Consider the following 124,063-nt stretch of genomic DNA (forward strand, 5'->3'; position numbering starts at 1 on the left):
TTTGAAGTTTGACTTTTTTGGTATTAAAACACTTTTCTTTTATTGGTCGGATGAAATATGCTAATTTTTTTAGACAGATTTTTGGTTTTCATGAGCTGTATGCCAAAATCATCAGTATTAAAACAATAAAAGACCTGAAATATTTCAGTTGGTGTGCAATTAATCTAAAATATATGAGTTTAATTTTTAGCATTACATTATGGAAAATAATGAACTTTATCACAATATGCCAATTTTTTGAAAAGGACCTGTATGTAAAGCCTGAAAAGTGTTTTATCATCATTGATATGCTAACAGAAATCAATATCCAGCCAGGAATTATCTTACCCATTTGCCCCATTGACCTCCTTCACTTTTTTTAACAGGATGTAAACAAACACACTCACACTCGCCGGTTGTCTGTACAATTTTAAAAATTTTATTTATGACAATATCTCGTTATTTAGTTTGTAAAGTACTCCAGCAAAAATGAAACATTGGTCTCTTTTCAAAAGAACGTCAGAGCTTCCATGCATGGCGTACTATATAAAAGCTATGAGTCATTTCTGATTGAAAAGTAACAAAAATGACTAATCCAAAAGAAACGTCTTGGAAACGCACGTGTGATTCTGCAAAAGTGTTCTTTAGGTAAAATGATTGTACTTCTCTGGATTTCGAGACAAAAACAGACACTAAACAGCGCAAAAAATAACACTGGACAGGTAAGCAAAGCGCAACTCGTCACATTGGAGACTTGTGTCAACTCATCCGAGAGTCAAGATATGGCTGACGCGTTTCTGACAGAAGCAGCATTTCGGGGACAGAGGCCGAGCGTAAGGACCAGACCGGCAGCGTTAGCAGCAGCAGGGCACAGAGGAGAGAGTAAAGAGAGAACTGCTGAGGACAGGATGAACATAATGCACTTCAGACGCCAGAGAGCTGCGAACGTACAGACTTTGATTCGCGAAAGGCAAACAGACAACGTTTATTCACAGAGCCAGACGGGCGTTTTCTGGCCTTTACAAAGAAATACACGGGGAAATGAAAAGACAAGCAAAAAGCTCCAACCCTTCCTGTTCACCCAGAGGAAGACCTTTGTAACATAGAGCTAAATAGTGCAGATATGACACCTAACTGTACATCAGACTTTTCGTATCTGCAAATCAATCAACCACCATAGCATCTGTAATCTCCCTGTACGGACACATGCAACGTCATCGTCCTGCAGTCGCACACAAAAGAGAAGCTCCACTTTCTTTACAGCTTACGGTAAAAAAAAAAAAAAAAAGCCTGCAGTACCTTAAAAGTGTGTGCGGTTCTGTGCAAGGAAGACAACACAATCATTGTATGAACATTGTTCTCTGGAGGGGGAAAAAAATGAATGAGGAAAATACTGTAGCTGACGTCTGGTTCAGACATTTTACATGTGCTATACACGAACTTTCTGACGCCGTCCTGCCAGGACGACGTTACGTAGCGGTTCAGAGAAACGTCCAATTCTCACCCTTTTCTCGCTCAAAGTCGACACAAACAACAAGCAGTTGGCACTGGTTGAAATGGAACATTATGTTTTCTCATCTATACAATTCATACAAAAATAAAAAAATTAAAATTGCCCCAATGGTAGCATCTTTTCTTCTGATTTTCCTCTTTCCATTTCGTGGTTTTTCTGTATGTTTTTTTTTTTTCTTCTTACTCATAGAGGTAGTGGCTATTTAGGTAAAGGGTGAGGGACAAAGTGTAAATTAAAAATCTCTCATAGAAAATGCTATTTTGTTGTCTTACTTTTGACCAGAGGAATCTCTAAAGAACAAAATATAATACTGCAATCACATACAAAAGTAGTCCTTCATTTGTACATTTTATACAGTGTTCACACTTAAGCGATTTTCTCTCACACTTCTTATTGATTTTTTTTTTTTTTTTGTAGTTTAGTTTTTTTCTTTCTTTAAAAGGCAAGAAGAATGGTGTGTTTTGGAGTAGTTATGATGAAGGTGACGGACAGTCTATGCCAGGGGGTCCACCAGGGGCTCCTCGTCTCCACGCGATAGCAGCTCCTTCTTCTCGTCTGTGCTGGCCAGGGAGTTGCGGCTGTTGTGAGCGCCCATGTACAGGGTGGCGTACACAGGGTTGGTGAAGTTGGTGGGCTGAGAAGAAATGAGACGGGAAAAAAATCCCAGTTAGCAAATACAGTCGCCATCTACTGCCCTGCAGGATTATCCATGCACTTTGAACTTTTTCCCCCATTTCATTATGTTTCAGCCCCAAACCTCAATTTTTTTCCCCCCCCATGTTCCATAGGGGGCTCCGTACTTTCCATCTCATCTGATTGAGCTTGACCCTTTTTTTTTTTTTTTTTTTGAGAGAGAGAGAGCGATGGACAAAAAAGTCCATCTGTAAATGTCCAAAGCTGGAGGAGAAATACCCAAGACCTCCAGCGAAAGGACACTCTATAAAGTCTACAAAGTAGCTTCATGCCACACTTTAAAAATTTTTAAAGACTTTTTTTTTTACGCTTCAATATGTGACTCTTTGTGTTGGTCTGTCACAAAATCCCCCAAAAATAAAATTTATGGCTGAAATGTAACCGTTCAAACAAATTCAAGAGCTATGAACACTTTGGAAAGACAACATATTCAGGACTGAATGTTTGAATCTACCTTGTCTGGGTCCAGAGTGAAATCTGCATCCAGGAGCTCCCCGGCATCATCGTCCGGCTCGCCCTCGTAGATCTTGTACGCGGGGTTTCCGATCTCGACGTTCATGGCCCCGTTGGTCATCCTTTGGTGCTGGAAGCCCTTCGCCCTAAACATCAAATTCACAGTCAGACTTTAGGCTTCCTGACGTGACTTCATTTGAGCCTGATCACTGCAAGCAGGGAAATGTCCACCACAACAAAGACACAAACACAAATCAGCAGCACTGATGTAGCGAAGGCCCAGACCTGGATATTAAGCTCTATATTTTACTGCAAATTTATCTCAAGTTAGTCTGTCTTCACAGAATCTCCTACCTCTTATTATGAAAAAAACAATGCCACAATACAAACCACACCACAGTACAGTACAGCACAATGATGGACAAGAACATCAAAGCTCTAGATCCACGATACAGGCAGATCTATTTCATGTTTTCTTTTTTTTCAATAGATCTGCTCTGAGGAAGCTGATCCTGTCGGCTCAGAAACTCCAGTAAAAAAAATGGCACAAACATCGACCACAGCACCCAACACTGCGCAGCGACCAAAACGCAAAACGTATGATTAGGGAGAGGAGAGAGAATCAGAGTGCAGAACAGAGAAATGCAAAGTACGGAGGAACGCCTGGCAACCATTACCGCGAGCGCTTGGAGCCGGTTTTTCCGGGCCGGCTAGACCTGAGGAGCGAAAGAGATTAGAGAGAGGAGAGTAAAAGTGAAATTAACTAAAAAAATATATAAACAAAAAAGGGACAGAAAGGGAGAAAGAGAGTACAAAAGTATAGAGGGATTGGGTTGTCAGGGTGTTACGGACCCTCTCATTCTTTTCCTGTACCACAACAAGGCCCCTGCGGCGAGGAGAACCAGCAGCAGCAGGATGAACACCGTGACCACAATGGAGGCTGTGCCTGCAAACACACACACACACACACACACACACACACACACACACACACACACACACACACACACACACACACACACACACACACACACAAATGTAAAACAAAAAACACACAGCCAATCTGATCATGATTTCAACTTTCATGCCGATTTCAAGCAGCAACTTACGTCCACCTGAACCGGTGCTTTCTGTGATGTTGGCCACGGACTCACAGCGATGCCCTGACCAGCCAGCAGAGCATCTGCACAAGAGCAAAGGTTTTCATTATCCCACTGCGACGGCAGAGTGAAGACAACAAACCCAACACACAGTCCTCCTTACCTGCACTCTGGAAGGAGGCTGATGGGATTTATAGAGCACTGGCCGTTGGCACAGTACTCGTTGGGGTCACATGTGTAACAGCTGGGCTGGTTTCTGCCATTCGGGCAGCTACGGCCGACAGAAAAGAACCGGAGGAGAGGTTAATGTTATCCACGATACGAGGAACGCTGCGGCCGCTTTTGTTGGTGTTGAAAAGAATCACAGATTTAAAAAATATATATTTACTGGGTGCAGAAAGAAAATCTGTATTTGTAAATAAATATTTTTTTAATCAAAATCATGTAAAATTGAACTTCTGGTTGTTCTGGTGAACCTGGTTATCATTATCTTGGTGAAAGACCCAATGAAATTATTTTAGAGGTTCAATGTTTCTGACGGCTTGTAGTTTCATGGTTGTAATGGGGTCTTGGTGCCACTATTTGCTAAAGCTCTCTAGCATTTGGCTTCAGAGATTTTCCCCCTTCTCCAGTCTTCTCTTCAGTTATTTAAACTTCTTAACATACGTTAGAGGCGGACACGTCTGAGCAAGTAACTATTCTGCTGAAGGCGTTTCCTGACTCATGATGATCATGATCACATTCCTGATCATGTGGGGTAAACATGTCTAATAGCCATTATGTTACTAAAATAAAAGATACATTTATTTAAGGGAGGTTTATTTTCTTTTTTCACCGAGTGTGACAATGAACACGAAGTCTGTGTCTTACCGACAAGTGAAATCCCCCGTAGTGACGAAGCCATCCTTGGGGATGCACTCGCCGTCCCGACAGTAGTGACACCTGTCGATCTCGCAGGCGGCGCCGATGTACTGCGGCCGGCAGCGGCACGACTTGGCGCCGCTCTCACTCTGCAGGCAGGTACCGCCGTTCAGACAGTGGCCTTCGCAGCTTCCTGCTCAAACACAGGGACACATGTAACACTTAATGAACGCGCTGAAGAAACGCACGGCACAAATGGCACCAAAAATAAGATCCAACGATGCTTTTATTAGATTTTGTACGGCAGCTAAAAATGAGGTCTCTGCTCTCTGATAGTCCATCTCTGGTGCTAAAAATCACGTGTTTTCACCTGCTTGATAATGAATAATAACTCAAGGTATTGCTTTCTGCCTCAACAGTAAACGATGGGAACACTCACTGTATTGGCACTGGTCGCCCAGGAAGTCAGCAGGGCAGCGACAGGTGGGCTGATTCCCAGCACTGACGGTGCAGTTGCCTCCATTCTTGCAGTAATTCTTGCATGTGTGCAGGTTGCAGGTGGGTCCTGTGAATCCTGTCGGGCACCTGCAGGTAGGCGAGCCTGTGGGAGCGCAGACGTGTTAGACGACGAGCAAGAAAGGGTCTCGAGAAGCCACGTCTTAAACTCGTACGTTACCTGTGACGTACGAGGGCGTGCATGTGCCTCCGTTCCTGCAGTAGTCCTTGCACTGGTCGATCTCGCATCGGTCGCCTCTGTAGTTCGGCTGGCAGCGACACTTTGGCTGCTTGTGGGCGTTCAGGATGCAGCTCCCGCCGTTCATGCACTGGATGTTGCAGGGACCGCTGGGGGGAGCTGCGTGCGACAAAAGCTCAGAGTCACGCGAGAGCGCTCACAGCGTCTTCTCCTCATGTTGCTTTCGCCGCCCACGTACAGAGAGGAGACAGCGTGGGAGTGGGCAGCTCCACGCAGGTGCCGTTGTCCAAGGTGCGCCCGTTGGGACACGTGCAGACCGGACCGCTGGGGCTGAGCAGACAGAGCCATTCACACTTCTTCCTGTCACAGGGATTGTTCACTGGAAGGAGGAGAAGGAGAGAGGGAGTGCTGAAAAGCTGTCAACACAGAGATTGTAGTTCCTCTGAGAACCACTAGAGGGAGTCATTGTGACCGTGAGGTTTAGAGAGGATGTCTGTTGGTCTTTTCAACAGTTTCAGAAACCAGAATAAAATTGGATTTATGAAAAATATGGCATTTAATTTAATGTAAAATCACTGCATGGTGATGGATGCAGAAATTGAAAAAGAACATTTTAAACGGTTCACTAAAAACACTTGAAATGCTGTTATTAGGACAACTAGAAGACAGTTATAAATGTCCAAGGTTCTCAGAGACACCAATGTGACCTCAAAGGTGTTTTGATTATTGTTTTCATGACGTCAAGTACTCTGATGTTTTTATAGCTGAAAATCAAAAGTGTGTGGAGTGTCATCCCATTGCAAGTTTCAATAAAATGATTCAGTTTGTTGTGCTGCTGTCTTTTTCAAACTAACACGTTTTTTTCTGAGAGGCAAATGCTGCCACCAACACCAAGTTATTTGTCCCAAACTGTGAAGCAGATTTTTTCAAGTATTAGATGAACAAATCTAGTCAACAGTTTTTGTTTTTTTAAACGCGAGAACCATTTTAGGAAAAGTCATAATTGAGACGTTGGTGGTTCCAGTGTTCAGTAAACACGAGTTGTTGTTCACTTTAAGCTCGTCGTTCTGTTTGTTCCATTTCCTGCCTTCACTCACCATCGGGCTGCTTGTATCTGTGGTGCAGCACCAGGTCCGTGGCGTGGTTCACGCCATTCGCCAGGTTCTCCACGGGTCCTCTCCCAAACTTGTTCACTCTAAACACAGAGTTGTTCATGTAGGTGACGCCGTAGATGTGGTCCTCAAAGACGTCGATGCTGAATGGATGTCGGAGCTCTGCAGGAGAAACAAAGACACAGAAATGACAGGAGCTGAGTCCTGGACTAATAAAACGTGTATAAGGGGTCAAACTCAAGGCCTGAGGGCCAAATGTGGCCCACCTTAGCTTTTCATGTGGCCCTCTAGTCTACAGAGGGATACAATAATATACCCTTCAAGGCAAAAGTTGCATGTTTCAAGATTTCATCAATCAAATCAAACCGGTTTTAATCCGTTTACTGCTAAATTACTATCAGTCCCTCCAGTTTTTTGTGATTTCACACAAAATCATGCAATCATGCAAAATCAACACATCTCATACTTTTATGTATGCAAATTTTTTATAGAAATTGTCAAAAACACCGGGTTTAAATGATGCCAACTCCCCCCTGCAGGTGGCAGTATTTTTTGTTTCTACTACAGTGCTGTCTCAGCCTTACTTGGTGCCAGGTTACATATACAGTCTGTGATCGACGTGGAGAGTTACAGTCACACGAAAGTATAGATATTGCAAAATTCCTTGGAAATATCTCTAAAGAATGGATTTTCATTGCAAAGGAAACAAAAGTCGCGAAACAAAATCCTGGAGGGATTGATGAGTGTGAAAAGATGCTGACAGCTTTTATTACTATCAGATCAGTTTCTTCATGGGTTTGATCAACACATTCTGCCATTTTTTCCATTCAACCCATGACGTGCATTCATGATCTTGATGCGGTGTCTCTGACAGCCACTCAACTGTTTTGTGCGTTTACAGCCACCACCACGTCGCTGCCGTCCAGCCTCACGCTGCAGATCAGGGAAAGTTTGGCGTCGGCCCAGTACAGACGCTCGTTGAAGTAGTCAACCGCCAAACCTGGGAAAACAGCATCAGGAAGGTTTAACGGCGACCTGGTTATGTTCACCAGACGATCGGGGAGAACTGCGTGTCGGTGTTTCACCAGTTGGCCACTGGATGTTTTCTTCAACCAGAGTCTCTCTCATGGTTCCGTCCATAGCCGCCGTTTCTATCTTGGGATGGTTGCCCCAGTCGGCCCAGTACATTTTCCTAAAGAGTAAGATGTAAAACATTCATCTATTGCACTAATCTTCCTCCAGATCACCGTTTCAAATGTCTGCCACTGACCCTCTCTGGGGGTCAACCACAATAGCATGAGGCTCGTCAATCATGCCAGAGATCAGGGTCTTGTGGTGGCGTCCGCCGCTCATCTGCGCCACCTCGATGACGTCTCTGCCGGAGTCGGTCCAGTACAGGTTCCCCGCCACCCAGTCCACAGCAATGCCTCGGGGCATCTTCAGCCCTGGAATCTAATCAGAACCAGCATGGATACACATATTTCATATTAGCTCGTCCAATTCTCTGGCAGGACCGCGCGCGACGCGAGCGAGAACGAAAGCGCCAGCACCTCGAAGTTGATGACCCGGGAATCGGTCTGCCGTCTGTTCCGGTTGCTGTTTTGAGAGGAGGATGAGGACGGCAGGTCGAAGTAAGAAATGCGCCCTATGTGCCAGTTGGTCCAGTAAAGGCGATTGGTCTTCACATGCAGGTCCATGGCGTCGATGCGCACGTTGGCGTCGCCCTGGAAGGTCAGCTCGTAGCGCCAGTTTGGCACAGAGGCGTCCAGGCTGCGGATTTCATTGTCGTCCCCGAGATAAAGCACATGTCCTTGAGCTGGACGGGGACGAAAGATAGAAAACGGGCGTTAGAGAGCTGCGAGAAAAAGCCTGTTAAAGGGTTAGTAGGAGAGTAAGACTGTAACGACATCTTGGATACGTCACTTTCCCTATTTGAGAAAGAAAAGAAGAATTAAAGCTCACTCAGCACTGCCCTCTGGTGATCAGCAGGGATAAAATAGAGCCAACATTTTTTATGACATTCTGATTTATTGAAATGCGCTTGTCATGTCTTACCATCAGCCTTGCAGGTGTTATTTATTTTGCTGAAATACTTGTGGCAGCTGCACTTGTGGGAGCCTTTGGTGTTGTTGCAGATGTGGGAACAAACTCCAAACTGCTTGCACTCGTTCTTATCTGTGAAACACCCGAAGGCCGTCGCGCCTGCGTTAGCCGGAACCCAAAGAGTCGAGAGGGAAACACCGAAGCGATTCTCGGACATCCTTACCCTGGCACCTGTTCTGTCCGCTGGACTGGAAGCCGGGTTTGCAGGAGCAGAAGGAGACGGTGCCGTTGATCACACAGTGCGCTTCGTCTCCGTCTCCGCACATGGTCACGTTGCTGCGGCATTCGTTCAGCGTCGTGTCTGCTGCGGATCAAACGGGCCGCATACAGTCAAGCGCTGCTGATGTCTATCAGCGGCCATCAGACAAGTGAGGCTGCAGCGCACCTTTCTTTTCACAGCTCATTTCGTCGGAGCCGTAATCCTCGCAGTCGTTGAAGTGGTTGCAGAGCAGATCGGTGCTGATGCAGCGACCGTTGGAGCACTGGAACTGGTTCTTCTGGCATACTGGCTTCAACGGATGTGTTGCTAGAAATAAATAAATAAATAAATAAATAAATAAATAAATAAATAAATAAATAATGGGCCCAAATAAGTTTTCTCCAGCTCACGGGAATTAAAACCAAAATCAAAATAATTGATGAAGCTTCTGGCTTAAATGATCCCTTATTTATTTTGGTTTTATTTCAAGGATCGAATTGCTCTGATAATCTTTGAAAGTGGTTCCTGATCAGCAGATTTTCTTTAACTTTTTTTTTGCTCCCCAGCTGCTTTAATTACCCATTTGGTACTGAGAGTATACTCTGCATGGTGTGTGCAAAAGAAGTGGATAATAGGAGGGACAAGGCCTAAAATACTATCTACAGCAACAACAGTATATTCCATTTTTATTTCTTTTTCTTTCAGCCAAGAAGTATTTGGAAATCATCTTCTTGGCATTAAAAGCTCATATTCTGCCTTCTTTTTCATAGATTCAGCTAAATTAATGAAGTTAAATTGTGTCTTTGTGTTAGATTTCTAGCAGGTTGTCTGTTATGGTTTAGCCTTTTTATGCCTGAATAAAATGGTGAAAATGGTCCGACATTGAAAGGAAACACTGATCAAGGCACATCTTAAAGACAGACTGCTCCGCTGGAAGCAAAACAATTTAAATTAGGCACGAATCTAAACTCTTGCTCTCTGACGTTTTTTATTATTGATGCGGCAGGAAAAAAAAACAAACAGAATAAACTCACGGCAGTTGAGCTCGTCACTGTTGTCCCCGCAGTTGTTCACGCCGTCGCAGCGCTTTGACACCGGCACACACACCCGGTCGTTATGGCAACGGAACTGCCTCGTGGGTGGGCACAGGAATTTAACTGGTGGACCGACAGAGCGGAGGATCAGGTGAAGGAAAAAACATAAACCAATCCCGCAGACAGGAGGAGGACAAAGAGGCCGAAAGGTGAAACGCGGCAAATCTCACCGCACTCTGCTGGGTTCTCATCAGAGTTGTCTCCGCAGTCGTCCTCGCCGTCACACATCCAGTTAAGAGGCTTACACAGCGTGTTGTTGCACTGGAATTCATCGTGGAAGCAGTGTTTGTCCACTGAGACGCCGCAGCGAGAGAGAGAGAGGAAAGACATACAGTATTCAGACCACTGCCGTTACAAACCGATACTCCATTGTACTTTAATGGGATTTTAAGTGAAGGCACACAAAAAATAGCACATCAAAAATGTTCGCTAACCTCTGAGACCTTAACAGGACAGCAGAATTTGTACTGAGTTTAAATCTGAGTTTATTTACAAAATAAGTAACTTCTCAAGGGATTTAGTTGCAATGGATATTTTTGGGAGTGTCAAACTGAAGGGGGTAAAAACATTTTTTATACTTGCAACATCTTTTCTTAGATTTTCATTTGCAAAAATTTGAGTTTTTTTCACCCCCATTATCTTCACAATTATACACAGTTTTAAGAGGAGATAAGATACATAAACCAGAAGAAGGTTTGTGGTTGTAATGTGACAGATCAGAGGAACGTTAAGGCAACATAATGATTCTGCACGGCGCTTCATGTCACCAGCTGAACGCGTGGACATGTCTTAGTCTCCTTGAGGAGGCAACCAGCGACGTGCTCACCAGGACTGTCGCAGTTCTCCTCATCGCTGCCTTCTATGCAGTCGACATCGGAATCGCAGCGCCAGCGGATGGGAATGCAGTGACCGCTTTGGCACTGGAACTGATCACTGTCGCACCACACTTCACAGCCATCCTGAAGCACAGTCAGAGTGTTGTCATTTTTAGCTCTTCTCTACTGTGACAGATTTTAAAAAGTTGAAAGAAGGAAAAAAAAAAAGTAAATAAAAATCGAGCGATACCTCGTCTGACCCGTCGGCACAGTCATGGTCCCCATCGCACTTCCAGCGGCCAGCAATGCAGCGGCCATTCGTGCAGGCAAACTCGCTCTCTGAACACTTTCGAGGCACTGAGGGCGGAGAGAAAAGAGGCTTTGAAGAGTATGAAAGGATGATTAGGGGAGCATAAAGAGCAGAGGGAGTCAGTCAGGAAAAGGCTTAAGGAGAGGATAACTAGAGATGTTCAGAACAGAACAGGAGCAAGGACTTGTCACGTAAAATAAGGCATTTTAATTGCATTATAGGGATGGTATCAGTGGACGAAGAAAGGAGAAAAAGGATTGCAGAAAAGATCACAAAAGCTGGAGGAGAAAAAAAAAAAAAGCAAGACCGGGAGTTTGAAGGTTGAGGTTGATCTGAAACAGCGACAGCACCTACCTCTGGCTCACAGCGACAGGCCAGTGTGAAATGCAAAACAGACATGAGATGATGTGAGATGTGCACAGAGCCGACCAACTGACCAGAAATCAGTCGAGGAGCTACAGCAGACAGAAAGTGAGGAGCGACACATTTCTTACCGCCTCCGTTTTCCTTCCGACAGCAAAAGCTCATGCAGGGTTACAAACGAGCTGGTTTGCGTTCGCACAGTGAGCTGTGCTTCTTCAGTTTTATTAGCAGAACCTACCGCACTTCTCCTCGTCCGAGTTGTCCCCGCAGTCGTTGTCGTAGTCGCACTGCCAGCGGCCGGGCACGCAGCGGTTGTTCTTGCAGCGGAACTGGTAAGGTTCACACGTTCTCTCGTCTGCGCACAAACAGGAAGGGTCAGGCTCTGCAGAGCGACGTCAAACACACTTCCTGCCTCTGGGGGCGGAGAGGCAGAGCCGTTCCTCACCGCACTCGTCCTTGGGCTCGTCGGAGGCGTCGCTGCAGTCCGCCTCGGCGTCGCACTTCCAGAGCGCCGGGATGCAGCGGCCCGAGTCCTTGCAGCGGAACTCGTCCACGCCGCACGTCATCTGAGCTGCGGTGCGGAGGAGGACGCGAGCACTTCAACAGACTCGCTTCGAGAAGCAGGCATGTTACCACGGTTTTATTTTAAAGGCTCATCTTACTGCAGTTGGCGGGCTCATCAGATCCGTCCACGCAGTCATTGTCCCGGTCGCAGACCCAGACCCTCGGGATGCAGCGCTTACTCATGGCACACTGGAACTGGTTGGGAGCACATGTGACCTCCGCTGCAACAGGAAGGGACACATTTGAGCTATTGTAGCAATACTGCATTAGAACAAACTGTTATGTAGTATATTTTAAAAACAACATGGTTTTCTTTCATTTTGAGACAAAATAACTGAGGATTTAATCTAATCCCCTTTACGGTAACGTAACACCTTATGACATGTAGAGATGTGCGATACTGCATATTTGCGCAAAAATTGTCATTTGAGAGAAAATGGAAACAACATTTAGAAACTACAATACCAAAACAAAACAAGAGGGAACCAAACACTAACATATTGATCTTACCACGCTATTATCAATTCATTGCTGATAACTTGGTATTGATATTATCTATATTTTGGATTGATTCACCAATCTCTAATGACAGCAGTCGTTCAAATTTCCCCCCCAAAAAGTTTCACAACGTTGGAGAACTCAGAGAATCTTTCACAACTTCTCCTTCCACCAGGTTCGTGGACCGGTCATCTCCAAAGTTTGAGTCAGGACTCCAATGAGTGACCTGAATCAATATGTGAGGCCAAGCGATTCTTCAAAAACATTGGTGGTATAGCATATTCATGCTGCGTCCTTGAAGCTGATTCAGCATCTGCTGTTATAATACGACCATTTAATTGACATGGTAGTAAATTTATTAGTTGGTCTCTTTTTAGGTCAGACGCTGAAAAGTTTAGGCATCGCCGTTTTCTTTTCTGCTTCCCTTCACAGGTTTCCTTGAAGATTTAGCTCTGGAAACCGAAATAGTGATTGAAAAATATAGATTTCTTTTGCTGCTTTGGCCATAATGTTTAGATCATCATGTTGCTGAAAGAACCAGTGATGACTCCTTTTCGTTTTACCATCAAAGGCCACCAGATTTAAATTTAAAATGTCCTGATATTTCAAGTTCCTATCCCCTAACGAGGTCCTTGAAGAGTTTAGTGAGAAACAGGCTATCTGTGGCTAATGGTTATCAGGAAGACTCTAACATATTGTGGGATAATGCTGCAACAGAAACAGTGAAAACTGTAAAACTCCTGACCGCCGTCACGAAGCGCCGAAACTAACAAACATCAGAGACGACTTACGGCAGTCCTTTTCATCCTCTCCGTCGCCGCAGTTGTCCTGGCCGTTGCAGCGGAAGATTCCTGGGATGCAGCGGTTGGGGTGAGTGCACTTGAACTGACTCGGCAGGCACACGTGAATGTCTGAGAAAGTGAAGTCCATGAAGAATGAGTGGCGCACGGGAAAAAGCGTAAAGAAGCCATTATGCGTGTGTGAGTGTTTCTACCGCAGTTGGCTTCGTCAGAGCTGTCCTGACAGTCGTTGTCTCCGTCACAGATGTAGGCAGGGTTGATGCAGATGCCGGTGCCACACTGGAACTGACCCGGCTTGCACTTAAACTCAGCTGTAGGGGATCCCAGGCACAGCATGTCGTTACAACACGGTATTCCTAAAATGCCAACAAGAAAACCGACAGAAATCGACCAGAGTCTGGCTAATCGCTTACGGCAGTCTGCGGGCTCATCTGAGCGATCCCCACAGTCGTCCTCCGTGTCACACTTCCACCAAAATGGGATGCACTTGTCATTTTTGCAGACAAACTAAAAGAGCAGATGATAAACATTCTTTTTTTATTTATTTTTTTCTAAAGAGGAAAACAAGCCGTTCAGCGACACCTCTGCACAAGCTCACCTGGCTCGCCGTGCAGTTGGACAGACAGCGTTTGCCGTCTGCGGCCAGGTAAAAGTTGGTGGGGCAGGCACACTTGTAGCCCCCGCCAGGCGAGAGCAAACACAGGTTACTGCAGCCGCCGTTGTTTATCTGACACGGATGGCCGGCCACTGGTGAGGACAGAAGGGAACGTAAACGGCGAGTGTGAAATCGGACAGAGACGTCAGAGCGGGGAGAGGCGCGTACCGTCAGGCTGGCGGTACGGGTGGAATACGTGGATGTCCATCGGTCTGTGCAGGGTGCTGATCAGCATCGTCTTGTTGGTCCCCTGTGTCTTGTGAGCTCTGTTGATAGATTTAGTTTCCCAGTCTGTCCAGTAGATGTACTCCTCAAACAGAGTCATGGCAAAGATATGAGGAATATCCTGAGAGAGAACTGCAGGAGCGCACACACACACAAACACACACACATGAACACACAGGACAAGTGAAGCGGAGTAAAAAAAAAAAAAAACAATAAAAAATGTAGTTTTAAAAATGTGTTTTTAATTATCTGTGCGTTACCGGTGTGTCTGCTGGCTCCGTCCATGCTGGCGAACGCGATGTAGTCCTCTCGAGCGTCCGCCCAGTAGATGCGGTCGTTGATGAAGTCCAGGGCTAAGCCGTTAGGCCAGGTGATTTTATCCTTAATGATGACACTCCGGTTGGTGCCGTCCATCCCGATCCTCCCAATGTGAGGGTTGTCGCCCCAGTCAGACCAGTACAAGTACCTGTCAGGGAGTAATATTACTGCTATTGTTCAGGCTAAAGTGTTCATGCCATTAAAACATATCACTTTTTGTCAAAAACACTTTAATGTGTTTTATTGGGATTTTAAAGGAAAACAAAAAAGTAGTGAGGGTAATGATATATTTAATGTTTCATACAACAATTCAGTTTTGAATTGCCAATTCTAACATAATGCATTCTTTAATCTGAATCATTTTATTGTGGGACTTGGTTCTTAGGCCCGTTGTCCTACTGGAAGGTGAACTTCCTCTAACTGTTTATTTGTTGCAGGGTTTTCCAGCATTTATATGTGCAGCTCCGGAAAAAATTAAGAGACCATTTAAAATGATCAGTTTCTCTAATTTTACTTTTCATAGGTAAATGTTTGAGTAAAATGAGCGTCGTTTTTTTATTCTATGAACTACTGACTACATGTCTCTGAACTTCCAAGCAACAATTTATTATTTATTTGCAGAAAATGAGAAACGGTCAAAACAGCAAAAACAATGCTGTGCTTTCAGACCTCAAATAATGCAAAGAAAAGACGTTCATAATCATTTAGGGACAACAAAACTAATGTTTTAACTCAGAAAGAGTTCAGAAATCAATATTTGGTGGAGCACTGTTTAGATATGACAAAACTGTTTTTCACATTTTGCCTGGTGAAACAAAAGGTTTCACCGCCTAACTTTTGCACTGCATGCCCACGTGTCCACTTTAAACAACATCGACATCACAGTGGAGATGCAGGACTCGTCTGGTTCCTGATCGCTCTCACCCGTAGCGAACGTCCACGGCGATGGCACGTGGCTCCCTCAGGCCGCTATTGACCAAAACTGTCCGGTACGCTCCGTTCAGCTTTGACACCTCTATAGTGTCCCGTCCCTTATCACACCAGTACAGGTTTCCTCCGACCCAGTCCACCGCCAGACCGTCAGGATTGTTGAGCAGCGTGCGGTGAAGAACCTGACAGAAGGACAAGAAGCTGTCTGTATGTAACATGGATGGGTCTAATTATTTCTAACATCCTCATCCTCAGGCGTGAGGATGAGGATGTTAAGCAGGCCGGCAGCTTTAATTATCCTCTTATCGTTCAAAGGCAAGACGCTGCAACACCGACCTGAACGTTGCTGCCGTTGATGTGCATCCGTCGGATCATGCTGCCCTGCGTGTTGACATCTGTCCAATAAATCATCTGCTGCCGATAGTCGAAGTCCAGAGCCACGGCGTTGTTTAAGCCCTGACAGCAGCAGAGAAGCCGGATTAGTTTTACGACACGATAAACGTCTGCAGCGTAATCATCCAAATGACGCATGGGGCTCACCTGTTTGAGCAGGGTGTAGTTGGAGCCGTCCAAGTTGAGCTTCCTCAGGTAATAGCGGTTGGCAAAGATGAGGAACGGCTCCTCGTCTGCAAGGTTGAGAGCACGCATGAGGGGATTTGCCTGAAACACGTGACTGTCATTCAACTGTCGCTTTCTTACCAGAAACAGATTTGCATATCGTTGGGTTCTCCGGACTGAGCTGGAAGCCCTCCACACACAGACAGTGGTAGCTGCCATGGGTGTTGATGCAGCGCTGGGTGCAGGGGTAAGAGGTCACGCATTCGTCTATGTCCACGCACGTCTTCCTGTCGTCTTTGAGACGGAAACCTGGGTGGCAGCGGCACTGTGAGGGAGAAAAGGAAGGAGCTGGTCAAAAAACAGCAAACATGGATACAAATGTTTCCTGTCAAACATTTAGAAGAGAAAATACAATTTATAAACATACTATGAATTTAGAGCAGCTATTTATTTAAGGGAGGGAGGAGGGAGGGAGGGAGGGAGGGAGGGAGGGAGGGAGGGAGGAAGGAAGGAAGGAAGGAAGGAAGGAAGGAAGGAAGGAAGGAAGGAAGGAAGGAAGGAAGGAAGGAAGGAAGGAAGGAAGGAAGGAAGGAAGGAAGGAAGGAAGGAAGGAAGGAAGTAAAGAAGGACAAAAGAAAGTAAAGAAGAAAGAAAGGAAGGAAGGACAAAAGAAAGTAAAGAAGAAAGAAAGGAAGCAAGAAAGAAAGGAAGCAAGAAAAGAAGAAACCTTTAGAAAATCGGGCAGATAGAGAAAACAGGACATCACATGCGGCTGTCCGAACTCTTTCCAGCACAATGTAAATATAAATCCAGCTCCAGGCTTTCCGCTCAGCACACGCTTCGTTTCCTGCTCACCTTGAAGCCTTTCTTCAGGTCCTCACAGAGCTGCGAGCAGCCGCTCAGCTTACTGTTCAGACACTCGTTGATGAAGCAGTTCAGCTCATCAGAGCCGTCACCGCAGTCGTCCTTATGGTCGCAGAGCAGAGCCTCAGCGATGCACTTTCCATTACTGCAGGCGTACGCGGTGTCGTTGCATTTCTTTTCTGTTCAGCGGAACAAAGAAATTAAATGAGAAACAAGCGGAGAGAAAAGTTCACTCGAGCTGATGACATTTCAAAGATCGCTTCTGAGGTTATTTCTAGTCTATTGAGAAATTTTTTCAGCTGCCAGATATGATCAAACTTTTTCCTTTCAAATACGCATTTTTTTACTCAATGTTCAATGAAACATTTATTGTTGTTGTTGGCAGATTATCTATTGTTTTCTCTGCTTTAATGTTGTTTCTATTTCATATTCAAATAATTTCCCGCCTTTTTTCCAACTTTTCTGGTTTAATTAACCTTCCTAACCCAGGAAAATCTAATTTTATGAATAATCATTTTTACTACATTGTCCTGCGCAAGACTGACATCAACTGTCATAAATAAAGTTATGCATAAATCTGAATAAACAACTAAAATAATAATAAAAAAACCCTGATATTCCAATTCTCATTTTTATGCATTTATCTGAAGTCTAATGTTACAAAAAAGGCATTAAAATCTTGAAGCAAATTTTCATTTCCTAAACGAAAAATTCTAAGAAATGCAACAAATACAGTTCTGGAAAAAATGAAGAAATTAAGAGCCCACTGCACTGAACCCCACTGGAAACCTTCTGGTTTTTCCACCGAATATTGATTTCTGATCTCTTCCTGAGTTAAAACATCAGTATTGTTGTTTCTAAATGAATGTTTTCTTTACATTGTTTGAGGTCTGAAAGTGCTGCATCTTGTTCGTTATTTTGACAATTTCTTATTTTCTGCAAATAAATACTAAATTGCTGCTAGGAATTTCTGAGACATGTTGTCAGTAGTTCATGGAATAAAAGAACAACGTTTTTTTTTACTCAAACTTATACCTACAGAGTGAAATCAGAGAAACTTATAATTTTGTGGTCTCTTATTTTTTTCACAGCTGTGCGGCGTGTCTGCATCTCACCTGGACTTGAGCAGTGAGGGTTTTTCGGCGCTTCGTCTGAATGGTCGTGGCAGTCAAACTCTCCATCGCACTCCCAGGACTTGTGGAGCAGACAGCTCCCATTGGCGCAGCGGAAACTGTCAGGACCGCACGGCGGGTAGTCTGCGGTGACAAACAGCGAGTGTGCTCAAATAAAAGTGGCAGGAGAAGGAGGAAACGTTCGAATGATTGGCCCATTAGGTGGAAGACGGCCGCTTACGGCACTCGGGGGACTCATCGGAGCCGTCTCTGCAGTCTTTGTCGTGGTCGCACACAAAGTGCTTGGGGATGCACTCTCGGCTCTGGCACATGAACTCATCCCCGCTGCATGTGTCGTTGAAGACTGAGACAGAGATCATTTGGTGAGAAAACAAGTGATTTGTTTCTTCCTCAAACAGAGCAGAGGGTTTCAGCTCACCACATCCTGCTGTGACGCTCTCGTCGACCCCATCGGGGCAGTCTTTGTCGCCGTCGCATTTCCAGCGTTGAGGAATGCACACATTTGACCCAGGACATCGAAATGTCCCCGGACTGCAGCTTTTATTCTCTATAAAAGAAAAAAAATGTTACAGCTCAGCCACATATTTTATTTTATTTTTTTAGAGTATCATAAAAAAAACAACCATAAAGCCACAGCCAGGAGAGCTATCCTCGCTTTTATATACAGTGCAGGTGTAATTCTACCCCTTAAACGTGTCTTTTTTCACATTTTCTCATCACGCAGCCACAAGCCTCAAAGTTTACTAAGTGATCTTTAAATGACAGAACAACAAGGGGTGTAAAACTGTGAAATGGGAAATGTCTTTCAAAAACTCTGAAAAGTGTGGTGGGTATTTATAATCAGCCCACCTTAATAAACATTTTTAACGTTGATTCTTACATTCTTTGCAATCCAGCCCAGGGTATATAAGATTATTGGAGGCTGAACACAAATACATGCCGCTATTTTCAGATTTTTATGTGTAAATCACTTCAATCGAATATGAATATTGCATTATACAAATGTGTATTTTTTTGATGCGACAAAATATATTTAGCGCTTACTGCAGTGAACGTCCTCGTCGCTGCCGTCGCCGCAGTCATCCGCCCCGTCACACACCCAGCGGCTGAAAATGCAGCGGTGGTTCTTGCACTCATACTGCGACGGCGAGCAGACCTTGTCTACATAAAACAAAGATAGGGGCAATGAAAGAGGCGTCGCTCCTCCGGGGAAAATAAGAATCCATCAGGATTTCAGCTCGTCTCGGGTCGTACCGCAGTTAATTTCGTCGGCACCGTTCTCGCAGTCATTTTCACCGTCGCACGTCCAGCTCATGGGGATGCAGCGGTTGCCAGGGCACGCAAAGAACGGCAGCGGACACTTCGTCCTGCCGGAAACTGACAGAGCAAAGTTGGCAATAAGCCCTTTAGTATGAGAGGAAAAGGCTTTTTCCTGTATTACAATTAAGTTCAAATTGTTCTCTTTTTATTTTCCTGTTCCTTCTGGCGTAATCTAAGATGAATACTTGACGCATCAGTCGATGAGGATTCAAAGCACCTGGGCAGTTCCTTTCATCTGAGAAGTCTCCACAGTCGTTGGCGCCGTCGCATTGCCATGAGGGGGCGTAGCAGAGCGTGGTGAACTCACACTTCTGAAACATCACACTCTTCACTCCCAGATGGAAGTAAGAGGAACAGTCCGTGGGAGCTTCGCGAAGAAAAACAAACAAAACTGAAACCTCCGAGCGACATGCTGAGTTTAGCATAAAATTATTTACTGTTCCGTCCAAGAGACTGGATCAACTTACGACAGTTCATCTCGTCGCTCGCATCCTCACAGTCCACCTTCTGGTTACACTTGCTGGAGTTGGAGATGCAGCTTCCGTCTCTGCACTGGAACTGATCGGCGGAGCACAACGTGGCTGCAGAAAGTGTTCAGGTAAATTAGCATTCAGAGCTGGAAAACTCAGCAGTTTTTACTTTAGTTTTAAACCCTTTCACAATCTTTTTTAGTAATTTTAATCCACTGCTCTCCCCGCTTTCTCAAAGTAAGACTCACTATTGCAGAAGACTTCATCCGAATTGTCTCCACAGTCATCCTGCCCATTGCACCAGGAGCTGTGCCCCACACAGCGGCCATTTGTGCACCGCCTGTAGCCATTCTTGCACACGCGATTGGCTGAGAACCAGAGAGAAATGGGGTCAAATTACTAATCACAGATGGAAAAATAAGTGATTGTACAGAGGAAAGAGTGTCCTCACCACAGTAGGACTGTTTCTCATCAGACTTGTCCTTGCAGTGAGCCATGCCATCACAAGTCAGAGTGTAGTTCACGCAGTCTCCGTTTCCGCACTCAAACTCATCAACGCCTGTACACGTGGAGTTGACGCCTGAGGCACAAACAGAGGAGGGCAAAGGTGAAAGTTTTCAATTTACACCTAATTAAAAACCAAAATTAACTCCAAAATATCTTTGTTTTTTTTTTTTTTGTCAAAACTTTTATTTTTTAAATTATTAATTGCAGGCTATTCCCTCAGACGTGTGATCAGAGAGCAGAAGCAATAGATAGATTGGGGAAAACATCCTCATAAAATAGAATCTAGTAAGAAGCATTAATGTTTGATTATGGAGCCACACATGTTAACCCAGACTGTTTTTAATTAATCTTCCTCTCGTCGTACCGGTGCAGGTGTTGTCCTCCAAAAGCTTTCGTTCGCCACGGCAACCGCAGGTGACTCTTCCTTCAGAGCTCAGCAGACACAGGTCCTGACATCCTCCGTTGTGGACTCGGCAGAGAGAGAACTCACCTGTGCAAACATGAGGATTGTGAGAAGTAAACAAAACTGAACATGGTACCTAGAAATTAAACCTTGCAACTACGGCAAGACCATTTATATATAGCAATCACACCGGATCCCAAGTAGAGAAATCCAGAATTTTCTCATGCTTGAATGTCAAGCCCTCAGATCCAGATATCTATACTACTTTAAGGTTTGCATGTTTATCTGCAAGCAATGGTGTTGTCTTAAAAATGTGGTTAAACAGAGAGAATCTGAATTCATGCGCATAAAAAGGAACAAAAACCTAGATCAGCTTTTTCTGCACATTCAAGTCAGGTTATTTTTGCAGAGAGCTGCAATAGTGACAAAGTAATCCCTCCACACATCATGCTGAGCCCTAACTTACAGCTGTTTGTGTCGTTGGCCACGGCAACAATGCCCATGGGCTGCTGGGGGATGTCGGCGCGCAACACCTTCATTTCACCCCCGGTGTATTTGTCTGCCCGAAGCACAGCCCTCCTGACCCAGTCCGTCCAGAAGATGTAGTCTCCGTAAACGGCCAGGCCAAACGGATGGACCGGCTCGTTCTTCAACACCACCTGAGGTGGAAATAACAGTTTATGACATCAGTTGATCAGGAAATCACAACCACACATATTAGTGATTCTTGAGAATAGGGACAAAACAGGTCCTATGGATAAAGCACAAAATTTGAATAAAATATACAGAAAATATAATTTTTTCAAATACCTGGATAAACTAACCTGGGTCATGTGAGCACAATAGTGTATATTTTCCTGGTGTTTGCTGAATATTTTTTTATTTTAAACATTGTAGTCGGTGGATGATGCCTGTAAAAGCCCTTGTTCAGGAGCAGAACTCAATACATTATAATAGTTTAAAACAGTTAAAGAAATACTAAAATTATATATTATAACAATTAAGTATAAGTAGTCATATAAATAATTGTAAAAGTATCAATAAATTGAATTAAAATTAATTTTTATATATTTTCCAACTCCATTGAAATTTGTCCCTAGTTTTTGTCAACATCGTCAAACATAAAAAGAATGTAAAAAAAATCAGGCATTATTGGGGGGCACCAGAACTTCTGAGGACCCGTGACCACTTCCTTTCTCTTCCTTTTCTAAGAGGGCTAGTTAGCTCTGGTTAGCTTATGTTATTCTTTAGTTTTTTTCTAAGTTGTTTGTCACAACCATGATGTGTCAACACCATAACTGACCATTTACAAAACTTTGATAAAATTTTGTGAAATAAAAGCTTAATTTTGGTATAATGTAAAGATTTCATGGACCTGATGAACTACAATATGACAATATGGCCTCTTTCAAAATAACATCATATAAATTGAGGTAGTTTTGTATTTTGTCAACTCTGTCAGATGTCAACTCCATCAGAGTTTTTGTGACTTTCAGTGAAATTGTTGACACATCTCACTTAAATGTGCAATTAATTCATTTGAATGTATTTAAAATAAATTGCATTACTTCACATGTATCAAGTTTTTCATTTTACTCACTAGTTTGTCATCACCTTCAGCTCTGCGTCAACTCCGTCATGCACTGTCAACTCCATCAGATGGACTTTTTGCTGTTTTTTGTTTTAAATAATATATTTTTTTTTTGTTTCTTGAGAAGCATTTGTCTGTAAAAATTAGTAAAACATCACTAATAGGGTCATTAAAAAATTTTATATTTATTTTGATAAAGGTGATAAAGTTCTGGGTCAGGTCGATTAAAAATGCAATTTAAAAAAAAAAATGTTGCAACTGGGAGCCTGTACCTTAGCATCTTTACATTTCCCAAACATTATTTGTCATATTTGCATACATAAGGTTGAGAAATAAATAAAAAAAATGGGGAAAATTAAAACCCATTTTGTCCCTAATTTCAAGATTGGCACAGCCACACAAAAGGTCGGATGTGTGATATGTGATTACGTACGTATCTCCGACTGCCGTCGTACTCGCAGCGCTCAATCTTGTCAAGCGTGGCATCAGAGAAATAAAGCTTCTCAGCTCGGTGGTCGATGGCCAGCCCGTTGGGGGTCCTGATATCTGTGCCGATGATGACCAGGACGTTGGAACCAGCCAGCGTAGCACGCATGATGCTGGGAGACTGCTCATTCCAGTTGGTCCAAAACATCAGGCTGCAGGCAGAGATACCGCAACACAGACATGGTCAGCGTTAAGAACAAACGTGAGAAAGTTAAAAACCCAACCAGCTCTGACCTCTGACACTCGTCAAGCACGAACGCCCTCGGGTGGTCGTCTCCCGACATGGTGACCACGGTGTTCCGGTCGACGGCGCCCCAGCGGCTTTGGTCCACGGTGTGGCGGGTGATGGTTGACGTCGTGTAACTGGTCCAGTATAGCATATCCCAGCCCCTATGGTACGCCAAGCCCTCCACAGAGCCCACGTCTGACACGGGAAGGAAAGCGGAGAAGCACGTCAGTCACAGGCTGTGTTCAAATGCCAAAACGCAGTGCTCTGCTTGCAGGTAAGTAAGTGCTGCCTGGTATCACTAAGTCACAACTCTGGACATGACAGTTTGCTGTAAAACGGAGTGACGTGTCATTCAGGTATTTTATCCAACAACCACGATGCCAAAAGGACACGAGTTAACTTTTTGTTACACTGCCTCATCAACGGATGAGAGAGGGTCATTTGCTGTTGCACAACCTTGAAATGAACTAAAGCAGGGCTGCCCAATGCGTCGGTCTTTGAACCGCGGTGGTTTAGAGTCGATCTTGGCCGCAAGGACGCTGAGACCAGCACTTCCTCTTCTGACAGGCTTATCAAAAATATTCACTAAGATCCTAAACGTTTGTAGTTTCATTAAAAAAAAGAATTATTTTTTTAAAAATCAACGAAACGTGTTGAAATTAATAATCTCAATAATTATTGTTTCAACAAGATGTTGCGCAATTCAGTGCGTTTCGGTTCCATTAACAAAAAAAACAAACAAAAAAAAAGGCGACTCTGACGAGCAGAGCAGGAGTTTAAATTAGCTACTCAACCACCGCTGTGTTCATGAGAGACTTATTAATAATCGAGAAATAAACATCAAGCCTGGAAACCTGCTATCGTAACGGACTGAATGTTGTGTTTTTAAAGTAATCTCTGCTCAGCTTGCGGGGCGCAGGCGGTTGCCAGGGCAACGGGTGTGCTTAAACGACAAAGAGACCGAGAGTAAAAAGGTAGGAGATGTTTTCAGTTGATCGTCTGTTCGGGTTGTTTCACCTTTCTTTACCTTTGCTGTGGCTCGTTACACCCGCTGTAGTTTCTGAACATTCAATAAACGACAAAATTGGACTAATTACCTCGTGAGTTTGTGAGCATACGTCACAACAAACATCAAATAGGACAAATATATTTCATTAAGTTTTAACAAATTCTACCGCGATAATTATGTGAAATTAAATAAATTATATCACGACTTCAGAAGATTTCCCTTTACCTTTACTGGGCTCTTTGGTTCCCCCTATCAGTCTGTAGTTTCTCATATTGATGTCATCAAACCAAATTTCAGATCTACCATGACTGACTGACTGACACCTGCTGGCGTCAGGTTTGCAACCAGCTTCTGACTGAGAAACCAGTAACCACAGACCAGTAACCAGAAACCAGTAAGCTGCTCCCAGTGTCAGAATCTCACTGAGGAAGAAACTGGATTAGGTTTTCTGTCACTTTATTATTTCTGCTGTAACTGATTTGCATGTAAAATAAGTCAATAGAGTTTAATTTGCAATTTTTATGTCTTTGTGTCATGAGGTACATCTCAGGCGGCTGGTGAGAGAAAAGGTAGATTGGGCACCCCTGAGCTAAACGTTGTGATTTTTTTTCTGCCTGTAGGGAGGTAGAGTACACCAGAGGATAGAGGAACACAAAGTTCAGACTGAGAACAGCTATGCTGCTAATGAGAAACAGCCACAGATGCACGCTTGCAAGGTTTCATTAAGAGCAGGACTGCTTTACAATGAAAATAAACCTCTGTAATAGTTCCTTTTATTACATGGTTCTTTAAATTAGATGGATGGACAGATATATCGTACACATATTTTACCATCCTCTCATCTGAAGAAAATCTTCACATTTAAATTCCATATTTTCCAAGATCTCGTAGGGATCTCGGAAGATCTCGTTAATAATGATAAAAGAGGTCTTTTCTCAGGACTGGGTACGACCTCGCTAAGTCTTTCCCACTTCTGGGCAAATACCCAGCAAGGCTCCTTGCCAGAAGAGGCGCATCTTCAGTTCGACACCAGACATGGATCACTGTTTCTGTTATGAATGTTTCCAAGTGAAGCAACGCTGCTCCGAAGTTGAGCAACTTGCCAAACAGCAGGGGTTTTTTTCATTCATAAATCATATGCGCAGTAAAAATCGACATATAGATGATATATTCTTCCTTGTTCCCTCTCTCCTTAGAGCTGCTAATGAGCTGTAAATCTCCAAATCTTCCTTTTTACGCAAAGTCCTTAATCTTTTTGTTGACCTAAACTGTCTCAGCTAATACAAATTTGCTGTTGCCAATCAGACAGATGAGTTGCAGTTTTATAACTCCTAATGGTGGCTTTCCTGACACAGATTTTATGGCAGCTGCCTGCAGTAGGTGTGATAGCTGCTCAGTGTTTGCTATCAGGCTGGAAGTCAATAATTACCCAGATTTTGCAGGCGAACGCCGTTCCACTGAGTCCTCTTGTTTATTTATAGTATCTATGCATATTTTGTACATCCATTCTCAAGGACTTCTAAACAAATCTTATCCTTTCTGATAAGAAGCTAAAATGATGAAGCATGGGAAACGAAACAAAAAAAATCTTTGCTAGGCCTCATTAGGCCCTCCCACTGTGAGCCGACCAATCCATCTCTGTGCTGTCTCATAATCGGTCCAGAGTTCACCTACCACTTATTCGCTTACAGTCGAGCTTCTCACCTCCTCATTGCGCTCCCAATGCACTTTGGAGAATATTCCTCTCTGCGGAGAAAAGAGGGGCTGTGGATTGATTTGTCCGACTGAGAAGTGATGTGGAGTGGTGGGCTGCTGCGAGGTGTCAGACCTGAGCTTCACAGCTTTCATTCAAGCGCAACGGGAGACCAAAGAGCCGACTGGAAGCCAGCTGATTGGACGGCACATGAAAAATAGATGCATCACTGAACAAGTCTGTCATGTTGACGGTGATGTCCCGATAGGAGCATGTCAAGAAGAAGCAGGTGTTTATATTTAACAATCACCTTCTCCTCTAAAAACTGTCTGGTAATTGTCAGCACCCTTGCTGTTGCGTGTCTGAAAATCCATGTGATGTTATTTCTTGGAAGACTGTTATTGACTGTGACTAATCCTTTCTACAGGTATTATCAGCCGTTTTATGACTGGTTGAGTGAAATGACCGAACAAGCTGTTGGGGAGTATTAAGAGCGTCAGAATCACCTGGACCGAGGACAGGATGTGTAACTCTTCTGGCAGCAGCGTGGAGCAGATGTGTAACTCTTCTGTCAGCAGCGTGGAGCAGATATACTCTTCTGGCAGCGGCGTGGGGCATATGCGTAACTCTTCTGGCAGCAGCGTGGAGCAGATCTTCGTCCCTGTAATGGATTCACTCATTTGGATCCTGGGAGTTACCGGACAGAGCTTAGTGATGGTGATCTTGTGCGGACGACAGCGGAGGCGTAGGAAACGCGGTGGACAACCTTCCCAGGCGTCCACGATCGGCACGGGAACGGACATCCTACTGCTGGCTCTGAGCGCTGCAGATCTGCTTCTGCTCTCCACGGTTCCCTTCTACTCCGCCGCCATAGCCATGAGGATGTGGCCGTTTGGGGACGTCATGTGCCGCCTGGTGGGCTTCCTGGGGTCTGCCTGCTCGTCCGCCAGCATCTTCACCCTGGCGACGCTGGCCGTCTCTCGTTATCTGACTGTGGTGCAGCCCACCAGAGCGTACGGCCTGCTCACCCCGCGCAAGGTCTCCACGATCGCCGCCCTCCTATGGGTCCCGGCCTGCTGCCTCGGAGCCCCTCAGTTGGTTTTCCGCTTCGTGAAAACCCTTCGAGGAAGCCCTGACCGCTTTGTTTGCTTGACCTTTCTGTCTAACGAACAGCGGATGATTTACGGACTGTTTCACTTCCTCGCAGCCTTCATGCTTCCACTGGTCACCATCGCGTTGGCATACGGCAGCATCTACGTGTTCCTGTGGCGGGGCCAGCAAGCCAACACGACCCCCCAAGTCGAGCGCTATCAAAGGAAAGTGACTCAGACAACGGCCATGCTGGTGCTGGCCTTTACTGTGTGCTGGCTGCCCTCGTACGGACTGACACTGGCCTTACTTGCCAATCCACACTGGGCAACCGCAGGGGCCACAGGGGCCACGCCGCGTTTTGGCTCCTTTAGTGTGTTTGCTCGCATAATGGCAACCTCTTCCACAGTGATGAACCCTATCCTCTACGTCCTGATGTCCCAAAAGTTCAGACATGATCTGCGGAGGATTTTCAAACGGGATCAGCAAAACGGAAGGAGCAATGTGGCGTTGTCTACTGTCTGACAGTATCAATGTAACCAAATCAAACAAACCTTATGCTGCAAGACCTGTGAATAAAATGGTTGCCACTTGGCATCAGTGACAGACTGAAACTGAAAAGTCATATCACTCGTTGTGAACCGATATTCACCTTTGAGCCGCATTAAGAGATTATTGTGCAAAATGGTCTTAAAATGTGCTCTGTGTCCAGATGGTTTACAAGAACAGTAGGAATTATCCATTCTTGGGAAGAGTGGCAAGAAATAAATACAAAGAAGGCTCGATTGTTTACAAGCCATGTAGAAGATACAGTAAAACCCACTAAAGAAAACCCACTGCATGTTTAGGGTCGTTTTTTTATGCAGCAAGACATTGCAGCTAGAGCTGAAAGGCATTTATGGTCTGCATTCAGTGATACTTAGATGAAATCTTAGCATTAATAATTAGCAAGAAAAACATGAATGTAGTAATCGTGTAGCAACTGATGAGAGTGGGCCAGGAACAAATGCTGGGATCGACTTGCGCTGTGATTTATTCCTTTGTAAAGTTCAACCTCAGATCAGCAAATGGCATCAAATCTAAATTCATTTCTGTTTCAAGTTAGAAACTCAATTAAATTTGTTAATTAATGCATGTTATTGTAGCAATACAATGTATTAAATCATTTTTCTGCGATTTGTACTGTCAAACAGCGCAGCAACTAGTTTAATAAATGATGTTTCATAGCACAGCATGTGATTTATATAAAAAGTACAAATAAAAAGTTATTCCTGTTCATATTCAGCCACGACTAAAGTGCAAAGTAGCCATTTTGGATTTTGACGTCTGGGTCGGTAAGAATCATCCGACTTGAACTCAGAATCTGTTAATTTCTCCAACTTTAAATCTTGTACATTTCAGAATAACAATAGAACATTAAACTAAACTCCTCCTTCTGACCAATTATGCCAAACAATCAAATAAGTGTCGAGCAACAAATTATAAAGCTTATTTTTCTTTTGTTCCACTGTTTTAAATGAAGTGAGTTTGTTCAAATTGTGGTACTTGTCAAACTTTGTGTCTACTTGGGTGTTACTTACTATAAAATGTTTGAGAGCCAGCAATATAGATCAAAGCATTTATGTGTAAGTGACCTGGTTAAAGTCCAGACTTCAATCTAGTTAAAAGCCTGTGGTAAAACTTGAAAACCGAAGTTTGTAGACAGCATTCGTTCAATCTGAATGCATTATTTGGTAAAGAAATAAAAATAAACATTTATTTTTTCATCTGTAGTGTAGATTGCAGACAGGAGAACTGCATTGCATAAGACGATCACAAGATTTGCTGTGGGTGTGGATGGTTTACGGGCACAGTAGAAGAACCAATTCTGAATCACATTCCTTGTTAAACAGATTAAAGCGAAGCTACTTTGGTAAAACATTAACATTGCACATGTGTTTTGTTGTGCTCAGATAAAGTAAATGAAGGCCTGTTTGTTTCTGGACCTCCTGTCCATTTTGTTCTCACAGCATAAACAAAAAAATAATTCCCCTTTATTTTGGGTTTGGCAACAACTTGAGAAGAAAGATTTCCTGGTTCTGTTTACATAAGTGGGAGTTTCTGTGGAAAATCTTGCAGCTTTCTTCTCCAGGATTTCTCATCATGGGGCTGATGGCTACACACAAGCCCTTTTTTTAAAAAAAAATCAAAAGAAAGAGGTTGGAAAAAAAAAACACAGTTTGGCAAATGACAGGGTTTGTATGTTGGAGGGGAGTGTGGGAATAAAAAAAGAAAGAAGATAAATAGAGGAAATATCTGTAGAAATATCCTTACCCTTTGAACTTCTTTGTTTTGTACATGGGGCATTTGAACACAATTTCTACAAAGTATTTTGAGTCAGGGGGATTAAATACAAATACATCTATGCTGTACTTTTCAAATTCTTACGAGTAAACTTTATAGCACCATGTTATCAGTTTCTTTCTGCTTTTCAGCTATGAACTACTTTGTGGTGGTTTATCATACAAAAGTTTGTTGGTAATGTTACAAAATGCAACTTGAAAAGTATGAATGTTTTTATGAGGAGATGAAAGTTGACCGAGTCTCAAAACCAAAACGGAAGAGCAGGGAAACTCACTCTCTACGACGGTTTTGCGGTCCGATCCATCGTCGCTGATTTGCTGGATGTTGCCGAAGTGAATGTCGCTGAAGAAGATGCGGTTGGCTCCTTTGCCCCCTCCTCCTCTGTAGTCAAAGGTGAGAGCGATGATGTTCTTCATGTGCTCCGGATCTTCAAACGGCTTTATGGGCGCGTTCAGGTTGTTCTCATCCGACAGGTGGACGCTCTTGAGTATGGTGCGCTCAGAGTAGAGAAGGTAGCCGTCGTAGTCGCGGCAGCCGCGGCCGTCCTCGGCCAGCATGCCGTGAGCGCAGGCACAAGTGCGCTGGCCGTTGCCACGGTAAAGGCAGAGCTGCTCGCAGCCACCGTTGTTCACTTTGCACACATTTGTTCCTGCGAACAGACACAAACATAAGTGACTGCATTGATTCTTAAATCAAATTATGGATATTTGTTTTCTCCCCTTTCTTTGGTTTTGCTTACCTTGCTGCCTGGCCCTGTTGAAAACCTTGATATCTTTAAGCTGAACACCAATACCAGTTCTCAGAGAGACGGAGTCTGTTGCGTTCTCCTTGTTGCCTCTTTTAATGGAACCATTCGCATGTGTCCTGTACAAAATACACGGCGTTCATTAGATGCTAATGCTTGGAAACGTAAAGAAAAACATAATGAGCAGCTGGGGAATATCTGACCTATCACTCCAGTAGATGTAGCTCTCAAACACAGACACAGAGAACATGTCCATGTTGTTGCTGGCCAGCACCACCTCCCTGTTTTCTCCAGTCTCCAGGTTTATACGCTCAATCTTGTCTGTCCTGGCATCACACCAGTACAGCAGACCGTCCTACACACCAACATGAAGTAATCGTGAGGCTGCACACTCCCTGCATCTTCATCTCAAAAGTATAAAGAAGTGCTCTGTTGTGACTAACCTCATAGTCAATGGAGATTCCGTTGGGCCAGCTGATACTAGCGTTGACCAGGATCGCCCTCTGTGAACCATCCAGGCGGGACCGCTCGATGCGGGGGTACTGACCCCACTCTGTCCAGAACAGGTAGCTGCCAGCAAAAACATGTAGGAGCACAGAAACACTCAAATAGTGTAATCAATAGTGAACTGAAACTACAAATGTGGTGGTTGAGCTGCACAGCGTATTTCATTTTGTAATTCTCACCCTTTCTCGGGATGCACGGTGATGGCGCGTGGCTTGTCCAGGCCCTGGGAGATCACCACATACCGGAAGGAGCCATTCAGGCGAGCCACCTCGATCACATCGAAACCTTGGTCAGTCCAATAAATGTTTCCTGTGTAAGACAGAGGAGAGATGTTGAAAAACAGACAAATCTGTAGGCAAGATGTACGTCCACTGTATATATAGTCTAAACGATACATGTTTTACTCATCGGTCCCTTTTTTAGTGCAAGTTTTTTATATTTTGCATTGTTTCCCCAAGTGTATTATAAGCCTGGCGGGCCACCAGGCTTTACTTGTGCCCCCACCAGGCTAAGCATTGCTTATTTATTTAAGTCTTTTTAAAATGTTTGCACTTTTTAAGAGTTTATAGTTGGTGTTCAGGCGTTAATCTTCCAATCTTTCAATAAAACATGACTATCAAGTCATATTTCCAAATTTCCTGTCAACTTTAAACATGTTTTAACTCAAAAACACAGCTGGATGAATGACCACCTAAAATAAACTATGTAACTGGCAAATGACTATTGCTTTTTTTTCTCCATTCTTAAGTTTTCTATTGTTCATTCTTTTTTGGTGATGCCTCTCACCAGCTATCCAGTCCACAGCGATCCCCTCCACTCTCCCGATGCCGTTGGTAATCACGTCTTCTCTCCAGGTCTGATCTCTCTTGGCCCTGCTGATGGTGCTCAGGCCCATATCCACCCAGTAGATTGTATCATTCTCTACAACAAACAAAAGAAAAAAGAAAACAGTCTTCCTGATCAATAAAGGGAAATTATAACAAGAAAGTCAGAGAGGTGGGTGGGGGGGAAAGAAAACTTTACCAGCGTGGAAATCTATGCCGACAGCTAGTGAGGTGCCAGAGACAGGTACCAGAGCATCAGACTTGTCTGAAGGGTCCAGAGGAATACCCCGAATGCCTTCATGAACAGAATACAGAAGGAAGGAGCCCACTCCTGCAATAAACACAAAAGTAGATCTCAGAAATCTCTGAGCCACTCCCTGACCGTTTATGTTAGCCTGTGAAGCAGAATTTGTTTGAAATTAGGATCTTTGTATGCAAGCGAACACATCCTACCCTCGCAGGACTGCTGCCCGGTTCGCAGGCTGTATCCTGCAGTGCACATGCAGGCTCTGGTGTTGTGGGAGGTGGGGAGGCACAGCTGGGAACAGTCTCCATTGTTTTTGCTGCAGAAATTGGTGCCTGTGAACCGAAACGCACAAAGACAAACACACAAAACAAATCAAAGATGAGTAACCGGGTATAAACAGAGGTGCCTGCGATAAACATTCAGAGGCTTTGAATTAGACCCTCTGTCAGACAGATGGACTTTGTCTTTCAATGGACTCTAACAAACAATTGTTGCACCTTTTTGCACGGTTTCGTTGTAGATCTTCATGTGCATCATGGGCGAAGTGCTGTTCCTCAGGACTTTCCAGTTGCCACCGTCTTTTTTATCACACGTTCCGATCTGGTCGGTTCCCTGGTCCGCCCACCACAGCTTATCCCCTTTGGTGAACGTCACACAACGTAGACATTACACATAATTTCTGCTGAAACTGCAACTAAAACAAAGAGCTTATGATGATGGGCTCATTAAGGCCTACCCATAATAGCAAGCGCTGTAGCCTTGATGAGCTTGCCCTTGGTGCCTTCCAGCACCTCCAGTCCAGAGCCGTCCAGGTTGCAGCGGTTGATGGTGCTGTTTCCTGAGCTGATCCAGTAGAGCTGAGCCGTGTCAAAGTCGATGGAAAGGCCTAGGAAACAAAAGAGCACGTAAGAGCAACGTCCGACCTCATCACTAGGGGGAGCTGTCTCTTAGTCACAAACACAGGGGGACGATGGTCTCTCACCAATAGGGCCTTTTTGGTTGGTGAAGAGGACACTGCGGTTGCTGCCGTCTGTGTTGGCCATGCTGATGTTGTCGCCGTCTGTCCAGTACAGCTTCCTGGTGTAGACACACAGAAAACCATTGACTTTAAAGGCATTTTTTAATCAGCAGAACATATCAAAAATACACAGTGAAAGAAAAACATGTCTCACTGTGAACTTGGAGCTTAGGTGTAACCTGTAGAGCCTTGCAAATTTCTCAAACTTCTATGTATCTTATGGCAATTTTGACCAACACAAAGTAGTGTGTGTGACAGAAAGGATAAAAATCAGAGAACTGTAACTTAGGATGTGTTCCAGCAAGTTTTTCATACCAAATACTGACAAGTTTGTCAAAATTTCTTGCAAAAGAAGTCAAACTAGGACATCTGTGAACAGCAATAAGACTTGCCAACGATTTGACTTATGTCTGTCACATTAGGAGCCATTCTTCGTTCTTATGACCTCATCCTCTGTTAAATCTCTCTAAGTCTTTCCCTCTGACCCATTTGCTGCGTGTCTTGGTCTTCGTGATGCTGTTTCCCACTATTGTTTTTTAACATAGCTTTGAGGCTTTCATGGAACATCTGAATTTCCACTTATTGCAATTTGTCATACATGCAATTTATCATGACAAAATCTGTTCAAAATCAGATTAAAGTAAAAACAACAATTTTCAGATTTTGGCTTGCTAGAAAGAAAAAAGAAGGAAAACGAAGCATTCTTTACATTCCACTTCCCAATTATGTTTTCCAGGGGAGGGGACACTTTTGGAATCTACTGTATGTCACTCTCAAACTAGATTTCACAAAATCTTCTGAAAACTTATAAACTAACATAAAAGTTTAATTTTGCTTTTGTTTTTTTTTTTACCTTTTTAACTTAGTTAATTGTTTAATGTCGCATCGTAACCAGATACAATTGTCAGCCCTTTGTTGTGTGTCCTTGCGTATTTAAGCTATATTTAATATGTATCACTTCCTTTTAATTCTAACCACATCCAGCCATAGCCTTTATTATATTTAACATGTCTCAACAAAAAAAAAAACAGACTAGGGGATTCACATTTCCTTTTTCAAGTTTTTCTCCTTTTTATTTAGTGCAAGCACAGTTTATCCTGCCCCAACCTTTCTTGACCCCACCCACTCCAGTTGGGGTCAAGTGTGTTAGTGTGGCAGAGAAAGCAGACGGCTCCAGCATAGGGTTCTAACATCTGTTTCTCATTTTCAAACACACCAACAAAGCTCTGATCGGGAACAGTCCTATTCTTCACCGAGTCCTTCAAAGAGACAAAGGAGTAAACAAACAACAGACACTTTCTAAGTGGAAATCAAACACAGAAAGGCACACATATTCCTGCAGAACCATTGTATTTGGAGGTACAGATGGTTTGTCTGTGCACTGTTCGACCGAGGGGGAGGCTGGAGCCAAGCTCTGTTTGGAGATTAGGGGGGGAGAGTTTCAGGAGGGGAAAAAATGAATGTTTTAAGTAACGCAGGAAGGGACAGGATGTAGGATAAACAAAGAGAACCTAGATGGAAAAAGAGAGAGAAAGACGGAGACACTGGCTGTGAATCAGACACAGTCTGTCTGAGCTCAGAAAGTGTCAAAATAAAAGACAGAAGCAGCAGAGGATTACAATTAAAATGAGAGAACAAAACTTTAAAGCCATTTTTATAGTAAGAAAATGCTTAAGCGTTAGCTGTCGGCAATCTATTTATTAACAGTGACTACATAAGGGGAAAAGTGAGAAGATCCACAGTAATGTGTTTCACATTATCAGTAAATCCAGAGGTAGTTTTTGGACAACATGGCTCTTCACCCAGAGCAGCAAGGCCTGAGGTATCTTTAGCACTCCGCTAAGCTAAAGTATTCTGTTATTTCCTCTCTATATGACTTTTCTACAGCTAACTTGGATGTCCGGTCATTGGGACTCAGCACCTCTCATCATATTTTACATCATGTAAGCAATGCAACAAAATAATAACTCAATTCAGGTATGAAGCTTCAGAGTCGTAGCTTTAAGGAATCTCATTTGATCACGTTTAGTTCTAACTTGTAGTAAATTTATAAACCTTGAACTGACTTGTTCTACACTTCACAGTGACTTTTTAAAGAAAAATCTAAGATTAATGAGACTTTTATTTATATATTTGCTTCATGAGCACTATAAAGTTACACAAACTTAAAAAGTACAGTATATAGTGTAATACTTTTTGTAATGAATAAGGTTAGCAGTGAAAATATCAGTTTTAATTGCTTCTTATGAAGTCAAAGTTAGCTGAATGGTGTTTGTCATAGGAGTGGGTGTGTTTGTTTATATGTGGAGACCACATGTGTTGTGGGTTCAGCAAGGAGGCATTTATGGAAGAAAAGGTTGCAGGAGTGGGTAAAAGAAAGAATACGTCTCACAGCAGTTTCCAAGAATGAGAGTGTTTCTACATCTGAGAGCTTTACGACGAGCCCCTTTCTATTTCCGTGTGTGTGAGTGTGTGGCACTGACCCCAGCATTGGATGCATCACTAGACAGTGTGGTTTGTCCAAACCCTGGATGACGGCGTTCTTAAAGGAGCCATCCAGTCTGGCGACATTAATCTGTTTCTTATTGGCATCATAGCTGGTCCAGAACAGGTTCCTGGACACCCAGTCCACCGCCAGGCCGTGCGTGTTGGGTAGATCTGATGAAACACAGCAAACATAAATTGTAGATCAACTCTTTGGTTTGGGCAGAAACTCAACAAGCCTTTTTAAAATAACAGACAGTAGAGAGGACAAAGGAAAAACTATAGTGTGACCCTTCCTTCAGTATTACTCCTCATCATTAGAGCTCTTTTAGTTTAAAAAGTCTTTTCAGAGATTTTTCAGTTGAACAATGTCTGCACACCTGTATGCTGGTTGTGTGCCAGCTGTATTTTGATTGTTAACCCAATATCCAACAACAGTTTTTATTATTATTATTATTATTATTATTATTATTATTATTATTATTATTATTATTATTATTATTATTATTATTATTATTATTATTATCTGAATTTCAATGGCCAAATAAAAATGTTTCTGTCTGTGCCTAATATACTTTGCAGTTTCTTCATTTTTTAAATTTTTTTTATTAAGACCAATGTTTGCCCAAAACAGACGTTTCCCTTGCAAGTCTAAGTAACGATCCTTTGAAAGATGTTCTGCCTCGTCGTCCTTACCAGCAGAGACCACGGTCTCGACTCCGGTCCCATTAATAAAAGCTCGCTTGATCGTCTGTGTCCGCACATCTGACCAGTAGATGCGGTGCTCCAGAGCGTCGTAGTCCACCACAGTCACGTTGTCGATGTCCGGCACAGTGAAGGAGATGATGTAGTTGTAGTACGGGTTGTCTATGTCCACTCCCCTGATCTCTATTTGTCGAGCGTAAAGCAGAAACTGGCGAGACTCTGAGGGGGAGACGAGATGATGACATGCGTCCATTAATGCTCAGTGAAATTAGTCAAGTAGTGAACGCAGCAACAAGCCAAAAAGGGTAATCTCTGAAAAGGAAGCAATGCCTAATCTGTGGAAGGATAGTTGCTGCAGGGATGAGTGCTTCTTTGTATCATCCCTGCTGCTTGAACAAACACTTAATTCAATAGTATTTTTGACTGACGTGATTATATCTGGCAGGGTAACGGCACAGCAGCCGCGGTGAGAGTAAATTCAATCAGTGAAAATACATAACAAATAGGATAAACTCAGCAGTCACTGTTTGTCTAAATCTGCGCGGCTTCAGTGATAGAAAAAAGAAATGGAAAGGGGGGATTGAGATGGGAGACTAATGACTCTGTCAGACTGTATCAGGCAAGCAAGAGTATGTTGTGGATGTGGGGGACAGTTATAATGGCTCCTTGGATCCAATATCACACAACATAATTGAGAGCCTTGCCCTGAATATTAAACTCAAGCAAAAAAATAAATAAAATAAGCAGCCTGCCATTTTATAAAGAAGAAAACATTATATTAAGCTTTTACGTTCCCTCTTCAGAGACTCACATTTCTACACACAAGCAGCAACAACCCCCCTCCACCCGCTACGTTAAAAAAAAACCCAAAACAAACAAGTATTTGCATGTGTCTAGACTTACCAAAGCACGTCCGTTTGTCGGGGCCCAGCTTCATGAGGTGGGGACATGCACACGAGAACGTCTGATTGTAGTTGATCAAGCAGAGGTGGGAGCAGGGCTCTTTGCCATCTTTGGCTGCACAGGGGTTTGGAGCTGCACAGACGACAATGTGGATTAGAAGAAGGACCGAGAAGGTGTAGATGCAGACGGTTGGTCATTTTATTAGGTGCACAAATAGTAAATTAGTCGGTCAGAGTATTTTAGACACTGATGATCCCGACCCCAGGCCATTTTCTGCATTTCTTCCTCTCCTCTCTCTGCCATTCTTCTTGTGAAGCTACTAATAGAAAAGGACACCAACGCCACACAATCTTAAAAAAAAAAAAAAGTCGCAGTGATGATCCATTGCTCCTACAATTGTTAACTTTATAATTGCATTTCTGAAAATAAATGTAAAATTTTCCAACCATGTTTTTCTACAAAATGACTAATGAGTTTTTTTTTCATTAAAGAAAGAAAACACTTCCTTTGCTTTATTAAATTCATCTAAATATGCCCACTAACATTGATTTATTACAAATAAACATTGCAAAGGGGTGTGGAATTTATTACGACTGTCCAAACTTATTCAGACTGCTTTTGTTATATATTTTGAAGTTAACTGAGCTGAAAATTAAAACCAGGAGATGACTGAAGCAAAATGTGGGGAATGTTCAACCAGTACAAGATGCTTAGGAACGAAAAGTACAACTTCCTGAATATTTTTTGAAACAGATTTCTATCCAAGTAGCCTGACCTGCTCCCAGTTCCTCAAATAGGTAAATAATTGCAAAAGAAAACTATACACATTCCTGAAAAACAGAGATTAAATCAGACAATTTCCCTTTCCCTCAGCTCATAGCAAACCAAAATCAAAATTGGTCCAAATTGGGATGGATAGGTCAAAGTTAGGTTTATAGTTGACGTATAGAACAGGATGCGCGGTGGTGTGCCAACCCAAACACCGTGCGTTTGCCTCGCCACTGTCGCAGTGCCTGGTTGTGCACCTCTGAATTTTTGTAACTCTGTGTGGATTGCGCATCACCATTCACACAAACTGGATGATTTGGAAGGTGCTCTGGCAGAGCAACTCCCCTTGCACTGGCATTTATATAAACCCTCTAGGAGAATATGGCTCCAGCGTACATGTTAACTATAAACGCCTTACCGCCGTCCTGACTCACGCCCACTCAACCCCAATCTTTGAAAGTGCAACGATAACTCAGTCTTAAGAGTACAAGAAATCAGAAATCAGCACATGCCAAGACAAGCCTGATCGGTGCGTCTTTGCAGTCAAAACATAACTAAATACAAAACAATAGCAAGATAAAAACTGGAGGAACTATGCAACCAAAAGAAAAACACTTATAGCTGAATGTAATGGTTTGTCACGTACAATAACAACAAATAACTATAATAATAATAATAATAATAATTATTATTATTATTATTATAAGAATTATAATTATAATAATAACTATTGACCTCTAGTTGGCAAATAGTGATTGTATACACTGATACCTTGTGGTTGTCTGGATGGATGGTAGACCTGCAGGTCAAAGGGCTGCGTGTTAGTTCTCTGGACCACAGTCACGTTGTTCCCAGTCCACTTGTTTGCCTTGGCCAGCGTGTTGGTCCTCCAGTCCGTCCAGTAAACCTCTCCACCGTACATGGTGACAGCGAAAGGATGCGAGAGGTACTCATGGCCTCTCAGGACCTCGATCAGTCCAGAACCATCATACTTAGCCGAGTAAATGGCATCGGATCTGTAAAAATAACAATTTTAGCTACATGCATTATATTTATTTTATATAAATGCGAAGGTTTATATAAAACCTTCGCATTTATATAAAATGCGAAGGTTAAAATGTATTTTTTCTTATTTGTTTGACCTGGCATCAATCCACAGGATGCGCCGCTCCAGATAATCCACAGTGAGTCCGTTAGGCCATCCTCCACTGCCCGTCTCCTTATGGATCGTCTTCCTGCCTTCTCCGCTCATGGATGCAGCCTCAATCCTTGGCAAGCTGGCATCCCAGTCTGTCCAGAAGAGGATTCTGCAGAAATATATTTTAACACAGGGACTTGTTGTGACTGTGCTCTGTTTTATTTGCAGGAGGTAAAGCAAGCAGTGCAGCTGTTACCCATCGCGGGGGTCAAGAGCAATAGCTCTAGGGTGCTCCACTTCCCCAGCCAGCAGAGTAGTCCTCATAGTGCCGTCCAACTTGGCCACCTCGATCTGATCAAGGTTGCTTTCCACCCAGTAAATGTTTCCTGCTATCCAGTCCACTGCCAGACCCTCGGGTGTAGCCAACCCATACTGGATCACTACATCAAAGCTGGTTAAAGCTGAAGGAGGAGGAAAAGCGACAAGGAAAACATTCAGACATCCTGATTTTTATCAGGTCCTTCGTCTGCAGCCACTTGTAAAGTTGTGTTGGTGGAACTCTTCAAAGCTTTTTTATGTGACGCCCAATTAAATCCTGTTTCATCAGCCTATTTAGGAAAACAAATAATTATCTGGGGTGCTGAAGGTACTTGTTGAATTTGCACTCTATTTAATTTCACATGGTTAAAGGCTCTGCTGGCAAGAATCTGCTGATGGCAGCTTTTTCAGGCTACTGTAGCCCACAGCACTGCCCACTCTGCAGGGGTTTAGTACTTAGAAATTTTGTAATTGTAATAAGACCCCAAGTATCACAAATTGTCCCCTAATGAAGTGTTAAGATGCCATGTAGAGAAAACAAAACGGCACAATAAAAACAAAAGACAAAGTGACAGTACAATTACAGAGCAGCTCCTAGAAGCTAAATATGTGGTGTCAGGGCTAAAGAGAGATCACAGCCTCTCTCTAACCCTTTAATTTCGCACTGCCTTCCTAATGAGAGTGATGAGTAATTATTTGGGATGAGTCAGTATTGTGTTCTGAACAATGTTGACACGCTTAAAACCCCAAACAACTTCAATACAGACCTCTATAACTGACAGGCCTTTAAAGAGACAATTGGGATTTTCTGAAATGGGTTCATTTTAAGTTGGAACTGGAAGTTTCTTGTAACTCGTGTTTTCAGAGGACATTGAGGCAACAGCTAGTTAGTTAGCAGCTTGGCAGCCAAACGCAGATGAGAGGAAAATATATTAACTTAGCAGTTAATAAGCCAACATCCAATTAAACAAAAAGATAGTCACCTAACAGGTCCTTAAGCTAGTGGCTAGTTAAGCCAATAGCTAGTGAAAATAAGCATTAATCAGCTGATAGCTCGTCAAGCCCACAGTTAGTCAGATAACTATTAGCTTAACTATCAGTTGTTGCTTTTAGTTTAACAGCTAATCATTGTAATGGGCTCTTTGCACCTCAGCTTAGAAAAAGCGGCTTGGTCGCTTCCCCTCTATTGAAAATGACATTTTACACTCTGTCCTTTTAGGGTTACTCCTCTTAACAATTAATGATGTACATCGATCCGAAGCCCCAGCAAGTAAGCTGGAGAAAAGATGTTCGCCTCGTTATACATTCACGGATCCGAAGGTGAGTTTTACTTTCTTTAAACTTTGTGGCTAACATTAACTTTAGCTTATGCTAGTAGGCACTATTCTCTGACATTTTTCTTGTAAAAATGTGCTATTTAAGTATCTAAACATTTTTAATCCATTCAAACGGACAATGTTTGTACCTTGTTATCTACTTATTTTTCATGAGTTTATTGCTGCATGAGGTCAAACTAACAACTAGTTAAGGAAGTTGTCAGTTTGCTATTCAAGCTAACAGCTAGCAGCCAAAAGATAGTCATTTCCAAAGTGGATAGGCCACCAAGCTAATATCAAATTCTGTGGTTTTGAAGAAATGGTTCATCAAACTTATCACTTTTACATTAAACAATTAATTCCATAGCCTAAGTAATTGATTGTCTGCAGCCTGCTTACGTCTTTCATGGAGTGTTTCCTATTTCTCTTTCTGAACATTTGTAAGTTTCACTATTTGTTTTTCTAATACGTTTTCATGCTTTTTAGATTATGAGATAGGCTGTCAGCAATGTAAGTTGTAAATAAAAATAAAGGGGCTGAAAATAAAATTTAATGGCATTAGAATTATGGCAGCAAACCAGCACAACGCAAAGAACTTTGCACAGTTTTTCTACCAAACTAACCGACTGAGTTCAAATACTGTTGGATGCAGTTAATGTTAGCTAAAAGATTACTAGTTGATAACAATACAGCACCTCAAGCTTGTTAACAAGTAGCCTGTAGTCAAGAAAAATGATCGGCCTCCGGTCAGCCTAAAGTAATACTGCAATATTTGCAGAAAAAAACATGTTTGTTGCAATAATGTAAAAAACAGATTGCAAAGTGTAAAAATAATTAACTGTATTTGTTTTAACTTCTACAGCAAACATAATGTATAACTAATGTTTTGGTTTGGCCATCTTTATCTGACCCAAGCATTTTTCTACAAGGTTTCAATCAATAAAGCTGGCTAGCACATTTTCAGCTCGCCCATCTTTCTACATTAAAAACAAAGACTGAAAACAAAACATGACTAGAGGTATTGAAAGTACAAGTATTAGAAAACATTTCATCGATTTATGTATATGATTTCAAGCCACTGAAATTGCAAGTGCCATAAAAAAAGAAACAGTAGCTTATCTGTTAAATCTCTATGTATCAAGCTACATATAAGCTTTATATTTAAAAAATGTTACCTCCATTCTCAGACAACTTCCCACGATAGATCTTATCCTCCACTACGTCAGTCCAGTACAGGGAACTCTGGTTAAGATGGAAATCCAGGGCGATGGTATTTCTGAGGCCAGGCACCAGGACACTGAACTCCCCCTTGTTCAGATCAATGCGCCGGATTTCATGGCGGTTTGAGAAGATAATAAATGGTTTGAATGGATCTGTAAAAACACAGAAAGAAAAGATCTCATGAAATCATTAATTACAGATGAATTTATTCTCCCAAGATGGTTGACACTCTTTTAGGCAATGACTCTCCTGTTCTTATTCCAAAAACTATCCAAACTAAAAAAAAACATGTCCTCTACGCCTTATTTATGCCACCCTTGGACTTTGGCCCAATCTTTTTTCTTTTTTTTTTTGCAGAACTGTTAAATAATTCAGTCACACTGGATGGTTGTCAAGCATGACTCTCCTGTTCAAGATGTTGTCAAATAATCTCAACATAATGCAAGTCTGCAATCTGACTGGGACACTCCAAGTCCTTCAATTTTTTTTAAAGGTTTTGTTGGTTCTAGTGGCCTTTATTTGAAAGTAGTTCGACAGGAAACAGGGTAATGAGAGAGAGGGAAGACATGCAGTAAATGTCACCAGGCCGCGAATCAAACTTGCGACCACTGGCACAAGGACCAAGGCCTCAATATGTGGCTCGTGCTCTGCCCCTGCACCACCACAGCACCCTTCAATTTTGTTTTGAGTCATTCAGTGCTGGATTTACTGGCGTACTTCAGATCGCTGTCCTGATGCATAGTAAAAGAGTCTTTGAGCTTTTCTACAATTTTATTTTAGAACAAGTTTGTAGTGTAGAGAGTAAAATTTATGGTTTCATCAACTGCAGTGACTCTTTGAGGTTCCAAAGAGGCAAAGTAACCTCATACCATTTAGTCAGTTTAGGGAAGCGATGGTTTTTAGTCAAGTCTCTTTTTTTATTGTTGAATTGTGAACTGACTTTAAGTGACATAAAATCTGCCTCATCTTATTCAAATGGGGGACAGTCTCAGTGTAGTGATTGCTATGTTTCCGACCTGTTGTTAAATTTCTTTTAAGTTTACGTGTTGCTTCATTAGGATACTTTTTCTTACTTCATGTTGCCAAACACGTTCTAGCCAAGTGATTTCTTCATACTTCAGTCTTCAGTGACAAGTGAAACTGAACTTAAATTATGACTTAACAAGAGAGGGAAATTATTCTGTACTTACTGAGGTCATCTTTGCGTAAAAGAAAACATTTTTCAGGAACTGAAACCTTTGTGTGACAAAAAAAAGCAAAAAGGGAAGTAAATCCCTGAAGCAGATGTTTGTGTTCATAATGTCTTGCCCATCTGAGAGGCAATCTTGTTTTGGCCAGGCCACTATTTCAAAAAGGGATATGAATCTTAAGGCTTTTACTTAAGTACATTTACTCTGAGCAAAGAAGAAGAGCTCTGCTGTGCAGTGTATTGGAGGTGACAGCCGTGTAACGCTGCTCTGGGTGACTCTCCCTATAAAGAGGGGCTATGCTGAAAGCTGCTTTAATCCTGTGTAATGAAAATGGTGAGTAAATTAGACAGCAGTTATCTGGAGCAAACAGGCAGCTAGACAGGCTGTGGGACGAACGACAGCATACAGCTGGCTCGCCTCTAAAACCAGCAGGTGAGGAGCGGCAGAATAAAGTTTCCTTCTTGGGTAGTTGCTGCAGGGAGATAAATACAGGATGTTCTTTTTATGTGGCTGATAAAACTCAGAGCTGCTTTAGAGGACTCTGTTCCTCACTACCTGACCTTACGATGACTTCGATAAAATCCGCTGCAGCTTTTGATTCTTTATGACCATTTGCAGAAAATAATTTTCATTATATATATATATATTTTTTTTTAAATCGTAGAATATTTATGGTCTCTCAAGGAGCCTTCTGATCCATCATAAATTTGTGCTGAGAGCAGATGACCTCTATTTCTCTTTCTTTTTATTGCTTCGTGTTTCACTCCAATAGAGTACAACATTTTGGACCAATTGGATCTCAAACAACTACACATGTTCTTGCTACAGTTGTGTGTCCTGTAACTTCATCCCATTTTTATTACCTCACTCTCAAACATCAAGTCTTTAAATATGGCACATTCAAAATTATTACCACTCCTGCAGTTAAGACTTCATACAAGTACCTTTAAGTATTAATACAACACATATAGTTCTTCTAATATTTGTAAGGCTGAAGCATGGTATTTCTCTTTGAAGACCCATTCTTTGTTTTCTGACTTGGCATACAAGATTTGTTGTGGTGTTTCAAAAAGCTTATAATATTCACATGCACTTTAAAAAATACTTCCAGAACTGTTGAAAGAGAAACAAGCCCACAGCAACACAGATCCTCTACCATGCTTAGCAGTGAGTGTGGTAAATGTTAATCTCTCGTTTCTTATCAGACAACAATATTACATAATCTAAAAAAAAAAACAGTCAGACAGCTGCAGCTGATCCAGAACGCTGCTGCTCATGTTTTCACTAGTCATCACACCAGTTCTGAAGTGCGTATACCATTCTCCCTGCAGCTCAGAGAATACGCTTTAAAGTGTTTTTGTTAGTTTATAAATCACTGAACGCCTTAGCACCAAAACACATGGACTCTTGTTGTTGTATGAACCCTTCAGAGCACTCAGATCTTCTGGTTTCAGTCTGCTCTGCATCCTCAGAACCAGAATCGAGCAGCATTCGGTCTCAATGCTCCACTAATCTGGAACAAACTTCCAGGAAAATGCAAAAATGCCTGAACACTGAATTCCTTTGAATCAAGGCTAAAATCCTAACCTGCATAGAGCTGACTTTAATACTTAATAACTGAAATGTTGATCAACATATTTGATGTGTCTTTGCTTGATGGTTTTAATGGTGGCATCTGATAAAACTCAATGGTTATTGCTTGTTTAATTAGTTACGGTGTTATGTTTTTATGGTGTCAACCACTTTGAACTGCCTGACTGCTGAAATGTGCTATAAATAATCTTCACTTGACTAGTCCTATTTCACCAAATCCCACAGTTAAAGTTAGAGTTTTACTAGCTTTTAATTTACAGTTGACGTTATACAGATAGTAGGACAGAAAAGGCTGAACACCCAACCAACAAGTGGCATATAAAAGGCTTCTAATGGTTACCAGAGAGACCTTTTATATACAGCATATCAGGATATGATATGATATCATATCAAATCCTGATATGATATGATATCATATCATATCAGGAAACCTTAAGATAACCAAATGTTCCTTGGCGTTCCCAGATCTAAATTAAAAAACAGAGGTGACTGTGCATTTATAGTAGCTCCTCCTATTCTCTGGAACAACCTACCTCTCCTAATAATAAGTGTGCTGAGTATCGATCGCATCAAGAAACTCTAAAAGACTCATTGCTTGCTATTTAAATCGATAACATCAATTTGTTTTCAACTTTTCTTAAGCTTTTAATGAACTTCACAGTCTTAATACTTTCTTGTTTACCATCTATGTTGCTTGCTGTAAACGTTTCTGCAGCTCTTGTTGCTATAAAGTGATGTAAACTGTCATTAACATCGACTTCTCCCCAGTACGCAACTCCTACCTGCAGTTCTCAAACAGTAAACTTTGGAGATTTTATTCACTTTCTATTCCATACTCTTCATGTGTGACTATAACATAAATGCGGTCGTTGCTCAGCCGTGTTTGAAAAGCTTCATACATCGATAAAACAGGCACTCATTACCTTTTAGACGTTTCTAGCCATTCGTTGACTTAAAAATTTGATAATGAATTTAAAAAAGCTGCTTCTGTTAGGGAAACACTTGCCTTGCCAATAGCAAAACACGTTTTTTCTCTCTAAAGAAGTAGATACACTCAAATTAAAGGTTGATTTCTCTATGACGTTTTCAATGTAAGATTATGGAACTGCGGTAAAAGTTGAATTTATTTTACCACATACTTTTACCAGAAGGGCCAATAAAGTTAAAAAGGGCTGAATGTTATGGTTTATTCCTGATATAAACCATTTATACCCAACCCACTGTCATGCTGTTCTGTTTGATTGGCTCTTTCACCTTTGCTCTTGCAGTTCTCCATATCGGGCTCCAGTTCCCAGCCGTCGTAACAGGAGCACTTCACGCTGAACTTGTCCTGTTCGCAGCGCTGACTGCACTTCAGGTGCTTGGCGCAGAAGCTCTGGATCTGACACGTCTTGTTGTCGGAGCCCAGCTCCATGCCCAGCGGACAGGAGCAGATCACGCCCTCGCCGGGAGCCACCGTGCAGTTATGGCTGCAGTCGCCGTTGTTCATGGAGCACAGATCTGCACAGCGAAGTAGTGAGGCCATTAGTGTCTGAAAACGCAGAGATGCAGTACGTGATGTTCTGCTCTCAGCCCGAACGCTGTTCTTTTCTTACCGCAGAGTTTCTCATCGGAGCCATCTGGGCAGTCGTCGTGGCCATCGCAGATTTTCTCTGCAGGCAGACAGATGGTGGAGTTGCTGGCACACACGTGGTGGGAGAGCTTACACACCAGCGCTTCGCAGTTTTCCTCATCCGAGTTGTCCTCGCAGTCGCTGTCGCCGTCACAAACCCAGGCTTTGCTGATGCAGCGAGCTGCGGATAGAAGGTCGGGTTGAAGCTGAAAACTAAAACTTTACATAACCCTACTTGACATCTTTGTTCCCAGTCTGCCCCACCGGAGTCTCTGCAACCAAACTTGACAGCTGGATCACACATGGGTGTGACGCCCTCGCAGTTCTTCTCATCGCTCATGTCCATGCAGTCGGTGTCTCCGTCACAGCGCCAACGCAGCGGGATGCACAGGCCGTCCATCCGACACTGAAACTCATCGGTGTGACAACCACCGGGTGGACGTGTGGCTGTGGGGGAACAAAAAGTTTGTTTTCAGTGATGAGCGCAAAACAAAGTCCAAAATCATGAGGCAGAAAGGCAGCAAGAAGACTGACTAAAACAGAACATGTTTTAGTCAGTCTGTTTCTTCTCCTGTTGCTTTGGAAAGAAGCTAAATGATGACCATACAGTTCATTTATGAGCTTCTACATGCACGAGTCAGTCAAGCAAAATAAATTAAACAAAGTGTTTTTGTTGTTTAGCCATGACAGCATGGAAGATGAAAGCTGAGCAAAAAGAGGTGGAAAAAAAGTCTAAACACTTAAAAAAATAGTCAAAATGACTAATTTTGAGATGTCAAAATAAAATGTAAAAAAAAAAGTTTAAACATCACGAAAACCCAAAATGACATGGAATAATGTCAAAATATTAAGAAAAACTTACATGAAAAAACAATATCAAGAAAAAATGCAAAATGTTTAAAATAATGTTAATGGCCGGGGGAAAAAAACTCGCATTACTTTAACAAAAACAAAAATCTATTGACAAGGAAAAAAAGGTAAAGACAGGACAGATACGACTGAACAAAACTTTGAGCCTAATTGGCTTAGACTGGTGACTAGCTTGTCTGATACTGAAAAATCCAATTTTGTCCTGTTCATTGAACGCAGCATACCTTAACACATCAGCAACAGAACAACTCTTTGGTGAAAAAGTTATGCTATGTGCAGAAGACTTGAAGTTAGCAATTTTCAGTATCAGATGTTTAAAATTAAATCAAAGGCAACACAAATATGAACAATTAAAAACTATTTTTTACAAAGCTATTTTTTCTGACGTGGAAACGTACAGGTGAGAAGAGAACAAGAGAGATAGAGACTTCAGCTGATAACAAGAAGGCTGAGTGTTTTACAGCAAAGCTGTTTTATTTTAGCCCATTGAGCTTTTAACTTCTGTCTTTCATGAAACACAAACAGAAAAGTGTCAACTTTTTGGACATCTCAGGGTAATTGCTTAGAGTCTATATTTTCAAACAAGTACACATAGAGAAAAATGTAGTAATGAAATCCCTGATAACTCTGACGACTGCTAATATAAGATGACAATTGAAAGTGTTAAGTCCATTATCCCTCAGTCTTTTTTTCAAATAATAAACCCTCCTTTTACAGCAATTGCTTTAACACAAAGCTGTTGTTTCTTAGGTTTTTAATACTTGTCTAACATTTATTACTCTCTACTGTAAAGGAAGCTCTGATCATCCTTAAACGCTGCATCAGACCATACGAGCCAGAATGTTACATTACATAGACAACTGACTTATATGTTACAAAGTAGGACATCGGAGTGCTGCAAGAACAAGCTAATCCTTTGTAACTCTCTCTAAAACAAGTGAACCGTGAGCAAATGAAATGGACCGTGAGCAGATCAGCAGATAGAGACACAGACCCGTGTTAGTGCAGTTGGCATGGGTCTCGTCGCTGTAGTCCCCACAGTCGTTATCGCCGTCGCACGTCCAGTAATCTGGGATGCAGCGGCCGCTGTTACACTTGAACTGAGTGCTGGAGCAGGAGTGCCGGCACCCAGCCTCATCGCTGTTGTCCCCACAGTCGTTATCTGGGAAACAAACACAGCAAGTCGCTTCGGAATCAAATGAGGCTACAAGAACAACAGATCATTTAACACGTGGAAGTGAAAACAAACAATGCAGAATGTGAAAGATGAGACTTTAAAGTGATGACAGAAACTGCATAGATCAGAATAGGCACCATTAAGAAAATGTACACAGTGATGACAGATTGAGCTCTGCAGCATAAAAATAGCTTTTTAAACCACTGAGTTTTAAAGTCTTATGGGAGAAAAAAACAACTATTTACAACTGATGCGCACAAATTTGATAGAGTCATTGATCAAATTTGTGTGTAGCACATCAACAAAAAAAAATCAATGAAAAGAGGCAGCAGTTTAAGTTTCTGTTGGCTTCACAAACACCTCAGCTTGAGGCTGAACCTCAGTTAGAAAAGCGTCCCTGACTCTCTCTCTAAGCCTTTACTGGTCAGTCTGAAAGCTTCGGCTAGCATCATCACCGTGTTGGTGCATTCTGATCTATGCACTAACCGGTCAGCTTTGGACAATTCAACTCATCAGAGCCGTCGTCACAATCCTTTTCTGAAAGACAGAACCAACGGAAGACAGCACAGTGGGCGAACAGCACGACAGAGGACAACACAAACCAAAATACACAAATGTACGGAATGCACAACATGACATAAAGCACAAGAAATAAAGGCCTGGTGATGAAACATGCATGGCAAACTGTGACAAAGGGAGCTAGGGAGCTGCTACAGTGCAAACGCAACAAAGAGTAGACACTAACCATTATCGCAGCGCCAGTTGATGTTGATGCAACGCCCGTTGTTGCAGGTAAACTGCGTGAGGGGGAAGCAGGTGGGGTAGGCTGCAGAAATCAAAAGCCATTAGACTTTATACCGTTAAAGATCCATTCAAATATTAAAACACTCTTTAGAGTCATCGAAATAGGGTCAAAGGGCATGAATACTATATAATAGTATTCATGCCCTTTGACCCGTTTTGTTAAGTCACAGCCACAAACTTTACTGGATTTTATATAATATACAGTAAGTAAAACAATGAAAGCATCCCCAAAGCGTGATTCTGCCACCACCAAAGCACCGCATAACAATACGAGACGTCAACCAACCACACGATGCAGGTTCATCTGACCGATCGCCACAGTCATCGTCCAGGTCGCACATCCAGGAAGCGGGGATGCAGCGCCCGCTGTGACAGGAGAACTGGTTGGGCGGGCAGGTCCGAGCTGAAATGCAAAGAGGCAGAAGTTGTGTCCAGTGTGGTGAAAACTGAAGAAGGAAATGCTTATAATAGCTCTGCGAAGCGTGCTGGGCGCACCTGAGCAGGTGGTGTTGGATTCGTCCTCGCCATTGCCACAGTCGTTGTCCCCGTCGCACAGCCAGCGCAGAGGGATGCAGCGGTTGTTCTTGCACTTGAACCTGTCAGCAGGGCAGGTGTGCTGGTCTGGAGAGACAAAATGAAAGGAAATAGGCTTCTTTTAAGATCACTGCTACAGTCTGTGAGGAAACAAAGCTTTCCCAGATCCGCAGACATTGCTTTATTCCTCCTTGCACAGCAGCACACACCATGCACCCCTTTGCTTGTTAGGACCTGACGTGTGTTGACTCACGGCATAACTCTAGAGTCTCATCGCTGTTGTCCAGACAGTCGTTGTCCCCGTCGCATTTCCAGCGCTCCTGGATGCAGCGATTGTTCTTGCAGGCAAACTCCCCTGGCTGGCATTGAGGAGGGGGCACATAAGACGGGTTGGCTGGGAAAAAAGGAGAAACAGTAAGTAAAACATTGCCAGGGTGCAGTTTTGCATTCTATCCATTAGAAAAATAGTGGAAGTAAAAAATTTCATCCATATCCATTTGTCAAACTTGCCACAAACCAGTTGCTGTGCTGTAATTGCAAATAAATCATCATACAGACGGGGAACACTTGGACTTTCACAGTTATTCTGTTGAATACCGTCACAAAGAACATCGTATTTTATTCTTTTACAATATGCAGCTGTCATTGTTGTATATTGTGCATTCAACTCTGAGCAAACAGTCCTAATCATTGTCTTATTTTCACCCTGCAGTTGAGCAAAGCACTCTTTAAGCCCTCGCACAATCACAGATGTTTGTGCCAATACCGGACATACAACATCGACCCACCAATATATTAAAATGTCAAATCATTGTGCTGTGAAAAAATTAGACCATAATAAATCACTTCAGAATCTTTTGTGTTGCATAACCTGTACGTTTCATTCGTAGAGCACACTTAAAATATTTTAAGGACAATATTAAAATACATGCAGACCATGTGGTTGTGCTCAGAAATAACCACCGTTTCAAGAATCCTGTTCAATGATATAGGAGTCAGTACGTACCTACCATTACCTTAAGAATCCTTTATTAACCTAAATAAAGTTCAGCTGTTCCCATTTGTTTTTTTGCCTCACATTTTCTTAGTTGCATCTTTAAGCCAAAGTCATGTACTGCATCAGCCTTCTGAAGCATCTTAATGCGGAGCGGAGGTGTTACATATGGGCCATGCGGACATCATCAGAATTGGGGGGTGCAAAAGAGCAGGCTAAAAAATATAACTTTTTGTTGTCCCAGTTGAATTTGAAGTTTTCTACGGCTTTTATTCATGCATAGTTTGTAGAGAGTTGCTGCCACCTCTCTATGGCATCTTTCAGCATGACAACAACAAACAAAAGCATAGATCCAGATCAAGCACAGAACTGCTTCACCAGAAGAAGATCAGAATTTTTATCCATACACAACCCAGACCTGGACTTGATGGTCTGGAAAAGGCTGCGCACAGGAGAGGCCCTGATAGATTTTAGACTTTTTTTTTTTTAAAGCAGGGTGGGTCATTGTTGCCACATCAAGATGTGCCTTACTCATCCACTTTGACGCAAAAAGACTAAATGCTGTACTAAATCAAGGCGTGCTTTAACAAAGTTTTTTTTTTTTTTAATAAGCATGTGCACACACTTGTACACACATATTTAGTTGTGCTTAAGTTTTATTTCAATTGAGTTGTAGAGACACAAGTTGCACTCAAGGGGGTATAAAGCACTGGACTAATTTATCACATTATTTTACATGACAAAACCTTCCTTTTAGTAACTTTTGTACCTTTACAACTGGTGTTGTCAGCCGGGTCCAGTATTTGGTCTTCTGCACAGGCACATTGTCTGCCATCTGGTATGGCCAGACACAGACTGCTGCAGCCACCGTTGTACACACGACATGCATTAGTACCTGCAGAACAATGGATATAAATAAAGCAGCGACTCAACAGCATAAAGTTAACGCTACATGCCACATCTAATGTCCAGCACCTTGCTGCTGCTGAGCGTCGTACATCCGGATCTCAAAGATGGGCGGGCGCTCGTTACGAAGCAGCGTGGCGGTGCCGGTGGTGGTGTCCAGTTTGTAAATGCTGCCGCTTCGGTACTCGTTCCAGAACAAGAAGTGGCTATAATGGCACAGACCGAAGGCGTGGTTCAGTTCTTGACCTTCATACACCGTCTGATGGCAGACAAGAAGCCAGAGGGGAATTCATGTTTAATGGTGGCAAAAGCTTCATACAACAATCTCTTTTACAGAAAGAACATATCAAGGTTTATCAAGAAAAAGCAGTAACTTAAGCTTGCACCAATGCAAGATAAGCATTGGTGCTTATCTTGCTACTTACTATTAGTGCGTCAAGCTAATTTAAGTTTGTCTTAAACATCAGGAAACTAAGTGTTTTTATGTCAAGTCCTGTTTAGATGATTTTGTATGGAGAGTCAATACTGGGATAAAGTGTGTAAAATGTAATCTGTTGTACTGCACCAGTGGAAAGTCCTTTTTTTCACCATAGCAACACTCATTTTTCTGTTTGTTTTGTAAACACAAAGATCGTCCGGCCATCTTGTGATGAAACTTCAAAGTTCTGCTTTCTTTCTATTAACTTCCTCAAGAGTTTAAATAGCTAAATCAGTCAAATTAATCAGAAGTGAGGTCATGCTTTAGACAGTTTGAACTACTTACAACATACTGTGTAGCAAGTTGAGTGAATTTTCATCAGTGCAGACTGAGTGTCTGCATAGCATAGGATGAGATTAAGAAATGATCTAGGATAATGACTGTAACATTTCAGTGTCGTTTATGTGAGCTACATGTGTTATACTCTAATGCCACAATCATTTTCAGTGTGTACAAAGTGAACCATCTGTCTCAGTTAGAGATTAAATTACATCTGTTACAATATTACCTCCAATGAAAGACCAGAACTTTTCTGAGCAAGTTTTTTTGTTTCAAATGTCTATATTCACTAACCACCATGTTAACAAACAGATCAGTATTTACATGGTACTGAAGTAGCATTTTAAAAAGATATTAAGTAAACGTTACCAAATTTTTAAAATTAATTTATAGAATATTAATCATCTGCTTCTTGGTTATTTATTTTAAATGTATTAAAATTTGCCCAACAAAGCTACAAACACCTTAAACCACTGGGTTTGCAGAACAATTCTGATTATTTCAGCTCCCATGTTTGTTGGTCTTTTGGAACATAATCCTGGTTTTGATCTGACTGAGCGTCGCTGTTAGAACATTCTGACGCCGTGGCGGTCAGACCTTTCGCCCGGAGTTGTTGAGGTAGACCATCTCGATCCGGTCGTAGTAGGCGTCCACCCAGTAGAGCATGCCCTGCGGGATGTCCAGACTGAGCCCGTTGGGCCACAGCACCGTTTTGCTAGTCAGGAAGACGTTTCTGTTGGAGCCATCCATCCAGGCCCGCTCAATTTTGCCTCTTTTGCTTTCTTTGGGGTCCTCCTCCCAGTCTGTCCAATACATCCACCTGATGAAGCACAACAGCATCAGTCATTGATTGATTGATTGATTGACATACAATATTTATCTGGTCTTTTTTAAAGAGTTTCAAACATATGTAGAGTTTTAGAAAAATCTCCAGACCACCCAATGGGGATGATTACACAGCGCAAACTTGCAAAATAATAAATCATTATTTATCCTCAATTAGTTAATTAATCCAGGACTTGTCAATCAAGTCACTGATGTACAAAAAAACAGGCTGCAAGCAATTAACTAGGTCTGAAAACACCTCAGCTCCTGGGAACATGGCAGGTATAACCATTAAAATTTCATTTTTCTTTCTTCCGTCTCTCCTTCTCATCCTTTCAGCGAACCTCCCCCCACCTCTTTCCTCTTTCTGAGCCTGATGGATTATGTGCATTAGTGGAAGCGAGGGCCTTTCTCCTGGGAGGTGTGCGGACACACATCACGCTGTCACTACCAATCTAAACAGCGTGTTTGCAAATGTATGATTTTAAAAAGAAAACCGGTAACTTTTTAGCGATAAGACACAAAGATTGAGTGCGACTCGATCCGGTGAGCGATAGAAACGCCTGCATGTGGATCATCTGGTGGAGGAAATCCATGAGTAGTAATCAAGGGGGGGACATCAAAATGCATCGTAACGACAGCCAGAAACACAGATTGAAAGCATGACAAATGCGTCTCCGTGGGATATAAAGACGAGATAAACAACAAGATGAATAATAGAAATCTTTTTTTGTAGATGGAGCGTGAGTTAGCTCATGATCCATACAGATGAAACAACCGCAGCTCTGGATTGAAGTTCTTTTAGTCAAACAAAAACATCAAACTCCCTCCCGCCCACCTCATCTCTCTGTGTGCGTGTGTGTGTGTGTGTGTCCACCCTTACCCGTGAAGAGGATCCACCACAATGGCACGAGGATGAGTCATTTTTCCCTCGATGAGGGTTTTGCGGGTCTGCGAAGCCTTTTCCAGCCGAGCTACGCTAATGGTCTTCTTGGGCCCGTCATCTGTCCAGTACAAATTGTCGGCCATCCAGTCCACAGCAATGCCCTCCACTGTGTGGATCCCTGAAACAAACGTGAACAAACTTGAAGGTGGGTAGATATCAAGTGCTGCATTATATAATATAGCATTTCCAAAATCAGCTTCAACATTTTCTGGTTGTTTTCCTGTGTTTGCTAAAAGATTGAAGACGATGTCTTTTTCCAACTCCAATTATTATGTAATGTAAATTTACTCTCTCTGTGAAATGCAATATTCCTAAATCTAAATTCAGAAAAAGTAAAAGAACATGCGTTTTTTTAATGCGTCTTTGTAAATTACAGCCACAGCAAAAATCTTCCAATCCTCAAACACTAACACAATGTTCGCGAGACACAGTTAACCTAAAAGTGACGAAAATGTCATCGCACTGGAATAAGTCTGCCCATTAAATTTAAATATTTTTCTTCTACATGGACTGTAAAATCCTCTGGACAAATATTTCAGTCTTAACTTAGTTATACCTTCTTTCAGGATAGTGTCCCTCTCTGTCCCATCAATCTTCTGTCGCCCAATGATGTAGCTTGTGGCGTCGGCAAAGTAAATGAACTCGCTCTCTGCATGGAAGTCGAGAGCTCTGGGGTTCATCAGGTTCTCGATCGGGATCATGTACTCGTCTGGCACCTTAGCCTTTATATCCATCCCCCTGATGACACCCGGGCGGCCTTTACCGTAGACCAGGAAGAGTTCGTGTTCAGGCTCTGCAGCAAAACAAGACAAACGCGGCTTAAAACTGACACTGTTATTTATCTGACACCAAATGTAAAAAAGCAGTAGTTTCCCCCAGAATCTTCATAACACAAATGAACTAAAAGTTAATATTTGCAAGCAGTGCCAAATTGGAAAGATAATGGGTTGCCCTTGGTTAAATCAGTTCTGTGGGTTTAGGAGTAGGCAGATTAATAAAGCTGCTAATGCTGCATGAAAAACTAAAACATCTTTCTGAACACAGCCAACAGCTCCAAGTGGAAATTAAAGCTAATTCTGTTCTTTCAACAGAGAGCCTGTAAACAACCTTCATCCAAGCTCAACGTTGTTTTGTGTTAGCAAAGCTGATTTTCAACGGATCCATAGTTTGTATTTCATTCTGAGCTGAAACCTACGTATTTGCCTACATGCTAAAATATCATAAGTCCTTCGAGCCCCCAAAGATCTGCTGAACAGCATTAGTTATATAATACTTGGAAAACAAATAAATACATTACAGCCCCGTTGATGTGAGAAATAAATGCTGATAGATTTTAAACTTGAGGACATGTGGACATTTATTTGTCCTCCACTATTTTTAGCAGCCATATTATGGACTTTAAAAGAAAAAATATTTTTGTCTGAAGATGTTTTGTGTCTTCTGAACTATTTGTGTATTCATTTGACCATATGGTTTTTATCATTATCTTGCTGAATAACTACATGAGGACATATTTTCAGATTTCTTGCAGAACCAACACGATTTGAATTCAACGTTTCTTGGTATATCTAAGATTTCAGCAAGGATTAAAGTGCCTTTAGAAGAGAAACAGGCCCGCAGCATTATGTTTCAATTATTTCTTAATGAGGGATTTTCCCCACTAAACAAATGTTCTCAAATTAAAGGATAGGTTTTTGGGGGTTTTCAGTGTGAGATTATGCAGCTGCAATAAAAATCAGCTTATTTTTTATAGAGGGATTTTTTTTTTCTACATCTTCACCAGGTGGACCAATAAGAGAGAAGAGGACTGTACAAAGGGATTCTACACATTTTTAAGTCTTTCCATTCTTTTCTCAGTTCAGTGTTGCATAGCTGTCAGTCTTTTAAATTTCTTTAAAGCATAGAATTATTCAGCATAAAATACTACAACTAGGGAGGAAAGAAGTGAGGAAGTAAGTAATAGGTTGAAACGAGAGACAAGAAGGGTAAGACAAAATGACAAAAAAAGGAAAAGAATGAAGGAAAGAAAACAACAAATAATAAAGTGGAAAAATGAATGACAAAGGAAGAACGAAGGAATGAAGGACAAGGAAAAAGGAAGGGGAGGAAGGAGGAGACGATTTTTAGACATTGGAAGAGTGAGTAAAGTCTAATACTTGGGAGGAAAAAAATGCAATTACCTAAGATAATTTAGTTATAATCCCAAATATATAAAGATATTGGATTACTTTAACTTTTCCAAAATTTCAGCTAAAATGCTGAACTGAAACTACAGCAAAACTAAGAACTTCTCATCAGAGTATCTGTAGGAAACGACTCGACTGCTCCTCAAGCCTCGCAGCATCAGAATGAGGGCATTCTGGGTAAAAGCCTGAGTCAGCAGACAGTTAAGTGATTGTTGACTTTAACTCAACCTCTGACTTACTCAAACTGGAGCCTCACTTACTCTTGCAGGACTTCCCATCGCTGCCTAGACTGAATCCAGAGCGACAGCGGCACGTCCGGGTCTTGTGTCCGTTTCCAAGGAGACAGAGGTCGGAGCAGCCTCCGGCCTTCCCAAGCTGATCCACCTCGCACGCGTGGCTGCGCACTGGAAACCAGGGGATGGCGAAATAAAACGTGAGGGGCTGTTGTAGTGGATAACAACTGACAAAATATGTGGCAGCGTTAGCGTTCACGAGCACCTGGAGGCTGACGTCTCTGGTGGTAGACATGCAGAGCGCCCCCTTTGTCCACTCTGGTCACCACTTGGTAGTCTGTGCTGTTGAAGCGGTTGATCCTGATCACACTGGTCTTAGGCTGCATGTTGGCATTGTCTGAGTTGGTGGCGTACAGATAGTTTTCAAACACTGTCAACCCGTACAGATGCTCAATCTAAAAAAGATATAAGAAAAAACAGAGCACGATGTGATGGCACTTAGTGGAAATCACTAAATAAAGCTTTATTTAAGCCCTATATTTATAGATTAATAACAGCAGAAGTTCAATCTACTTAGCAGTGGAATCACCTCAATGTGAAGGGTTGATTAGATTTATAACACAAGATTAACAAATACTCTCATACAATAATTGTTCTGTAAGCCTGTCAAAGGAGTTAATTAAAGTTAATCTGCAGGTCAAATGAAAAAAGAAAAATCTTCTCTGAAGTGAGAAGATTGGTTTGAAGCAAAGCAAAGTGACATCATGCTAAATATTGAAAAGATACACGTTTCTCTTTTACACTGATCTATAGTTCTCTGATTAATTAAAAGAAGAATACTTTCATTGTACAGGTAGAAATCTGATATAAAAATAAACTTCCAGGTATTCATTTTGAGGTCACATTAACACAAAAGTCTCTATTTATTTACTTAGTGACCTCTGACCTCAGCACTGGATTTCATATGGGTGGGGGGGCTAGGTGTAGACTTTTCACACTCTTACTTGCAGAGGTGTTGAAAACCATGCGTCATTTTCCCTCCACTTCATAATTGTGCCTCCTTGTGTTGGTGCATCAGACAACAAAACACTTTGAAGTTTGTGTTTGTAATGTGACAAAATGTGAAAAGCCTCAGTGAGTATTTTTGCAAGTCGCTGTATGTTCTGCCAAAATGAGTCGTATGAAAACAACGACAGACAAAAGCCTCTAGTGTTTGTTTGTTTGTGTCAGTCAGAACAGGAAAGCTGTTAATGTCTTTAAGAGCCACTGTGCATCAGCAGTGCAGCTGCATTAGCAGCGTCAGCACCGGACATCGTTATTCAGCCTGTATAATGAAAAGGCAAATGACCCAGATCTTCCCTCTGCTCATAATTCACTTGCCAAGAGCCCATTACAGGAGTACGCAGGGGTAATATTTGAAGTATTAAAAGACATATGGGGAACTCTAAGAGATACTGGATGGTTTTTTTTGAAGCTCATAATGAATTGCAAAAGCAAATATTCAAGAGCGATAATCTCCTGGTCTCACCAGCAGCCCCTGGATGATGGTGTGCCTGTTCTTGCCCTCGTAGTCCACCACCTCGATGTAGTCCAGGTAGGCGTCGGCCCAGTACACCAGCCTGCTGACCAGGTCCAGCGTGATGCCGTGGGGGAACACGATCTTGCTGTCGACGAGCTTGGTGCGGTTCTGGCCGTCCATGTCGCAGCGCTCCACTTTGGGGATCTGACCGTAATCTGTGAAGAACACCTTCCTGCAGAAAGAAAACCGTCACAGGCTGAGCGAGGACAGAAAGACGTACAGACAAACGGACACTGAATACGATATCGACGTAGCTGTACAAAAGAGAAACATACAAAAGGAAACAGACGACTTTACTTTTGAAGTATGTATGAGTTATTTAGCTGGATGTTCATTCCAATAAAATTGTCAGATTTGTTAATATGATTCTGATCTGAATCCTAGCAAGTCTGTATTCTGGTGGGACCTTTTATTATTATGATATGTGAGGTCTTTAATTGTTTATTTCCACTGCTCTCTTTTAAAAGAAGAATTATTCTGCAACAACTTCAGTGATTTTGTTCCCCCTCAAACTCTGACAGGGTCATAGTTATGCACACCAGCTGAAATATATTCACACATCATATTTTGTTAAATGCACCTCAATCACTCACTGTTTTATAATCATTGTTTAGTTTCTGGACTAACTCTGTCTGGAGAGTGAACCAGTTTTCTTGTCTGAATCAGTGGAGTTGAATTGGTTCCCCAGCACCGACCTGCTATTAAAGTCCAGAGTGGAGGTCAGTGCCACTCTAGAAAATTAAGATCTACAAGTTGTATCTATTACAAAACCAGTTTTTATGTATGTTTGTAGTCGCTGTCCTCTTGAGATGCCCAATTGTTTGAAGCATTTGACTTTATGTGATCAAATTAAAGTTGAAGCTCTTCATCATTAGCACTAAATGTAAGACACAGGATGATGCTGCCACCACTGCGCTCGTCCACTTGTCCAGTTTCCTTGGGTTTTCAAAGCCTCCCCTTGCTTTATGACACTGTGGTCCAAAAACTTTGTCTTGGCTCACTCATTTGGGCAGATCAAAATTTTTGCAGTCTGGAATATCAATATTGATATAAGATACAAATTCACTTTATTACCATAGGAACATCTCCAGTTTATGATATTCTTGGATCATTTTCTTGGACAGGATATTGTGACATGTTTTTGTTTTAGATAATCTTCTATGAGAAGCAGTAACACATAAGAATAATTGGTACTGTGGTACTCATATTTTATTCTGAACTTTTAAAAAGTGACTTTTCCAACTTCTATAAATCTACAACTCAAATCTAAACGTGAATATCACCATTATTTTATCACTGCACCGCCATTTTTTTTATTTATTGAAGATGTATGATGTTCAAAGTTACAAATTAAATATGACATTCATCATCAAATCTTTGACTTGATTTACCAGTTCTTGCCCCCAGACGCTGAAAATGTGCTAATAAACAACATTTCTGTGTTGCATAACTAAAAAAAAAAACCTCACCAAATAAGCAATAATAAATTATTGCCAGCTTTTATGCAACTTCCCAAAATTCTCTTTTGCACGTTCACAAACACTGACTCATAGGGACTCATCTTTCCTGGAAAACCCAAAATCTCAACTTAACCTGACAGTCTTACATAAATATGCACACATTTGCTGATACAGCAGATGGAGCATTTTGTTATGAACAACAGGGTTGGAGTGAAAACATGCTTTTATGCTTAAAACCTACGCAGTCAGGGACTCATGGCTCAAACAAAACATCTGTACTTAATTACCCAACGTTCAAGTATTCAGTTACCCCTTCTAGTTCATTTTTAATAAGATGTTTCAGAGCTAATCATGTCGTAGGAAGATGGCATTAGTCCAGTCGCCTCTAACAGACTGAGTTTTCATCAAACTTTTCCTCACATGTAAAACAACCAGGATGAGGTTCACAGAGCTGGAGAAATCTAGATGTGTACTGACCCCATGTTGGGGTCCAGAGCGATGCCTTTGGGGTTGTACAGCTCCTGGTCCAGGAGGGTGACGCATGTCTGCCCGTCCTTGTCACACACAAAGATCCTGTCGTCCACGTCATCCACAAAGTAGAAGTTTCCTGTGAGCCAGTCAATGGCCATTTGTTCCACATCTGGAATAGAAAAACAGAAGAGATGAGTGGACATGAGGTGCAAGGTGACGTAGAGTCATTATTTCTAAAAACAACAGATAAGAAACAAAGCGCCTGACGTCTATCTGGAAAAATAAAAGACCATCTCTGAGGAACTGGGACTCCAGCAAACCACAGTGGAAGTCGTTATCCTCTGTTGGAGAAAACATGAAACAGTGATGAATCTTTGCAGGAGTCACCGGCCAAACAAAATGACTCCAAAAGCATATTGTGAACTCATCCAGGAAGTCATGAAAGAGCACAGTAGTGGTGGAGTGATGGTCTGTGACTTCTGTGCTTCAGGGCTTAGCACAAATGATGGGACTATGAATCCTGCTTTCTGCCAGAAAGCGTTGCAGGAGAAGCCTGAGCTTCGCAGCACTGCAGCAACTTCCCTTCTGAATGACTTAAAATGAGTTAAATGAAAGTTTGGGAGTTCCCCGTCAGAGTCCATATTAAACCTGACGTAGTGTCAGTTTGTTTTAGATAGTTATTTTATTTCCTTAATTAAATGAACTCATCATCCACATTTGCTCCTGTTGTCTTCGTCAGAAACAAGTATGACAAAAAGCAAAAGCGATCCATTGATTAAAAACGTGTTCGCAGCACTGCATTCTGAAAACTTTAAGATAGTAAACAGTTTGTTGTATATGTTGTTATTATTCCTGCTTAACAATCTTAATAATGCCTAATATCGAACTTTGACTAGGCGTCTTGCAGAAAGAGTGATCAGTGGTCTCCTTTGGTTTTTCTTTATTTTCACAATGAAACAGATCTAAATACTAAGTGAAGAACAAAACCACAAAAACAGCGTGTTTTGCCCTGTTACCTTCTTGCCTGTAAGCTCATTGATGTACAACTATGTCTTCATCAGGAAACCATTTGTTCATACAAAACAACAGACAGACTAAAACCCACCCAGGAGGAGTGAGTGGTGGAAAACTAACAAAGCCGTTTGCTTGAAAGGTCACAGAACTGAGTCATGAAGCTGCTGCTTCCTCTCCTGCAGCCCCTTGTGATCCAGGGCATCGTCTCTGGGTCAGAGTTCGCGTTCGGCCCGATCTCACTCATGTTCCTTAGAGGAGAGATCAGGAGACCTCTTCATAGCTCTGGCCATTCATGAACTCAAGTGTCATGTGCAAACAGGAGTTGACGAAAGGGATGGAGAACATCAACAACAAAGTGCTGCTTCTGTTCTCTGAATCTCCATCCCGAGACCTGAAGTCACTTTCTACGACTTCCTAAACAGTGATGTAAAGAGCAACACCAGCATACTTCTCCTCTCAGCGCCTCCATTCACACATACAACCTTCATCGGTGGTAAAACCTGAGACTAATAGATCAACATTGTGTAATACTTCATCAATCCATGGCTCCTGGTTGAAGCATCACTTAAAAATAAGTTATCTCTGCTTCGTCTTTAAAAGCAGAGTTGGCAGGGAGTTCACTAACTGGTTGCCAGTTATCCAAGCTCAGTGCTTCCATCAGCAGTAATCCTACACCTATTACTGGATGGAAGGTAAAGGCATCATTTTATAACACTTTCTCCACAACATCAATCCTCCTCTGGAGCTTTGGAAGAGTCTTTCTTGGGCAATCAGAAGCTTCTTGATGCACGTGGCTGCCCTCATTCATTCCAACACCAGTCAGACCAAACATTATATGTATGGATAATATCTCAGCGGTCCCGCTTGTGGGATTTCCATGGACTGGACTTGTTTATTTAAGTTTATTTAGATACAAGATTGGATTAAGATCAGCAATCTCCCCACTAACCCCCAAGTGGTTGTTCAACACCTGCAGTTTCTTGCTAACCGGATCATTTGCATTCCCTTCATTGCAATGAATACCAAAATACTTTCAAATTTGACCAATATTTTTTATTGCTAAATTCAGTTTAAAACATAATGAAACATTTACAATCTCGGCTTCTTGGTTTGTCACATTTTTATTTATTTTTTATTTTTGGAGACCAGCTATCCGAGGATGAAGGATGATAACACACAGGGATACCGACTCCCCACTGACTTCAAGTACATAAATAAAACTTGCAAATAACTTGTATATTATTTTTATCCGGTACTCATGCGCTCTTTTCTAGTGCCTTCCTGGGCGACTGCCCACACGGCCCATATCAAAAATCCCCACTGGGCGAAACCTATACTTTTGCATACAGTAAAGAATTTAGATGAGGTGCAAGAAAAATGTTGGGAGGAGGGCTTCACAAGCCACAAGGACTTGTATTTTCACAGCTGCTGCCAGCTCGGCTCTCCACAGAGGCTTTCTGACACACAAACGTCAGAGTCGCATTCGTAGACTTCAGACTCTTGTGTTTGCGCAAAGCTCAGTGCTGAGGACGGCGATCCAACGCGGTGGTTTGTTTTCCAGGGCGATCCAGTCCTGCGGTGTTTCAGTGGAGACCAGAGAATCCATTCCTCCGACCAGGGAAGAAACACATTATGGCAGGAAATGATGGAGCACATTTCTCAGTGCAACAGTCTGAATATAAGTGGACATTAAAGACCAATAAAACTGAGAACATCCGGTCGAGAATTCTGGGCTTTATAAAAACTCACTTTTTTTTCCTGTGCAGCTTGGGAAACATGAATATCTTCCAATATTCTGGGTTAAATTAAAGTTGCCTTAACAAAAAGTAGCAAAATAACCAAAAAAAACTGGTGAAAATGTGAAAAAAAAAAAAAGGAAAAACCCAGAAAACAGTGGGGAGTTTGGGGGGAATCGTATCTCAACTTGGAAACTTGGAAACTTGGCTACGGAGCAACAAAATTTCTGAGGTTTATGGGAATCTGGGAACTGATTGCAAGGCAGCTCTGAGTTTTTGACACATATTTCAGTTTGAATCGTTCCAGGTGCTCGGCAGATCACTCTCACTGATTAAGTAACAAAAACTAAGGCAAGGGAGAGGAAAAGGGGCGAATGTGAAAGATTAGAAAATTGCACTCGAAGTATACGGGCTCCTTTGCACACAGGTCGCCTCTTCTGCTCTGTTTGTGAACAAAAATGGCAGCGAATCAGGAAACTTTTCTGTTGCCTCTCGTCCTCGCTGCATCATCCCTCCCCTTCGCCGTCTCCCCAGAGGCGGGAATAGAGTCTGGATTCATTAAGTGCAGCTCTGTCTGTCTGAAACTATGCTATAAAGAAAGCATGGCGTAATTAAAAAAACAGAACCAGCTGCTTTCTTCACCTAGTCGTCTTCTCGGAAAACAGATCCTTTTCTGTGTTTTCGTCCTCTCTGTTCTGTCTCGTTTAAAAGGAAAAGAGAAAAAGAAAAAAACACTCTGCCCCTTTTTTTTTTTCTAAATCGAAATGCAAAAGAAGTGGAGCTAGTCAAATCCTTTTTATTGAAGCTAATGTTTCTGTGATACCGATTGTAAAATGAAACCCCCACCAAACTGGAGGGGGGATTTGATGGTGTAGAGCAAACTGCTGAGTAAAAAAAAAATTGTATAAAAATGGAGAACGTAGGCAAGGATAGAAAGCTTAAAGCTGACCGAAGAGTCGGAGGGAAAAGATGATTTTGAAATTGTGCTGACTGGCTGGCCTTTTGAGTTCCCATAACCTCATAAGGAGATTTTAGACCAGTGTCAGTCCGAAGCAAGAGCAGCAGCTGCACTGTAGCTCTGCAATACAAGCAGGGAGAGAGGACTTAGTGACAGCTCAGAGATCAGCCTCCATGTCCCCAAAACTGCTCACTTTTTAGTGACTATGAACCTCAGACCGTGTGATTCAGCTCCACCTTTGTTTCTAGAGAGGAAGAAAGGCTGAGTGCAACAGATTAAAGCGTTTATTTAGTAACTATGAAACAGACAAAATAGTGCAGGATGGATTATCAAACTGTGCGAGGTGATTTGTTTTGGAGCCCAAATTAATGGGCAATAAAGACAGATTGTACTATTAAATGCTTTACATTTACATATTTTTTTTACATGGCAAAAAGTTTGACGACCGCTGCTATGACAGCCTTCACTGTGGATGACCTTACATTATATTTCTATTAACTCTGACCTTCTGGGGGAAAAAGCATTTCCTCAGCATGATTCTGCTGCCAGTTTTTACAATGACAGTTGTCCTCCACACATTATTTTTGCAGACAGGCTGATTAGTTATTTGTTCTTATCCTCAATGAACAGCGAGATTGACACTGAAGCTAAACTTCACACATTTGAGCTCTATTACCAATTCTGTGGCATCTGAAGGGAATAGGCTGTACTGAATTTAATTTAGGGGTATTAGAGCAAAGGAGGCTAAACAAAAACCCACAATGCATCTTCTTTTACTCTAAGCAATCATGCATCTGATTTGCTTGTTTGCTACAATAAATCCCAATTAATGTTTACTATTTCAGTGTGCAAAATGTTATACTTCTACAACTAATTGTAAGAAAACACATAGTCATGCTGTATGGATGGGGCCAAAGGCCACAGTCCCCATGCTTGGTGCCATTTTGTGTTAAGCACCACATGAGTTTTCTTGTTCATGTCTCATAGCTAATTTTCTGGCATGAGAATTTCAAAAATCTAAATGCAAACAGATTTAAACAGCTGAAAATAGGAACTCAGAATAGAAGCTTATGCTGCTATTTTTGAATGTTTCAGTGTTTCACATCGACGTGCACAAAAACTGGCAGAAATGACAGAAAACACTTAAATATGGTCCACGAGTTTGTGTTTGCCCTCTACGTAAAAGTCTAACCATCACCGATGAAGGGTTTGACAAAATACAGTAAAAGTAATCGCTACGAAAGACAAGGAGGAAGGACACGGAGAGGGGGAGGGTAAACATCTGGACTGCTCATCTGTGGCATACTGAGGTCTTGACTCACTCCAACCACATGTGCATAACTTCCTGTAGTGTTCACCCCTGCCATTGGTTGCTGTTGGATGCTTCCTCGCTGACTGTGAGCATAAACCTCCTCCTCCTTGCTAACACTCTGCCTGAGCAGGAAAGATTACCTCTTCAGCCTGGGGACTCATTTCACATTATTGAAGAAGATGAGAAAATTCATACTGCATATTTTTCACACTTTTTTCCCCCAGAGCGTCTGGTTGCACATCACTTGTCTCAGCAATCCTAAATATAAAAGTTCAAACGTCAACTATCTTACCCTTATGTAACACTTGCTCTAATTAGATCGATGCCTTATTGTTCAATACATTCAAACAGGAATATTAAATATAGATACCTTATTCTCTCTTAGATGCAGCAGTTTCGATGTCTATCTATTACTTCCTCTCACCACCTGTTGTGAACATCCTCTCCTCGCTCAATGCTTCTTGCATTTTGTCCGTGTGTGCTCTCAAACATACGTCTGTAAGTCCGTCAGTGGGTCTGCATGCGAGAGCCGCAGCGTGCCAGCGTGGGGGGGGTCAGTGTGTTTGGAGGACACACTGACCCCCCCCAGATGTACCCGAAGGAATTTCCCGCAAATTTTACTCCCTCTTAATTTGATTCATCACTTGTAAGCAGTCAAATCTTCGGCAAGACCAGCTGGATCACAGCAGCAGCTACTGACTTTTAACTACAATTAAAACGCAATAATTAAACTCTGCAAAATTTGGATGCTGTATTTTTGAGACAGCCCAGGACGATTAGGGGGGATTTATTTATGAATGCCAAATGTGTTGCGCTTTAACCTCCTTGTGCAACACAGTTTTCCCCAGTCTGCGCTTGTCTGATATTATTCACGATGAAAGAAACAAACTGTGCTTCCAAATGACAAGGTGCAAGCAAGTGGAAAACAAATCTGCCATCATTTGGACTTTTCATTTCACCACTGACCTACAGAGTAAGTAAGACCTGTCGTGTTGAATCTGTAGCCACACGGAGAGGGCAGGCGAACAGAGACAAGTCTCTGCAGGTCTGCTTGGTTTGCAATTATTGTCTCAAAGAAACAGGAAGACGGTGGACAAGACGGGAAAACATGCAATCAGTTCCAATATGTTTTAAATAAGCTGAAGCATGTTTGTGAGCTTTCATCATTCAGGATTTTCTCTCCCAGTCAAATTTTCTGCAGCAAGCGGGAAACTATTTGGGATTCAGCCTTGAGCACAGAATTGATTAGCAAGTCAAAGCGCGGGAGTGCTTTGAATGAAAAAACAAACAAACTCGTAACAGCAATAGCAATTTTGTTGTTTTAATTTTGAACAATTAGCTTTGGATCAGTGTAATCTATTGACATTGATTTTATTCTCCGGGAGAGAGTCTGATGTTGTTGGAGGGATTTGATAAAAAGAAAAAAAGAAATAAAATCGGTTACACAATTAAAGCAAAAAAAAATATTAATTATTCAGCCAAAGTAAATCGTCAAAGCTCAGCATGGAAACACTTCTCATGAATAAATAACACTCAGTTCCATTTGCCTTGGACATCAGGAGCCAAACCTGCAGAATGAAGGCTCCCATCCAGTTAAAAAATGTTCCAGTAGGAAAAACCAGTAGGGTTAGCTTGGTGTTAGCTAAAGAGGCTATATGCTAGTCACAGGAAGCTGCAAAAACCAAATACAGATATATCTGAAGGGAGGACAGAAGGAGGAAAGAAGGATGGACAAAAGGAGAGAAAGTAGTGAACACCACAGAAAAGTAGGGAATGACAGAAATGGGAGGAGGGAAAGCTGGCATTGGCCAAAACCGAAGAAAAGAAAGAAAGACAAAATGAAGTAAAGGATGAATAAGGGAAGGAGATAAATGATGAAAGAAGAAGGATGAAAATAAGCACATATGGAAAGACAGAAGAAAAAATGGAAACAAGTACGGACAGAAATAAGAACACAAGTGAGAACAGAAAAAAGGAAAGAAACGAATGGCCCAAAAAAAAGAAAAGCAGGCAAAAAAAAAAGGATAGAGAGAAGGCAGTGACATAAAGCCATGTTTATAGTTCAGTATTTTCTAATTCTTAGTGTTAATAGAGTTGCAGCTGCAATAAAAGCATTTGATATTTTCCTTGCAGCTGCAACTAAATTTATTCCCCAGATGTACCATTAGGAAAAACGAAAATCCTATTTCAGTAGCTCCCAAATTAGCATTATGAACTTGCAATTGCTCTTGAAATGAGGTGTAAAAATCAGAAATGGAGCATACTCCAAGTTCAGCCAGGTGTATTCCAAGACTTTTCATGTTTTATTTTTTTTCCTGCAAACCAGCTCAAAGCTTTTAGCTTCCAGCACATGCTAACAGTTTCTTTCCTTAGTGCCGATTCCACACAAACCAACATCAGACGTCCTCCTCTGCCGCTCCTCCACCCATTCATCCTGACTAAACCCGTGCTCTGTGTCTCACAATGGGGTCTCACCGGGAATCGCTTATATTAAACTTCCTTAACCTTCTCTCTTATGCAGACTATGCTGAGAGGATTAGGGGATTACACGGAAAACCAGGAGCAGACAATAGAGTTGAGAGTAACGTTTAATGTTCATTACTTTGGATTTGTGTTTGCAGATAAACAGGACCGATAACTTTCTGCGAACCACTTCTTAAAGCATCAAACCCTGATGACTCCTTGAAGGCTTTTCGTGATAAGCCCGCTCCATTCACAGCTTCTTTGTCGACTTGCTGAAGACAAGTCGGCCGCAGCAGCCGAGCGTCAACATGACAAAGAGCACCTGGCTGGAGCAGCGGAGTTTTGATAAAGACTAGGAAGGGGATTGGGATGTGGGCGTGTGTGTTTTTGTGGGACCTGCACGCAGCGCAGCTACAAACATGTGAGAGCACACGTCTGCATTCGGTCCGGCCCCTCAGATCTCTTTGTCTTTTCTAGAAGTTTCTTCTTTGCAAACGGGAGAAAAGACTCGCCCGTGTTTTTGTGAAGCGAAACTTAAGCTGTGGAAAAGAACAGCTGCTTTTAATGTGCTGTCATAATATTTATGATTCACAGGTTGCAGACGGGGCAGCAGAAGGTCTCAGGGTGTCTATTCACCGAGAGGTTTTACGCTCAGGTCTACTTTAGTGACATTTTGGTATGCTTTTTTTTTCTTTCAAAGTCATTTAACTTTTGAACAAATTAAAGGTGTGGTTTCATTTCACTTTACAGTGAAAGCAGACTTTCTGTGTGTGGAAAGTCCAGGCGTTACTCTGCCATGAATATTTAAACTATTTAAACTGGTTGGTTTCCCTCCACTGACCTGACTTTCAAGCAGTCAAATTTTTTTTTTTTAAAAGTGTGTTCAGGATAATTGCCGAATTGTACCCAAATATCAACCATCCGACTGAATCTGACTCTGTCAGATAAAATATGATCATGTTTTTCAGGAAAAGACTGGAAACTGCTGGAACACCATGAGTCCGCAGTCAGGTGGGTTTCATGTTGTCATGCACTGAGACGGTGATGACAAAGCAGAACAAAGCAGCCACTGCAAAACGCTCAGCTACGAGCTCAGCTGAAAGCGGCAGCTGTGCAATCAGTGGAGCAAAAAATGTTTTCTGGAAGACAGCGAGAGAGTCGTATGAGACAAAAACAGAGATCTTCAGCCAAAGCGGAAAAAAAAAAAGTTTTGAGTCGGATTGAGGCTTCAAAACGAAGGCATGCTCCAGTGAATGTCGAGCACGACGGTGGCAGAGTTATGATCTGACGTTGCAGTGCTGCCTGATTAAACTAAGTGACTATACAAGTGTTTGTTTCAACAGAACAAAGATCCACCCCCCAAAAAAATGCAGATCAAAGCTGGATAAAACCTCTGCAAAGACCCTAAAGTCAACTCTGCTGAAAACGAATGGACCATGCTCAAAGTTGGGTAGGAACCAGGAGCAAACCAAGTTAAATGATCTCTATCATACAAATATCCCTCCTGAAATAAACCAGAATTTTACTGATGACTGCAAAAAGCATGCCACTGAAGTATCACTTCCTGAGGGACGTATGACCTGATATTAATGGGAGTGTATGTAAATATTTGAACCTGTGTGGATCGGAAATCCTTATTGTTTTTAAACCCACTAAAGTTGTATTTTGTATAATCGATCAACACAGAGAAAAGAATGGTTAAAGGCCTTCCATGCAGATGATGACTGTGTGCACTGTTTGATAAGAACTGCTTCGTGTTTCTGCTGATTGGTGTCTAACAGCTGTGAATGTTTGCTTTGCTTGTATGAAGAAAAGGGTTTAGAGAAGCCTGACGATTTGCTTTTGTTCGCTTGGTTGTATAAAAGATCATTTTCAAGTTATTGATATAAGCAGTGCTTACGGTGGAGGCTGAAGGAGATGTTGATGACTTTTTCCTCGGCGAAGCTCTTCAGGTTCGGGATTGAGGCGCATTTGAGGTGTGTGGATGAGGGGGAGTCTCCCACGTGGATCCAGCAGACTGTCTCCTTGGCATAAACAAAGTCCATGGCTGTGGTTTGCTTGGTGCTGGTGGACAGCAGGCTGTGGACCGTGGAGCCGCTCAGGGAGGTGGCCTGGATGTTCTGGGAGTTGGCTATCAGGAGGACGGGCAGCCGTTCCACTGGAACTGAAAACGGAGCAAAGGGATTTTACAGACAGCTGACAGGAGGAACATGAAATGATCTGGTTTTTTCTGGATCTCTTTTATTTACTCCTCGCTCATGTTTGTATAATTTGTATTTTGCACTGTTTCTCTCAAGTCAAAAACACAAACTGGGGCAACAGGGAAGCTCCAACACGTTTTCCAATTCCACGCTCCAAACATTTCACAATGACGTTCCAGATTTTTTATGGGATTTTTTTTCTAGAATTATGAATATTTGAGTATAAGACACCTTCCCAATATATATATATATATATATATATATATATATATATATATATATATATATATATATATATATATATATATATATATATATATATATCACTTCAGGCTCTTTAACCCTGCAGCGATCTTATGAGACGGATTCATTTAGACCCCACAAGTCTTTTACACTGGCGAGTCACACTTGCTAGCATCTACACTAGGCCTGGTTTTAAAAAATAAAGGTTCGGTTATCAAGATCCTAAAAAAACAAAATCTTATAAATGGCTCCATCAGTACTCACTTTCTGACTAGCTTCTCAGTCAGTATCTCAAAAACCTAAATATTTATAAATAAAATGGTAAACTCAATTTTCAATGTGGCAAATCTATGACAAGTGAGGTCCCTAAAGTATTCATTTTCAGAGTTTTATGTTTTAGATATTGAATAAAGTTCGGACCTCAAACGTGTTTTTTTTTCATGTTATGGTTTATCTTTCCATCAAGAAAAGGATAAACAAATCTCACACGCATTAAAACTTTTCAAGACGGTTCCAGAACTCTCTTGACTTTCTGAGTGCTTGGATCTACTCAAAAAAACAAAAAAAAAGCTAGACAAGAACATCGAGTCTTTTGCTACAAATAAAGATAAAGAAAGTTATTTACAAATAAATTAATGTGTAATTCATTTGATTCTGGCATTAATTCAGATTTTTTGCCTTTCAGACAGTAAAAAAGGGAATAAAGTCCTGAAACTCAACCAGTTTTCCACACATCCTTACCCAGACTGGGAAACTATTATAAACCAGATTCGATATTCATTAAGACTAACTAGAAATCCTGCTGACTACCGAAAAAGGGCAGAGCTCCAGACCTGAACACAGACAGACATGGTTTCCTGTTGATTCTCACCATTCTTGGCTTTGCAGGAGCGGTTGTCTGGCTGCGGCAGATAGCCCTCCACACAGGAGCAGGTGTAGGAGCCTTCGGTGTTTGTACAGGTCTGGCTGCAGGTCCCGTACACACTGCACTCATCGAAGTCTGAGCCAAAATAATTTTTAAAAAAAGCACAGATGGCCACAGAGTTCATTAAAACATGTTCTTCAGGTAGGAATGATCTAAAAAAAAGACCCAAACTCTATGAAAAAGATTATCCATATAGCAGGTGAAAATACAAAACTAAGATCCCTTATTAAAATGTCAGAAAAGCCACAGAGAGGAGTTTGAGTTTTTCACAGATTATCAGTCTCATACTCTCTGGACATAGTGACAGTTCTAACAAATATGTTTTAAAAAAAAGCATATTTGTTGTTACCTACTGTAACTTTAAGTAGCTTTCATCAACACAAATTAAAGGCAGTGGACTCTTCAAAGAGTGGCAGTGGATGCTTATGCAAATGCAAAAAAACCGTTCAATTCATTGAAAGCATTTCATACATAGGTAGGTATAGGTAGGCATAGGTACCAAATGATTATTCCTTCCTAATTCCACAGGCATCAGGAGGTTCTGTAAAGATAAACAGCTCACCTTTGCATGTCCTTCCATCGGAGCTGATCTCGTAGCCGTTCTTACAGTAGCAAGCCGGACCCTGTGGGGTGACCGCACACTTTTCCTGACAGCCAGTGATCGAGCAGTTGGATATGTACACTGAAGGGAGACAGAGGAGGACAGCAGTGAATGGATGAGCCACGTAAAACAACAAGCAGTACTTTATTAATACATTTCGTGTCACTAAAATATTTACAGAATGACTCTGGCAGATGGATGGATGTGCTGCTTTATGACCCCATCAGAAAAGCAAAAGGTCACAGTGACATGAGCTCCTTGTCCCAGTTGATATAAAATATCATCACTGTCCTGTGATAGGAGTAAAAGGCTGTTTCTCTGAGGATTGAATCCTTAAAGCATTGTTTTCTCTTGAGTAATTGTTTCTGCTGAGAATCCCCAAGGCTGTGAGGTTGATATTAAAGGATAACATAATGTGTCTGTCCATGGCTGCCGCCAGCAAAAAGGCACAATAAATTAGAGTCAGCTCGTCTTATCATAAACTGTCAGGAGATATGATTTGCGTTTCTTCTTCAAATGAAGAATATCTGAAGAAAGACGACCAAAATATTTTTAAGGTACAGAAAAAAATATGGTCTTCACAAAAAAGGAAAAATATTAAGGACAGAAGAAAGTGATATGAAAGGAAAGAAGGAAAAAAGTGTTGAGGGAGAAAGGAAAAAAGGAATGAAGTGAAAAAGTTTATGGGGGATGAGGAGCGGGGAAATGAGGAAGGAAGGAACGAAGGAAACAAGAAAGTACAGATAAGACTCAAAGAAGAAAGGAGGAGAAAACGGAAAGATGGGAAAACAAGTGAACATGGAAGGTCATAAGTAAGTAACACGTAGACAATGAATACTGAATAAAGTCTAGCATACCCATTTTTAGCTTTTCTGTACCTGAAATCAATTTATCTATTGTTGGAATATTAAAAAGGTCATGTGTGCTTCAGAGAATAACATCAGACCTCAGAGTACATGTTTACTAAATTTCCTTCATTTTGACTAATATATTATTCCAATGCAAAGATTTAAGGAAACTGACCTGTAGAATCCTAGACTCCTAAATACTGCAGTCATTCAATTATTTGTGATTCTGGCACTTGTGACAATGTTTGCAATTTTTATATATTGTGAAGCTCTGCCCTAAATTAATTGTACAGGAGTGAAAGGGTGAATGAAGCAATAGGCTGGAAGAGTTTCTCTTGACCTCCGATAATCAATTCGGTTTTAAACCCAAACATGGCACAGACATGTGTATTTTTGCACTACAGGAAATTTTAGACTTGTATAATTTGCACAACACTACAGTATTTATGTGTTTTATTGATGCCTCTAAAGCATTTGATCGTGTGAATCACCAAAAACTGTTCGGCAAGTTAGAAAGCAGAGGTGTACCCAAATATCTAATTAGAATTCTGGTCTACTGGTATGGTCATCAATCAATGTTTGTAAAATGGGCCAACACAATATCTGATTCGTTTAAAGTTGGTAATGGAGTAAGGCAGGGAAGCTTACTGTCCCCTTACCTTTTTAACATCTACATGGATGAACTATCAACGCGCCTGAATTGTTGTAAAACAGGCTGTATAGTTGGTGACCGCATAATCAATCACATAATGTATGCAGATGATTTGGTAATCTTAAGTCCATATAGTGCTGGCCTTCAACAACTATTAAGGGTCTGTTCCCAATATGGTTGTGACTTTGACATCAAATATAATGCTAAGAAAAGCAATGTTATGATTGTTAGAAGTAGGGCAGATAAGCATCTGATAACCCCTGACTTCTCTTTATCTGGCATTGTCCTCAACAGATGCAATGAAATTAAATATTTGGGACATTACATAACTGATGACCTGTCTGATGATCGTGACATTCGTAGGCAGTATTGTATGATGTATGCACAAGCTAATACTTTGGTCAGAAAGTTTAGTATGTGTTCATCCGCTGTGAAGATAGCTCTTTTTAAAGCTTTTTGCACTTCACTTTACACGGCCCATCTGTGGCGAAGATACGACAAAAGTAGCCGGCAGAAACTTTATGTGGCCTACAATGACGGCATGAGGCTCCTACTCAGAGTGCCTAGATGGAGCAGTGCTGGCCATATGTTTGTACATAATGATGTTCCCACATGTGCAGCTGTGCTCAGGAATCTCATGTATAGATGTATGTGTAGATTTTCTGTGTCATGCAATAATATAATTGCAATTTTAGTAAATCCTGTTTTTAGTACAGTGAGATTTTTCTCAAGATTGTGGAAACATTGGTGTCATCATTTATTTGTGACTCAGTGAATGTCATGTTTTTTTATTTATTTTTTTTATTTTATTTTATTTCTATTTTATTATTTTTCTCTTATTTCCTTTTTTTATGGACCTTTTTGGTCTGGAATAAAGATTGATTGATTGATTGAAGCACTGCAGATATTAGATGTAAAAAGAGAAATCACAGACTCTGTGTTAAGGCTGACTCAATCCAAAGCACACATCAGGTTTCTGTATGAAACCAAATCTTAGGTTTCATACAGGAACTTCATAAAGGTTTCTATTTGAGGAACAACCTCATATAGAAACCTAAGGCGGTTTTTAGCAGTGAAGTGAACATCCTGTGATGTGTAAAGAGGACACACTGACTCATAGTCAAACAACCAGAGTTATGTCAAACCCACTTGAGATCCACCAGTAGCAAGTGAATCACTTTGCCCAGAAAAACTGACCGACTGTTATTCAGACAAAAACAACACCCTATCTCGAGGCCGAGATGGGATCAGAAGCCTCCTCTTCACACCGCCCAGCTACCAACTTAGGAATTCCACACTTTCACTGTTGACTTGAACCTGAGCAGGAGTTTAATGCTCAGCAAAACGCTCAGTTAACCCACAGAAACCAACGGATTTCTTCTTCTGGTGCATTTTCATATTATATCCGCAGCTCTTCATCTACTCATTGTGGGAATGTGTACCACGTGACCTGCACCTCATAACCACTGAAATGCTAATTTACTGGACACAAGAGGAAAATGCAGGTCTTCCCACTGCACTCCTAAGGCCTGCTGGGAAAACCACCATTCAAATTACAGACAGGCCCGGGATTTTCCAAAACAAGTCTGAGCAACAGAGACCGTTTTAGAAAACCACTAAGGGAAACAATGTAAACAGCCCTCTGTGACACATGATGCAGGGTGTTTATTTTGGAGCAACTGAAACTACATGCTATTTTGGTTTAAAATCCTTCTTATCAACCAGATGACCGGCAACAAAATACTGGCATTATCATTCCCTCATAATCTTCTAATCTGCTTTGTGTTCATAGAAACCCTGGAGCTCCACCTCTTCTGCTTCTCGTGTCTCCATGAATATCAAGAAGGACTTTGTAAGCTGAAGAAATTAACTCCTTTCTTTAAGCATCAAGTTCTGTCGCAGAAATAAACTGAGTGCCACTCATGAGGATTCAATCATTTGTAGTGCAGGTAATGGGGAAAAAGGGTGTGGCAGTGGGTGAAATATAAAGCATGGAAGTGGGTAAGTTACTTTTTGTTTTAAACCATTTAGGTTTAAAACGTAGTTGGCATTAGTAAGTTTTGTTTAATCGTTTTTCTTCATGGCTCTCCTAATAGGACACAAGGATTCCCCCAGAAAACCTGCTAAGCCCGGTGGTTGGGTGTTAGGGCAGCCATTCATCCAGCAGTCCGTCGTGTTTTTCAGTTAAAAAATGTTTAAAGTTGACATGAAATTTGAAAATATCACTTGATAATTATGTGAACACCAACTATAAAGTCTTAAAAAATGCAAACATTTTAAAAAGACTTAAATAAATAGGCCGTGCTTAGCCTGGTGGGGGCAAAAATAAAGCCTGGTGGCCCGCCAGGCTTATAATACACTGAGGAAACCCTGAAAACGGATGGATGGATAAACTATTTTCTTTTCAATATCAACTATTTCCTGGTCTTGTATCTGTTTAATAGCACTTGTTTGTCAATTAAAATAATAACACATAAACAAGGAACATATTTATTAATAATCACTTTAAAATCTACTTACTCATATTTGCTTAACTTAAAAAAAAAACTTAGGGCAGGATTAGATAAGTGTAGCCACTCCTTTTCGGACAAGGAACTGATAAATAACGAACAGAGGGGATGTTTTGAGAATTTATTTACTTAAGCTTTTTGTTTGGCTGATTCTGCTTGCTGTCTTGCCATTTGGTTGTTTCATTATTTCTGAAGGGCCCAAAATAAAAATAAAAGATAAAAAAATAATCTCAAAGCAAAATAAAATAACAGAAACCAAACTACAGAAAAAGATTTTAAAGAAAATCATACTATTTTACAAGCTGATGTTTGGTTTAATTTTAGTAAAGTCTTCACTACATGAATTTGGGGTTAACCAAACATTGTTTTTGAGGTTAAAAGTGTGAGAGAAGAAGAGAAAACAAGGAGAGATTCAAAGAAGTGAAAGTTGTGGTCTGTCAGCATCTCGGCCCAGAACAGTGGATTAGAGCAGAATCACATTTTGAGGACCGGATCTTATTGTCTGACCTCCCAGTGACCCACAGAGGGGCTCTGTGGTTCTCCCTGTTCTATTTCCCAGTTCAGCCAGTGGACTTTCAGCACACAGCTGTTATCCAGTCTGAAGATATGTCCATATCTGAGGTATTTTTTTCCTCATTCTGGATGCGTCCAGGGCTGAATTGTACACAAAGAAAAAAACCCTCTTCAAGAAAGTCACTGAGTGATGTTGAGCACAGAGGCCTGACGGGAAAGGAACAACAATCTTTGCAGGAATTTGCGAATAATTCAATGAATATTGCAAAGCAAAGAGTACTAACATAAACACTTTCTGCAGCAAACATTAGGTGGGATTGGTCAGGCCTTGTCCCAAATGGCTGGGCAGAACTATTTGATTGATTCTTTTTAATAAATAAGAAAAAAAAGTCATGTTTTTCGTGCTTTTCTGCATCTTGTTTAACCAGTAGAAAGAGCAAGGAATGCAAAACAAACCATCTTAGCTGATAAAGATTATTTTCAGACTTGAAGCAGCCGCCCTCACTCAAAGTTTCCCACGTGTAATCTCTCAGTGGAAGACATGTTTGCATTTTAGAGTGGCACACATGAATAGATAAACTTATGACGAATCATAAATTCATCATGGATTTTCTCAAATGCTTTCCTGAGTTCTAAATAAGCCAAATACAATTGTTCACGTTAAAAGGCATTTTGAAGTATATTAATCTAAGCAGACATCTTTTGATCATAACAGCACAGCAACATCTAAAGAGAAACATTTCCTGAAGATTTCAGGAAGTAATTTGCCCAAATCTAAATAGAGGGCAAACAAATCAATAAAAAAAAATCAGACTTTAAACAAACTTTAGTAGAAAAAACTTGAATGGAAAAGTTTCAGATGTGTTCGATTGCATTACATAATTATTATCACTACATAACTAGAAAATATGGCCACGTCTGCTGCATGACAGTCACTTGAAGAATCCTCCATGTTGAGGTGAGCAAATCTTCCTTGGTGCAGACGGAGCATCTGCATAAAGTCACAACAGTCTTTGCTGGAGTTCAAATCAAAGCCTGCTACAGCTTCAAAATCAGGCTGAAGCATCATTTACTTAAACCCACATGATTACATTACTAAAGGGCAAGACGGACATTGAATAATGGTGGGCTATGCAATTACTTTTTTTTTTGCTTAAATAGTTTGTTTTAGTGTGAAATTGTTTGTTTTAGTGTGGACAGGCTCAAAATTACTGCCAAAGATGTTCAAAAATTAACAACTAATGCAAGACTGGCGCAGATTTCTGATTTTCTACATCCGCTGATTTGATGTGTAATCTGAGATTATTTCTGGTTGTTAACCTTTAATTCACATAACATAATAATGACAGTTTTACTTCTTCTGCTCCCTTAGATTTCACACATAATGCGTTTATATCAGCTCTTTTTCATATTTTGGTTCTCATTTGTTTTGACTTCAGTCAGCAATTTCTTTAAAAAGACACGACATTGATTGGAGTCATCATAAACAGGTTCCCACTTTCAAGTTTCAGAACGGCGACTTCCCCAATGTGTGCAGAGCGAATAAAACGTCTCGACTCTGTTCCACGCTGAGAACGTCCAACACTCACAGCAGTCTTGAAATGTTACATCACGCAGTCTTTAACACAGACCTTGTAACGTTAGTCCTGTTGTTCAAGTGCATATTTCGCATTTGCAAAAGTGCTTACAGCTTGGTGACGAACACGGCGTTACCTCTGCAGTGAGGTCCCTCATCCCAGCCGTCGGTGCAGTCTGAGACGCCGTTGCACAGTTTGCTCATGTGGATGCACAGCTCTGTCCCCCCACACTGGAACTCGTTGGGTGGGCAGCGTGAAATCGCGCTGTGTGGACCTGAGAGAACATGGCAACAAAAAGCAATTAGCATACAGGGACGAAGGGAGACGCTGAGTTGAATTATGTGAAATACAACTGGACAAAACCTGAAAAGTTAAGGATTCATTTCTTGGCAATAGAGTAAAGTTTATTAAAAAAAAAACATTTTTAATCTTTTTTTGTTATTATTGAGTTAAAACTATGTGACGTATGCTTTGCTGTGAAATCATTGTGTCTTGCCAATAAAATACTTTCAGTATCTACGTAAAGCCCTTTTCACTCCTTCAGCCTCGCTTTATGCTGGAGCTGTGGGCTCCGCAAATCAGGCGGCACATTTGTCAGAGTGAAGGAGCAGAAAACATTTCTTTGATCTCAAATCAACATATCAGTGTACCTTTCATCTAACATTATGTTTTGTGTTTTTCTATGCTTGCATTTACTCTTTTTCTTCAGAGATAAACCCAAACAACGTGCCCCAAAACAGCACAGGAAGACATAAAAGATATCAGCACACAGCTCTATTTTCCATGAAAAGCTAGATGAATTACAATTTAAGAAATGATCAGTTGCATTGTGTTATTTTCTGTAACATTTTGTACTTATTCATCAGGATGTGTGTGTGTGTGTGTGCGTGCGTGCGTGCGTGCGTGCGTGTGTGTGTGTGTGTGTGTGTGTGTGTTTTTGTATTTTTGTGTCAGAGCACTCAGGTGCACCACTCTGCATTGTCATTCAAGGCCAGATTGCTATTGGTGAAGAAGATGATTGCATAAGGGAAAAAAAGCAAAATGACACCATCCTGGTTTAGGGTTAGATCAGGCATAACATTATGACCACCTGCCTAATATTACGTTGGCTCCTCTTTTGCTACTAAAACAGTCCTGACCTGATCAGACCTGGACTCAACAGGACGGCTGAAACCAAGACCAGGAAAAACATTGCAACGAGTGCATCTTGGTGCCATTTGTTCCCCAGGTAGATGATTCACACATACACACACGCACGCACGCACACACACTCCCATCCATATATTGTAAGCACAAACAGGAATGATCAGACCATGCTCCTCTTTCCATTCTGACAGTAACAAACTTGGACCAGCCTTCGCTCCCCACAAACATCAGGGAGCCTTGGTCACTCACGATGCTGCCAATATGCTTCCTCCAACTGTATCCACCACAAAACACAAAATAAAAGGCCAAGAGGAAGTTGGGTTTAAAAAAGAACCTGGCAGATTCATATGTAGAGGAATTTCTTGGTCAGCGGTTTTCATGTGCTTTCAATGCTTCAACGTTCCTTTCAGAATAGATTTTTTAAATATTCTTTTTGAAGTTGATCTCTATCTTTATTTAGTTGAGGTTTTTTTTCAATGGCAAAAATCAACCAGTTTCTTTGGTTGCTCCTATGTCATACTGGCTCATAGTTGGCTCACTATGTGATCAATGACCAAAGAGGCAAACTGACCTTGAGCCAAAATAGCTTTAGGCAATAAATAAAGAAAGTAAAGAACTTATTTCTCCAAATTACCTATTGTATTTAATTATTTAATCAAATCACACTACTCCACATACCAACCAATAAAGTAAGAGATATTCAGCAGAATATTGATCCCTTATTTGATCCCTCTCTGTTAGCTATTTACCACCAAACACAAAGCAGCAGCGAAGGTGAAAGGAATTTGATTCATGACTGAGACTCTGGGCGGTATTGATCATGAGATCCTGTGTATCATGATCCATCTAACTGAGAATCTGATCAATAGCGTTCTCCGCTTGCCTTCTGGTGTTGCATCTGACTTCAGGCCGCCGCGTCACGTGCATCATTTCAACACCTTTGTCTGCTTTATCTACGACCTGCAAGGATTTGTTGAAGTCAGACTTAAGCTAAATATTCTGTTCCATTTTTAAATTCTCTTTTTTGACTTCATTTACGAAACAGGCAAACTGTTCCTGCTGAGTGACAACTCAGCCTTTTGGCAAAATAGGTGAAGGAAAACTTTTGATTGAGAAAGTCACACCAAGAACCGGAGAGTACGCTTATTTATTCACGCAGACCGCCTAAAAGCCTCCCATTAGATTAGACTAATTTCCCTCAGGCAGAGTGAAATAAAGTGGCTGTCTGATGCTGCCCTGCCTGGCCCACCTGGGCCTCCCTTCAGGCAGCAAGCAGGATTGATGAAGCAGACTTCTGCACAATGCTCTGCACAGCAGCACTAAAAGGAAAGGTCTCTGCATATTGCCCTTGTCCCTGCATAAACCCTCAGCGTATGTTAGATGAGTTTTCACAGCCACTTTTAATGCTGTGATGTTAATTTTTGTATTTCAAGTAAGAATATCTCGTTTCATGTTTGTTTAATTGTAGATGCAGTTACCTGAAAAAAAAGAGCTAATTTTGAGATGATTTATTAAAGCTACTAGACCTGCAGACTGTGTAAATTTAAATTTGCTGCAGATATGGTTTGTTTCTAATAGGATAACTTTAATTATTCTGTAGCTGTAAAACAATTATTTAAGATAAAATCTACCCGCCCAGCCCCTCAAAAAAACACAAGCTTCCACATGCAGATGATCTCTAGAGGCGCCGCAAAACATCAGAGTCCTTTTATTAGGCTTTTTTGCAAGTTTGCCTGAGCGTCTTCAGTTTAATTTTCAGATTCTGTAAACTGCAGAAAGACCTTTGGGATATTTAAGAAAAAAAATTGTGGAAAACCTGCAAAAATCAAAACAAATGGAAGATTTTTTTTTTCTTTTGTAGTGAGGATCTGTGCAGACTACGGCAACATCCGGTGTAGTGTAAAACCAGTTGGCAGCTCAATTAATGTGCCTGCTGTGATGTCACTGCAATATACACACAAAAAAGAAACAGGAGGGGAATTATCTGCTATAAACCTTTATTAAACATTATTTTTTTGTGAAATCCTGCAATGAAAATCCACATTTTATTACCGAGTTGCGTTTTTATGGTTAACAGAAATTTGTTAGTTAAAAAAAAAAAAAAAATCCACCACTCTAAAACATCTTTAATGAACAAAGACCATAGGTCATTTTTTTATTTTTATTTATTTATCATTGTGATTTTCACCACAGGAAAAAAATAACATGACATCTCATTTGTGGCATAATGCAGCTGTGATTTAAATTACAGAAATGTTAACACAGTGCTTATGATTTCATGATCTCCATCTTTGCTGTTGGTCTGCTGAACAGGGCGATGCACATGGCAGACATCCCCAGAGACGCTGTAGCAGTCAGTGCTGGTAGAGCTACTGGAAGGAAACCAGCAGGAGCGACCTATTGCTCATCAAGCCAAATGACCACCTTCACTGAGTCTGCTGTCTATATGTAACCCAGAAGCAAAATATGAACAATAAGCACACCAATGCACTGGCATACAGGCCTGGTGCAGCACAATGCTGTCAGAGGAGTCTTTATGGCTCTGAAAGTGCAAAAAATAAAGGGAAAATCGTTCCTACAGAGACAATGAATGGCTACTTCAAGTGGAAACAGACAGATTGTCTCTTCCTGATCATATTCCTGAACTTTTTTTTTTTTTTTCCTGGATGAAATTTCCAGTCTTGTGACTTTTGATGCACGGCCCAGTGACTCATAGCACCCTTCATCCAATAGGTCTGCAGGATGCTTGGGCCATAACTCTCTCTGGTAACTGCTTTCTCCAAAACCTGACGCAACGATTTAAAACATTATAAACATCAGATCTTTATTAGCACACTGACACTCCTATCAAGAAGAGTTATGAGTCAGATGTTGTTTCCTCAGAGCAAGATAACACCATCATCTCTGCACTTGTAAAGTGCAAAATACATTGTTTGATCACTCTTCTTGTAAAATGTAAAACCCCAGACATACAGTATGAAGATCTTCACAAGAAAACAAATGGCAAAAAAACAGGAAGAGTATTTGCCCTTGAGCAACAATATTTAAAGTCTGATCTCTGTCTAGATCTCTATATACATGCATAACATTTTGACAAGGTGGACCAAAACATAGGACACTACTGTAGCACATCACTCCTTCCAGACTTTTGTTTTGAGGAAAACTTTGAAATCTACCATTTTTTGGATGCGGCGAGATCTCAGGGGCGAAGCACACGACCCATGCATGCATGTTCTCTGTCACAGGTTCGAATCTCGGCCTGTTAACCTTTGCTGCATGTCTCCTGTCTCTCTCACAGTCCATTTTCCTGTCACTACCACATAAAAGTCACCAGGATTTTAAAGAATCCTTAAAAAATAAATCTATTGTTTGTTTTTTTTCAACTTTGTAATTCTACAATACTTTGTGGCGGTCTATCACAATAATATCTATACTTTTATAAGTGACAAATTGTGAAAAAGTTGAAGGGAGATGAATGATTTTACTTTGCACTGTAAAACCTGTCAAAGTAAAGCAACCTTTTCTCCTTTGGCTGATGTTTTAAACCAATCACATGGCTCCGTGACTCAAATTTTTCTTTCCTCTGCGTGGACACAGTCCGGTAATCTTCTTTTTTCTACATCTCCTCCCTTCATTTTTTTTCGTCAACATCTGCTGACCCATTTACAGTAAATGTTTAAATGGGAAGCCAACGTGTGGAAAAGGCACGCTGTTTCTCAAGAGGCAGAAAGTATAAGTGACCAAAACCAGAGAGCCAAGCCAGAAGACCATGTGGGACACCTCGTCCATATACGGTGGACAAAAGGGTTCATTCTAGCGGGGTCCTGGCAGCTGGGGTGGGAGTCACAGTGGAAAAAGGCATTGCTAATTTAAAATAAACATTTCATTCAACTTCCCTCCACTGAGAGTGAGCCAAGTTAGCAAGCTCAAAGCTTTGTTCTATGAAGAGTTTCTTTCCTACTTCATTCTGTAAGCATTTTGTTGACGGTACACCTTTAAGTAGACTGGAACCTGATTATGATGTCACTATTGCATCAACAAAAAAGTGCAGAAACAAAAGTGCAAGTGGTTTAAGGGTGGATATTTAACTTTATGAAGAACGAAATACTGTCTCATTGCTAGAGATATTCTCAAATGCTGTCAGAGATTCCCCTCTTTCCTTATCTAAAACCTTGTCTCCATTGAGTGGCATGTCTTTAGTTGTAGGTACATAAGACAATGGCAAAGTATGGATGGGGCGGAGCCACTGCTGTCACACAACACCGTCCATTAATTGGAGGACAGAAAAATGTCACTGCTTGGGACAAGCATGAGGTCACTAGAGTATAATATTTGTCGTCACACAAGTATGATGCCATGTTAGGCCTTTGGGTTTTACCCCACCTGGCCAGTGAGTGTCCAGTTAGTGATGGAAATGCCCTCCTGTTTGCACCAACCCATAAAATACCGTCACCAAACTGCTTAATGTGAATGCTCTCGTACTTTCCGTCTTGCAGCATGTAGCGGTTGTTTCATCCCCTGGATGATCCATTTTCTCACACCGTTGTCCCTGCAACAGGCAGGGGCAAAGGTCCCTGCTCGAGACGGGTGCTGGTGCCTATCTCCAGCGAGACCCAATTTAGATCCATTTATATTTCAGCAGTCTGTCATCCATTGTTCATGTTGCTGGTTTGTGGTTCTTGTACACTGCTGCTCTGCAATTAAAGAAGAAGCTTCCACTGATGTCAATCTGAGCATGTTTATTCCTACTTTTTGGGTCTCGTCTCCATGACCGGCAGACCAGCATGTTGCTTCATATATTTATTTAACCAGCATCTTTGTACCTTCTGTGTTTACCTGGAGAAGCACTTTGGGTAAGTAACGCTGAAAACTCCGAACAATGCCATTCTTCAAGACCAGATTGAGGTAATGCAGGATTTTTGAAGCCTTGTACGAATTGAGTCTTTAAGCCGCAGCACACAGTGATGAATCACATGCTATTTTCCAGACTGAGGGACTGAGGTGGTTTGGGGGTAGTTTATTGTAGGTCCAAAGAACTAAGGCCATTGTTCGGATCACGCAAATCGGCTGCAATTCCCTGCAAAATAGGCTGAGCCATAGTATTGTAAGGGGTCTCACATGTGAAGTCTGACCTGAGCCATGCTCGGTGAGACCGGGGCTGACGAGCAGAGGGTGGGAGCAAGCAGGTCACCAGCAGGGGAAAAGTAATAAAGAGGTACCAGCTTCAGTATGTCTGGTCACTTAAATCTGCCAGTCTGCCTCAGGGCAGGTGTGGCTACAATGTAGCTTTTCACCATCAATGTGCATTTGAATGGGTGAATGACTGACTGCAGTGTAAGAGCTTTGGAGTCCTCAGACTTGATAAAGTGTAATACAAATTTACCATTTTTACCATAAGATAATTCTGTTAAAAGGATATCTCAACATACCAACACGGGATAATGGTCAGAAAATGTTCCCCATGTGTTTTAGCTTTGTTTGAAACTCTGCAGCTTTGAAGGTGATGGCACTGAAATTAATAAATTAGAATATTGATGATTTAATCAATGTGGTCATTCTAGCTGTGTCCACATGTAAACCCAAACATTAGCAGCTACACCTCTTTGCTGTCTCCAGGGATTCTTGGCAGGCTGTTGGATGATGCAACCTCCTGTTTTTGACTGGATTTCAAAATATAAGTGCAAAAATGGGATTTCTTGACCGTCACACCACATGATATTTAGTTAAAAGAACATTTTCATACAATGCTTGTTTGAACGTTACAATGGAGTTATAACTAAAAATGCCTCAAGAATTTGTACAGGATGAAGAAAAGACTTTGAAAATCATGCCAAACAGAAAAGAAAATATATATATTCACAGATTTAATGTAATTTTAAGACATTTTTGAAACAGGAATTGAGTTCGGACAGTCGCATGAAATTTTTGACCCTTTAAAAACCACAAAAATGGCCAAGAAAAACAGCTTTTGAAATGTTAAAGAAGGTGTGTATGTGGGAGGTATATTACATATTTGTGGTTTCTTTTTATGAGCTTTTTTAACTGTAAAAAGTAGAACCAGACAAAAAAAAATGGGGCGTAACGTCAGTAAATGAAAACTGTGTTCATCTTTGGCTGTCTCGTCATTCTTTTCTTATCAATAAGGCAGTAAAGGTTTTTCTGTCCCCTTATGACCTTATTTTCACTGACTATCGCCTTGGCACGATGCTCTTGAAGCACAAGGCCCATTCTCAGTTGCAGCCCTAAGGCACCCGATGACCTTCCTCTCTCGCCTGTCCTGCCAGCAGAACAAAACTCCCAACAACCAGGACATGGCATCAGAATCGAGATCCAACAAAAGCTTTGCTGAGTCTGAGAGTGGACAGATGGGATCCCCTGGGAGTTGGTGGTTTAACGTCTGCCCTCCACAAAGCCTTGTCAAAAAGTTTATGGACAGCAGAGCGAGCACAGCAAGCTCCACAGAGCAGGGAAGGAACAATATCCACTCACCAGCACTGAATATATCTGATAGAAATCCTTTAAATACTTCAGCCTACAGGTGGAAAACAACACACTGAGCTACCACTGAAACAGCACCTGTAGCGTCTTATTTACAGCGAGACGTCTAAATATAAATGTTTTTGACAGCCGCGGATCACCGGGCTTGTTTTCACCCAGACATGTGCAGCACAAATGTTGTTTATTCCAACGATCCGTGGCTTTAACGCCGGTGGCAGACTGTGTGATGCCTTCACTGCACTCTGTGTTTGGTGGTTGGATCCTTGGCTCTGCTTGCCTTCCAAGATATCAACAGCACATTTTTATTCCTTCATGGGGGGTGGAGGGGCTTTTGGGCCAGCTGGCAGGGTTACAAGCAAAGCAGGAAGGCTAAATCCATCCCCCCCCTGACAAGCACAACAAACTGAGTCTTCTCAAAACACACAAGCAGCAGTGCTCCTTGGGGGCAGAGCAGCCACTGAGCAAACAGTTTGATCAGCAAAGCACATTGCAACACATACAGGACAAAAACTGCCCCAACATAATGAAAAAAAAATTTAACTGCTGGTTACAAAAGGACAAAAGTAAACACAGTAAAATAACAGTACACACAAAGGAAATAAGTGGGACATTTTGAAGAAGTTGACTTTGAGTTTTAAGTAATTTAAGCTTTTAATTTCGTGTGTTCAGTGTATATTTAAGGGTAACACACGTCAGCAGCATAAAAAACCCCAATAAAAAAAAAAAAATCCCTATTATTTTATATTTAACAATCTAAACTGACTCTGTCATGTCCTTTCTTTAGCCTGTTTTATTGAGGAAGGATGACATCTCTACCCACGGCTGGAGTCCAATATTATGTCCTGTCTCTGTGCAGCTCAACACATGTAATGACTGTGAAAGGTCCTGATGATGCACCAATCAGAATGTTGTGGTCACTTTTATATCTCTAATCACCTTTAACCTGCTGATTCTGATTTTTCTTTAGAACTACAATATCAGAAGATACAAAAATGCATTTTAAGTACTTTGCTTAATTTTTCCTGTCATAAGACTTCAGTAAAAAAGAAATGATTAGTTTACATTTTAAGCCACGTTTATCATCTGATATTAGCACTTAATGCAGGAAAGCAGAGAGTTGCACTCAGATATTTCAGTTCATGCCACCCAGAAAAAGGATCAATTCAGAAGTTAAAGGAGTCGGTTATGTTGTATTATTTTCAATCACATGCTCTCTACCTGGATTTCAGGTGATTACTAATCAGCACCTCACTTTGTAGAATGAGGCCTGCTTGCAGGGGATTTTTTTTTTAATAAATCTTGTGGTTCCTTAATTTTTTCAGAACCTTATACTTGGAAAACCTGTGTTCAACCACTGTTGCTCATGAGGCCTTTCGGAAAAAACGTTTTGTCCGCTCCAGCCTGAAAGAACTCTGGCACTCCCAGAAGGTTGCACTCTTCAAAATCCAACATGCTTCATTAAAGACACAGGTTGCTCAAAACACGAAGAAAGGCATATTTTCTAGACTCTATCTACCCTTCCTGTTATCTTCTGAAAGTCGTGCTCTTTCTCAAACACAGCATAAACCATAAGAATGACTCGGCATGTTGTAGAAATTACATTTCTTTGCCAAACCTTCTCGCATCTCTAAACACATTATTAATATTAAAAATGTTTAACTTTGACTCTTGAATTTTTTCCTTGCTACCCACTGCCACACCAGAAAGTGTTTTGCTGCCACAGAGTGGTTCAGCTTATGTACGATGCGCTCACTGATTACAACAATAACAGACTGTTGAGTTTAAGACTGGACAGTCGCTGGTCAGGGTGAGGAAGAGGAAAACTGACCAATACCAAACACCAGTCGAATTTACTGTGCATCTCTAGACATAAGTTAAATGATCTACTAAATAAAAAAGCCACAAAGTCCCACTGCAGACAGTGATTTATGTTTGTTTGGTTTTTTTTTACATGGAGCAATAGAAAATAAATCCAAGAGACAGGTGACTAATTATAACAGAGAAGAAAAGCTTAGCAAAGGTCTGAGGGGGATAGGAGAGAAGGATGAGACTAATTGTCATCTTAACAGAAAACAAACCAGCAGAGACTTAGGTTAAACAACGTCAGCCAGAGGAAAGCTGGATGTTAAATTATTTAGCTTAGACACAGGATGCAGTACTTTACTTCAGCTCCTAATGAAATGCAGGTGCTGTAGCGGGAAAGATGTAGCCCCAGGCAGAGCCAGGTGTTCTGCATTTGTTTTCCCCAGCTTTAGAAATGCAAATGATCACATTATTATTGTTCATGTCCTTCTTTGTGTTTCCTCAAATTGTTCTTGCTTCCCCTTAAGCGGTGCCCTTGGTCTGGCCGGCTGCTGTAAGTAGAGCCTGCTGAGATTACAGATTGTTCTTTTTTTATTATTATTTTAAACCCCTTACATGCTTTTCTTGGCTGAACACACACCAGATTGTCCTTTGCTAAGCTCCACTCTGCCCTCTCCCCCGTCCATCTAAAAAAAAAAAAAAACCTATCACTGGGGATTCAGCCTCATCTGACCACACACTTAAACAGAATAGATACATAAAGAGATAAGATATTCATTCAGGCCACAGAGCTCAGGTATGCATAAAAAACAGAAGAACCACTATTCTGAAAATTGCAGCAGATGCTCCAGACCCATGAGTCAAAACTTTAGCAGATGCAGTCACAACTAAAGTAGGTCCTTGTGGGAAAACGGCACTCTCTGCTGTGGAGCAGCATTTCATGTTGATGGGAATCTGAGCTAGTAGTGGCTCACTTTGTAAAGAAGCCAATGTATGTTTCATATTTGTCCCAAATATCCACTAGCTGTTGGTCAACCATGCAGGTGTTACTTTCTCAAAAATTATAGCTCCCATTTGCTTCTTGCACAATTTACATCGCTTGAGTACGACTGCCGCAATAAAGTCAGATTAAACAAGACGCTTAGAGAAATATATCTCATATTCATGCCAGATTTATAGTTATATTTTAAAGCTCATGCCAGTACAAGTGAAATACTACTAAGCAAACATAACTCACTAGGAAGGGATGCCAAATAAACCTCTCGGTTTTCTGAAAGGACAGTACAAAAACTAATTGAAGAGCAGCAATGTATTACAAGTACACCCTCTTCTAACTGTCATCATGGCGGTGGAGGGATGATGACCTGCATTTGATTTGTAGTGACAAAACGTTGGCACCTTGCAGTCTCTTATTGCAGCGGTTCCTAACCCTGATCATCAGGAGCCGCTGTCGGGCATGTTTTAGGTGTCTGCCACACACCAGACTTATTAAACTTGGTGACTTACAGGCTTCAGCAGCACTAGATAACATCTAGAAGAGGTCATAAAATAATTTAAATCAAGTGTGCAGGAGTAGAGACTCATCTACAACATGCAGTTCAGGGCGTCTGAGGACCAGGTTTGGGCACAAGTGGTCTCTACAGTGTAATAAAGTATTCTGCTTGGTTGACTAAGTAAGAATCACTCATTAACACTTATACAAGCTGAGTAATTAGACCTGTTATGGATAGTGCAAACAATACAGGAGATATCATAGACCAAAAAAAAGCAACCAACAAATTTACTTCTTAATACAAAAGGCACTTCTGGACTTCCAAACAAATCAGAGGTGGGCCACAAGATTTCTGGCCAGTGGAAACTGAGGGATTAGTCTTGTAAACAGAAAAGGAAAATAATTCAAGAACAAAAGGTAACAGACAGCAAATTCATATAAAGTAAAAGTTGATTCCAAGATCATTACTGGGCACCTTTTTTTTAAATTAGGACATCGTAAAACAAGACTTAATGTTTGTTGTTTTCTCTGTAAAGTCAGTGATTGTGCAACATGTTTTGCTGAAACAAAGTGGAACACATTTTGACCAATTTCGCCACAGCCTACTTGTAAATATAATTTGCCAAATGACCAACATATCACTTCTTTTCGTTTGTGAGACTCTGGTTCTTCATCTCCTAATTTCGAGCTGAAGCTGAGACAGAAGCTGCCCTCGCCGTGGGACGGAGTTTCAATGGACACGTCAGTCTTACACCCCAAACTCTGGTAGGTGACCAGCCTCCCAGGTGAACATCTCTTAATATTTCTGCTGTTGCTTATTAACCCAAAATGACACACAATGCTGCACAAAATGCACATCCACACATTTCTTTGGCTGTGGCTTTCTTCCTAGCATTTGCCCACCACGTCCATCTGACCCAGTAACCCAGTTTATAAAGACATTGTGAGGGTGGGAAAGGAAATGGACAGTGGCTCACTTCACAGGAACCACAAAGCCCCCAGGCGGATGTTGACCAATACCAAACACCAGTCGAATTTGCTGTTTAATATGTTGCTGGCATTCGGTTGGAAACTCGATAAAAATGTTTTTACATGAAACCAATACATGTCTTGGAAATCGGCTGCTTTTGAACTAGGCAGGATTTGAGAGCTTTTAAGGTTCAAGTTGCAGGCTTCATTTACAGCTAAAACGTTGTCTTAATTACATTGGGATGCCGGGTAAGAGTTTGACTTGTTGTTATGTTTGTCTTGTGAACCAGGATTCTACCGAGGATTAGGAAATAATCAGAATTGGCTTAAAGTCATTGTTTCTCTGACAACAAGAAAAATACGCAGTAACATCAGACTTAACTTGGAGCTTTACGAGCACAGAGGGAACACAAAATTCTAAGCAAAGTTATTTAAACCAAATGCAGAAGCCACCTGTGTGGGAAAACACAAAGACTCGTCCTCCGGTCAATCGGGAATAGTCTAAACAGTTACACCTTTGACAAAAGCACATAAACCTTTTCTTAAAGCAAATGGAAACAACATCCACCTCCAAAGACTGGATATCCAAGGACATATCCTGTCTCTTTAACCCTTTCATGCATAGTGGTCACTACAGGGGACAGATGTCTAAAAGCCATTTTCTTGTGCTTCTTGTGGATTTTCATGTTATAAATGCACACAGACCACTGAAATGGACACTAATGCATCATAAAATACATTATCAACCACTGGCCATCAGCTGCAAATGCAAGAAGTCATTTTTGTTAAATCCAACATGGCCGACCCGGTCCCTTCTTCTACTGTAGACGACTCTTGAGGTAAAAAATAATAATTGTAAAGAACAAGACTACTGATATATTTTTAAAATAACAACTTTGTATTTGGAGAAAATTACAATTGATCACCTAAATAAAATAAAATAAAAAACTATATATTTTTTACAAACATTTTTTTCCTACCTTTTTTTATGCCTTAAGAAAATAAAAAAAAATTGGAGAAAATTCCTGACACAAAGGATCATAATTCATGCATGAACATGTTAAGTCCTCCAAATATAAAAGAACAAAACAGGATGGTTTTAGCCATCCAGATATAGCCTAAACAAGGAGGTTAGTCAATTTGATCAAACAAGACACCTTCAAACCACAACAAGGCATCAATAGGTATTATTATATGTGTCTTTCCACTTTGACACCACAATTTCCTCTTGTTTGGACAGAAGGGAATTTTGTTCTTTCTGGGTCTCTTTTGTTTTTTTTCTATTCTTTGAACACCATAAAAGTTGTCTCATCTCAGAAAACAATATTTTGATGTTCCTGCTTTTGAAAACTTGCCATAAGCCAGTTAAGTAGCTTGTGATAGATTCCGCCCATGTTGGTTTTGTCCCAGATAGGGCCGGTTTGGATAAGAGAAGAAATGCAGAACATATTTCCACAGGTTTAGAAATGGGTATATTTAGAGAAACAGTCCTGAATTAGAATAGATTTACTTGGTTTTGCTTCTGGCTGAGACGTTCCACTCTTTTGTAGTGTCACAAAAACGTCAAGACTATAATGCTAATAATGGACAAGATGACCATTATTTGTCATCAGTAATTGTGACAGCAATTAAAATATCTTGTTCAATAGATACCGATTTATAACATCTGAAGTCACATGAAACAATTGGGGGACCGTATGAACGCCGACGCTGTGGTGTTCAGTCTGTGAACAACAGCAGCAAACACGCCAGAGAAAATTCAGGTTTTTCTCTTAGCCCAGCTGAGGCTGGCACCAAGTAAATACTGTAGCGTTTCTTGCAGCAACTTCTAACGACATCACTGCTTCCAATTGCAGGACCAGCAATTTCACGGGACCTGCTTTTTCCAGCCTAAATGTGTGGAGCGGCTTCTAGATAAGGTGCCTGGCACAGTGTCAGGAAGAGAAAAAGGTCGCGCAAAACCGCAAGGAAGGATGGCCCAGCTGAGAGAGGGTGAGGGGGGGCAGGTAGTGAGAAACAGCAGGTTTCTCCATTCCTCAAGGCGAGTTCTTAATGACTTCCAGACATCTGCTTTCAGAGTCTCACATGTCTAGACCGCAGCTACACTTTCTATGCAAGTTAGCATGCCGATGTGGTCAAAAACACACACACGCCTGGCATCTTTTGAAAGTATTTATACTTTTGAATTTTCAAAATGTTTTACTGAGATTTCATGTTACAAGAAAAGCTCATGATTGAAAAGAAAACTGATGAATGTCTTTTTTTGTCTTATCAGTTGTTTCACAGCCCCTTTTCCATGACACCCCTAAATAACTCAGTTAATTATAATTACCTTCTGAAGTCACTTAATTAGTAAATTCCAGGTGTTGTGTGAAGGCCACTCTGCTTGTTGGAGAACGTCAGTGAACAAACAGCATCATAAAGACCAACAAACACAGCAGGCAGGTCAGCGATCAATTGGTGGAGAAGTTAAAAGCAGGATTAACTTATAAAACAATATCAAAAACTTTTGGCTTTGCACAGAGAAATGCAGGATGGAAAGTAGTCAGGGAGCCCAAGGTAACTCTGAAGGAGCTGCGGCTCAATAATCTGTTGGCAAGACAACGATTAATAGCGCTAACTCATGGCAAGAAGCCCTGCAGAGGTCCTGGCAAACATGGATGGATGGGAGCGGCTTCAACCGGCCAGAGTCGTCTCCGTGTCCATTTGATTGACGGCAGGCTGCGTTCGCTGATATGCCTGTGATTTGCGTCACTGCATGAGCAAAGGCCGGACCTTGCAAACTTCGAACAACAACATCCAAACCACCGCGCTGGACCGGTGGACGTGTTGTCTGCTATCAGACAGCTGCTCAGAGTGGAGGAGCGTAATCATGAGCTACACCAGGAGCACATGTGTCAACTGTTAGGGCAGAATGACCGTGATTTCACAGCCCTGCAAGCAGAGAGAAATGGGCATGCAGTGTAGAAACGAGAAACAATACAGCTGTGATTAATGTTCTGTCAGAGCTACAGTTTTGTACTAACATCAGTTTGGCGTGATGTTTTTTATTCTTTGTCTGGGTTTTTCTTTTCAGTAAAGTTAACGCATGGACATAGCCGTAAACCTTTTGGCTGTGTTACCTAAATCTAAAGTTTGCCCATGTTTAAAAAAAAATTAAGTGTCAAAATATTTGAGTACATCATGCTCAAGGCCTGCCAGCGATCCAGCCCATATTCAATACAAAAATACAATAACAACATCTAGAAGAACACACTGCACTGGCTAGAACCGAACCGGACATTAACCAGCTACAGTGAGACTTGGCGATTGTCAAAGTGGCTTTACTTCACCCCAGACTGTCTCATATGTTGGGTCTATGGCTGCATCCTCTGTGGATCAGAAGTCGACTCTAAAACCACATTTAACACGGAAAGGCAAACCTTGTAAATGTCCTAATTTATTTGGCACAATAGATCCAAATAAGAACAAGAGGCCATCAATCCTAGTGTTGTCTGATTTCATCTGAAGAAGAAATCAGACACAACAGCACTGGCCAACTTATTTGATATGTGTGTGTTGATGATTTTGGCAATGGCCCTCATCAAAACATAATGTTTGTTTCTGGTTTTCTCAATAGATGACTGTATGGTGCTTTTTATGACTTTGTATTTTTGTGTTTGAACTGCCATGTTTCTGAAATGTGATATACAAATAGATTAATTGTGCACATATGTAGACATTACTTATGGAATGCTCAGTCACTCAAAAAAATTGCATTCCTTGCAAAAAATAAAATAAAATTTATTAACAAATTAAGCTGAAAAATTTGTTTTTTTGCTGCACTCACTTCATGGTAAAAAAAAATGTACAGACTTTCCAGAGGCCGGCCACCTAAGCACTTTTCTGTGTCTTGAAAATGGAATCGGACCGACCTTCATGGTGCTGGCAATCACCGATAATTTGAATTTCTCCTTTATATTTTACCAAAAATTAAACTAAAAAACTAATTTAGTGTGTAAAACATTGTGTGATTATAAATTTCAGTGATTAATCTCTGTTGTCGAGGACTTACAAACGTCAGGATCCTCGTCTGATCCGTCTGGGCAGTCCTTCTCGCGATCACAGCGCCAACCTTTGGAGATGCACGTCGCTCCATCCTTACACACAAACTGCTTCGGGTTGCAACTCTTGGGGGCTGAAAAGACAAACAGATGTGAAGAAATTAATCATTTTAAACATGGGGACAAATCATCTCACTGATCTTTAGTCCTGAGATCTTGTTAGGAGTCAATTGTCATTTGCCTTCATAAGCTTTAGGAAGGGTGCTTACTGTTGGACAGAATAGGAAAAGAATAAATGTGGAAACAATTTTTTATTTATTTTTTTAAATTGTTGCATATACATATTCATATTCAGATCTGCAACGCACCATGGCCGGAGGGCATCAAAAATGTCCCGTTCAGGTTTCTGTGTTCAGAAATCCTTCCCACTCTTCCCACAGTCAGATGTCACACAAAACAAATCAACTCAAGGCCTTCTCAGAAAAGCACAAGAGCGTTTAAACAAAACACACGGACCAAGCCAAGCGCCGACTTCCACTGAGCGATAACTTTGTGTTACCCAACACCGTGTTAAGAAAAGAAAAGTTGGTTTAACTCACAATAGTCTACAGTGTACGCTTATTTAAACCTGGCTATTGATAGCAAGTCCAACGTTTGCTCTGATGACCACAGGCACCGACATTTCATAACCCTCCTAACAAGGTCTGAACCACATGAGGTTTTTGGATGTCCCAACAAACCACTGTTGTTTTTTGTTAAGTTTTTTCAGTGAAAAAGTATCGAGAGGGAAGGCAGAGTGAAGGCTGAAGCTTCCCTGGGTCTTTCAGTGGAGAAAATCCCAGAACTTGTGAGGGTAGAACAAACCCTGAAGGCTTCACCTTTTAAATCTCTCATTCATGTGTTTGAGAGCCATGAATGGGAGATTTAGTAGAAACATTGCTATTTGCTCAGTATGAATGGACAAATACATTTCTAAAGTTGAGTTAGATTTTAAGTTAAACTGCCTACTGAACAAGAGTGTTTTATCTAACGATAAGACAGTAACACAACTCAGATAACGCAGAGAAGAAAGCCCAGTCCAACCACGTCTTCAGTGCTTTAAATATGGAAGCACTACCTCACTGTCTAAACCTACGTTTTAGACAGCGACGTAGGTAATGAAGTCTGACTATTCATATTTCTCCATACTCTTTTTTTTTCTCATTTTCCATACCTTTCAGGTATGGAAAAAAACACTAAAATCCCAGATTTTCTTTCAGTCCTGGTGTATCTGTCAACAAAATCTTAGAATTCTGTGTTTTTTATTTTTTATTTCAGGTGTAAATTCAGAGATGCTGACTGGAAATGACGGCATTACCTGAGCATAGATGTGAACTGCTGGCCTAGACGGGACAGTTTGGGATAGAAGAGGTTAAGATGATGGGATGAAGTGGGATAAACAGGATGACAGCATTTACATGTGCAGCTACAGCCTCCAACTCCAGCACTAAGAGGGATCATTAAATGGGCTCAACCCAAATACCATAAATTCAATCTGGCATATTACTGCTCCGATCCTCCATCTATCCTCATCTCCCCACCACTTTGAACTGAGCACTCGCACGAGAGGGGTGTCTTTTTTTTCTCTCTCTCTCTCGCAAGTCAGAAGGTTTTGAATTATTCATGATATGCAACCAGGCCCTTGTTGAAGCCCTTCCACTTTGCTCATCATCTTTGCTCTTTGGTGCATGCTTGTTTGTTTGTTTACGAGGTATCATCACCAGCTGCAACAGGCGGCGATATGTGAAGTGAGCCGTTTATTCAGACGCCGACATGAGTCGACTCGACGTGTGGTTAACTTTACGTTCGGTGATGGCTGTGGGAGGAGCTGGCTCAGTTCACAGGCCGCTGCTGACAGAGACTTGGCAGGGAGAAGAAGAAGAAATAGGTCAAGAGGTTAGTTAGTTGGACGTGAAGTCTCACAGGGAAAGTCAGGGAAATGCAGAAAGAGGTCGAGGTCTGACTTGGTGTCCGGGTTATCTGAATATGTCTTTGTTTCTAACTAGTAAGAATATGCTAAGTACCAAAACGGCCTGGCCCTCTTCAGTTTTTGCAAACTGATTAATCCCTGAACATAAAATAAAAATGCCTAAAAATAATATTTCTACAATTAAAGTCAAACTTTGCAATTAAAAGAAAGTTTATCTCAATAAAGAAGCTTTCTGCAACTTTCACAAAGTTACATTTACATATCTTTGGGACCAATATTATTTAATTTTAAATGAATAGATGGATTTAAGCACCATAGTACTTGGGTCTTGAGCAACAGCCGCACCCACTTTTGGAGTGAAGTCAAACTTGTAGATTTAATGAGAGTCGTTGCAAGCCAACAAGTGTGTTTTATGAGTTTTAGGTGTTTGGATGACATGGGAGTCGAGGGAAAACAACAATATGCAGCTGCTTCTGTCGGCTAATTTTAAACAACATCAAACACTGACACGGGAAGACAAAAAGCAAGAGTGGCTGGCGCTGTTGTTCCCTTCCTCTGAACCGTTTTTATGTAACTGTGCAAATAAGTAACCAGCAGCTACGTCAGCTGTGATATTCAAGCATATAAAACTCAGTGAACATATTTGGTTGAGGCTTTATTACACTGATGAGTCAAGAGTTTGCACAGACACCCCCATCGAACCACAGTGTCTATTTTCTCCCGAAGGAGGTGGAGCAGTTTGCAGGAGAAGGAAGTGACACAAAGCTGAATCAATTGTACTAAAAAAACCTAACGTGAGTGAGTTAGGTGTATTTATAGCTTTACAGCTGTGTCAATTTAAGCGGACAGAAAAAAGCTGTATAAAAACCTAAATTGTAAAGGACTACAATGATAATTTCTTTTGTACCAGAAAAAATATATTTTTCTCTTTGTAGCACATGTTTTATATTGATTTCCGTAGAATCATGTTCCAGGTCAGTCTTCAGTGGATATAACCGTAAACTGAATTAACGATGTTATGAAAAGTAAACAGGGGGTTTAAATGCTTAAAGAAGACATTTTTCTGATTGGCGTTCTAAGACGGCAGAGCACAGAAAGAGACTGACTGCTGATAACCAATCAACAGAACTCCTCTCTCATAGTTATAAAAAAAGAAAATCAAACTTTTCTCTTACAAAACACGACCAGGAAAGAAAGATTGCAAATAGGTGAGTAGGACATAAGTTAAAAACACTCGGTGGACAAAAGAAAAGAGATCACAGAAAATGGTTTATGAAGTGCAAGTCAAATAGTCTCACAGCCACAGTTGGCCTGAGTTTCTGTGAATCCTCCGAGTGAGGCTAGAATATTGAGAAGGGATGGTGGAATGTCACACATGCTATCAATAAGCCGCCTGTGTGTTTTTTTTTTAACCAAAGTGGAGTCTGTGTGAAATCTGGACCAGATTTCAAATCCAGCGTCCTTTTGCACCCGTCTGCTCAGGCTCCAGGATGAGCTCGGTCTGTTTGTGAGGAAGAGTCCTCTCCTAAGGCAAACACAGGCCTCACCCGCAGCCCATGCACCATTTCCTCCAACACCCACAGAGGAGCTATAAATAAGTTGTAGGTCTGACTTGAGAGATCAACCGGGCCACTACAAAGCTTCCTGCAGACACCGAAACCAGTGGTTCATTACACACCAGTCAGCAGTGTGAGAGGATACCAAACATAAAGTACACCACTGAACTTCAAGTCAGAAGGTGCATCTGATCCCACGTCTTTGCACTCAGATCCATAGATCCGTCTGGGTTTGTGACAGGACAGGGATGAGCAGCGTATTGTAAAAACAGGAACTTCCCTTTAACTTTTTGCAAATTTTGTCCCGTCATAACCACAAACTTCTGTGGGTTTTACTGGGATTTTGTATGACAGACCAACACAACAGACATGAGAGGAATAGGATGTATGGTTGCCTAAGTGCTTAACAATTAAAAATCTGAAAAGAGCGACGTCATTTGTTTTCATCCCTCATGAGTTGTTAAATTGTCTGTCTGCAGCAAATCATTTAGTGTGCAGCTCTACCAACTTCGGACATTTGGAGATTTGCCCCTTGTTCTTTGCAAAATGCAGCTCTGGAGAAAACATGAAGAGCCCACTGCACTGAACCCCTTTGAATACTTCCTGGTTTTTCCACCAAATACTGATTGGTGGAAAAACCAATCAGTTTTTCCACCAATCATTAGTTTTGTTGTTTCTAAATGAACACAAACTTGTTTTCTTTGCATTATCTGACGGCTGAAAGTACTGCATGTTTTTCATTATTTTTCCATTTCTCATTGTCTGCAAATATGGACGTTCAGAGACATGCTGTCAGTATTTCATAAAATAGGAGAACAATGTTCATTTTACTCAAACTAAGATATATATATATATATATATATATATATATATATATATATATATATATATATATATATATATATATATATATATATATATATAGTAAAAGTGATCATTTTAAGTGCTCTCTTAATTTTTTCCAGAGCTGTATTTCAAGTTTTGCCACACAGGTTCCAAATCAAAGTAAGGTCTGGGCTTTGACTGGACCATTGTGACATTTTGTAGTAACTCTGGTTGTATGCTTAGGTTCTCTTAGAAGGTGAACCTCTGCCTCATAATATCATGTCTTTTGCAGCTTCCAACAAATCTTCCAGGATTTCCACGCATCCATCTTCCCATCAACTGACCAGCTTCCCCTCTTTCTGCTCAAAAGAGTATCCCCACAGCATTATGCTGCCACTGGGACACTGATTAATAACATCACTCTGATCTTAAAGATCTTAAAACTATGTTTGTATTCCTCTGTGATGCTGCTTGCTCACTAATATTCCCTTAACAACCTCTAAGGCCTTCACATAAGGATTTATGTGAGACTATAACATACATACTAGAGTAATAAGTGGTACCAGAGTAAAGGAGGCCGAATACAAAAGCATGCCACACTTTTCAGAGTGTGATTTGGAAAATAAATATTTGTGCTACACATTAAATCTCGTTCAAATATATTTGAGTTTGTGGCTGCAGTGTTTGAAATGTCCAGGCGACATGAATACTTTGACAAATCGCCGAAGAAGAAAACAGCTCTAGCTTTGCTCAAATAGCTAAGTGCTTGCACAATCCTTAAAAAAAGAAAAACACATTCTTTGCATCCAAACTGACTGAGCATGCTCAGACTACATCTGCTCTGATTTAACATGGTTGATTTTTTTTTTTTTACTAGCTGAATATAGCGAGTATTACAAAGCTGAAAACTGGCATAAAGCACAAGATCTCGGCTGAAGTAAATGCATTATGAAGTTTTTTTTTTTTTTTTAAGGGCTACAAAGAATGTCAAAGAGCGTAATGGAAAAAAACAGTTTAGTCTACAGAAGATAGCGTGTACTCCTTCAAATAAAACATTTCAGCTGTTTCTCAGCGGAGAGGGAGGGGGGTAGGGCTGTAATCCCAAAATGTTCTTGTTCTAGTAGGCAGCATAATGTGTGTCACAGTAAAAATATACAAAGGAGGAGTGTTTACATGACAGCAAAAATATGAGGTTGAAAATATGAAGCTTAAAGAAAAAAAAACAACTTGTAAATGTTGCAAAATATCCAAATGGAGTCATGCGAGACAAACCGAGGTGGAAACCAAACAGAGCAGTCCGCTGGTTTACTGTTGACCTATGGGCTGAGCTGAAGGGATCCTGCAAAAACACCAAAAATGTGGGAAGAAGGAATTGGTATGTTTTGCTGCGGCCTGCCACCTCTTCATCCGCCTCCGGAGGCGAGGCGCTTCGGGGTTGAGAAAGAAAGAAGGAAAAAGAAGGAGGAGGAAAAGAGGGAGGGGAAAAAACTGTTTTCCAACTTCTTGCAACTGTTCAAGTTACCAAGGAGAGAAAAAGATGACCCAGCTGTGCCTCCTGAAGCAAACTTTCCAGTAGAGTCTGTGAAAATCTGTCTTTAATGAGCAGATAGGGACAGAAGAAGAAAAATTCAGACTGCCAATTAAATGCAGATTAACATCTAGAGTGAGACCTGGTAACTATTGCTGGTTAAACTGACGTCGGCTACATTATCATTAAAATAGCAACACGACGTTAAACTTTAGCCTCGCCTTTTCAATGAAGCCGAAGTTCTTGCATGTTCGGTTTGAGCTGAAGGCTGTTTCAATGTGTGTTTTCCATGAATCAATTTAAGACCCATTAAAGCGTCATTTCAGAGTGGTAATCGAGCATGTCAGCAATCTCGACTTGGCTAAGAGTCAGAGCACAGAGGGGAGGAGCCATGACCTCTTTCACTTCCACGTTAAATCTATAAGCAGGAACCTGTAAGGTGTGATGCACGATTATAAACTTAGTAAATTTGGAAAAAAATCCCCTGCTGTACCACCATCAGAGTACATGCTGAAAGCTGCAGCAGCAGCAGCAGTGGCAATTAAGCCTTCTTAGTTCGCTACCAAGGGAAACATATTAAAGGAGATTATTTGAAATTCTTTAGCGCTTTTCTTTTTTAGAAGACTGGGACAAATTTACAAGTCTCAATGCGACTGTGACCCCCATATAAGGAGGTTGTGCTTTCTGGAAATTGCTCTTGTTCCATGTTTAGAGAGAGGTTTATGTGCATGTAATACAGGAAGTCAACTCCTGTATTAAACTATGAATATAACAGATTCTAAACATCACACTGGAAACTGACGTTTACTTTCATAACGAACTTTAGGGAAGGCGTCACCATTTCAGATGTGAGTGAAAAGTTGATCTTGCTAGCACACGTTGCGTCTCTGGAGTAGATGATTGAATTTTCCCAAAGGGCAGCATAATTAACCATGGCTGTTGTTAAGGGTCGGCTCAATGACTGTACTATGAACATGATATTTAGTGGCTGCTGGCAGCCACTAAATATCATGTCATTTCTGCTGCCAAACAGTAAATCGCAAAATGCAGCATTGAGAGGAGATGTTATATCATTTTCTCAGAAGTTGTTGTTTTGGAACAATTGCCAAACAATGAAAAATAACCTTACATTATTCGACTGTATGCTTAGTCTGATGATGTTAACTCAAGCTGTAATCACTGGGAACGGCAGTCAGTTCGCTACGTGCAAAACCACTTTTCACTTGAGTTACAGTTATACGCCTCCTGAAAAGCATAAGAACGGACAACAATAGAAGAAGAATGAACAGAATGTGTTTTGCTTTATTAAACTGGTTAGTTTTTTTTTTTTTTGCAGAAAAGTAATTTCACCCCTTTGACATTTCATACCACATCAGCTATTTCTTTCCTTTTTTTTCAGCTTCAAAATCGAGCTGTCTGCTTCAGGACGTCTCATGCTGACCGCGGGTCAGTTCTTACCCGCCAGGAGGATGTTTCACTTTGACAACCGAACATTTAAAGTAATTATTTTTACATTTTCCTCACGGTGTACTGCGAGGAAATGAGATTATGTTGCTATAATAAATAACATCCAGCAGGAGGAAGCTAATCAGAGGTGTTTGTCAGTGGCTCTTTATAAATGATTCCAAAAACTATCAGACTTCTCCTTTGAGATACTCGTCAGGCTCTCGGCGAGATGCATGCAAATAAAACTCCCCTACATTTTAAATAAACAAGCCTGCTCGGTTTTGTTGTGGTGTGTGTGTGTAGGATATTAACGGTGGAGCAAACAGCCGCCTATTCTGTTCCCAGAAGCACAAAATACACACGTAATAGGGGAGACCACACTGCCTACACACAGATATTTGTGTGTAGGAAAGCCTCCACATGAAGCAGGGACATACAGTAACTGCGCATATTTCAGCATTGACTTTAACGTTTTGTACGTAGTATCCCCTTACCGTCTTTAATAAGCATTTAGCTTTGGCCACGTCTCAACAGAACTGAGCATATTTCAACCACGGAATACGTTTGGCATTAGAGTAAGGCTCAGGTTTGGCTTAAGGCGAAGTTAAAGATTAGAGATCCAGAGTCCAGCTGAAAGAAAACAACATTTTATGACTGCTGAGGGGGGAGATGGTAGTTTTCTGTTCAGGTTGGGAAACGTTACTTCACAATTTTGTACTTGACTGCATGTTTTGGCTCAGCCAATAATCTAATTTAATTAGGTAACAAACACACAATATGCTTACAGTGTGTTACTGTTATGTTATTAGAGTGTTTGGTTTCATTAGTATTTAGACAAATTGTCATTTTCATTAAGATAGATTTAACCGTGTCTCCTTGTTTGCGCAGCATCAGACATCAGAGAGCAACCGTTTTAGTGGAGGACTTAGTGGAAATGAGTTCTGGCTTATCGGTGGTTTCCTCATGGCACTCATATGTGGAACAGGGGGGCGTACTTATTATGAAATGCAAATGAGCTCGGATACGTGAATAAACCTTGTCAAACACAGAAATGAGGAGAAAGATGAACATTCATCTTAAGTGTGACCTTTTTTTGTTGTTGTTGTTCCACCCCCGATAAAGTTTCAGTTTCTGCATGGGTGATATTTGAAAACGTTACTAACTCAAGCTATACTCCTCCTTCAATAAATGTTGCACAAAAAAGAAGAAAAAAAATGGATTTTTGATTATTTGTCTTATGCATTTCAGACAAGGACTAGTTGTATCAAGGCGTGCAAGGTTTGGTTTTTAATGTTAGTAAAATGCCACAGAACATACTGAAGACTCAAAGAGCAAACACACCACAGCCTTCCCCCTACATGGTGCTGTGCACTGGCAGTCAGCTGGCTGAAACAAGCCTACTAAGCAATGTTAGAAAAAGAAAAGCTGAGCATCTAAGATTAGCCTAATACTCTCAGTTCTATTGTATTAATAACCGAATGTCAATAAGATGCAGTATAATTACTTGAAAACTGCAACCAAATTTTGTGGTTTATTTTTTCTATGTATGTATGTATCTATCAAAATAACAACAAAAAATAGGTGAGGTAATATGTAATAATCAATTTGTTGATACTGAGATGCTGACTCGCCTCATCCTCCCTGACCATCACACAACTTTGTCTCCTTTTTCAGAAACTAGATATTTCAGATGGCTAAATCAACTACATGCGAAGCAGCTGGAACATTTTAAGAAGATTCAACCCTAGAAGCTGCTTTAATGAGGAGACGTTGATGAGTCTTTGATCATGGGAACTCGGCTGGCATGAATAGTGACGTTTGGTCCTGCTTCATGCAGCAATCATGAGGACGAAAATGTCTTGTGACACATGCTGTTCTGCTGCAATGATTCACTAACCAATCCAGATCTTTGAAATCAGGTGCATAATGTCCAGCAGCTATGCAGGCAAACAGTTTCTGCAGACAATTGTAAAAGGAAGGCCGTGCAAAAAATGCAATAGTTATTTCCCTTCTATTAAATACTGTCCTGTGAGCTGTTAATGGAATCATACCAAAGAGAAAATGACTGGATATCAAAACTTAGCCACTAACCTTCATTAGCTACAGACCTTCATACTTCATGCATCATGCAGATTATCTGAAGAAGAGTCCATGCAGAGCTTCATGGAAGAGGTTTCTATGACCAGGCAGATGCAGCCAAGCCTTATATCAACCAAGTGCAATGCAAATCACTGGATGCAGTGAGACAACTTCTCTGGAAGAATAAAAACATGGCTCTGTCTGCTAATCCAAAGCATGAACCAAAACTTAGTGGTTGCCAGGGGAACATCACTTTTTCTGAACTGTATAAAGTCTACAATTTGGTGCAAATAGTATTTAGAGTGCAGATGTTTTTCAGGAGGTTGACTCAGCCCCTTAGCTCAAGTGAAAGAAGCTGTTAATCCCTTAGCATATCAAAACGTTTTGGGGACGAGTCCTTTGTGTCCCAATATGACTGTGCATCAGTGCATGCAGCAGGGCCCATTAAGACCTGGATCAGCGAGTTTGATGCGGAAGAACTTGACTGGCCTGCTTAGAGTCCTGACTTCAGCCTGAAGCCAGGCTTTCTGATCTAACATCAGCGTCTCACTTCTCAGGTCCGCTTTAAGAAAATTTGCAGAATCTCAAAAACACACTTCCCAAAGCTTTCCCAGAAATTGAAACTGTTATGGGTGCAAAAGGTGGGGACATATTATATTAAACCCTATGGATAAAAAAATAGGGTGTCGCTCAAGTTTATACGTTTTCATTATGATAGATTTCTGTTCAGGTTGTGAAACGTTACTTCACAACCTGACGTGTTAATGTTTCACAAACTGAACATTATTTCACACATTTGCTTCAGAATGTCGTAATCTAATTCTTTTAACATTTATGATTTCAGCTGCACTTAGTTTTAGCTTCTGTCAGAAACACATTTACAGGATTTAAATATCTCACTGGTTCACTATGGATACCTGTTTGGGCATCATATCTATCAAAAACTTGTGGATTTTCATTCAGAGGCAAGCTGATTGACATGCAACGCTGGGTTTTTTTATTGCTTCAGCTTCCAACATCATTAGACGTTTAGTTACACAGCAAGACTTATCTTGCAGATACATTACAAAACTTTCATTTTAACTGCATGTAGCAGATTTTGAAGGTCTGGGACTAATTCAGAAATTATCACCTGACTCTGCTGATCTCCTCACGTAAGAGGAGCTTTAGCTACTCAGTTCATTGTTTTGGTTTTCTTTGCAGCAGCAGAAAGTGGGTCACTCTCACTGTGCTTGCTGTGCCATTTTTCTAAACCTACAAGAATCTGCAGTCCACAACTCCCACTTTAAAGAAAAATGATAAACTTTTTCCTGAGCACAAAAGAGAGTCGTAGCTTTAATCAAACTTTTTGTTGTTTAACGTTTGGAAAAGCGTTGAACAGAAAAAAAGGGAACCTAGACTACACCTGCTTGCTACTTGTCTGATTCCAAGCAGAAAAACCGAAACATTTGTCCACATCCCCAATTATTTGTGTGACAAGAGATCTAGTAAAAACCCTTAAACAGCTACGTTTGTCCTCCTTTACTAAGCTAACTATGCATAATATCCATAACTTAATAACTATATTCTTTCACAGCTAACTCTGAACAATCACAATCAGGCCTGGGCCAGTTTTGCAAGTGTCGAGGTCTACCAAGCCTTTAAAGAGGTCATATCAAGTTGTTCCTATTATTATGAGTCCTAATGGGATGCCAGAGAAAGTCAGAGAAAGTGCCATGAGTTTTAGTTCAGCTGTATGGAGAATGGTGTAACGTAGGCTACCTACGTACCTCTGTAGGTGCTCCCTGCTAGTTCACTGAGTAGCAGAATGGTACAAGAAAAAAATGTGTGTGTTTGGATACATTTCTAGTCACAAATAGACAGAGTCATGCATGGAAAACTGAATCATCTAAAGAAGCTGACTGCAGGCTAGCACGACTGACTACTCAGCTAGTAGCTTGGTAAAAAAAAAGAACAGATCCATCACTTGGACAAAGACTCAAGCTATGATGTACCAAACCAAAAACAGATCTCAGCATCTAATCCCACTGGATGTAGGGAGTTGGTTGGGTGAACAAACTCCTGCCTAAGATCAGTAGCTGTTAGCAATCAGTAGCACTGCTGCCTGATGTTTAGTGTAACACAGAGCAGAAAGCTGACGTCGTTGTTTCTCCCTACATCCAGCGGGTGGCGCAGGTTGCTGCAATTGATAGTAGCCACACAGGCACTCATGCTAGAAGGAAACAAAGTACAACACTGTCATTCCATTGGCTGAGAGGTTACCAGGCGACTGTACCAAAAGGTGTTTCCAAAAGCAAGCAGAGTCCGAGCAGAGACTAAGTGTGAGCGCGAGGAGAAGTTTTGAGTACAAGCGTTGCAAGTTTTGACAAGAAAGACACGAAGTCCTGCTTTCAAAATAAAAATGTAAGCAAAAGTGTTAAAAGTCTTGAGAACTAAAGACATGGAATCCTGTTTTCAGACTGAAAATGTGTGCTCTTGGATTATGGCAGAAAAAAATCCCCCATATGTATATATCAAAAACAACTTAACAGAAATCTGACCTCACATATCTGACCTGTTGAAATTGGCCTCTGTCTTTTTAAGAACGTTTTACTCTTTCCAACACTCCACCTTCAGCACATCATCACAGTAATCCTTCTCCACTGATGTCCTTTACAATCATTCTTCTTGCATTGTAGTTTGCATGATAAGCTCAACAAATAAGCGGTTTCACCAGGTGTTTGCTAATTGCTGCTACTGCTAGTCTAGAGGAGCTGTGTGGGCAAAGCACAAAGAAAATCCAAGGAGGAGTTTTCGGTAAATAGGCGGCGCTTGGAGAGAAAGTTTTTTATGTAATCCTGAATGGCTGCCACAGGAGATTCCAGGATTTCTCAAACATGTATAAGTGATGAGGGAATAATATAACATGACATAAAACTCAAAAAAGTCAATTTTGTATAACACACTACCTTACTATAAAATTACTTAAGGTTTTGTCCAAATCCAGAGAGCGTGTCAAAACCATGATATCTTTCTTAAGTGCCATGCAAGGAGAATCTTATGCCGACTTCATAATCACTGGAGCATCACGTTGAGAAATGATTGAGGAGTTAAATAAATTATAAATGTGATTCATTAATATAAAATTATAACATCAGATAGGTCTGGAACTGGGATAATCGACATAAAAGGCGATGGAAATACAATTAGACCAACACCAATTTCTTCATTAAATCCAGACTTGGCTATGTCAAATGTCTGTTTCCATGAAGCAAGACAAAGTTGAAGCCTTGAGTGATAAAACAAGACCCTGAGCTTCAACGTCTACATGCAGTGAGGCTTTAAAAACATGTCTAGAAAGAGGGAACACTGAATCAATGCATATTGGAGCATATTGTGGGGTCCTGTGTTGTTGTGTTCAATCTTGGGTGGTCTGAGACAAATCTATATTTGTTTTGCTCCACTACTCTTCTTGGTGCTTTAGCACTCTTCTCAGAAGAAATATTCATTCAGTCCGAGTCTTTGCCTTGGCTCCTATCAGACCTAATTATGACTGTTTGGTGGCTGCAAACACAGCAGCTAACTCTCAGTCTGACATTTAGCCAGGACCCCAAACTCGGTCAGGTAAACAGCTAAACAAACTCATTTCTCTGTTACATTTTCTCAGTCTCCGTCTCATTATGAAACTTTTGCTGGTCTCTATTTAGAAAGCTATATCTGTAATCTCCAAAATGCAGAATTAGGCCTTGCTCTAGATTTGACATGATTCCAGGGTGTTACATGATTATTATTAAACCTTTTCGGTCGTCATGCAGGAAGGATTTCTGTCAGTTTATCCCAGGAATGCAAATAACAAAGGAATGAAGCAGATTTTCCAGGCAATGCTTTTGGCCTGCACGAGAACCGAAAGGTTTCTTGCAGAGATAGCTTTATGTATTTCGCAAACTGCATTTGCTGCTAAGCCGCCTTGCATGGCAGCCGTCAACAATAAACATCTAAAAGTTGTTGGTGTTTTCCGGTGCACCAATCAAAGCCAATTATTAGGAATTAAACACAGCAGCTTTCACAGGTCCATCACTATTAGAGTATAATCAAAAAGTTCATGTATTTGAGCCATTTGTTTTTTTTAAAAAAAGGGGGAATATTGTTGCATTCAGAGAAAAGTTTCATATCTCCAAAAATTTAACTCTTTGGGAAATTTTAAAAAATAACACAATTTTTCTTCGAAATCTTAATTCATATTGTTTGGTTAAAATTGCAAACTTACTCAATCAAGTATTAAGTGCAAATACTGTGGGTTTGTTGTGAGCAATATGAGCTTCAAGACTTTATCAGAATAATTTCTGTGGTATTTATTGCGATAAATAATAGCTAAAAATTCTTAACAATTAACAGCAGACGCAGCTAACCAGCTCATACCAGTTCCATCCAATCCAAACCATATAAACCGATTTAAACAATGCTCTTATCGAACGAGTGCTAAAGGAAAAATATATGTAAAATAGCAAAAGCAACATTGCAGTTTGGGAGGGTTTGTGAACTTCCATAAATTAACAATAAATACAAATTCTTCTTAACCTCTTCACTTTTTTTCCCCTGATAATAATAAAAAATACAATGACTGCCATCCCTGGGCATGGTTATACTGTTTTTATTGGTCTTATGTTTTAATTTTGACCTGGGTTTTAAGTTGTTAATAGCTGTAAGCCTTAATCATTTCTATTTAGAAAATTAAGTGATTGAACTTCATCCCAATGAGGATTGAATCCATGTAAGTTAAACTGTTGTATCTCTTTACAACAGGAGAATGATCCTGGAAGGGATCAATAAAGAAATATCTAATCTCATCCTAAACCTGCTTTTCAATAACATTCTTACTTGGTTCATTAATTCAGCTCCTCTTCACCTGTTGCTCTTCTAAATGCTGTCTGTGTAGCAAAGCAAACGTCAGACAGATTAGCCCCCCCGCTCTCCTCCTGACTTCTAGATGCCAGTAAACATTAAAGTTACAAACATTTGCCCTCTTGGATGTCACTGTGTCAATGTCACACCACAGACGGCCAAATGTTTTCAACAAATGCTGCAGCGGAGAAGTCTGCAGGGGGTAGAAGAGAGCCGCTGCAGCACGAGAAGGAAGGACCCGGTGCCACTTGAAATGAAGGGGGTTTATTGCTTAAATGACCCCAATTTAGATAGATATCTCAAACAAACCTCTGCATTTTGGTCTCATAAGGAAGGAATTCACCACAATGGCTTTGAGAAGGGCAGAACTGTAACATTTGTAAGGGGCCACTGGTCTCTTTTTTTTTGTCATGACAGCACTCCCATAGAGTGAAGTGATGTGAATTATCTCATTAGGGATTTTTTATTTTTTTTTGCACTGGATGCCCAATTAGCAGTGAGCTCTCTGAACAAGTTCAGACTGCTCACAGAGGTCTCTTCTGGGGAACAAAGAGCGTTTTAGACCCAATTAAACTTTAGGGGTAGGTAGAACCCCCTTCTCATTTATAATGCCTGCAGTACAGGAACATAGAAACTAAAGGGAAAACCTTCAGAGCCAGTTTGAAGAAAGCCTGAAGTCTAAAGGAAACTGTGCAAAAAGAAGCCAACTAGAAAGTCCTAGAAACAAGTGTCTTTCATTCAGGCTAACAGTGACATACTGTCATTGTGACTGATAGGAAGTAAGGCAGCTTTTCTAATTGGGCTTTTCCTGACCGATCCCACCGCAACAGCTTCTTTGATAACAGCAGCAGTTTTGAATCCAGTAGAAAATACGAATTACTCTAATTACAAACTTAGTTTTTTAAATGTAACGTTTTAATTTTGCCAATTTGTTTTCCTCTGACTAGAGGTAATGTTGAAGTTTCAGAGCGGCCCAGTCAAAGGCCTAACTTAAATCTGATAAAGAATCGGTGGCAGCTAAAGATTAGGGTAATGACAATGAGGGCTTCAAAACACTGGGTGCTCAGATTTTCTAGCAAAAACTGACACTTTTGTCTAGTCCTGCCTATGACTAATTTTGAGCTCAGATTAACGTGTTCATCCTGACAGATCAGGAAACGTCTCTTTAATAACAGCTCTTCCTCTAAATATACTGTCAGAGCAAGAATTTAAACAAACACGACTGGAGAAGAGCCCCGGGTTCATTTTGCAACCACACTGAGGAGAACAGTAAGGAAGGCCCGCTCTCAGATCTGCAGCAGATTTTGTCCATGTGAGGTTATGCTACGACAATAAAGGATGATTTCATTTTAAGGTTGTTCACAAAAAGTGTGCCAAGAATTACACCACACAAGCGTCATCAATGTTCACAATAAATTATCTCACTACGCCCCTCTACATCACAATGAGGCTTTAATCACTTCAGCTGCACAGCTCAAGGCTGCCTCATCAACTAAACCCACAGCAAACCAACTCGGAGGGAGGAACGCTTCACTGAGACAGGAACTGTGAATCGAGGCAGGAGACTTTTTTTTTGTAAGACAGGGTTCCTATATGCTGCATGTGACTGCAGGCTCCTGATAGATCATCAAGGTGGTATTTTATTTGGATTTTGACCCCTAAGAGCCTCGAAGGACAGGACTGCTACCTGAACCAAAAGGCCAAAGAGCATTTTCAGCTCAATGGTTCTCACAAACAAGCAACTTGGGGTTTAAACTTGGTGAATCTTTAGATTTAGCACATTAACAGGAACAGCAGAAAGATATTCTTCAAAAGAGACTTAATGTTTTACCTGAGACTGTGCATCTATCTCAACCAAGTGCAGGAATGCAGCTGTAATCTTTAAGGTTGTCACTTTTTAAAATCCAAAAGAAAGACCACAGGCTTATAAAAGAAGTTTTGGAGAATAAGGAAAGATCTATAAAAATATGCATGGTAGTGTTTGTACAGGTGATATCTCCTCATGAGGTTGGATGTAAAACTACAGAAGACATGAAAAAGTATTTATCCCACTAGCAGTTCTCATTTTTTCCTCTGTAGGTGATTTTTTAATATATATATTTACTTGCCAAGTCATCAAAGAAATCTTAATATCAAGCAAGGTCATGATGCCAACAGTCAACGATAGTGTTGATGGTCTGTGGCTGTTTTACTGATTCCAGACCTAAAAGACTTAATGGAACCACAAGTTCTGCTCTCTACCAGAAAATATTGAATGATAACATCTGACCACCACTTAACAACCTTAAGCTCAACCTCTCTAACATTATACAGCAAACAAGTAAGCTTACACCTAAATTGCTGGAAAGAAGTAAGGTTTTGGAGTGGTCTAGTCAAAGTCTAGACTTAGATCCAGATTGGAGTGCTGCAGCATGGCCTTTAACAGACCAATCCATGCTGGGTATCCCTTCAGTCTGGATGATTAAAACAAGGAAGAGTAAGCTGAAATTCCTCCACCGTAATGGAGAAAAAAAAACATTTCCAGTTGATGACAGAGGTTGCCACCAACGGTGGAATAAAAGATATTAGATTTAGGGGGCAGTAACTTTTCCTCATACAAACAGGTTGGCTCGGATATCTGTTTCCCTTCGATAAATTAAATTATCATTAGAAAACTGTTTCTATTTTTATCACATTAAATTCAAATCGTCATTTCAGCGATTCAAAGCTTCCAAGCGTCACGAAGAAGCAAAAATAAGACATTTTGCCAGGCGGAAAATGCTTCTTCATATTTCTGCATTTGCCTAAACCAGGAAGCTGTACTGAAGAAGACTTAAACCCTGTGATATAAATCCCAAACGCATTTCCAACACCCCAACGATGAAGCCAGATTGGTAGAGTAGAAGTTTGCATCTAAAATGTCATACGATGCCAATAAATGGGTCTGGTCTTTACAGTACAGAAAGAACCCTGATATTGACACAATATCGAGTCACACTGGCACCTATTGATATGCATGCCTGTTGCTTGTTGTGCTCCAATGATTATGAAAGAGGAACTGACTGGAATGTTAACTTAGAATGACAATAGATGGGGCAGTGGCTGGGATGGGTCATGATTCAGTCCGTGTGTGTCTGAAGACAGCCCAGTGATGTTTTAGTGATGAGGCTGGTGGTGCATCAACACAGACATGGAGCCGATGCCGAACTGAGTGAAGCCCCCCACAAACTTAACATGCATTTCAGACCTCACTGCAGTTCAAATTCTACTTGTAAACATCCTTCACACCAGGTCTGACGGCCTGCGGTTTCGTTTTCATCTCTGGATATCAGAGTAGACGTCTGATTATGCCTCCCGTTTTAGCCAACGAAGCAAATGACTGAGGTGGAAACGTGAAGTCGCTGCAATATTCCCAAACAAAAGGCGGCTTTAATTGTCTCCTCCACTGACTTCCCTTCCTTCCAGGGTGCTTGTCTACTCTCACTGCATGCAGACAACATAAAGAACCAGCAGCGCGCTCTCCGTTATTCTCTCCCAGCATCTCAATCGGGACCCCCGGGTTATGTCTGGATCAGTTCCGCTTACCATCGACAGCCCTGGACGGAGCGACCACCTCCAAGCTGTTCAGGAATCCCAGGAAAAGCAGCCCTGCCGCCAACACGTTGGCCGCGATGCGCAACATTGTATCCTATCTGCGATGGAGCCTGCACATCAATCGCCCCTCGGTTCCTGTCAGGCTGTGGAGGCTGCACACTAGGGCGACGACGTGTAGAACCGAGCCCGGGGGGCAGAAGATGCTCCTCAGCCGGAGGTGTGCGCAGTCTCTGCTGCTGTCTGCCCACTCAGAGGCTGATCTTTCTTTCTTTTCGTTTTTTTTTTTTTTTTTGGAGAATCTCAATACGAGGAGCTGAGGCTTCTCCCAGTCCGCTTCTGAGGGGTGAAGATTAGGGGGGTCCGTGGGTGCATGGAGAGTCCCTGCCACAAAGGCTAGCAAGCTGAGCTGAGCATCAGGCTAATAACCCCCGGTCTGCAGCCTCGATGATGATGAAGAAGAGAGAGCAGCAGCAGCAGCAGCAGCAGGGCTGGCGCCTGTGATCAGGCAGTTTGTCCGTCTTTTGTTCTCCCTGCGCCGGTGAAGGAGCCACAGGGGGCGGGGGCGCATAAAGACGCGGATCAAATGCTCCTCTCCTCCCCACCACCTCTGCTGCCGCTGGCCGCAGATTGAGCCTCTACCCCGGAGCTCAGTCAGTCTGAGTCTGACGTCGGAACATCAGCTGGCCCTCCTTCTCCTCCTCCTTCTCCTCCTCCTCCTCTTCCTCCTCCTTTTTCCATGTCCCTCATTCACCTCTTCTAAAATCACACTCGCATATAATGGCTTCAGACTGATGAATTTCAACCCTCATCTGACCCACATACTTCATTTCTTAATAAAAAAATAAAAAAAATAAAAAAAAAGACAAACAAACATATTTTTTATGTTTTTTACATCTTAACAAAAAACTTCAGCACCTTTTATTGTTAAATCACAAAATACAATCCAGTGCAAACAATTGGTTTCAGAGGTCACTTAATGAAGCAAACTGAGCATACAGCTGTTCCTCAGAGTGTTGGAGAACATTAGTGAGCAAACAGCATCATGAAGACCACGAAACACAACAGACATGTTGGTGATGAAGTTATGGAAATGTTTAAAGCAGGTTTGAAAATCCCCAACATTGTTCGATCCATCATTCCAAAATAAAGAGAAACCGACCGAGACAAAGCTGTCTACCCAAGCTGATATTTTGGGCAACGAGAGCTCTAGAGGAACTGCAGAAATCCACGGCTCAGGTGGAAGAATCTGGCCTTTTTGGAAAATATAAGTACTGCAAGGAAATCCTAAGGAGTTCTATTTACAGTTTGTCACTGTAAATAGACAAACTGCAAATAGTTTGTCTATTTGGCCTGCAAGAGACAATGCAAATATGTGGGAGACAGACAAGCTAATGCTGCATATCACCCTGAACGCACCCTCCCTATGGTGAAACATGGTGGTGGAAGCGTCATGCTGTGGGGATGACAAGAGGAAAACCGATGTAAACAGTCACTCTCCATTAAATCTTTCGAAAAGTGAGACCAAATATCAGTCAAAATTAGTGGAGGCATACTACAAAAACGAGGGGTTTTTTTGGAGGATGTGCCTCCAAAAAAGTTGAATGCAAATGTTGAGTTGTTGAGTTGAATGCAAATGCACACCACACTATTTTATTTGTAAAGAATTTTTGTCATTGATCCTACTGATACCTCACAAGCACATGAAAACAGCAATTACTGCTATGTTGGGGTTTTTTTTTTTTATTGCGACATGCTTTCAAATTAGCAGCATATAATCTGATAAGCATCAAAGATAGCAAAGAATAATTGTGCTACTTGCATTAAACTAATCCAGAACATCTTCAAGAAGGTGTTCTTGGTGAACATTTCAGGAAATCTAAATTATAACTATAACTTAAAAATACATGTTTAAAAAAAAGAGAGACAGCATTGCCCTTATTATACATTCTCTCAGATCTCAGATCCCAAATTACAGAGTAGACTTCTGGACTGCAGATCCCTTCGCCCTGAAGGTGTTTGCCTATAGGTGCTTCCCTTTCAAGTTGTGTTGCTGCTAACTAGCTGGCCTCAGGCCATCCCCTCTGCTGCTCCCCACACTTGGAGCTGGGCCAAGCCACTGTTGTGGTTGTCCTTGATGCCATTAGATTTAGTTCCTTCCCCGGTTCTTAGAAAGAGTACACCATCGAGGAACGCAGCTGGCAGGGATAGTCGCTGTGCAGCCAGTTTGATGTAAAAGGTAAAGCGCAGTGTACATCCGCTGCAGGTTCTGGCTGGAGAAGGTCGTGAATCATCAGGTGAAAGTCTTTGCATTTGACTGACAAGGATTTAGTTTTCCTCATGTGTGAGTATGATATTTATTCAAGAATCACACAGACTAGACATCAAATATTTATCTTAAATTGGTACCAGTGTGCTGACAGCTTTTTGCATTTCATGGCACTTTCTTGTGGAGTTTTCCTTTACAAATAAGAGAAAACCTTTAATGTTCATATACAGATTAAGCTATAAAATAGCTCTCCAAGGACGTCCTTTCTGGTTGGCTGGTTACCAGCATGTGAGCTTTCAAAGGAAACCTCTTAATTATCTTAGCTGTTAATAAGAAACGTTGAAAGAAATGGTACAGAGAACAGTCATGCTTACGCATCCAGGGACTGCATGCGTTGTATAGAATTTGTTACTTTTCACATAGAAGGCAGTCAGTGAAATATGTTCAGTCTGTGGAAGATGTTCAGTCTGTGGAAGGGAAAATGTATCCCCAAAATGAAATGTTTGGGCATGAAGGGTTTCATCTTCTTCTAACCCTTTGATGCCCCAGAAAATGTCTCTCTTCTCTTGGCTCCATCTTAACACTGAGGCTGTTGTGAACTGTCAGAACCTCCTGCACAACTTTTGCTATATTTTTGGATCCACCAAGTTTTTTTTTTCATCCATCTTGTCAAAGCAATCAGGTACTGCGGTTCACATGAAGATATAATCCTCTCCATCCCAGTATGGGACAAGGCAGAGTGGAATTGATTTTTAACTAAGTGGCAAAACAGAAAGCATGTCTGCTGTGGGTTTAAGAAAAGTCGGTCACTTCGACATTTTAATGACTGAAAAGACGACAGTGTTGCTCTGAAAGCTAAACCCAACATTTCGTTTCTGCACTTTGAACTAGCAACACACAGGTTTAATTAATTAGCCTTAATCAGAGCTTGTTTGTGTTATTCTTGATTGAGTTCATACAATCAAGCATAACACAAAGGAAGCGTTATCCTAATTGTGAAGGATGTCGATGACTGTCTTCCTAACATCTATCTAGTCAGCGGTCTTCACCTTGATTGTGTCCTACTAGGCATTTTTAAGTTTATGCAACCTTTGCAGGCATTTTAAAATAAATGTAAGTTAATTCGCTGATTAGGGAGTGACACCTCACGCTTGCAATATTTAACTTTTTCACAATATTTAAAATTTCTAAGACTAATATTTATGGTTTTCATTATCTGTGAACCATAATCTTAAGAACATCATGAAATAAACGTTTGAAATATTTAACAATTGCAATTATACATTTGTTTCACTTTCTGAAGTGAGAAAAATATTTGTATATTTTTACAACATTCTAATTTCTTGAAAATAAAGACTTGTCATAAAATGTCATAAAAACGAGGGAATGAGGAAAAGCATTACGCACTTAAAATAAATGAATAAATAAGGAAATGTTTGAATTATTTTACTGGCTAGTTTAAAAAGATGAGTATATTAAAAGCATTTAAACTGTTAAAGGTGCAAAATAAAATAAAAACGATTAGTGATTTAACTTTACAAATGTGACAAAGTAAATAAATTGAGATTTATTAGATTCAAATAATAACTGAGGTTCAATTAAAAGCCAGGCTAAAAAGAAAAATCGATGCGAAAGCTTTTATGAGGAAAAAAAAGTTGGTAATACATGGTTTTATTTCAACAAAACAAAACCATTTATCACTGATCACATGCAGCAGTGGCACAGGACACGCTAACGTTACAAACAACTGGCATAGAAATACCAACCAAGGACAAGGACTGATATCATTTATGGCATAGCAATGGTGCTCCAGAGGCTCACATGTACTTTTCTTTCTCTTCTCCACTGTTGCATGAATGTTTTTTTCTTTCTGATTCCTGTTGGCACTTCTGTTCAGTAGCTTATATGATGAAGCTAACATGTTAGCTTCAGAAATGTATCTTTTGTTTTGTCTTTTTTGCAGATCAGCTCAAAGTTTGTTTTTTTGTTTGTTTTTCGAGACAACAGCTCGAACCATGATTTCTAATTCTTATAAAATAGCAGCTGATTGATTTCTTCATTATAAATGGATTTTTGTGGCCATCCAAAAACTGAGCCCCTGCAGTCCATGATGCCTAAAACAGAGAACCTGATTGCCAGCTAAAGACGATACGGTAGCAAAAGAAGGCGAGCCAAAGGGCAGGAGAAAGAAGATTGGTGTTTGAATTATTTTTCTCATTTTTCCATATGAAATGTGAGAGCTGCGCTGAACGGGGCGAATAACTTTGATGCTTTGAAGGGAATTCATTTGGAATATTTGGAAAGATGTGGTTCTTGGAAAATATGTCCAGCTCCAGTGTGTCTCCTTCAAACTCTGTGGCCAGTCAGGCAAGCTTTAGAGATACTCTAACGTCCCTTCAAAGGCCCTCTCTCAAAAGAAAACATATAAAGCGAAGTGATCAAAAGCCAGGAAAGCTCAAAGGAATTTATTTAGAAATGTGAAGGTTCTGTGTAAATGCTTAGATTTTTAAATAATAAAAATCAGGAGGTGGACTCACTCACACATTCCTGCTTTCTTGACTAAAGAACACAGTTATGCAACCCTACTTCCACAAAGCTGTCCTCCTTATTGCCCTGATCTCTTTAAAACTGCACAAGGACACTTTAAACAGGCTTTTTCATTTGTTAACAGTCTCCTCACTTCATCCAGTTTGGGACATCAGGCCTCACAAATGTCAGGCCCCACCTGCTTTAATGTTATTCAATTCAATTAAAATTCAAGAATGTTTGATTAATTCCAAAGGAAAATTAGATATTGTAACTCGTTTTATCAAAGGTTCTTCAAAAAGAGTTGCTCTGGATGCTGATAGCTGTGGGCTATCAGCATAAATATTTATGCTGATAAATATTGGCAGCCTGTGGCAGCTTGTGGCAGCCTGTGTTGCAACGCTCTGAAGAAGCCTCTGACTGAAAACACTCCGTTTCAATCCGTTGTTGCACCATCATCTCCACAGGTTCCTCAGTCGTCTCCAGAACAGAACCAACCGGTTGTATCAGGTTGTTGAGCCTCTCTAAGTCCCTGATGAAAGGCGTTTAACATCGTTTCCTTCAAGCTTAAAATACTTTCCACAGTTCTTCAAGCTTGACAAGAGTTATTTGAATTCAGATTCCGTTCTCAGACTTTCATTTTCCAGTTTGGAGGTATGCGTTTCATTTATTTGGATGTAAGCTTGGTTTGAGTGTGAATCTAAAAAAAATTTTTTTACTTTATCTTCATCTTTCCGGCAGACTCTGTTTTGGATGAAAGCATGACGTTACCACCACCATGTTTCACTGAGGTATATTTTTTTCTTTTTACATTGAGTGATATTTAGTGTTGCTTTTATAACAAAATTTTTGTCAAAGGTTCTTCAAAGGTACATTTTGTGTAAAATGCACCTGTTGGAATGGATTCAAAGGTTTTGCTTTAATCAGAAACATGTTCTGCTGCCACAAGGTTTCTGGGAGATCTTAGCCATTTGTGGATGTTTTATATTTTATTTCAGAAACATTGCTTCTCCTCTGTCAAGGAGAAAACAGGAGATAATTCTCACACAAATGCTACATGACAGAAATTCCTGCTGTTCTCCTTTAGTATTGCTGTCAAAGTCTTGGCAGTTTGTCTGACAAATTTCTGTCTTTTTTTTTTTTTCATTTATTTTAGAGAAATGTCCAGTTTTTCTAATGTCACAATTGGTCTGTATTTTCTTAGAATACTAATGACTATTTGGGGCTGAGGGGCTTTCTTGCATTCGTACAGGTGATTGCTTTGGATTTATTGCAAATGTGTTGCTTTTATTTAATTAAAACTGATGCTGAAATTGAATCTGGATGTTAAAATCAATGGATAATTGATATTGATATGCGGCCGGTGCAGCAGCCATCTGTGGCTGAAGCTGTCTGGGTTATTTCTGATCAGGACTGCCACCTAGTGGGTCTGCACTGGAAGTGGCCACCTTGTGCTCCAGGAACAAAGGGTTCTTTGTGCCGCAAAGGAGGAAAAAAAAATGTTTTCAAAGACTAGACTCTTGGCATAAAATTAAAATGTTGCTCATTAACCTTTCAGAGAGGCTTGATGAAACCATGTGAAGAAGAAACAACGAGAAGGACAGAGTCAGGGTATGTAATAACCTTCAGGGCAGAGTGATCACAGACCTGATCTGAGTCAGAAAAGGTTATTAGGACTCGTCACGGAGGGTAATCTCAATCTCTGCCTGATTTGTCGCCACTTGGGAGGAAACTGCAGTCCTGATTAAAACCACTTCATTTAAGCATAATGAGACCGTCACACTTGCAGAGGCAGACACTTGATACGGCACTTTAAACAAAAAGCTGTTTGATGTCAACTCAGTCGGGACTGTTAATTATCCCCTCTCTCTTTAAACTTTGCCCATTCAAGGCTGAAGCTTTCCTAAGCGGCTCACCGTTAACTGGAAACAGACGCAGAAGAGCACAGAGCCACACAACATCTTTCAAAATGAGTACTCAAAGTAAACACGTAAACTGCTCAGACGTCACCAGACACTAAAACCCAAACCACAGGCATGTGGCACACATGCTGTTTACATAACCCTGGAAGCTCGCTGCCTAAAGATGGCACTGTGTCCTCAGCTTCGGCTGCATTTTGCGACAGAAGAAACTCTCTCCGTAACTTCCTCTGCTTTAATAGATTATTTAGCTATGAAGAAAGTTGTTTACCAACCCAAAGTAAGCTTATTGAACGCAATACCATTTCCAGGCCTTGTGTTCCTGCTGTTTCACTTATATATATATATATATATATATATATATTTTTTTTTTTTTGTTGTTGTTGTTGTTGTTGTTGTTCTTTTCCGGTTCCTGCCTTCTTGCTCTGTTGCATTTTCTAATTCTCCAAACTCAAAGACATATTAAAACAGACTTACAAGCAGAAAACCCCAGTTGACTTCAGTTCTTAAAGTTTTACTTTTGCCTTTACCTAACAAATGCACATTCACCACACAATTCCAGCTGAGACATCTTACAAGTTTGTTTTTTTTAAGCACTCTGAATGAAAGCAAACTTAAATTCTCCTTGGTGTTCGTTTGGCCTAATGACATCACAAGAGGCATCAAAACCGAGCTGCTCGGCTGGCATTAATTAACAAATTTTCTTGCTGATTATCAAGGCGTGACAGATTTTAACAGGGATTCTGATAGCGAGACCAAGACAAAAGCAATAAAAGCATTTACAAGACCATCGCCGTAATCATAATGTAGTCGTTGCTGTGGCCGCTCATTAGCAAGCTAACCTCTAACTCTGCTCCACAGTGACTGCTTGTGCTGGTGAGCCTTCATTTTTTTAGTTAGGTGGTCTTCCTTCGACAACATTTAAGTGACGCCAGACTTGTTTGCTTGCAGATACTTAACCACATGCTGTCTGTCCAACACTGCGGACCAGCTGGCAACAGGTTAAGGTGGAGAAACGTTGATGTGTGCGTTCATCCATCTAAACGCTGGCATTAGCTGGAGGCAGAGTGAGTTGAAATAACTCATTTAGCTTTCCTTTTGTGTTGCACAGACACAAAAAACGTCCATATATCTTCACAGGAAAGTGCTTTTCCCTCGTGTTTTTCTATTCATCTTTTCATCCTCAACACATAGAAGCACAGGTTACATTTTCAAAGAAAAGAAAACAGTTTTGCTTCATTTGAAAACAGCCAGAAGTTTCACATTTAGTTTAAATTTATAAAAACAGATGTTACTACTGTGTGCTTTGGTGGAAAGAAAAAAAACGCATCTAGCAGGTTTGAGACCAAGACGATACTTTTTAACATGGAGGCTTTTTAAGGATTTTGATATTGAAGTTTTAGCAAGTTGCAGTTTTCAGTGAGTTCCAAGATTTTTATATATAAAAAAAAAAAAAAATTCCCTTCTCACCCTCCGCGGGTGGTCTGTTTCATCCTCTGAGCTCGGGTCCTCTACCAGAGGCCTGGGAGCTTGAGGGTTCTGCGCAGTATCTTGGCTGTGCCTAGAACTGCACATTTCTGGACTGAGATGTCTGATGTTGTTCCTGGGATCTGTTTGAGCCACTGCTCCAGTTTGGGGGTGACTGCCCCGAGGGCCCCGATGACCACAGGCACCACTGTGGTCTTCACCTTCCAGGTCTTTTCCAGTTCCTCCCTGAGGCCCTGGTACTTCTCCAATAATAATATATATATATATATATATATATATATATATATATATATATATATATATATATATATATATAATAAATCTTTTCTTGTATATAATAAATATATATCAGTGATCATTTTCCAAGAAGTAGTAGCACTTCAGAAATTATTTTCATAGTGTGTATTGTCTTTGTTGTTGCTATTCATAAGATCTAGACACACAGAGTACAAGAAGATGTGTTTAAAGAAAGCATTTAATTAAGAACGTAAGAGCAAAGAAGAGAGAAACTAAAAAATATATATATATACAAAAAAAATTCTGAATAGTTGTTTCATGCCTTCTGTGTTTCCGTGTGCTTGTGGAAGATTGTATCTTAACTGAATAGTGTTACAACAGCATAATGAGACTCAGAAACATCGACGGTGACATTTTGTTTTATTTCTTGGTAAACTGTGTCGCAGCTGTGTTTGGTGATTCTACACAAACGTCTGGCTCGTAGCTTTAATCTGTGTGAACGTCTGCAGAGGACGTGCCTCTACCTCTACAAACACCTCCGCTTTTCCAGCCTTTTGCCTTTGCAAGACGGTAATTTACAATGTGCGTCAGTCAGGCTGGGTGTGTGTTTGTAACAAATTACCAGCAGATGGAAGTATAACACAGACGGGGTGGAAACCCAAACAAGAGAGGCATTACTCGTGACATCTTTGCGTATTTAACCCGGATTAATATGCATTTGCAAAACAACTGCTCAACTAAATCATTCTTTCGGTTTAAGAAAATCTATAATCTTTTCGTTAGTTCGGCTAGCCCAGCTTCCCAGAGTGAAAGTTGAAGACGTCAAAACGTTGTGCCGAACTCATGCATGACCTGTTTGACTTGGATCCACCTCAGTGGATCATGTTCAGGTCATTTGTATATGTTGGCTGCGAAAGGGAGCGATACAGACAGAGATCATAGAGATCGACTCCAGCAGGCCTATGTAAATACTGGCCTGTGTGGCTGCCCGTCCGATATGTCTGCACTGCAGTGTAGAAGAATTCATACCTCATTTAAAATCACAAATTGGAAAATAGAAGGTATGGTTTTATACATATTTATAAATAAAGATAGAGAAAGTTTTCCATTAACTTCCATTCAGCCGTCTTGAGTCAGAAGAACAATCTAACATTACAGCTGCAGGCCTATCTGGATATTTGTCTTCCAGCTAGAGAGTGAAATTTTTACCTTTTTTTGCCAAATATTGATCACTTTCCATTTCTGCCATTGAATTTTTGCCTGGACTTTGACTAGGCCATTCTAACACATGAACATGCTTCGATCTGAACTGCTGCATAGCCGTTCCAGTTGTCTCAGGCTCTTTCAGTCTTACCATCAAAGCCTGCCAAACTCCAAGTTCAAGCTGATAAATAAGATTGTCATGGTGTGATGCTGCCATCACTACTTTCCATAGTGAAAGGCGGAGTACATTCAGTGTAACAAGGTAAGTAAGTTTCCAAAAAATTAGGTGGCATCTGGAGGCAAACTGCACTAAATTTTTCACTTTTTGTTTGTAAAAAAAAACATCTAAACGCATTTATTATTTTCAGTCCAGTAAGAAAACTTTGTGATGGTCCGCCATATGAAATCTAAGTGAAATACACAAATGTGAAATGTGAGAAGATGTGTAAAAGTTCAAGGGATGTGAATACTTTAGCCTGCCACTGTAAAGATGGAGCTCTCCAGCATTTTACTGCTGCAGCCATGTGGCATATACGTAGACACATTTTTATGGCTGAAGTGTACTTTCCAGCTCGCTGTCTCAATGAACTATAAAACGACCGGATTACTCTTGACTTCTTCAGTAAAATTTATAGCATTATTCAACATCGCGCTGTTTTATTTTAAGAGGAACCTTAAAGAAAATCCCCAAACACGGCACATAAAAAAAACGACGGTGTCCTCTTTTGGGAAACGTTTCTTCTCTGCTTCAATTTGAGTGACTCGGATTTTTCACAGAACCGCTTGGTTTGTTTCCTGACAAAAAAAAAAAGAAAAAAAGAAAGAAAAACAATAGCATTTTTGTTTTTATATATAGTTGGAGTAAGTGAAAACACCATTCATCTGGTCTGTGTCATGACTGGAGCGAGCATTTCATGCGTCATCCTTTCATCCACAAGTGGAGGACCGTGATGGGCCTCCGCCCAGTTCTGGAGCAGCAGTGATGGGAGCCGGGTCAAAGTCCGGAGACTGGAGCCTGTGTGTGATTAAACACCGGCTAATAAAACACAAACTAATCAAAGATGTATTAGTGACGTCTGGTGCTTTCAACAAAACCAGTGATTAAACTTTTTCTTCAAATATGTGCAGCATGCTTCCATCCCTGATGTGCAACATGATTTGGACGTACATCATTACTCATCTTCTGCTCTCTCCTTCGCTGGTGCGCTCTCTCTTTCCCCTCCCTTTGCTTCGGAGCCAGATGGATTACCTCATCAATCAAAGTTCCCAGAATCCCGTCCTGCGTTTGTGTGTGCGTGCATCCCACCAGCGCTGTGTCTCTCATCAAAAAGGGAAGATGGTATGAAGCACTCGCTGCAGCCATTTCAGAAGTGGAATAAATGATATCCACAGCAATTATTTTATCACTCACATCTGCAAAAAAGTGGCTAATCTCTCCAGTGCACGAAAGCATTTTAAACTGTGGTTGAGAAGAATGCGCAAGAAAAATGTGTTGGGTGGAGTGTTACCATGGGCTTGTTTTTGAAGTTGAGAGAATACAAATAAAGTCACTATTACTCAAACAACTAAAGAGCGTTTGAGCACAGATTCTAAAAAAATAATACTTGAAAATTAAGCGTTGCACGCTAAAACAATGAAACATTTTGTACGTCTAGAAAAAACAAAAGGTGGATCTCTAGAAAAGTTTAACATTTATGATTTAGTTATAAGCTTGAGTTCATCCTGAGTTGCAAGTGCAAATTTAACGGACAATCTTTTTCTAGAAATTGATTGGACCGTGTCCAGCTGAACTGGCTAATAAGAAGAGAGAGCATTGTGTTCCCCATAGCTTCCATCTGAAGCCGTCCACACCACACTAATGCGAGAACGACGATTAAAAGCAGAGACGCAAGAGTCTGAGAACCTGCACAGCAGCAGAGCTGGGCGTTTTTTGAATGTATGGTAAGTCCTGTTGTCATAAAATGAATAGCAAGACATTTATGTATCTTCTCCATATGTTTGAGATCAGGAATGTTTCAGGTTTTGTTGAACGCCAACTAGAGTTTAAAGAACCAACAACATTTACTAAATCTTAAAAAAAAAAAAAAAGAAGGAATCTTTGACCAGTCTGAATATCTGTTTTGTACATAAATGTTTTTTTTTTCTTTTACTGAAAGAGGAAACTCAAAGAAGAAATTGTATTCAAAGCATATTATTTAGAATGCTCTGCTGGACTTTGAAATGCCCTGGATTTCTACTTTAAATTCAATCTTTATTAAAATGTAAAAATCAAATAGACAAATAAAAACAAGGGCATTCAATCAATTTTGAGTCAATAAAATCCAGAATAAACATACTTTTTTGGAGGACTCTAAATGCAACAGCAAAACATCTGCAGTTGAAACTCAGCAGGCCGCTGAGTTTTTACCATTATGTTTCTACTATTTAGAAAAATAAGTTCACAAGCAACACAAAACTGAATAACAATAAAATAAAAAGTCTTTCTGGCATTTTCACGTACTTTAAATTCTAAGACATTTTATTTGAGCCAGGCTAGTTTTTACAACTACAGCTGGATTTTTAGACATTTTGTTTTTAATTTAAAATATTTTTTATCACATTCTATTGTGTTTTTAAAAAGCTGCACATACTCTCTAATTTTGCTTTCCAGCAATCTCAGAATAGCTCAGTCAACAATGTCACCACTGAATTCGAAGATCTCTGACCTCTTGCCTTTAAAGTGCTGTACACTCTCTGCAAGTTTTTCTTTCTTTCTTTTTTTTTCTTCTTTTCTCGCTCCTCGAAAGGAACAATTATGGAGCAGGCAACGCTGATAACACCTAAGGAATTTGAAGCATGCACAAACAGCCCTTCCCCCATCCGCTTAGCTTCCCTCACTCCTTCCACCCCTGCCCACATCCCCTCTCCGTCCCCCCTTTCCTCCCACTCCATCACCAGCCTCTCGTCTCCCTCTTCAAACTCATATCTGTTGCACGGAAAACGTCCAGCTGGGAAATGTAAACCAATTCATTATAGCGGTGAAATTAAAACAAATAAGTAACCAAATGGAAGTAAATTGGGATGTATGTTTTTTTTATGATCTGTGGTGATTCATTGGAGTTGTTTATTTTGTCAGAAAAAAGTGAAAATATTTTATCAAGACACATTTTTCACTGACAGTCTGTTAATAACTTGCTGACAAGATAAGAATAAATCCACATAAAACATGTTGATTTGATAAATATGTGATTTGAAAATATATATATATATATATATATATATATATATATATATATATATATATATATATATATATATATATATATATATATATATATATATATATATATATATATATTTTTTTTTCCTGCCTTGTTTCCTTTCTTTCTTTCTTTCAGTTTTTCTTTTGCTTCTTTCTTTCTTTTCATGCCACAAATTAATCACAAAACAACACAGTTTTGGCTTCATAGCTCACCAACAACAACAACAACAAAAAACTTTGTTGAAAGTTGAACTATTGAAGATCTTACCCAGGTGAAAAAAAAGTATACTTTAGTATACTTTGAACATACTTAAATTTGTGAAAGTACACTTTAAATATACTAAATATTTAGTGTACTACCTATAAGTATATCTGAAGTATACTAAAAATTAGTATAAATTAGTACTTTAAACACACTTAAACATAATTGTACCAAAATACACTTTTAATATATTAAATAAAAGTATATTTTAAGTGAACAAAATATGAATGAATATGTATGAATTTTTAAGTGCCT

At 40.9% G+C, this 124,063-nt stretch overlaps 2 protein-coding genes across 10 annotated transcripts; one reads left to right on the top strand and one right to left on the bottom strand.

Moving 5' to 3' along the window:
• Positions 1–395: 395 nt before the first annotated feature.
• On the bottom strand, positions 396–111,367 carry LOC103465345 (low-density lipoprotein receptor-related protein 1-like). Of its 7 annotated transcripts, none has more exons than XM_008410075.3 (91): positions 110,658–111,367; positions 92,821–92,943; positions 76,995–77,132; positions 70,720–70,839; positions 70,104–70,232; positions 68,689–68,952; positions 59,312–59,474; positions 57,324–57,546; positions 56,061–56,250; positions 55,823–55,966; positions 53,933–54,169; positions 53,314–53,494; positions 52,203–52,425; positions 50,918–51,107; positions 50,712–50,837; positions 49,202–49,342; positions 48,910–49,035; positions 48,701–48,817; positions 48,356–48,436; positions 48,097–48,147; positions 47,428–47,595; positions 45,828–46,010; positions 45,547–45,744; positions 45,206–45,451; positions 41,123–41,320; positions 38,570–38,774; positions 38,318–38,482; positions 37,947–38,191; positions 36,408–36,539; positions 35,496–35,723; positions 34,799–34,973; positions 32,280–32,374; positions 32,034–32,183; positions 31,795–31,935; positions 31,504–31,629; positions 31,250–31,381; positions 31,013–31,147; positions 30,406–30,535; positions 30,163–30,289; positions 29,923–30,074; positions 29,714–29,838; positions 29,249–29,623; positions 22,846–23,035; positions 22,559–22,763; positions 21,001–21,193; positions 20,496–20,621; positions 20,076–20,204; positions 19,873–19,992; positions 19,622–19,735; positions 19,372–19,521; positions 19,089–19,211; positions 18,879–18,995; positions 18,253–18,381; positions 18,055–18,177; positions 17,817–17,957; positions 16,693–16,880; positions 15,979–16,162; positions 15,820–15,905; positions 15,616–15,735; positions 15,274–15,461; positions 14,292–14,497; positions 13,975–14,163; positions 13,750–13,898; positions 13,565–13,658; positions 13,346–13,462; positions 13,143–13,262; positions 11,952–12,074; positions 11,735–11,860; positions 11,528–11,644; positions 10,867–10,973; positions 10,628–10,760; positions 9,972–10,094; positions 9,742–9,864; positions 8,894–9,034; positions 8,672–8,809; positions 8,461–8,580; positions 7,956–8,221; positions 7,676–7,857; positions 7,491–7,597; positions 7,289–7,405; positions 6,391–6,567; positions 5,532–5,672; positions 5,276–5,452; positions 5,039–5,200; positions 4,609–4,792; positions 3,902–4,009; positions 3,748–3,821; positions 3,491–3,584; positions 3,316–3,354; positions 2,640–2,784; positions 396–2,126 (listed from the first exon to the last, which is right to left on the bottom strand). In XM_008410075.3, exons 1-91 carry the CDS (start codon positions 110,752–110,754, stop codon positions 1,986–1,988), a joined length of 13,761 nt encoding a protein of 4,586 aa, XP_008408297.2. In that variant the 5' UTR covers positions 110,755–111,367; the 3' UTR covers positions 396–1,985. The 7 variants fall into 7 exon arrangements, with proteins under 7 accessions (XP_008408297.2, XP_008408296.2, XP_017160251.2 ...); XM_008410074.3 differs by having other exon boundaries at positions 8,672–8,812; XM_017304762.2 differs by lacking the exon at positions 48,097–48,147.
• Positions 23,094–27,472, top strand: LOC103465344 (galanin receptor type 3-like). 3 transcript variants are annotated; one of them, XM_008410072.2, is made up of 2 exons: positions 23,094–23,114; positions 25,970–27,472. In XM_008410072.2, exon 2 carries the CDS (start codon positions 26,065–26,067, stop codon positions 27,154–27,156), a length of 1,092 nt encoding a protein of 363 aa, XP_008408294.1. In that variant the 5' UTR covers positions 23,094–23,114; positions 25,970–26,064; the 3' UTR covers positions 27,157–27,472. The 3 variants fall into 3 exon arrangements, with proteins under 3 accessions (XP_008408294.1, XP_008408293.1, XP_008408295.1); XM_008410071.2 differs by lacking the exon at positions 23,094–23,114 and adding an exon at positions 23,724–23,814; XM_008410073.3 differs by lacking the exon at positions 23,094–23,114 and adding an exon at positions 25,541–25,831.
• Positions 111,368–124,063: the final 12,696 nt, after the last annotated feature.

Source organism: Poecilia reticulata, chromosome 5 (genome assembly GCF_904066995.2).
Source record: "Poecilia reticulata chromosome 5, P_reticulata-male-v2, whole genome shotgun sequence".
NCBI lineage: Eukaryota > Metazoa > Chordata > Actinopteri > Cyprinodontiformes > Poeciliidae > Poecilia > Poecilia reticulata.

Bases quoted from the DNA above. Each gene is read 5' to 3' on its own strand.
- LOC103465344 (XM_008410072.2), top strand. From the start codon at position 26,065: ATGTGTAACTCTTCTGGCAGCAGCGTGGAGCAGATGTGTAACTCTTCT.
- LOC103465345 (XM_008410074.3), bottom strand. From the start codon at position 110,754: ATGTTGCGCATCGCGGCCAACGTGTTGGCGGCAGGGCTGCTTTTCCTG. The intron at 45,745-45,827 runs GTGGGGCAGACT...TTCTATCCGCAG, and splicing joins GTTTGGTTGCAGAGACTCCG to CTCGCTGCATCAGCAAAGCC. The intron at 4,793-5,038 runs GTGAGTGTTCCC...GTGTTTGAGCAG, and splicing joins GGGCGACCAGTGCCAATACA to GAAGCTGCGAAGGCCACTGT.